This window comes from Callorhinchus milii, unplaced genomic scaffold (genome assembly GCF_018977255.1).
Source record: "Callorhinchus milii isolate IMCB2004 unplaced genomic scaffold, IMCB_Cmil_1.0 Scaffold27, whole genome shotgun sequence".
In the NCBI taxonomy this organism is placed as follows: Eukaryota; Metazoa; Chordata; class Chondrichthyes; order Chimaeriformes; family Callorhinchidae; genus Callorhinchus; species Callorhinchus milii.
In genome coordinates this window covers 1,581,998-1,726,176 of record NW_024704768.1, presented here as the reverse complement: position 1 = coordinate 1,726,176, position 144,179 = coordinate 1,581,998, and the positions used below count along the sequence as shown (strand labels likewise).

The 144,179-nt window shown below is 41.4% G+C and overlaps 7 protein-coding genes, 1 long non-coding RNA gene and 2 other non-coding genes across 10 annotated transcripts; 8 read left to right on the top strand and 2 right to left on the bottom strand.

Annotated features, from left to right (window-relative positions):
* The first annotated feature begins 7,606 nt into the window (after positions 1-7,606).
* On the top strand, positions 7,607-10,630 carry hoxc9a (homeobox C9a). The gene is made up of 2 exons (XM_007909658.1): positions 7,607-8,305; positions 9,671-10,630. Exons 1-2 carry the CDS (start codon positions 7,768-7,770, stop codon positions 9,919-9,921), a joined length of 789 nt encoding a protein of 262 aa, XP_007907849.1. The 5' UTR covers positions 7,607-7,767; the 3' UTR covers positions 9,922-10,630.
* Positions 10,631-16,583: 5,953 nt separating this feature from the next.
* On the top strand, positions 16,584-18,981 carry hoxc8a (homeobox C8a). Its single transcript, XM_007909657.2, has 2 exons — positions 16,584-17,308; positions 17,709-18,981. The coding sequence occupies exons 1-2, from the start codon at positions 16,873-16,875 to the stop codon at positions 18,005-18,007; spliced, it is 735 nt and encodes a 244-aa protein (XP_007907848.1). The 5' UTR covers positions 16,584-16,872; the 3' UTR covers positions 18,008-18,981.
* A 12,113-nt stretch (positions 18,982-31,094) lies between these two features.
* On the top strand, positions 31,095-32,907 carry LOC103189312 (homeobox protein Hox-C6). Its single transcript, XM_007909660.1, has 2 exons — positions 31,095-31,675; positions 32,272-32,907. Exons 1-2 carry the CDS (start codon positions 31,276-31,278, stop codon positions 32,529-32,531), a joined length of 660 nt encoding a protein of 219 aa, XP_007907851.1. The 5' UTR covers positions 31,095-31,275; the 3' UTR covers positions 32,532-32,907.
* A 2,167-nt stretch (positions 32,908-35,074) lies between these two features.
* On the top strand, positions 35,075-37,066 carry LOC103189313 (homeobox protein Hox-C5). The gene is made up of 2 exons (XM_007909661.2): positions 35,075-35,706; positions 36,336-37,066. Exons 1-2 carry the CDS (start codon positions 35,079-35,081, stop codon positions 36,560-36,562), a joined length of 855 nt encoding a protein of 284 aa, XP_007907852.2. The 5' UTR covers positions 35,075-35,078; the 3' UTR covers positions 36,563-37,066.
* Positions 37,067-57,000: 19,934 nt separating this feature from the next.
* Positions 57,001-58,992, top strand: hoxc4a (homeobox C4a). Its single transcript, XM_007909659.2, has 2 exons — positions 57,001-58,060; positions 58,650-58,992. The coding sequence occupies exons 1-2, from the start codon at positions 57,601-57,603 to the stop codon at positions 58,958-58,960; spliced, it is 771 nt and encodes a 256-aa protein (XP_007907850.1). The 5' UTR covers positions 57,001-57,600; the 3' UTR covers positions 58,961-58,992.
* Positions 58,993-80,452: 21,460 nt separating this feature from the next.
* LOC103189315 (homeobox protein Hox-D3-like) lies at positions 80,453-83,300 on the top strand. Its single transcript, XM_007909662.2, has 3 exons — positions 80,453-80,980; positions 81,687-82,431; positions 82,881-83,300. Exons 1-3 carry the CDS (start codon positions 80,503-80,505, stop codon positions 83,080-83,082), a joined length of 1,425 nt encoding a protein of 474 aa, XP_007907853.2. The 5' UTR covers positions 80,453-80,502; the 3' UTR covers positions 83,083-83,300.
* Positions 83,301-89,894: 6,594 nt separating this feature from the next.
* Positions 89,895-101,536, top strand: LOC103189316. The gene is made up of 4 exons (XR_489060.2): positions 89,895-90,296; positions 98,831-98,940; positions 100,038-100,114; positions 101,499-101,536. It is a non-coding gene; the product is annotated as an uncharacterized LOC103189316 (long non-coding RNA).
* A 21,826-nt stretch (positions 101,537-123,362) lies between these two features.
* LOC103189320 (homeobox protein Hox-B1-like) lies at positions 123,363-125,159 on the top strand. Its single transcript, XM_007909667.1, has 2 exons — positions 123,363-123,915; positions 124,825-125,159. Exons 1-2 carry the CDS (start codon positions 123,363-123,365, stop codon positions 125,157-125,159), a joined length of 888 nt encoding a protein of 295 aa, XP_007907858.1.
* Positions 125,160-138,205: 13,046 nt separating this feature from the next.
* On the bottom strand, positions 138,206-138,296 carry trnar-ucu. The gene is given in 2 exon segments: positions 138,206-138,241; positions 138,260-138,296. It is a non-coding gene; the product is annotated as a tRNA-Arg (tRNA).
* Positions 138,297-139,352: 1,056 nt separating this feature from the next.
* On the bottom strand, positions 139,353-139,443 carry trnar-ucu. The gene is given in 2 exon segments: positions 139,353-139,388; positions 139,407-139,443. It is a non-coding gene; the product is annotated as a tRNA-Arg (tRNA).
* Between the last annotated feature and the right edge of the window lie 4,736 nt (positions 139,444-144,179).

Here is a 144,179-nt window from a genome sequence, read left to right as displayed (position 1 = left end):
TGTACATGTTTTTTTACACACGTAAAACCATGTATAGATGCACACATAGATAAACGTGTATAATTATATTTAGTTCTACGTGGGAGCTGGATAATACATTGTTATTTGGATTCAATGCAAATTCTATATCTTGTGTTGAACAAGTGCAGTTTATATTTTTCTTAGCGAATCCAAACTTTCCTTTTTTTTTGCTAACCCAAATTCTCCCCTCCCTCACTTCCCTTCGTTCTCGCGGTCCAGATGATTCTATCAAACCACAGAATGCATTTTTCGTTCAATCTTGCCCTTTTCTCTCTCTCCCTCTCCCTACCTCCCCTTTTCCCTTTCGACGCACGCGGTTTTCAAAAGATATTTTAAGTTTTTAAAAAAAAGGATGTTCAGCTGGTGCTTTCCTTAAAGCAAAGAGTTTTCGTTCAGTTAAGTTGAAGGGCAACGCGAAAGTGGGATTTTATTCAGGAAAACAAAGCACAGAACAGAAAAAAAAAATCGAGGTTTCAAATAGGACCATTGCCGGATTTCGCGCCTGTTTTGTCCAACTGATGTGTGGTTTAGGTAGTTTCATGTTGTTGGGATCGGGTTTAAACTCGACAACAAGAAACTGCCTTAATTACGTCAGTTCGTTTTCATCAAGGGCAAGTATTATCTATCCCCCGATTCCAAACAGTGTCTTGACCGCGGCATTGGAGATGCGATTGACTAAGTTATTTGCGGGTCTTTCTAGTCAAATCTTCTCTAGGACGAGTGTTTCCATCCAATTTTAAATGCTTCCATGCTCCAAAAAAATACCAGATGGCAAGTATATGTGTATATGCATTTTTAATTTTTTTAAAAAATAAATACATATGCATTTTCCAATCCCGCTGAAAAGCTAAGATAAAGAGGCGGAAGTCAATTTGACGAATCTTAATGGAAAATGGGTGAGCACAGTTAAATGGACACCAACTAGTGTGTTCAGAAAAGTGTCAGAATCATTTGGATGAATTTGTGAACTGTATCTCTTCTCTAAACTGTTGCCCCTGTTTGTGTTTAATCTCCTGAAAATGTTTTATTTATTTAGAGAGAGAGACCTGTTTTCAATGCACATTAATTCACTCAAGTTATGAAGGTTATGGAAATAAGTGTCTGCTGCTATTATTATTAATAACATTTACTTTCGTTAAAAAAGATAAATTGTTTTATATTGTATTTATAAATGGAACGGCGCACTGTGATCAGATGCATTCGGGCTGATTAGGTGCAGTTAGCGAGTTTTGTGTTAATTGTACGTTAATATGTTTTTTCAAAGAAGTCAAAGATAATAATGAACAATCGCTTTCAATTTTTAACTAAAGTGTGTTTGCGCTGTTAGGAACTTAATTTTCTTTTAAAAAATGAATTTCTTTTAAACTCTGAGAAAATCTACACAAATGTAGGTTTAACTCCTACCAGCGCAAACTGAAATGAAACGACTCTGCCCTTAAAACTTCAACTTCAGACAAAAGTTTTTTTTTAAAAAAGTAAACATCAAAAGCTGATCCACGTCAAGGAGGAATTTCAAGAATTAAATGCACCTATGAAAATATACAATTGTCGCTTTGCAAGGATGTTGTTCCCCAATAAGATGGTATTTTATTGTGTGGAGTAAGTTATGTGCGTTTAGGACTGTGCGATTGGATAGATTATGTTTGAATTTTGTATATTAGTTGAATATCAGACACTGTGCACATGAACGCGAGAGAAAGAGAAGCTAGCGAGAAAGACAGGAGAGAGACGGCGAGACAGGCAGACTAGCAGACAGACAGACAAACAGACAGAGAAACAGAGAGATGGATAGATAGTGTGTGTGTGAGAGAGAGAGACCTCGATTCCAATCAGACTGTTTGCAGAAGCACACTGGGCGAGACAAATAATAAACAGAGAGAGAGAAGCAGAAAAATAGACTGGGACGAGAAAGGAGTGTGAAACAAACAGAAACAGAGCGGTAAGTGTGATGCAGGGAAAGAATACAGAAGATACAGGCGGTAAGGACACACACATATATATAATATTATATACGTATAACTCTTACCAGTGTAAACTGAAATGATATTGAATGATATTCACAACGAGCATTTAAATCGAAAGGTATTGGTTTCTATGTATGAAAGTTAGAAACGCCATTGAATCAGTGGCACAATTAATAGGTTAAAATCTGCTTCTGCACTGCTCATTTCTGTGGGTTAAGCCTTATCCTATATTGTTGTGAATAGAACCCGGGGACGTTTGATTCCAGTCGAATGTGACCTTCCTTTTTATACTGTGCTGTGTTCAAACCCCCGTCAGCAATCCCTGCGCTGGGTAGAATATATCTAATCTTGGTTTGGGGATAATGACTTGAGGCGTCTGCATTTCGCCTGAAAAAAAGAAACTATAGAGGGAGAGAAGCAATTGATAGAAATGGTTTGCTTGAAATGTTAGGTTCAAAGTAGGAATGGCGTTTTTTTTTGAGGAATGCGCACTGTTTGCTTCGAAGGCTGTCTTTTATAAAACCAGAGACCCAAGTTATTGACTCATACAATCTCTCCAACCTTCATTTGTTCTGCGTACAACCGCTGATGCTCACTCAGCAAACGAAAAAAAGAGGAATTTTCTGTTTGAGAAATGCAAGTAAACCTAACGGGAAATAATTTGAGGGGGGAAAATGGTGTCATATTAGCATTGCTTAAGATCTCAAGGCTCAGTGCATTATTTGCATCGAAAATACGTTGATATTTGGGGTAAATAATAGTTATCTTTGTATAGGTTAGAAATTGCTATAACCCCCCCCCCCCCCCACACACACACACACACATCCCCCCCAAAAGCAGCTCCAGTACTGTAAATGCCAATTGATGATGGAACTTGTGTCTAGTCTTAGTTTCATACTCTTTCAGGTGACAATGATGAAGAAAAACATGTAGTCTGACCAGATATCTTTGGATTATTTGTACAGATAAGGGTGTAAACAAGCCGGCTAATTGCTGTCTGTGGGTTCACGTTTAAACGCGGAGAACGAGCCAGGGATTTGGTCAATTTGATTTAACTGGTACGAAGAATCCCCCCCACCCCCGCCCGTCCCCACCCCCACACCACCGCCCCCCACCCACCAGTCTAAGAAAATGATTTGAAAGATGTAACATTACCCATTGGAAAAATGAATCCTAGCGGGTTCAAAGCAATGTGAGGCGTGAAGAGGACTCCGCGTAAAATGTGTGTGTGTGTGTGTGTGAGTGTGTGTGTGTGTGCGTGTGGATGGGGGAGTGGTAGTGGATGGTAGGTGGTAGAACTGTTGCTAAAATCGATCTTTGAATATAGTTTGAGCACAGAGAGAATATGCACCATTTCAGTCGGTTTGTAGTTCATTAAATACCAGTCTCCCTTCCTTCCTCTGTGAGGTACAAGCAATTCAGTTGCATTAGGGTTTCCCCTGACTTACTCATTGAAACAAGTCTTGCCAGTAAAAAAAAACTACGGCATCTCACTTGCCACAATTTGCAGATGATCTGAATATATTATTTTTAAAACGAATTTCACATTGCAACCCCCCACCCACCAAAAAAAATAACTGATATAAAAACATTTTTTGTGCCCTCATTATTGTGCGCGATTGATGTGAGGCGGCGTGACAGAGAAAAGTGTTTGATCAAAAAGCGGGGTGTGATCATCCAGATCATATTGATTTTTTTTCCTGATACGGTTTCAGTGGGAAAAGCCTTGTTTTGGGGATTTCCCGAACTTGAAGGTGTTTTTGAACCGAGGCGGGAGGAATGTTGTGTCGGGGTTTTGAGGCGCAGACAATCAGTCAAAGGCGCTAAAGTTGTGTCTGTAAAATCCATCGCCTGTAATTACCTCTTTTGAATCGCCCTTCTTGCCCTGGCGGCTCTGTCACTGGATGTACAATAGCACCGACCCCCTCTCTCCCTCTCTCCCTCTCTCTGTGTGTCTCTCAGTATTTGCTTCTATCTTAGCGGCGTCCATCCTTTATCCCACCATTCGGCCATTGCCATTATTTCCTTGCGCCGAAATCGGAAGAGAGAGCGAGAGACAGAGAGAGAGAGAGAGAGAGAGAGAGAGGGAGAGAGAGAGAGAGAAAGAAAGAAAGAGAAACAAGACACTATTTTCTTTCCATGTGTCGTGGTACCTCATGAGCAGCCATTGGGGGAAAATGTGTATATCCAGGCCTGAAGACAACCGATCCACAGAGATATTAACAAGCGGAAGATTAGCTGCTGAGCTAAATGGATAGGACGCATCGTTGCCAAAAAGGTTCTGTGAAAAGCTGTGGTTCTGGGGTTAAAATTCCTATTTAAAAATGTAAGCTGTCGGGCTTCCCAATTTGGGAACATGGAAGTAAGAATTAAGAATCGACGCAATTTCTGATTGAAGGGCGCTGGAGATATGTAGCGACTCTGGCCCCTTCTGAAATCAAAATCTGCATGCAAGACTTGCGGAAAACTGCTGAGACATAGTCTTTTTTTAAAAAAAAACACGCTCAATTCCCTTGTTGTCCATATTGGGGGTAATTTGAAGGGACGCGGGCGAGGATGCTTGACAATCCTAGACAATTCTGTCTGTACTGATCGCGCGCTAAGAACTTTTTAGTGCCACAGAAGTTTACCACACTATTAACCCTCCAAAGAGGCTTTCAGACCACTTATTGTCACACAAACACATACCTAGACGTAATATTACCCTCCAGGAGGCTCGCCACATGAAAGCAAACAATAGACTCTCTTTTTTTCTAACTGAGCCCTCTTTAAACTCCTGTTGTCACGCACTGGTCTCTCTCCTGTAGAATGAAACGACGTGAACTTTACTGACAAACAAAGAGAGGGAAGCTCTGACTCCGAAATTTTCAGCTCTGTCTCTCTTTCTCTCTCTCTCACTCTCTCTCTCCCCCTCCAAAAATATCGCCTTTCGTTATCAGCGTTGTAAATTGGTTTTACAAATGTTCTGTTTGCATATTATGTGCGCCCATGACAGCTGTGGTGTTGTTAAATCTCTGCCTTTTGCATTCGAAATTATCACTTTAGGTCATTAAGAAAATATATGTTTGGACTTTATCAGTACTTTTGGTCTATTGCTGTTTTCTCGTGCTGACTGTGAACTGGAGACGCTATTACTGCCTTCCTTTTCTGTGCTTTAACCACTAAATATCAGTGAATAGGTTCAACATGCATGTACATCTGTGTGCACGTATGTGCGTTTATTGTGCATACATGCAATGATATGTTTCATTACGCAACACAGAATTAGATTGCATATTCTCTTGTCTGTCTATACATGTAAATAGCATGAGAATGTTTTATATCAAAATGCATACAACTCAACGGATAATGTTATCCGGTATAATGTAAATTTGTTTTAGCTGCATACACGTGTATATATTTGAATTCGTTTTGCTATGTAGAAAGGTATATCACATTCCTTTAAATAGCTTTAAAAAGATGTGTGTGTACTTTTCTGAAGGAGCTGTCTGTTTCTATCTAAGCTGTTCAAATCCGACGTTGTTATTCTTTTAAAAGTAGGGTGTTTGTATCTGTAGAAAGATAGGCCACAATGAATCATGAAGATGTTTAGAAATTAGCTTATTTATTTTTGCAAACACACCGAAGCTAAATTAGCTGCACTTCATGTTTTTTGGTGTCTAAGCAAAGCGCCTGCTGAAAACACCAATTGCAATTATATGGTTAACTTGTCTCGTCCTAAGTTTCAAAGAATTTGATTATTGCAAATATTTGTTTCTGATTGTTAAGTAACTGTTTTTTTCAAACAGGAATATATTTAATTGCTGCTCCCTATGTGTCTCTCTCTCCCTTTTTCTTTCTGACCGCTTGTTTTATTTTTCTCTATGTATCTCTCCCTCTGTCGCTCTACCACTTTCCCTCGCTCGCTGTCTCTCCACGTCTCTCAGATGCCGCCTGTCTCGCTCTCTGTTACTCATTTTATTCCCTCTCAATGTATCTCTCATTCTACCTCTTTATTGCTATCTCTTTATCGCTATCTTCCCTTCTCCCTTTCCCCTCTCTATATCCCCCCCCCCCCCCCCCCCCCCCATCTCTCTCTCTCTCTCTTTCTCAAACTGATATGTGTACAGAAAGCAGGTTGTGAAAAAAAATCCTTTCCAATAATATAGATCAGATCAGTAAATCCCACCACTTCGAAGCAGCTGACATTGGAAATTAAATTCAGACAATAAATTGAATATTTAATATTGAAAAAAATCCCTCGTTTGGGTTCTGAAAGCCAAGATTAAAATATCAAACTTACAGCGAGCTGAGTGTTCCTTAAACGCTGTCATGCCCGCATCACTTTCTCTTGCAATATTGAAATCCTGACAAAATTTGACAAATCTAAACATCCATTAAGTGACTGCAATTAGATACACTTGCTAAGTATTGAAAGGAAGGGGAGAGAACGAGACAGTAGGAGAGTCATACATTTCCATTTTGACTCTTCGTTTCTTAACGTTGAACCCCAAATGCCAGAGAAACTGCTTTTACTGACACACACATATAGATATATAATTTCTGTTCATGTCAACTGAGAATCCTCCACGCTGGGATTCAATATAAAATGTGCGGAAAATTTCAAGTCGTGGGAACAAACAAGCCTAGCATTAGCTCTAAGCAACATTGATTTATTTAAGTTGTTTATATATATATAGAATAAAATAAAAAAGCGACAATCAAAAACTTTTTTTCCCCTTCCTCCACCTCCCCTCCTCTCCACTTCCTTCTTCTTAGTTTCTGAAATGACTTTACTGGTAGCTGAACAAGTACTACTGATTGCAACCGCTTTGCTCTTTCCAAAATCTCACACTCGCGTAACAAGGGCTGAGGGGTTTATGCCATAGAAAGCGCGTCTGTTGTTTTTATTAACGACACGTTTATGAACAATCAAATGCTCATCGTAAAACTTTACGGAAAAGCATAAAAAACATTCACGAGTGGTTGTTGAGTCTAACCACCATGGAGGCAAGGGCTTGGAAATCTACCCAAGTCACTCAATGCACGTTTACACGGATACTCTGGCAGAAAAGTCTGCTTGTGGATGCATATAGTATTCAAAACTATTTATATGTAAAATTCTTTTCCCCCCCCACCTTTTCAAAATCTGGTCATTTAATCCGAGCGAAGCTTCGAGCAAAGTTCCCAAGGTTCTTTGGAATTTGCAAATGCACACGATGCGGTGTGGTTTTTTCTGACCGTATTATTAGCCGTATGTAATAATTATGCATTTTAATTCGATTTTTGTCAAGGATCCAATGCATACTCGCCAGCTATAGCGCGAGTCTGAGATTAATTGAGCAAAGAAGTAGTCCCCTTTTTTTTGAAGGTGGTGAATAGAATTCAGGCGCATTAAACACGCCTGGGGTGGACTGATATGAAGTAACTTTAATTTTTAAAAAGCTCATGTTTTGCAAAAGCCCTTTTCTTGTCTTGTTAATATGATAATGCTGTTTAGCCACCAGTCATTCACCCCCCCCCTCCCTCTCCCCCCCCCCCCACCCCCACCCCACCACCACCACCACCCACCCCCCCCCCCCCCCTTTTCTAAAAAAAAATCCCAATATTAAACAGATCGAGTCTGGCGCATTGATTCCCCCCACTGCAATTTTTTTTGACAAATAGGGCCCACGTGAGGTGCGGAGACCAATGGCAGAGTGAGGAGCCCAGCAAAAAAATAATTACCTGCTTTGATTGTTGTATAGGAGATAAGAAAGTATACATACACTCTGCTAGAATATTCCCTTAAATGTAAGCCACAATGTCGACAAGTGGTGCTCTCACTAACTACTATGTCGACTCGATTATAAACCATGAGAACGAAGAGATGTTCGCGGCTCGCTTCGCCGCCTCTGGGTCGCACCCTCCAGCTCCACGACCTGCGGGATTAGTCCCTGATTGTACAGATTTCCCATCGTGTAGTTTCACTCCCAAACCGCCAGTTTTTACCACGACCTGGGCTCCCGCGCACTCCCAGTCATCGGTGGCCGTCACCGGCGTGTATCACCCCTACTCCCACCAGCCTCATCTGGGGACTGACACCAGGTACATGCGCTCTTGGCTGGAGCCTATCTCAGGCCCCGTGCCGTTCCACCACGGCTTCCCGTCCACCGGCAGGCACTATGGGGTTAAGCCCGAGAGCTTCCCGGGGAGGAGAAGCGAGTGCACCGACGGCCGCAGCTTCACAGACTACATCTACGGATCTTCAACAGATAAGATTTTGCAAAGCATCCCGTCCCCAGGTTCGGAGACCATGGTTTCAGCCAAGCACAAAGACGAAAAGACGGAAATTGATCCGAGTAAGTACTTGCAACATCAAAGTTATTTACAACCGGGAGATTATACACTGGCTACATGACACTCTGTCCAAAGGTACTAAATTACCCCTGACCAGAAGTGCATGAATACACAGCGTAGCCTATATACCTGGGAGCATCTTTGCTCGTTTTAAACCGGGAGCCACGTATTTCTAGGACAATTTAATTAAGTTTCCCGTTCACTGCTGTGGACGCTGCTGATATGCTCTGTAGTTCAGTGGAAAGCCAAGGTGCCCATTTGCACCTGAAAATGACCACAATTCGGTTCGTTGTGTGAGAGAAAAGAATGTCAAAATGTCATTTAACACCTGAATATAAGGGATAAACACGAGAGGGGGAAGGGGGAGAGGGGAGAAAGCAACTAGGATGAAGTGACTCATCTCGGGGTCTCTGGCCTTCACGCGTTCAGCAAATGTTGTGTATATAATGCAAATGACCCCGATTCTCATGTTCAGTCTCGTTAGCAGAACAGAATAGAAGAGAGAAACTGAACAGGAGGGGAAAAAATAGGAAGGCTCATTCCAAAATAATAAGTTTCAGTCACATGGCACATCATTGAAAAAAAGACCCCGAGCAAGTAGAGCGGTTTGTTTAGATGTACAGTGCATTACAGGCGAATATTGACCCCCTGGAACAATTCGGCAATTAATAATAATAATCATGTAATAATCCTTGTATTTGACATAGCGCCTTATCACTTTTTCGAGACTTCTCAGAGAGCTTCACAGAATATACTGTAAAGCGGATTGACTGTGTATTTTGTGGGCCAATTTATGTGAACCAAGAAAAACATGTTCAAAGGGGTTTTGCTAAAACCTGAGAATGTCGGAATAAACCGATAAACAGGTGCTAGGCCACTGTCTTACGCCCATTAAACACATAATAGTTTCACCTACCTCTCATAAAAGGCTTCTATTTTTTACTTTAATGCAATGTTGGTTCATAAACGGAACCACTTATGCCTAGAAGCCGAGAGGTTCTTCCCTGTTAGACGCGTGGAAAGCAACGGCTGTGTATTTTATAGCCTCGAGTGCTATTCTAAAGCTCCCACCCCACCCTCCCCACCGTCCCTTAACACACTAAAAGTAAACTAACTTCTCCAAGTCACCCGGAAGAAGCGAAAAATATAGTGAGAATGCTCTTAAATCTGTGAGTTTTACTACGAGGATGAGGCGGTGCCTTAAACACAGAAAGAGAGAGGCGTAATTAACTGAAGTATTTAAAATTTGAATGTATTATCTGTGTCCATTTTCCCTTCATGTTTGTGTGGGTTTTGGAGTGTCTAGAGTTGTTTTCTGTCGTGCAAATGGAAGTTCAATATTGACCCAATTCCTACCTTGTTTTCAGGTAACCCTGCAGCAAATTGGATACACGCTCGATCCACAAGGAAGAAACGGTGCCCTTACACCAAATACCAAACCCTTGAGTTGGAGAAGGAATTTTTGTTCAATATGTATTTAACGAGGGACCGTCGCTATGAAGTTGCCAGGGTGCTTAATCTGACTGAGCGACAAGTCAAAATATGGTTTCAAAACAGGAGGATGAAGATGAAAAAAATGAACAAGGAAAAGAGCGACAAGACCAGCAATGAAAACTGACGTGACATTATTAAAATATTAATAATATCGCCATATTAAAAGTTCGGAACTGAGGACTGTGCGCTTTTTTTTCCTATTAAATTAATTTACCAAAACTTCCCTCCCTCCATCCCCTCCCATCATTGTCCTGTGTGCAAAATATACCACAGAAAAACTCACTCCGTCAGTCGACCCGAAACTCCATTTTGTTTAAAGAATACTTGAATTTCTATTATTTAAAAAAGTGTAAGTTTTAATCACACTTGTTTATGTTATATATTAGGCGTCGTGAGTGTGTTACACACATTTTTTTGTACCGAGGTGCAGAAAGAAAACTGTGTCAATTGTTCGTTTCTGTCTTGGATATTTTATTAGTCCAATAACTGTTTTTGTCACTATTTTTGTGATGTTATATTTTCGTTGTAGTCCGTAGATCTATTTAAATATATTTGAATCCTAACTCCAAAGGGGTCTTCATTGTTTAATCTCATTTAATAAAAATGTGCTTGGACAACACACAAGCGAGCAGAGGTGGCGCATGATGTGTTTTCGATGGCAATTTTCAAAACCTAATCCGGTCAAAAACAATATCTTTAATAAAAGTAAATTCACAATTCATCCCTCTTTCGGGAGCTGCAAATGAACAGAAAAACAAAAGAGCAAAAAAAGAAGCTTCTAGTACAAAAGATGTTTTCATATTCCAGCGAATTAATTTAACTAGATTTAAGAATAGTGGAGTTTCACTTTTGTTCACAAAAATACATTTTAAATGAACTCCATTCTAAAAGTAGGCGAATTTTTTTTTTACTTGCGTATTTTTCTCAGGGTTTTTGCATGTCTCAGACTGTAAGCGATTGAGGGTAATACCCAACCAGTGTTATCATTTAAGCAAAATTTTGGATGAATACAAAAGTGGTTTGTTTTTCTAACTATACAAAAGAAATCCAGATGTTTCACAGGTGCTATTGCATTAATAGGTTGCATTATAAAATCGTCGAAATCGTTAACAAAAAGCAGCAGAAATTCTGTAAAAATCCAGATTCCTGTGGAATAGTGCGTATACACAGCGACACTTGTTAAATCCTAATTGTTAAATTTGATTGCCTTACAAATGCGCCTCAGTGTTTTTTTTAAGTGAGTGTAATGGAAATGTATATAACATTCGTGAATGGGTTTCTTATTGCAAAATATTATTATTAGTTTTATTAATTTAACTACACACAAACCATGAGATGCTCTTACACGGAAACGGAAACAAGTTTTTTTTCTAAAAAAAAATGATATTCGTGTTCACTCACTTTTGTTCCACAATTTTTAATGCAATCTGCAATTGAGATTTCTGCCCAACTTCGGAACTCGCCTTCGGATCCTTTCCCCCCCTTGAAAAAGTGCTTTTTGAAAAGCGTGTAAGCGAACGTTTGTCCTGAACGTTTTAACTTCAAATTCGAAATCATTTCAAATGGCGAGAAACGTGGCATTTTGCTGCCACATTTCTAGCCATTGATGATCTCTAGTTTGTCATAGTCTGGCCGCCACTATTCAGAAGATATGTCCTCAAAGCTCCTCTCTTTCTCCATTGGAAACACTGTGCAAATTGCTGGTCTGAAATGTAACGCAGATAGAATTCCATCGCTCTGCACGTGTGTTTGTTTGTGGTGTGTCTACAACTTAACATACATATTCTCAAATATATTGTCTTATCCCTGGTGACATATTCAACTCTTCACACTTGTGTGCGTTCGACTGTTGCAGAGAGATGTGGAGAAAATGAGAGAATGGATTTGTGTGTATTTGTTCGCAGTGTTGCATTGCAGGAGATAAACAAGACAGAGACAGGGAGAAATGTGCCTTCCCTAAATTCAAGAGAAGCTATAATATCGAGATATATTATGTTTTGTAACAGATATCATACATGTGATACGGAAAGGATACTCAGGGTGAGAAAATACACCTAGTTTCTCAGCATTTTCGTTTGGCTAAAATGTTAATGAATGATCCGCAATTTCCTCGGCTGTGTTAATGGCAATGTGCAGCTCCCATGGAAACTATTGGTGGTAATCGCATAAGAGCTTGCTTACTGCTTTCAGATTAATATATCCCTGCACTTGAATTGTACTGACCTTTACAAAAAAAAATTGATTTTGATTTTACACTGGAAGCACTAACAAAGAGGCACATGGGATTATTTCCATCGTGAAACCCGTTTTTAATCCCTGTTTTTTGCAGCTCAACTTGAAACATGAACGGCTTCGGTTTAGAAGCAGAGTTGAAACAAAAATTGTCATCGAACATTAGCGCTCAGAAATCTATTCTTTCTTACAAAACAAGTAAATGATGTTGAACCAAAATAGATAAAGTAAGCATTCGCTGCCGTTCGTAAAGTATTGCGAAAAGGAATTTATATTTCAAAAGGTCTTGTGTAATAGTCTCGCTTCCTTTCGATTAAATATTTTCGTTGTTTGTATATATAGAGAGAAATATATATATATTCTGGCCCCAGTTCTAAGCGACTCTAACACGCATTCTCCCCTGCGTTTATCGCCTTTTTGGGTGAATAAAAAAGGGGGAAAAACGATTTTATTGGATTTTTCTCCAGGAAGTTTTCAGATAATGGTCTTGCTTACAGCCTTTTATCTAGAAGCTAGGGGAGAGAAAAGCTTCCGGAAGAGGAGCTCGGTATTTATAACCCTGTTTATCCCATTGCTGTGGATGAGACGGCAATAGACAGAAAGAACCAGAAGGACAGGCTAGACGTCTGCCTGTAATTACTTTATGGTTTAATGAACGTGAGCACGCTGGCCTCTGAAACTCGATTATTTCTCGTGTTTTGTCTGCAAGCTGGAAACGCAGAGGCTCCAATGTGGCGAAAGAGATCAAAAGAACCCAGAGAGAGAGAGGGAGAGAGAGAGAAAAATATATATATATATATATATTACTCGACTCACACGGCAATGTGCATTGGAAAAAAAAAGGGCAGCTCGGATTCGTGTAAATATGCGCCCCCATTTGTGTCATACATGTGGAGCGTGTAAGCCGTGTTGTGTGTTCACATGCGTTCGTGACATTGCAGAGAAAATAGGTCCCGAAGGCGTGTGCATCCCAGAAACGGACGCTAGGTGGCAATCTTGCTCAAAAGTAAAGCGGTTTCACTCGCCTGATGGCCCAAATCCTGGCATTATTTGGAGGCCCCATAAAGAGTGGGCTCTTGTTTTCACGAGGAAAGAAACATATTAGAGTCGTGCAACTTACCAATATACTAAATCAATCTTTAGCGAAACAAGGAGAGTAGTCTTTCGGGTCTTTTTTTTCAACACTGACTACTTTTTAGAGGACTGAATTGCAACAGGACCGACTGACGCGTTTTAAAATACTGTCCACCCATTCTATTCAAGCAAATACAATTTTTAAATGGGGTTAAAAATGCGTTTTATTTTATAACATTTAGATTCGACATGAGGAAAAGTTTACAGACTGGTGAATCGCAACATGACCCGTCGCATTTTATTTGTATGTCTTAACTTTCCTTAAAAAATAAAACACAGAAAGACAACATTTTGACAAGCAAATCTGCACAATTTTAGCCACACACAGTTTGCTCGCAAACGAATTCGATTTAAGTAGCAATTAAAGAGGAAACACACAACGTCACAATTTGTCCCATGCTCTCGGATACACTTGGAAACGAAGCTTTGCTTATTTTTACGATGCAAAAAAAAAAAGTTTTTACAAGCGACGGGCATAAATCTTTGGACACATTTATGATCAGGACCTTGGCAAAAGACACTGCTGTACAAGCAATATTAATCTACTAGAAAGAATCATAAATATATTTATAAATAATTTCGTGATAATGATACAAGTGTCAGGTCAGGAAGTGTAAACTCATGTTAGGAGGAATCCGCGCTGGGGAACTCGCTAGTCTTAAAATTTTATTGTGATTTTTATTACAACTGTAAATGTTAAGATTGTGAAACATAAATAGATGAGACATTTATGGAGCCCACATTTAATTTTATACGGTTCATGGGAACTTTTCTGTTTGATTTTCGTTGACATTGTAAGCTATGTGTTCCTTTGATAAGGATGTGAAGTGCTCAACGCAATGAAATGGGAACAGGATACATGATATATAATTACGCGTTTTATTATTTAAAAATATAATAATAGCCTTCCGGTTTTAATTAACGCAATTAGACTTTAAAATCCAGTGGATTGCGAGGTTAGATGTAGTTTTGGAGTTTCTCTTAAGGTATCTGTAAGGATTTAAGACGCGAAGACATTGCCAGGATCGACTTGATTATCGATTGCAAAAGCATCAGTCTTGTCGGTAATTCAAGACGAAAATGAAAAGCCGTTTCCGTTAACAGCGAGCAATTTATTTATATTTTCACAGATAAAACAAAATGCTTTTAAGTGTTGCTTAATTAGGAGTGAAATGAGAGGCGCGGGGTCGTGCGCTTGGGGTGGATTTAGTTCATTCATTTCGTTTAGTATTCAGAACGCCAATAAGCAAACAAAAAACAATTATTTTAAAATCAGAATATACTTTTGGTTAACAACAAAAAGTTAAATAATAAGATCCACTTTGGTGCTGTAATTACAATCCTATATACACAGCCATTTGGCGTTTTACGATTTCAACTGAACTTAGGTAGGTTTTGGACTCTCAACCGATATTTATCGACCGAGGTATATAATGTACCCTAGGACTCTTTTTTGCGTGAATCCTGAAAATTCCTGACTTTAAAAATAGCCATTTTCTTTTACCTTGTTGATTTTTGGCTCAGTAATTGGCGAGATGCTTTGTTTTTCTCAACATTTTTTTTTGTGAGTGCAGAATGACTGCCGTCTTAGAGTTTCCTTGGCATTGGGTAAATATTCTGAATCCTTTCAAACTACCCTGAATTCACAACACATTATATAAGTACCTTTTTTTTAAAAAAAGAAAGTAAAAGCCACAATTTAAAAGCCCGACTCTGCACTTTCACTAATCTCTAATAAACATATTAGCACAGATACAGACACATAAACACATACACATACTCACACACTGACTATTCCCTGACGCCTCACTAATAAAACCAGTCCAGTTCAATATTCGATTTTGACTTTTTCTTTGGTTTGTCGAAGTTTCACAAATGAACTTTTTTTTATATATATGTTCAAAAAGTCAACATCGCTTTGTGTTTGGGAAAAGAAGGTGAGCCGCCTCACATCATGGGGAGTTCATGTGGAATTGCGCTAGACACTAACACACCATTATCAAGGTTCTAACTGCTAACTTACATTATTTTATTTTACTAGAATTTTTTAGTTGTGTGGGTTTATTTGGGGAGGGGTTATTTCATTGCTGGTCGTGTAGCTCCTACGTATGTATTATTTTTAAAAAAGTACTCATTGGTGGAATGGGATGGAATGATATTGAAACGAATAACAATTTCACTTGATTTTAATACACTTTTCTTTGCCACTTTGCAATGTGCCAAGACCGGATTAGGAATTTCACGCAATGACACAGACCAGGAAGAGTGTGATACTGAATTCGGATCGTGTTCCAGAGAGAAACTGCATCCATAGGGTGGAACAGAAATAGTACATTGGCATGTTATGTTTGTGTGCATTTACACGGGGACATAGTGAATCTGACTGCTTCATTGCTATGTACAAGACCAATGGCATTTACCCATGTATCGCAAAAGCCGTGTCCATACCAGCACTGAATATATTTAAGCAAATATTGCACCAAACGTGTTGTGATGCTTCCATTATTTTAATCCGAAACCTTTTTTTGAGTCATCCAGGTTGAGTTCCTTGTGGAAATAGTAATTTTAAAACATTGCAAATGGCTGACCTGGTAAATAAGACTAACCGAATTGATTCGGAAATCATAAAATGAAAACTTTAGTCCCCAGTCTGCGGCCTAGACAGTCATAAAGCCCTTTGACACCCAATGTTCGGAATGTCTTATTCACTCGTGTTCCAGTCGCTACCTGCATTTTGTTTCCTTTTAAGGCCAAATAAATCCAATTAATTTTAACCTAGCACTATATCAGTTCTCCCTCGCGTGATTTACGTGTTAAAGCTACTTAGCAAGATATGCTTATAGTTAAATTAGCCTTCGTTTGTCTCCTCCCTGCAAACCCGCTTCCTGATTTCTTGCACCTGGGTCTGATTTTGACAATCTCTATCTTTTTTTGTATGGTGAAATAAAATAAAATTGAAAGAAACTCGCAATTAACCGTCAATTTTCTTGACTTGTTCCCAACTGGGAGTGCATACGTTGTGTGAATATGACGCAATAGACATTTGTTAGATGACGCGTCTTTAAGTTACCATAATATACCTTTTTTTTGAAAAAAAAGTCTAATCGTCTTCAAATTTATTACTCTTGTACTCCCCCCTCCCCCTTTCTCATTTTGTATTTCCATCCAGACTCACCTCCTCTTGCCCCATATTGTTACCTGTGTGAAGGTAACCTCGACTCACCCCTCACGGCGCATGTATTTAAACCGTGAAGAGGCTTTATTTATTTCAAATAAAGAGGAGGGCAAACGATATTAATCCGCACCTTCCATTTCTTCCATCATCTTGAGTTTTTGCAGCAGTCTTTACGTCCACATACCTCCCCTCAATACCCCTTATTCCAAGTCATTGCTACACAGCACAGCCTTCCGTCTTCAGGATTCAGGATTGATGACTATAAATTGCCTCACCGCCGGGATTTTTGGAGCTCTCGCTGGTGGTGTTTAAGGAGAAAGCCAGTGACAGGCAGAGTAAGAGCTCTACCTACCGACCAACAGTGTAGAACACACGAGTGCTTTTGCCCAGACACACATACCGACACAATGATCCTGCTCTGAAAACGCTACAAAACCGGGGTTTTTTTTGCAGAGCGCCAGTCTCCAGGTGTCTTTCCCCCACTTGCAAAACCTCCAACGCCTTGTGAGTGAGGTTTTTTTTCCCCCCCGAGTGATGAGTTCCTATTTTGTCAATCCTCTCTTCTCCAAATACAAAACCGGCGAATCCTTGGACCCAACTTCCTACTATGACTGCAGATTCCCTCAGAGCGTCGGCAGGAGTCACGCGTTAGTATACGGACCAGGCAGCGGCGGGCCTGGGTTTCAGCACCCTTCACATGTCCAAGAATTTTTCCACCATGGAACTTCGTCCCTTTCCACCTCCGGATATCAGCAAAGCCCGTGCGGATTGACGTGCCACGGGGACGCCTCTAAATTTTATGGATACGAACCTATGCCGAGGCAGTCGCTTTATGGTACCCAGCAAGAGGCGAGCATGGTGCAATATCCTGACTGTAAATCCTCCTCCGGCAGTAACACTGGCGAGGCACAAGGCCACTTAAATCAAAATTCGTCTCCTAATCTAATGTTCCCCTGGATGAGACCGCACGGTTAGAGCTTTTTATTTCCACTTTCTCCCCCCCCCCCCCCCCACTACCCTTCCCTCTTGTGTGATTGCATTAATAGGGGGAAAAAGTTATTTTTTAAAATTAATATTCTTAATTGATATGTATTCAACCAATACAATATATTTGCATGATGATTTGAATTCGATAGCTATCTATGCAGCTGTATGTATATATGTATATATGCAAGTTGTTGTTATTTATAATCTATATATACATTGGATATAATATATGTTTAAAAAGCAATTATTTGCATGTTAATTGCATGCCCATAATATTCCTTTGCATGAGAGCTGTTAGGGAAATTGTATCTGTTTGGGCTCATATAGTATTAAACTTAATGGCTCTGATTAGGTGGCTGTTAAATGGTTGGTTTTCTCCTTAGCGCCAGGAAGACGGAGCGGCAGACAAACCTACAGTCGCTTCCAAACGCTGGAGCTGGAGAAAGAATTCCTTTTCAACCCCTATCTGACGCGGAAGCGTCGGATCGAGGTCTCACACGCTCTCGGACTGACAGAAAGGCAGGTCAAAATTTGGTTCCAGAACCGCAGGATGAAATGGAAAAAAGAAAACAACAAAGATAAATTCCCGAGCGCCAGGGACGAGAAGAGCGAGGAACCGGCCAACGAGGAAGAGGAGAAGGAAGAAAAAGAAGAGGTGGAAGAGGAGACACCGAAGGAATAACAGACAGTTGTATTTGTTAAGAAACATTAATGCTAGATTTCTGTTTACAATTGAGTTATAGCATGGACTCCCATCTCTTTATTAATCTATCTAAGTTATCTCAAAGTATATGCGCCTCGGTTATACTTTGCTTATAATTTTATATTCCAATTTGAATTTCTTGCCCTTTTTTTTCCTGTCTCTTAACTTATTTGTGCCCGTCCTTCACTATTGTCGCTTTGAACTACCTATGGAGCCAGCGCAGTAAAGCCTCAATCAGCCCCCGGGGATCCACATACAAATCGATAATAGTGTTACAATTCGCTGGACACTGTCGCTTCCCTTAGAATTCTTTAATGATTAGTATTTCTCCTGACTGGCTGAAAGCTACTGAGTAGCGGGACACACTATTTTTTTAGAAAAAAATAAAAGCTGATTACACTACCTAAAAGTGCTGTGATAAGTACACAGCATGTTAAACCATTTTGCTTAATGCTGCTTCTCTCTCTCTCTCTTTCTCTCTCTCTCTCTCTCTCTTCACTTCCAAACATGCTCCCAACAACTAAAACTGCCTATAACGACAATGCACAGTATTGTGAAAAACATATCATTAAAAAATATGACATAGTTTAGGTATTAAGTGCACTGATATATGTCTTGGTAATTGTTGTCGCAACATGCTCGAACTTCGTAAGTTGTTTTATGTAAACATAGTTCTGCGTGTGTAAAAAAAAACAGTATGAATGTAAAAGGGGATTGTTGTGATGAACGACCCGCATCAAGCAACAGTCTCTTTGTATTGTGTATGTGATATGTGCAAAAGTGAATGTGATAACGGTAAAGTGAATAAAGGTTGGTTTTCAAAAGGATTAAATTGCCTATTAACATGTCACAGTATAACTTTTCACCGGCACAAATGAAAATGTCAATTACTTTCCCTTCCCTCGTGAATGACACAGACATCTCCCGATGGCTTGTAATGATAAAATATTTAAATACTTTTGTGAGGCTTTTTTTTTGGAAAAGCGGTACTTGGTGTCACCAATTATGCGCCTGGTGCAACAGAACCAACATCACTCCTCTCACATAATTCCTTTTGGAATATTTTTGTCAAAAAAAGTTCATTTGAATATTTAAAGAATAGAGTGATAGCTCGAGAAGATTAAGATCATACGAGAAGAACCTATGAACACCACCTGAGAAGGTGAGATTGGGGAAGGGAAATTATATTGTGTTTCTACATATTTAAATATTTCTAAATAAATGAGACACACAGAAAGGACAATAAATATATACAACAACGTGAAACATCCCATTGCAATACATTCTTGTTATATCATCAACAATATAACTTCATGATCACCAAATCTATGTATACAGTCTTATTGTTATTCAGTATCAATAATCAATCCACACAATTGATTGAAAGAGGAAGAGTGAGCTGTAAAGTGATTTTTGAGGGGAAACGTGAAATAACACTTTGTAAAGTAAAGTCATTATCCAAATAGTATTGGGGGTATTTACGATCGGGGGGAATATGGTGCCAATTGTGTTTTAGTGTCTTGAAAAGTGCAACAGAAGGGATTGTTAATGGTACCGAATTCAACAGATTACATTCACTGTGTATAATAACTGCACTCAAATAACTTTAAACTCTTAACGTGCATGGGGGGATAGCGTTACAGTGCGTCTAACGGGAACTAAATGTACTTATGTTAGATTTCTATAACCTTTGTGTAAAAAGACCCAATAAAAGCCCATAAATGGAGGCCGCCTCAGTCTGTGTAACAGTCCAGGGGTCCGTTAGTCTGTGATAAAGACCAAAGGAGTAGATACTGAAAGGGATTCGTGTTTAATCCAATGCTATTCTGTTTGTCTTGCTCCAACCTGGGTCAGTATAAGCTTATGTAATATATATTACATCAATGGTCCATGTGCTGGATATTACATTGGAATTAGGGCAGGAATTTAGCTAAAAAACAGCAATAATCTCCAAGGGGGGACCTCGCCAAGTCACATCCTGTATATTTGTTTTTAGAAACGGACCTTTTTTTTTATTTTGAGACTCAAAGGAAACAACAGCACAAGTCCTTTCTGACCTCACCCCGCAGAAACCCGCCGGGTTAGCTTCATGTCTCAACCCCATTAACAGCAGCGGTGAAAGTTGTGATCCCGTCGTCTCTCTGAGGAGAACGTTTCTGCTTCAGGGGTAGGAGTTTCATCACAGCGAAGAGTGAAGGCAAATATTGGATTAGAAAAGACACTCCCTAAAAAAAGATTACTCGGAAACATTTGTTTAAAAAATTCTCATCACCCTGCATAACCTTTCATTCAATTTCCGAAACACATTTAACAATAACAATTTAACCCAGTGAGCTTAATCCGGTGGAGACGAGTTAAATTGTTATTTAAAAATATGAAATGTCCCCATTTCCTTGGAATTGAATTGAGCGATATATCCATGCCTTTTTTCAATAATAATAATAAAAAAGATGAAATCACTTTATCATTTTATTTTCATTCCAATACATCTCTGTGAAAAGGGCGGGAGCAATCCGGAAGTGCTCCATTGTCCTGAAGGGAAAATAAACTTTAATAGTAGGGTTGATGATGATTTATTTGCGCAGAGAAAAAAAAACTTGAAAGATTTTTCTTAAAAGAGAACTAAAAGTTACACCGAACCGTCATGTTACCAAGTAACATGGTACCAAGATAAAGAGAATATTTTATTAAAAATAACTTGTATCAAAATATATTCTAAACTTTATCCATGTCCTTTCAACGGGGGTAAAGCGTCCAAAGTGCAATACCGGTCAAATCCCAATTTATTGATAAACCAATCCTATCGGTAGCCCAAATAAAACTTAACTGGAACCAATATAAAATACTTGCAAATTCTTCTAAGGCGAATTGAGTACAACAGGACAAAAGAGGAATGTTTATTTAATCGGAGAGACAAAGAAATGTATACACACAAACAAAGGTGTTTGGCTTGTGTGTGTGTGTGTAATGTGTGTGTAAATGTCTGGCTTCCCTTGATCAGAAATATACCTTGGTATTTCTTTTCCCAGTTCAGTCCCCGGTGATAAATTGTTCCAGGTTCCTTTTTTTGTAGTTGTGCGTGTGTGTGTGTGTCTGTTTTGTTTATGTCGATGGTAACGATAAGACCAGAATAAGACAGAGTCCCGCTTCAGTGCCAAATCTAATTGTTAAAGCCGCCCATTTTCGAGTGTTTTGAAGTTGCCAACGTTTTTTCTTAATCCACCGAATCTGTCCTTGATATATCAAACTGCAAAAACGAGTCACTGTAGATTGTTTCTGTTTACCTTAGTCTAACCTGCTGAAGTGGGGAATCCTGTTCAGTGACTACATCGTGCTCTATCACCAGCAAAGTTCATTCACAGTAAGTGCCGAGAAAAACAAAGTGTTTGTATCAAAAATGCATCTATTCCTAGTTAACCTTTAAGGTGGAGTTCGCACTTCAAGGCAAATAAAATCTCAGCAGCGCTTCATGTCTGGACTCTTGCGGGGCATGTTTTTGGGGTGGCTCGGTGTAAGAGAGGTTGGATGAAGAGAAGACCATCTGGACAAATGGTTACCACAAGTTTTTTTTTCCTGTTGTCTGGTTCAATTATCCAGGGAAGCCACTTGGAATTGTCTGCATTGTTGATTAACTTGGGAATTTGGGACGGCGAGACAGCGACCCATTTTCAGCCTTGTTTTCCGTTGTATCCGAGGAACACTCCTTAATTTCGCTTGGATCTCAGCAGCTAAACAGCTGAACGTAACTGACTGAATTAAACCTAATACATGGATCTATTTGAAACTTTAGGTCGGCGTGAAGACTTCGCAAAATTTAAAAAAATGAAAACAAAAGGCTTTTTTATTTGGGGAAACCAACCCAAAATATTTATGCGGAACTACTTACAGGAAAAAAATATCAGTGATGCTGTTTCACCAATATCGTTCACAAATAGGTTTTCATGTAGTGAGGCGGCGCTTTGCTTTATTCGGTTGTTGAAAACTCGCAGGGAAAATGTAAGAGTTTGTACCATTTTCTGAATTATCCATTTACAAAAGTTTATTCTAAACAACCTAACTTTATTATGCGAGTAAACTGAATCTTCTTATGCGTGTGATACGAGAGAGGAGTCAATCCAATATCATGAAATTGAAACAACAGTCCAATACGAAAAAATAGCATTCAAGAAATGTTCATAGAATAACCATTTATTCTATCTGTTAATAATAGTTTGGGACACTGTTTTCTCAAACAGGCCAACATTGTAAATTAGTAGGGCGATGCACTGACCGCAATTGTTTAATTGTACCTTAATAGACAGGAATGTATAAGTGTGGAGGGCCATATATTTAATGCAGTAAACAGAGTGTCAGACCAACTTATAATGCCTTGTATCCATAACGCGAGGCGAGTAAATCCATCGTTTGGACAGGGAGAAATATTTTATTCATAATATGAAACAGAATTTGCAAAAAAAAATAGATTTGTGAATCAGAGCTGAGACGTGTCACAGCCGAAAGACAATCGCGTTTATTTGAGTACATTTGAAGCTGTTTCTGTAATGTAGCAGTGATTGTCTGTAACAATACAGAACAACTGTTCACCTTACCTGATGTTTAGACTGTTTAACGCTAATACTTGATGTGATGATTTGCAATGAAGAGGTTGTGAAATGTGCATAGGTAGAAAAATTGGACAAGTTTGAAGGAGCTTTATGTAAAGGAGGGAATGAATCAAGTGGGTTACAGGTGCAAAAATCGTAGGGCGAAATATGTAGCGGCCAAAAGCCACCAATTTGAAGTGGGAACATTGCAATGCGGACCCATTGCGTCTTTTCTGAAACATTTTATTTTAAACACCACCTCGAAAAGTATCCGATTCCAAATGCTAACAACAATTAATATGATTGCATATGTGTATTTGTTTCATGTAATCTTTTCCATCTCACAAAGAGCTATTCCGACTGCACTAACCGTTTCAAACAAAAGTCTGAATCCTGGTTTATCCCTTTCTAATATGTTTTTATAATCTGTGTATCTGATGATATATTAATTTTATATCTATATAAAACTGAATCTGATATTTAGAGAATGTTGGATATTAGGATATTCAGCAAGTGAGCCGTGTATCAATATCTATCTATCTATCTATCTATCTATCTATCTATCTATCTATCTATCTATCTATCTATCTATCTATCTATCTATCTATCTATCTATCTATCTATCTATCTATCTATCTATCTATCTATCTATCTATCTATCTATCTATCTATCTATCTATCTATCTACACTGACTAACTATTTAGTAATATACTTTTCATAAACTGCACGCTAACATTTAGATATTTTCGCAAATCCCAGTAAAAAACACAATGCAGGTAAATCATATGTGTCATTTTCTTTAGTTAAAACAATATTGCTCTCTTCGCACTCTTCCTATTTTTAATGCGTTAAAATAACTACCGTTTCCCGGAAGCTCGGGTGAACTTCCCTTCAAACGTTTACCAGCAAACAGGCGACTGAGCATCAAAATAATTAGCCACAGTTGTGGAGCATTAGATTGCTGATGAAAGAATCATTTAGTTATGTGTATGTGTGTGTTAAGATTGTTTAACGACAGAGACACAAAAAGACCTGTTGAGTCTGTGCGAGCAACAGCGTCTCTCTCTCTCTCTCTCTCTTTCTCGCTCTCTCGGGAAGTCTTATTAGGCTGATAATTGTTTCACCTCCCGGTATTAAAGAAGGGAGTCAGTCGCCTCCAAGTCCCACCCGCTCTCGGCAAAGAATGAAATGAGGAGAAGGGGGTTTTAAAATAAGGAAGGGCCCTCAACATGGCGACAGTGCAGTACATTTGCACACGCCACAAAAAATGCATTACATTCCAGGTTGTTTGGGAGAAAATTTACAGCTTTAGCAATAAAACTTTACGACTCGTTCAGAACTTCCATTGGCCGATACGGATCATGTGGACGAGAGACATGGACGTGAACTTTTATTGTGGTTTTTCTGAGAGTGTTTCGCAGTAACGCTGTCCTAAACGGCTCTTGTGTAAGGGAAAGGCGAGACAGATCCAAACTCCCTCTCCTCAATATCTTTTCATTTTTTTTTGCTGGGGAGGGGATGAAGTTCGCGAGATTCCCTTCCTTCCCAAGTCTATTTCTGCGTTGATTTTTTTTTAATTCTCCTCTCTCTCTCTCTCTCCCTCTCTCTCTCCCTCCCTCCCCCTTTTTTAACCAATCTACCCTTGGGACAGAAATCAAGAAGCATTTTTTTTTCTTTTAGGAAATGCAGTTGTTATAAATATCACCGCTACTTTTTTTTTGTTTTCTCGTGTACGGGGGTGGGGGCTGGGGGGTGGGTGGGTGGGGGAGGGGGAAAAAAATGTTTCCGAAATTCGCCACATCGACGTCGGAAAGGTTCTTAATAGGTAATCGGTTGGAAGAGGAGCGAATGGGAATCCTACTTTCCATCCGGGATCGGTTCAGTCCGGGTTTAGGTAAGCCTTTGGATTTGTTACAACTGCCAACATAAGAGTTTGGGGGTGGGGGGGGGGGGGGTGTGGGGGTGAAATCGCGCGGTCGGGGTATGGTAGTGATATCGGTTCGGAATCTTGGTCTTAATGTCAATGATAAATGTAAAAAAAAGGGGTGAGGGGCGTGACGTCATTGGGGGCTTATTTCCGCTTTTGGGGGGAAATCGAACCTTGATCCAAAATAAATGCGCCTTTTCGCCCTGTTTTGGTTGACGTTTTTTTTAATGAAGAAACTTAATTCCGTAATTAAATTCAAATGGATGCATCGTCAACCATTCATTCCCCGACCCCCACACACCCCTCCCTGAACACTTTGGAGTGTAACAATACTCTCGCCCGTGGCGCTGCTGAGCTGCGCAGAACCTTTCGTTAAACGGAATAAAAGCCCCTCTCTCTCTCTCTATATATATATATATATGTGTGTGTGTGTGTACACGTGCCCCCTCCCTTCCGCGACCTCGCAGTGTTCTCTCCCCCTTTATTCTAAAGAATGTCGAGCGATGCAATATTTTAAGCAAAAATTGCCCCCACCACAACGCGTGAAAAATGATAAAAATAATTAGAACAACGTTTTAGTGAAAATGTACTGATTTTTTCGCGAGGAAGGATAAAACAAACGCCTGATCTATGTTGTTTAAATTCATTTATTGAAAAGCTCATATATATAACATATGTGTGTGTACGCGCTAAAATAATGTATTCACATAATCCCATGTTTTCCTCTTGTTGAAACAGAATAGTTAAAACATTTACGCCTTTTGGGGATATAAATACTTGAAAGGCAATTAGGATGTTGGTCTTATTTCTTAGGCTTGGGAGTGCAGAAGGGAAAGCTTACAAATCAAAGCAATTCTGGTTGTAATTACAAAACCAAGGAACGGGTAAATGAGCTCTATACAGCCCTATGGCTGCCAAGAGGTGTAAATTGTTTCCTTCGGTCGCGCCCTGATACAGAGCGACTGTTTTTGTCTATTCTGGAATCTGTTTGTGCTGTAAATGGATGTTGTTGTGTTTTCTGAAACGTTTACAACTTATCTACCAAATTTTATTTGTAATATGCCGTTGCCCTCACGAGCGGTAAAAAAAAAACCATCAAATATTACACCAGTTACCGAGGCATCTTTCGCTCAGTTCATATCATTTATTCATTGAAGTTTTTCAAACCCGGACGAATAGCAGGTATCTGTCAAACCAAACTTGTGCAGAAATTCATACCCACAATTTGCAGGCCTGACAATACAGCCAAATATAACGAAGACCATTTAGCTAGGCAATCGTGATTTCAGTATTTGCATCGTTTTAAAATTAATTTAACATCACTTGAGAGACCACAGGCGGATCCGCCAGGGACAGATACCCTCTTGTGATGTCGCCCACAAAATATACCGTCAATTCGCTTTAGAGCATATTCTGTGAAGGGCTTTATCAAATGCAATGATTATTATTATTATTATTATTATTCTTAAAATTGAACCATGTTTAGCGTTCGAACGTAGTGCAAACTTTAGAAATGCGCAGTCAAGTGCAGGTGTTGCTCGGTTTATTCCATTGTTTAACCATAATATTATATTTAGGGTGTTTTTTTGCCATATCCGTTTAACGAGCAAATGCAAAAAGGCTCCACTCAGGCGTGAAGCGTGCACTGTATATTGTGTGTAAAATGTGGGGCACAATCTGGATAAATACCTGTCTGGCAGAGCACAAATACACTTCGAAATCTGTCATTGGAAATCATTCCTAAATTGTCTCTAAGTGGATCAGGAGTTTCAGATTGATATACAGGATTAAACAGAGCGAAACCAAATTATTATGTGCTTTGTATTTTCCCCGAAATGTAATATATTGATGAACAGAAAACTCTACAGATGATGACAATTTGGCGTCAAATATATTTATAAAACAACTCCATTCTGGCGCTTTTCAGTGAAGTGTGTTGGCCTGTACTGTAGCCGTTAAACAAAGCTCTCACTTGCTCACCCCCTCCCTTGTCACCGATTCTGGGCTGTGTGAAAGCGCGGAGGGAGAAATGTTATTCAAAACTGAGCTGGAAACGGTTGAGAGAGCACTCCGGAAATTAAGCGGAGTGAAAGTCGTTTTAAATGACTCAGAACTGCTGTAAATTTGGTTCTGTGAGCACTTAGCAAAGGACAGCCCCGCGATTTCAACCCAACGGCCAGGCTGAAACCCAAAGGCATCAATGGCGGAATCATTGGGGGAAAAAATCTAATGACTGGTTCATCAGATCAAAGGCTCTACTTAAGGAATTGGGAAGTGGAATGCATTTCCACCTGGGGCGACATTTACTCTTTATTTTCTTGGCAGTTCAGAGCATGTAGAATTGTCCGAATCCTATAAACCTAGAAGACTTTTTTTCCCCTATAACTTCTTTTAAGAAAACTGCAGAAAACCGATTCAAAGAGAAAACTAAATTCAATTATTTTCCTAATTCTGGAGGGTTCTGAGATGCTTAGAGAATATTCTGGACCGGGTGGAATTTCTCTTCCCTCCATAATTATATATATATAAATAATATGGAAAGAATATAATATATGTTCTCTCTATTTATGTGTGTGTGTAAAATTAGAGTAGAAAAAAAGTTTTCAAATTATGTTGGAGAAATAATTGTGCATTTGGTGTTGCTGACAATTGTTTCGCAATTTTAAATGGGACTCAGACCTTTTGAGAGCACAAACGTATAAGCACATCGGTGTGTGCCCTGGAACAGAATAAAAATATTTACCTTCTTTGCAATGTTTGTGTGTGTGTGTGTGTGTGTGTGTGTGTCTGCAGAGAGCCCATGACACCGCTGAGACTTGCTGTGGTGGTCCAATATACAGGGCAATTTTAATTTTAATTCACAAATGTTGTAGGTGTTAGGTACGATCTTCATTTAAATAAACGAGAGGGGGTGCGTTTGAGTAATTCGGGTCCCTGCGACACCAGACTGGGCGAGTGGTGTAAGTCATAAAGAATTTGACCGAAGAATTTTTACAGAAGGGGAAAAAGAAAAAATTGCGAATTTAATTGGAAAAAAAAGCTGTAAAGCCTGTTATTTTCCCCCTTTGTGCGCTGGACTCTGGTGTTTCATGTATTTTTCATGAATTTTAACGTGTTCAGCCGTGCTGCCACCACGTGATGGTCTCCAGTCAGGACATGGCGCACTGTAACTATGAACCACAAGAGGTTAAGCAGTTTTATAGTGACAGGAGGTCTCCCCCTTTAGCGAAAATAAACACAACACAAACGATACCATATTTGAATTGAAAATACAAAGTTTTATTCGTTGTGTTTATCCCCCCACCCCCCCCCCTCTTTTTTTAAAAAAAAGAAAGCCACACACAAACAACACTGTTCAAATAGCCATTTTTTTTTTGCATCAAAGGTTGTCATTTTCTAGTCATTTTTGCATTATTCAAGAAGGCCCTTTATCTGGAAAACGCACACCAAAATAAAATACATATGCAAATGTATCTATATACGTTTCATAATCTTCCTTTAAAACCACAGTGAAGTTTATAGACTTGTTTTATCTGAATGAATCATCTGATTTATGGGAAAAAAGAGCAGTTCACAGGAATATAACTGTTTATTGGATAAAATGAATCGTTATTACTGTTGGCTAAATAGGGCATAAACCGGATTGCAAACGTGAAGTAACCATACAAAGATAACAAGCTTCTTTCCATGCTGTTGGGGGGTGAGGTGGGTGGGGGTTACAATAGAGAATCGGGTTTGCAAAACGGTGTTCATTGCTTTAGGTAACTAAATAACTGACTTGATTTTAAAGAAAAAAGTAAACTTTTGTATTTTGATACATATATACTGCGGTTAAAGGTTTGGAGATAACGCGATAACTTTCATAAACCCGCAATGACGGATATAAGACACAATAGGTTGAAAGAGAGAACGCGTGTGGAATAAACCTTATTATGTTTTTTTTTAATTCAAAAAAAATCGCTCGATATTTTCAGGTTACTGGTGTGGACAGAAATGCAGTCACGGTACTATTTGCACACAAGATACATTCAGAGAATAGTTTTTTTTTTAAAAATGTAACATTACATTGTCGAAAGAGTTCTGTCCTCAGCAAAGCTTTTCCTCCAGGCCTGTAGCCCAGCCAGCTCCGAGCTCACAAACAGTCTTGCGCCAGGCTCATTGTGTGCAGCCCTGCACAAGAGGTTCCGGCCACTCAGTCCAAAAAAATACCCCTAAAACAGACACAAAAGAAAGAGCACAATTAAAGAAATACACCTTGCAACTATATGCAAGAAATTGACTGCATAACTGGTGCACAGCGGCTTTACATGAAGAGAACAGTCGGTCAATAATTCGCAATTGTGAAGAACGGTTATTGACAAAAATCAACGCTTTACTTAACCCCAGTGTTATATATATATATATATATATATATTAGTGTAGGGGGAGGTAAGTATTTAAACTGTTGTTTTTTTTCATAAGTTAACGTCTCTCTAAATATTGCCTATTTTTGAGGCATATAATTGCTGTCTTATCTTCAAACCTCGAGTCAATGGCGATCAATGGTTCAGCATGCAAGCAGCCAGCAACAACAGAAATTCGACAATTTATTTCAATAATCTTCAAAGCAAGTTCCCAGGAAACATTCATCAATTAACTGGCTTAATATAGTTGTTTAGCTTTAATTAAATCAATACTGGTAATAACCGAAAGAAGTAGCGAACGGCTTATTCAATTTGTGTTTGTTTTCTTAAAAAATGCTTTACCATAAATGGGTTTAATTATAGTCAAAGCACGCTGACTTTGATCATAAGGGGCTTCAGGAGTTAGGGGGCTAAAATTACAAATACGTTTCAGAAAGTATGAACAGATATACAATATCAACAGAACGACAGACAGACAGACAGACAGGCAGACAGACAGGCTAGACTGTGTGTGTTGTGTGTGTGTTTCCCTCCCTTTCTCACATGTTCTCCTTCATTGTGGCAAAAAAGGCTTTCTTTTTGCGCGTCTGGTAAGAGTTTCAGTCAAATGATGTTTTAAATTATGAAGCCAATTTTCGTTTCAGCTCAGACAGAGTGAGAGAGAGAGAGAGAGAGAGAAAAAAGAACGCGTTTTGCTAGTAGGAAAACCTTTGACCTAAAGACTCATGAAGTACTTCTCTTTATTGGTTTCATGTTCATATATAAAAGGCTATAAACTTCGGGGGGTGGTGGGGGGGTTCTTTAAAAAAGACAGCTATTTTCCTCTAGATTAATTTCAAACGATTGAAGCATTTGGTGAGATGTTGTGAAAGTCAAAAACGCCACTGAAAGTGTTACTCTGAATAGCTTGCACAAAATAAACATGCAGCTAGCTATATTGTGGAACACAGTGCAGGCAAACTTGCCATGCTTGCACACTCACAGCGAATAAAGCCTGACACAATAGTCGAACAAAAACGAATTTAATAGGATAGAAAGGGGAGAAGAGATGAGAAGCAAGGAGAATAAAGTTGTGTTTTTTTTAATAGAATGCTTGTGAGCTGCTCGTCTTAGAGAGTTAGATATTTAGGGGGCAATTTGGAATTATCTTTCCCTCTTCCCTCTCCACCCAAGCAAACAATAGAACATTTTCTTTGATGCAGATTATTAGGAATTTAGTGCAAGGAAACCTCGAATCTCAATAACTACAATACAGGGGGGAGGGGCTGCCAATAAACTTAGATTCCTCGACAAACTAAAAATGGTTTCTTATCAGCAAACGGTTTATTGTGGGCTGAAGTTAGAACGTTTTTATTGGCTCCCCCCCCCATTTTGAAAAAGTATATAATGCTAATTAATGCACAACATCGACTTCCCATTCTGTCCTTTTAATATACCTAAAAGTTGAATTTGTGCATTAGGAAACTCAGGGACCAGATTTCTCAGATTTTTTTAAAAATTAAGCAAGAAACTTCGAGAGCTAAAGGATAAAAAAAATCTTTGCTTTTTGCAGTAGTGTTGCTGTTTTTTTTACCCTCAAGCCTGATATATTTCATCGTAATTTGATTATTCGATACGATTTCTAGGGAGAGAGAGAGAGAGCAAAAAGACGTGTGAAGCATATATGTAAAACCATATTCAGATTTGCTATGGGAGGTTATCTTTGGAAGGAAAACAGGTCAATCAGGATGTTACACAATATTTAAGATAAAGATCTGTAACAACACGTGTGTCTTTCTTTCTATCCCTTTACAATTCAAGAGCACCATCCAAAATATATTACTTCAAGGAGCTCATGTCTGTAAACGCACGTTGAAGCAAATAACCTCAAATAAAATTCAGGCAGCAATTTTGTATTTTCCCCTCCCCTTATTTTTTTTCCCTAGAAATAGCAATATTATTCATGTAAAAGGTAGGAAATTGTCCAGCCATGGCGCTGTGGCTTGTTTTGCAATCCTACCTTTCATTTGGATTGTTAAGGGTTTTTTATACATATATAAAAAAAATACAAGACGTAAAGCTGCCTCGGATTTCGCGTACTTTCACTCTGTTTGTCTTGGGAGTCTTGAGTCAAGCAGAACAATTCACCCCCCACCCCCCCAAACCCCCCAAACCCCCCCTCTCGTCCATGACACACAGGTTGTTATTGGTCAGAATCGAGTCAGCTGACGTTGTCATTTTGTCTGCCTTGTAGTGGAGCCGTCCCTTATAACAATCTTGTTACAGTCTGTAAACTCGAGTCCAGAAAAAATATTATTGAAAAATCATTCAATAATAAAGGCAAGGCTTGAGCTATGAATTCCTATTTTGCAAACCCATCGTTGCCTTGCCATTTAGCCAGCGGCCAAGAGATCTTACCCAGCGCCGGGTTAAATTCAGCCGCTTTTGATCCAGTCAGGCACTTTTCCACGTACGGGGCTGCTGTGTCCCAGGGCAGAATTTATTCCTCTCCGTATTATTCCACACAAGAAAATGTGGTGTTCGGCTCCGGCCGAGCGCCATTTGACTACGGATCCAACGCGTTTTACCAGGAAAAAGATCTGCCAGCCAGCTGCAGGCAAAACGCATTGGGAAACAATACAGACAACCCCATTGCCCAAGATCTCAATGGGGAACATATCAGGCGCTCAGCACAAGAAGAGAAAAGCAATTTCCCAATATATCCCTGGATGCAACGAGTCAACTCACACAGTGGTGAGTATTGGAGACGTTTCATAGTCAATTTATGGTTAGATAAACGGTATATATGTGAACCTATAGACAGCTACTTGTATACTGCACTCTATATCTAACTGAAGGCATCTATCTTAGATTGCATCTCACACCAGCAACCCAATCCGAAATTAGCCTCTTAAAACCCAACACTTTATTTAGATTTGATGCAGATAAAAATATGCTTATCACTAAGCCTAGCTGTACAACTTGAATTACGTTGCTTCATCCATGTTAACACAAGGGAAATTGCAATCTTACTATTATTATATTTAAAAAAGGCCAAAATTCGTTCAGCAAGCAGGAATTTTTCACATGAAAGCAATAATAATGGGTTGAACAGGACAACGGATGTGTCAAATGTAATATAAAGAATGGGATGCCCTTCAGATAAAAAATACAAACAATTAACGTTTATTTATTGATTACATTTTACTGCGTAAATTGCCTATAAAATAAAAAAAATGTTAATGTTTTAACATTAAGTTGTATAGTGACCTCTTATCTTCTCTCCCCACCCCATCCCCTCTCTCTCTCTCTCCTTCCCTCTCCCCCCCGCTCTTGTATAATATTTACAGGGGTGGGATATGGACCCGATCGTAGAAGGGGTCGTCAAATATATTCCCGGTACCAGACCCTCGAACTAGAGAAAGAATTCCATTTCAACCGCTACCTGACGAGACGCAGGCGGATTGAAATCGCCAATGCACTTTGCTTAACGGAGCGCCAGATAAAAATCTGGTTCCAAAACAGAAGGATGAAGTGGAAAAAGGAGAGTAACCCAGCAGTCCCGCCTGTGGGCGCCCAGGAAGGAGGCGAGGAGAAGGAAAAGGACTAAAATAAAAGAGGGAAAAGTCACCTTTCTGGGAAAGATTATTCTCTTCCCCAAAGTTATGTAATAGTTTTAAAAAAATCACACATCCTGGATCTATCGGAACTGTTGGTGCTAGAGCGAAGGAGAACATTTTATTTATGCATAGTCCCCATTCTGTAGAAAGTAGGAGAAAAAACGCGCCCGAATGCCAGTCAACGGTAGCATTAGCTATAAATGTACTCAACCGTCTTAATTATGTCTTCAGTGAAAAAGGGACCTATGTTAATTATTTAATAAAGTGCTTATTTTTTTTGAAAGTTAGAGACACCGCGAGTATTTGTTTGTCGTGTAGCTTAAGGCAAGCTTACAATGAGATAAAGACTGAATTTATTGCAGAGAGCAGAAGTTGTGTCAAGTTTTTTTTAAAACATTAGGGGTTATCTTGCAAACAAATCTAAGACAGGTTTTGTTTATAACTGTGGCGGTACACAGTCGAAAGAGATTTTCCTCTGTACTCAAGGGTTTGTGCAGGCCGAGTATGTGTGTGTGTGTGTGTGTGTGTGTCTGCATGTGGGTGTGTATACAAATGACTGGAAGAAATCACACCAACATTGAAAACGATTGACAATAAATCCTATTGAAAGAGCATGTAGGGGAGGACACCTCACTGTAAATACACCAACCGAGTGTAGTTACACAACGGAAATTGATACAACACATAACTGTACCTGTAAACTCATAAAATGGGGAGAAACACGGGCAATGCACAACACACACACACACACACGCCATGAGGTGAATTAGTTGCAAATTAAGCATTAAACAACAAAGCAAAATTCAGATTTGCCCTTATAAATAAATAACTGTGCACACAGATTGAGGCTCAAACCTAATTGTTGGCCTCTTGGTGAATGAGCTAATGGTAAATTGGGGTAGATAAGAGCCATAAACCTTCTAAATTAAGGCCGGAAGGATGCTTCCAATGTTGCAATAAATGAACCAAGTACATACATTCTACTAAGGTGTAGCCTAGAATGTATCTACGAGGCTAAAATTATCATTTTATTCCAATATTTTTACTTAAAAAATCTGACTTAAATAATGTCAGTCAATATGCCTGGGCTCGAAATTTCAGCCCCCAAATATTCGAAAGCAATTGCTTTCATTTGCCCTCGCTAGCTTCATTTTCTTTCTCTATTTTTCTCTCTCTCTTTCGCTCTCTCTGCTTCTCTCTCGCATAAATCGAGGAAGCGAATTTGTTCACTTTCTGTCTTGATTTCAACAAATGAAAACACAAAGCGACCACATATGTGTTTAGTGCAGCCACATAAACAGGAAAGCATAAGTGCACGCAATTCTTCTAAATATATTTATTATAGTATGCTTTTGTTTAAAAGCTTGTCAGCTTTAGTTCTAGACGGATTTTAAGAAGAAAAACAAGTTTGCTTGCGACAACTTCGGTGGCAAATGTGTTGCGTTTTACAGTAATGTACAAGCACCAGGGATGGTACATTCCGTATTGTTCGGAATCTTTTAAAACATATTGAAAAAGAAAAAAAAAGGGGAAACTAGCTCTCAGAAGTAACAGTAGCAAAATATTGGCTGTATGATTAATCTAAATGAACGATTTGTTGGTAAAAACGTGAATAGGATCATTGTGAAGATGACTGAGCAACTTTTAGTACTGTGTAATCAAACAGTACAGCCGAAACTAGTTTACTTTCGACTTTTGCAACATATTTATACAAAAAAGGGACTGTATTTAGAATTGCTTCTATATCTCAAACACACAAATGTACCAATACGTTCTCTCTCATTCTCTGTCACACATTGCCACACAAATGTTGTCTCACATATCAAATAGACACATACTGTTTCATACACATATACAGACACACACAGTCGTGTTCAGTCAAACACATTTGTGTTTCTTTCTCTCTCTCTCTCTCTCTCTCTCTCTCTCACACACACACACATACATACACACACACACACAACCTGTCTGTTCTCTTACACGCAAAACGCACATACTTTCCACCGAAACGCATCTTGCAATCCTATTAGATGCAATAGGTCAGGACAGACAGACAGACAGAAGTGGTCTGAAACCAGAGTTGCTTGCAACAGGAATTGATTCGACATCACCAGCCCTGATGTAAACCAGTGGTAGTGACTGACGTGTGTGTGTGTGTGTGTGTGTGGAATGAGCTAATAATGTTATAGATTTCGATGCAAACGTGTTGCAACTCCTACTTATGGCCTACAGCACTTAATATGTGGATCTGTGCAATATGGACTCCCGGCCTGTCTACATTGGTGTTGTGTAACATGTTTAGGTCGGTTTTTGGGGGAGTTCATTCTGGGTGTGCGGTGGTGTCTCAGTGACTGGCGCCAGGTGACGCTCTCGCCTCATGTCCCGCTTTGATTCCTCTTGTGAAATGGGCTCTTCACGATCAGACCCATTCTACGAGGGGAAATGCATCAACTCCCAACCCCCCCCCCCACCCCCTCCCCGCCCCGCATTGACATGAAAAAACAGGAGAAAGAAAGAAGGGAGCAATCTTGCTATTCATGACTGGTTCGGAGAAACACGTGATGCCATTGAAACTTCTTCCTCATTTAGCAGGTCGCCAAATTCCCCCCACCCCCCCCAAAAAAAAACAAGCTGAACTATTGAATTTTACCCCCTGCCCTCAAATTGCCATGAATCAAACGCGAGCAAAACGCCAGATGAATTCTTACTCTGCGAATTCATTTTGCAAACAAGATCAAAATGGTTCGGGTTGTGCCACGAAGGGTTGGAGGCTTGAGGGATCGACATTACAAGGCCGGCTGATGTGTCCTCCCAGGTACTCTTATCGTGGGTTGGATATCAACATCAGTTTGCCTGCCTCGCGTGTTTCACACTGCCAGTCAGCCGAGGGGGCAATATCAGCAATCGCCGGCAATCGCCCATTTGCACCGGCCATGGGAGATTCGGTGGACGGTCCGGGCAGCGAAAGGAGGCAATCGAAGGCGGAGGAGGTTACCCCTAATCCTGGGATTTACTGTCAGACAACGAGAGGCAAAGGAGTCGAGAATAGTCCCCAAATCGTCAGGGAACCCAGCCCAAAAACCGGAGAGACACACATGCAGAGGGGACAGACTCAACAGCAACCTCGGATCTATCCCTGGATGACCAAGGTCCATCTAAGCCATGGTAAAAATAAACTTCCACCCTAATGCACTTTGCTGTAATAACAATAATACAATAACAATCCTTGCGTTTGATATAGCGCCTTATCAAGTCCCTGAGACATCTCAAAGCGCGTCACAGAATATATACTGTAAAGTGAATTGACTGTCTATTTTGTGGGCGAAAATTGTGAAATGGGGATTTTTTTTGTTATTGTTTTAGCGTTTAATAAGTGGGCCGAGACAGATTATGAAATCTCACGACATAAATTGTAAGGGAAAATATATCAATACCTCGTAAACCTGTCGAACCCGGATCCTAAAGGATACTAAAAATTATGGCAAAATAATTGGTTAGGAAAAGAAACGCGTGCCAGAAATCCCCACTAACCTATAATATTAATATATCACTAGGGAGAGGATGTGGGTTTAGCTGCTATAACATATATGTACTGTATATACATGTAAGTATATACATATATATTTATTGTGCACACAGACCTCTTAAAGAACACGTGAGTGTTAGAATAGGGGAAATGCGAGTATTTTCACTGAAATGCATTCAAACTATAAATTATCAATAACACTAACTATTCATTTTGGCTGTTTTTGTTCATTGCAATAAGACGTGAATTGCTTCATATTTCTTTGCAGACGCCCTGAGCAAAGCAGAAGGGAGGCGATCCAGGACTTGTTATACCCGATATCAGACCTTGGAACTCGAGAAAGAATTCCATTTCAACAGATACCTCACGCGTCGGAGGCGGCTGGAGATTGCCAGCAATTTATGTCTGAACGAGAGACAAATTAAAATCTGGTTCCAGAACCGGCGAATGAAATGGAAAAAAGACACGAAAACCAAGAGTGGGGGCAATCGATAGAGAGCCCGGGGGGGTGGGGGAGACGGGGGAGTAGGAATATACTTCTTTTTGCTGCTGTCCAAAAGAAAACCTCATTTTTTTTAAATAAAAAAAGTCTTACTCATAAAAGAGGTACTAAAATGTCCATTGGACTGGACTGTCAGCGTTTCAAAAGAAACTTAAATCGCGGTCCTACTCGTGCGATTGTGGGAGGAGAGAGCAACAAAATGATAGCAATTTAAATCTCCAAACAAGGACAATATCTGCATTCATCTTTAACGAAATAATTATCTGTGTAAGTTTTAGTCTAAGCTACACCACTAAGACCTCTACTGTAGGAGGGAGCCTCCCAAAATTGCCTTTCACAAATGTGTCCAGGTTTTACCGATGGGGGTGGGGGAGAGGTTGGTGCGCACACACGGAGTTAAATGTTACTTCGCCTGTTTGTATTTATCGATTTTTTTTTGGAAGGTGCTTTTTTCTAATTTATGTCTTGTTGAAAATAAAAGCGGTTGGTTTCCCAAATTGAATGTCAGGTAGGATCTATCGTTATCCCTAAAATGTCTTAATTTCTCTCCACAAAGGAAAGTTCTCCGCCAGCCCCAATCTTTTCCCCTCGGTTGCAGTTGAAGCTTCAAAACGATTGCGATTCAAAACCGATTTTCTTTTAATACATTGTGTGTATAAAAGGAAAAAACGTGACAATAAGAATAGCAAAATGAATTTGGTGTATTCTCTCATTTTTCAGAAGTTAAGCCTTGTATAAAAGCGTATTGTATTCAGTGCTGTTTTACAGATTACTTAACCTCGTCTACGTTGTCTGCTACGTTTTGTATTCCTTGGTCCCCTTTCTGTTTAAAAAAAAAGCTAATTTGGGTTCTTAACAAAAAAACACTCTAAACCATCACGTGATCAGACCGTCCCTTTTCTGGGTGATTTGAATTGGATCTCATTGCGAAATCCGACTTTAGATCAAACTTTTAAAACATCCTGCAATCTGCAAGCTTTTCTCTGTGCGTTATATATAAATATATATATATATAGTGTGTGTGTGTGTGTGTGCAAATCTGCCCCATCCGCTTGCCCAACTGCCTTTGTGTGTTCCTTTGAAGTGGCAGAGAATAGTTAACGGGCAACTTTGTAGTCAAATTGCTCAATAAAACAATCCACCGCCACTTTATAGCGTTCTTCTGAAGCACTAACACAATAGGACCATTTCCTGTACTAGAGGCTGTTGTGTAATTGAGGAAGCCGGAGCCTTTTTTTTAAAAGTAAAGGATTTCAGGTTAAGGTAAATCTTCCGGATTGCACCCCAAACATCTGTTGCAAATCCATTTCCAGATATCCAGCCCATTGTAGTCCATAGAGGCTGAATAAGGCAGGTGTGAATGAGAAGTCAAATTGGCATCTCAGCCGGGGCCATATATGACCCAACCAAACAATACTCATTTCAGAAAACAAAGCAACGGAAAATAAAAGGGCCCCTTTCTCTGATTAAACTCTATCTCGCTCAGTGAAGTACACTGGGCCTAAACTATATACATATTGACTACATACTTATGGCAAGTCACAGGTTAGTTTGTTTTTAAAAAGAGTGCTCCAATTCAGACGACGTAACTTTTTTTCAAGGGGAAATCCTTCATTCTAAGCTTCGTTTCGCCACTTTTTTTAAAAAGATCTTGACTCAACTTTTTGAAGTTTTTTTTGCACACGATGCAATATGCGCAGGTTTGTAGATCAAACGTCTGGACAGCCAAAAGCGTTCAGCGAATGCTTGTCATTTCTGTTGGAAGCGGTGAGTGGCATTTCTTGTCAGAAAAGCATTCTCAGTTTGCTAGTTATTCTGTGGCGCTGTGCATCTCAATAGCCAAGGGGGCATTCCCACTTTTTTTTCAGATCTGAAGATACAACCGTATGAAACAGTCGGAATTTCTATTACATTCCTGGTTGTTACCGGAAGTAGGTGTTCATACTGTATATACTTAAGACCGACCTGGGAAATCGGAATGAAAGTTTTTAGTTTTTAACTGAGCTGATAAGCGGACTACTCAAAACGTATGCTGGTTGGGAAAATTCAGATTTATAGTTCCTTTTCTCCCTCTTTCTCCAAATTAGTTCTGTAGCTGCCGGGTTCTCTGTCATCAAGAAGTTGGGTTTGAGTTAGTAGCTGAGCAGGTTCAACAAGACGTCCAACTAACTGTACGCTCCTACTCTAAACTTCTACTCTTGAAAGAGTTGTTGCAACAAGTCGAGTTTAACATTTTACTTACCACCTTCCCTTCACTGGAACAAGTAGACACTCGCTTTGTGGACACCCCTTTTTTTTTGCTCCAAAACAGAGACTCCTGGCATTTGTCGGGGCCAAAATCCAAGACGAGACCTCAGTTTTTGGCCNAAAAAAACGTGCCCTAACTTTAAGGCACCAACATCGGCTCTAAATGGATTTAGTAGTTTTAAAGTTAGAACGTTATTTATGTCAATGCCCCAAAGCAAATGCCCTGACTGGCTCTGAGAGAGCACGTGATGCAATTAAAGTAAGTTTTATGGGTTGACGAGCTGACAAACCACAATGTATTTACATCGTATATAATCTTAACTGCCCACCATTACAGCTGCTTCGCCTTTTTATGCCGGGACAGACAGACAAAGCTTTTAGTGTGGATTATGCAGTTTATGTCCGCGTCCGTTGTAGTTATATCTACGCCATCGGAACCCGGTCGCTTGCAGTAAGTTAGTTCTTTTCTTGTACTCAGTTTAGCAGAAACATTTTTTTAAAAAGAAAACCTAACTATGTTTAAAGCGGATATAATGTGACAGACCTTTTGCTGTGGAATAAGGGGTTGAGAGCTCAGACTTATTCTGACGGGCTTGTGCATTTTTAATATATACACATATATATACACACACACACACGTTTAACGTAGTTTAAAAGGAGTGTTTGCACAATGCAGACACGACGCTGTCCGTTTTTTTACAGTGTTGTTTAAATCGCGTTACAATTCCGCGTTGTGTGTTCATCTGCAAACACTATTGGCGTGTCATCCGGTGTACATGCGCATTGGTGAGTAGGAGTCTACCAGGAGCCAGGAGGCTGCTTCAGGATGAGAAGGGGTGGGGGGTGGTGGGGGTATGATTATTGCAAGCTGTTAACAGCCAGACATGGTAATAAAGTTTTAATCCAATTTTTACTTTCATCGACCTTTTAATCAAATTAGTTTTCTCTCTTAAAAAAAATCGATGCCGACTGGAACCTGCGATATTTGTTTGACATCTGTGACTGGTTCTTTTGAGTTTGGGCGATAAAAATAATCGATCGACAATGATCTCTGTTGTAACTTTACAAATATACATGATGTCAATGTATAGCTTGTCGAAAGAAGTCGAGCTACCTGTGGAAATTAAACTTATAATCATTTAACATTTGGAATCTGTATCAAATGAGAAGGGGGGGGGGTGCTCTAATGTGTTTCAGAGCGATTGCTTATGAATGGAATAAACAGGTCAAGTTGACGGAAAAGTGAAATGTTTTATTTGAGCTGTGAGCAAAAAAAAGTCTTGAGAGTGCACCCAATCGATAGTGAGTGAGTGAGGCATGCAACCTAAGTCGCCTGATGTACATAGATATGTTAGAGCTATAATGAGGCAGTTGAACGGTTACAACACAAATCCCTTCAGGCACAATGTAATCAGGTGAAGTAACCTCACGAATTAACAGGCAGAACCTAAGCCGAATGAAAACGTAGTTAGAAATAATAAGGGGGCAAAATCGCAATGCAACTTGAATTTCTGCCCCACAAATGTCAGCAAATCTAGAGTAATATGAAACAGTAAGTCAACCTCAAACTTCCGGTATTACGGCTTTCAGTAAACAAAAAATATTAAGTGAGGTACATTTTTATACAACTGTGTTATTACCGGTGGAAAGACTTATTTACATGAGGATGCAATATATAATTACTGGACACAGCGCTGTGGTGTCACAGCTGTATATAGCAAGATATGGTGCTGCAGTATGTTATACCGGCATCTTATATCTGATTATATAATTAGAGGGTGTAGTAATGTAGTGTGGTATGATCTAAATATAAAATATAAATATAAAAACATGACACGATGCTACAATGTATTATATCTGTATATAATTACATAGCATAGTGCTGTACTGTTATAGCTGTGTATACTAATAGGGAGCATGCCATAATGTTCTAGCTATATATAACAATTATAACAATTACTAAACATGCTGTGTAGTGTTATATCTGTTTATAATAATAGGGTACAGTTCTGTCGTTTGTTATATCAGTGTGTAATAATAATAATCCTTGCATTTGATATAGTGTCTTTATAATTCCAGGAAAATGTCATAGTGAAAAGGAAGTCTCAGCATTTCAAAATGTCTCAAAATGGTTTAAGTGACATTGAGTGGAGTAACTATTTTTCAAAGCAAACTTGGGGAGCTTTTGTGCATAGCAAGGTTCCACAAAGAGTCATAAGGTGAATGATTATTTTATCTGGAGCATTGTTCTTTATTGCAATAGTGTCAAGGGAGCTTTAATACCCACCTGAACACCTAGCAGATGAGACAACAATAACAACAACAACTTGCATTTATATTGTGTCCTCATTAGAATAATTTGCTCACAAAATATACAGTCAATTCATATTACAGTATATTCTGTGAAGCGCTTTGAGATGTCTCAAGAATGTGATAAGGTGCTTTATCAAATGCAAAGATGATGATTATTATAATGTCTCAGAGTGTTTTGCAGTGGCAGGAATGGACACAGAACAGAGGGGAGGGTACCTCAGAATAATGGCACCTCTGACAAGATGTATTCCCTTCAGTAATGCAAAGAATTGTCAGTCTAGACTACAAGTTCAAGTGTTCTGCTGTGTTTGAAATCTCACCATTAATGTCATGGCAACTACCTTTAGGTCCAATTCACTGTCTATCATATGCCTTACTTACCAAACTCCTATCAATCTGTCATCACTAGATGTATGGCCTCTTGGGGCAATCTGTCCCATGCTCTACGAACTCTTGTATAGGGATATTTTTTTCCTTAGCAAAACCATGCTAACTATACTTAGGTTATACTTGTCCAATTGGTCTTCATCCCTTGTCACTCTTCATCTGTATTGTTGAATTCTGATCATTTTCTCAGCACTGTCAGTAAACCTTGTAGTTACCTAGATTCTTGCTTCTTCCTCTTATTAACTTTTCCTACCTTCGAATTCTCTGATGTAGCTATTGAATCCAGGGATCTTTGCAAGATATTGCATAGAAGCGCACTGAATCTGTAGCACCGAAACAGAACATTCAGCTCAACATGAACATTCATGCTAGTCATTATACTCCACAAGCGCCTCGATCCATCCTAATTCCCCCTTACCAAGCCTCCCACCCATATATCTTTATTCCCTTCCATCTCATGTCTGCAATTATAACTCATGCAATCCCCAATTGAGGTGGATAAATATTTGTTAGATCAGAGTATCAAGGGATATGCAAAAAAGCTGGGTAATTGGAGTGGAGTCCTGTAGCTCAGTGGTTAGAGCACTCACTTTGCAAGCGAGAGACCTGAGTTCAATTCCAGGCAGAGGGCGAAACCTTGGGCAAGTTTCCTTACTCTACACAGAGCCTAATAATAATCCCTCCAAAACAAAACAATAATAAATTGTCATTTTCAATCCACAACTGTTTGTGGGACATTGCTGTGCGCAATTGGCTGCCGCGTTCGCCCACAAATATACAGTCAATTCACTTTACAGTCTATTCTGTGAAGCGCTTTGAGATGTCGAGCAGATGTGAAAAGCACTATATCAAATGTAAGGATTATTATATTATTATTATTTGAGGTACATATAAGCCATGGTCTAATAGAATGGTGGAACTGGTTCAAGGAGCTAAATGGCCTACTCCTGTTGCCATGTTACTATGTTCCTAACTTCTTCTCATACACCCTTTAGTACCCTTCGGTCAAAATCATCAGGAAATGGACATTTGTCTGGTTTAGTCCCATCAGCTCTTTCAATCTACGACATATCAGCTTGTCTCAGTTAATAGCACTTTCAACCTTTCAAACCTTCTGGGTGCAATCCCTATGTTGGAACTTTTAACTCACGGTCCACACTGACACTTCAGTCCAATACTATAGGGAGCACTGCATCTGCATTGTTGTAGGTGCTGTCCTTTGGATGAGATATTAAACCAAGGCCCAATCTACCTGTTCAGGTGGATGTTCAAGATCCCACATCACTATTGGATAAAAGAAAGGAGATTCTCTCAAAATCTTGACAAAGAATAATTCAGTCATTCAATTCACGACTTGTTGTGGGTCCTTTCTGTGCAGAAAATAGGTGCACTGTTTGACAAAACATACAAGCACTACATTTGATAATAATTACCTGTGAAATATTTTGAGACATTTTGACGTTGTTGCTTAACTTTTAACTTTCCACCTCTATATCGCATTCCCTTCCCATTCTGCTGTACTGAAGAATAGATGCTAGAGGCTAGGAGTTGGGGCCTAAATTAGATTAAGTATTTAACCCTCTCCATCAGCACATATTGAGTTGTTGCTCCAGATGCAAGCTACCCACCTCTTTGTCTTCCATTCCTCCTCATGCCTTCCTTTCATCTTACCTTCATCTTCTTCATTTTTCCACTTAAGTTTTGAACTTTTCATTCAGCTCACTGAAAATTTCAATGTAAAACATTATATTTTGGACAATATTCCTCCCTAATAAAATGCAGTCTCCCAAAAATTGAATTGATTTGAGTACCAACCTTATTGTTCTTTAGGAGAACATCGATAGCTGCTGTGTTTGCCAATGTAACAAGTTTCTTGATTAAATGCAAGGTTATTGTTTTTTATTTGAATAATATTATCCTCTTTTTCCATTGAGTCATTAATTTATATCCCATTGGCTGTGTAATTCAAATAGTTGTTAAAGAGTATCTCTCAATGAATGCGTGCTCCTCACAGTTTATCCTGACTTATGTGTTCCATCCTTACACAAAGGCACCCACATTTTCTAAATAATTGGCTGCTGCTCTCATTCATTTAGATTAATCTAGCTTCATAAGCCTGCATAACACTTCACAATAATAATAAACCTTTAATATAGCACCTTTCACATTGGGAAGATATATCATTGAGCTACACTATATTTTATTGTATATCCTTATGCTAAATGAATGTAAATGGTCTGAAATTCCAATTAGAGTTACGCATTGCACCTTTGTCATTGCATGATTACAATGAGGCAAATCTCATCATCAGGTGACATGACAACGGTGCTATGCCTAACATTGAATGGAATTTCAGCCTGTAGATAATACAACCTGAGACGCAAAAGTCCCCCTGGTCTTAATCTGCAAGATAATTTTTTCTTAAATTTAAGGAATTGTGGAAATTTCTTCAATGCAGTCTTAAATCAGTAGCTGGATTTCAACAGTCCTCAGAAATAAACAAATTCCAATGTAAGACTGGATTTAAAAATTCTTCATAATTTTAAGAGGAAGTGACACTTATAGGCCAAGACTAGGTGAAAATGTTGGCCTTTAGAACCTTCATTTACCCACACCATGTTATGCAGGATTAAAGTCTGGATGTAAGGACAGAAACTGTGTTTTTGTGTGTATTTATGTGTGTGGGGGGGATGGGTGGTGGCTGGGGGAGGGGGGTATAATAATAATAATCCTTGCATTTGATTTCGCCCACAAACATACGGTCAATTCACTTTACAGTCTATTCTGTGAAGCGCTTTGAGACGTTGAGAAGATGTGAAAAGCACTATATCAAATGCAAAGATTATTATATAGCGCCTTATCAAGTCTGATAGAATTCTCATAGCGCTTCACAGAATATACTATAAAGTGAATGGATTGTATATTTTGTGGGAAAAACACGGCACCCAATTGTGCACAGTAGTGTCCCCACAAACAGTTGTGGATTGAGTGATCAAATTGTTATTATTTTTTAAAATTGTGAATGGTAACAGGAACAGAACATAGTACTAAAGAGTACATTTACAGAAAAACTGGGCAGTATTGTTGTGTGTTATACCTGCATATAATGATTTTTTTTAAATCCTTGCATTTGATATAACTTCTACAGTATTGAAATGTCTGCTTCACGGGGAATTGTTAGTAAATTAAAGCAGTGTATATTTTGCAGCAAATGTGGCAGCCAATTTGCACACAACAAGGTGCCACAAACAAACAGCCATTGTAATGAATGATCAATTTATCTGCGGGATTATTGGCCGAGAGACTAGGATGAATTCTTTTGGAAAAGTTTCACGGAATATTTAGGACTTCACAAAGTATAACTGAACAGAAATGAAAGCAAGTGTTGACACAGGCAAGAGTAGCAGCTAATTTGCTTCAGTGACACCTCATAAACAACAGTGAGATGAGCATCGCAATAATTTGAATTTGGGAGGTAAATTTAATAACAATAATAATCCGTGTTTTGATGTATTGCATCATTGAGACGTCTCAAAGTGCTTCACAGAATATACTGTACAGTGAACTGAATGTAGATTTTGTAGGCAAAACACAGCAGCTAATTGCACACAGCAGTGTCCCACAAACAGTCTTAGATTAAGTGATCAAATTAGTATAATTATTTTTAAATTCGGATGAGCAGGGAATATAAAACTGGGTACCTGGGAGAAACACTCTACATTTTGTGGTGGAACAGCAGTAACAGGACCTTTTACATTTACTTGAATCACAAAGCATAGGGAACCTCAAATTAATATCACAATCAAAAGAATGTGATTTACAGTTTGCATCTCCAAACATCCAGAGAGTGTTGGGTCATTTATGATTTATTTGGTTCTTAATTTTCCTTTGCATTATATTAATTATTCAATTGTTCATGTTGTTATTCGCTTGAGTGTGCTGGATTCCAGAGTTCAGATGTCTTAAATTGGTTATATTATTGATGTCTGCCCCCCAAAAATCCTAGCTTCCCTCAGTAAACAGGTCATCAGTATGCTGATGTATTCCATGCTTTAAAATCCTGCTATTAATTTCCTTTTAAAATATTGCATTCTGCTACTAAGTTGGCACTCCAGTGCAGTGTTGGGGTTGTGCTTCACTGTGGGAGTTGCAGTCCTTCAGATAAGATGATAAACTGAGGTCCCATCTGCCTGTTCAGGTGGACATTAAATATCCTATGGCACTATTCAAAACTAGAAGGGAGTTTCTCCCATTTCCCTGGCAAACAGTCCCAGATTCACCCATAAAATGCACATCAATCCACTTTACAGTATACTCTGTGAAGCACTTTGAGATGTCTCTATGACGTGATAAGGCACTGAATTGAATGCAAGGATTATTATTACAATTATTATTAAAATTGGTAATTTGCTTCAGTTTGTAGGATATTGCTTTGTGCAAACTGGCTGCTACATTCACCTACAAATAACCAGTCCCTGCACTTTACAGTAAGTTTTCCTGAAAAAATAATAGATGTTTTGGTAAGGTGATATATCAAATGCAAGGGTTCTTTTTCTTTACAGTCAATGTTTAAACTGGGTAAATTTTCACAAAAAGACACAAATCAGAAAGCCTGAGCTATTTAATATAATAATATTAACAACAATAATAATAATCCTTGCATTTGATATAGCGCCTTATCACATCATTGAGACGTCTCAAAGCACTTCACAGAATATACTGTAAAGTGGATTGACTGTGTATTTTGTGGGCAAAAACATAAAGAAAGACTCGAATAATATTGAAGGATGAGGAGAAAAAAGGAATAGATGTTCTACGTATATAAAAAGTGAACTAGTTTCAAATAAATCGTATCACCTTAAGCATTTTACTGTATTGGACAGTTATAGGTCTCGCCTATGCAAAACGGAGAGGGTGGGGGATGGAATCTCACCTGTATACAAACTGGTTTTGATTAAATAAAAATGTCACATTTGTTTTAGTATTAAAAAAAATCAAACATTCCTTTAAAATAGAATGCAACTGAAATCATGTTTTTACATTAAACTATAAATACCCTTTCAGGTGCAGATAATAACTCCCAAACACAAAGACACGCATGAATGCCGAGGGAACACAAACACTAGGGTTTGAAATGAACACTGGTTTATTAATGGATCTGTTAGCGAACAGAACACACAGCTGACACTCTGCAATCAAAACAAGGCCTGAGATAGATGCTTTGGTTCAACAAATGCTTCTGAAACAGGGGCACAAGTGTAGAAATGAAGAGAGAGAGAGGTATACATTTCCTGCCAATTTATTACTGTGAAAAGATGTGAATTTTGGAAACCAAAGCAAAACGCACACTTCACGTGTTTGGAAAACAAAGACATCTTTAATGTAGAGTAATGTAAAAACACATTCCCTCAAATCATCTACAAACGTAAAACCTATTACTTAATCCTCACCTTTCATCGGCTGTTAACAAAACAGGAATAATATCAAATAATCTTGACATATTGTTTGTTTTACTTCTTTTTTTTCTAAGTAATATAGATCCACTTATCCCCCCACGGTTTTACTGTTTATGATTTCTCAAAAAGAATCAAAGCTCGTCTCGCAATGTTATTGCAGCTGAGATGTTACGTTAAAGAGAATTTCAAAATAACCTTTCGGACGTGATAACGATCTTAAACGTTCTCTCAGTTCACATGACTTTTTTCTACAAATTATTTTTCTGTTTTAAAAAAACAATTTCCATGAAATAAAGTGTCAAATGAGTTACAATGCTCTTCNAAAAAAAAACGTTTGCATTGCAAAAGGGGTAGATCTTTTCTGATGAAAACTTTGTATAAATAAGGATGTATACAATAACATTTATAATGCACACGAAAATGAACGAATATGGGTCACCGATGTTTTAGTGTAGAAAACTGTTATTTTTCCTCGTTGAAGGAAGGGCTGTAAAAATTCAAATAATATTGGGGATTTGCAATACATTTGACAGAATAGAGGTTCACAGTAACAACACTTGAGGTAAAGGGCCAATAACAAATCCGCACTTGCTATCTGGGAAAACATATTAATTTGAAATGATCGGTTTCACTTGTTTTCAAACACAACGCGAGACGTGTTGCTGAAATAAAACAAAAGGTCGATTTTCTTCGTAACACAAAAAAAGAATCATTCTTAATTGCGGAGAGAAAGCGACGATTGGGATCGTGGTCCCACGTCAGTGTCTCGTTGGGTGAGTGCTTCGAGGAGAGAGAGAGAGAGATGTCGTGTAGAGCTGTTGATTTTTTTTTGTGTGGGGGCAATATAAGGGTTGACAGCTGGCGAGATTTTTCCTGCGCGTGTAACCGTATTAGACGTGACTCCGGGTGTCGAACTCACGACACCACTTCGGTCGTGTCCTCACGTGAAAGGGGGAATCGCTCCCAATAAAATCTTCGGGTCAGCCGCAGAATTCACCGTGAGACAGACAGAACGAAGGAATTTCCTTCCACCTTCAGCGAAAGAGACGTGGTCCCCTGGTTCCTGCGAGAACAAAGCTGCTGTTAAATTCCTCCCCGTTCTCCGGAGAGTTTTATTTTTTGTCCCCCAAACCGATTCAAGCGCAGATATCTCACTTCGTTCATCTTGCAATAAGATTTACAATGAGTGAGTGAGTGAGTGAGTGAGTGAGTGAGTGGAGTCGAGGCTCCTGGATTGCCAGGCTTGCCATTACAGTTGGAATGTGTTAGAAAAAGGCAGTCTTTTGGGCTAAAATATTTTGCACCGTCATGACTCAAAGCTATACTTCTTCCCCCCCACCCAAAAAAAAATGCAAGGAATTAGCCCCGGCTTTCTGAGTGCATTGCATTTGCAAAGGAATAAACTCCCATTATATTTGGTTTTACTACTAATCCTTATCTCCTCAGTGTTTTTTGCACTGTATGGCCAGTCTATTCTGGTGTTTTTGCCTGTGCGTGTGTGTGTATGGTGGGGGTGGGGGGGAGGGAGTGCCTGTGTGTGTGTGTGTGTGTGTGTGTAGGTGGGGGTGGGGGGGGTTGGGGGTTGGGGGTATAGAGTGGGGGGGGGGATGGTTTGTATCAAAACTGAACGAAACATATTACATTAGCTATTGCAAAAATATAATATTTCCACTCAGTCTATCCTCCAGTCTTCGCTAATATTTTTGTGCAGATTTGAGGCTAAAATTCTACAATTATCGTTGTTCACATTTCACACACATTCGCATTCCTTACTTGAAACCTCTGATTTTACCGTTCAAGGTTCCATTGACTGTACGATTGCCCGAGCTTCAAAAAAAATTACTTAAAATAACTTAATCCTCCTTGTATATTTTTTGCAGGCCCGAGAAAGCGGAAATGGCAACATTTAGCTGTAAGTAGTTTGCTTGTTTTATTTCCGCTTTTTTTAAAAAACCAATTGTTTTTTTTAGACTGTTAGCGTGCCTCGCGCCATGTGGTGCTGTTTTTAGTGGCGAAGGGAATAGTGGGGAGTATATGATCTCTTTATTATCGTTAGCCTTTCCTGCGTTGCAGTTGGCAATGCAATAAAGACATTAAAGGGCCCTATGTGAACCATCGCTGCCTGGGACATTGCCTTGTTTCCCAGGATTGTAAATTTCACTGTCACAAGTGTGCATGTTGTAAAACCCCTGGAAACGCGATAAAGTGTTTGTGTGTGTATGTGTGTATTTTGGGGAGGAGGTGAAAGCAAGGAGAGATGGAGGGAGAGTATTAGCCCACAAACTTTCCTCCCTTATTCTACCAGTTATCTCCCAGCCATAAAACCCTTATGGGCCAGGTGTCTTGAAATTAATGGACACTGAAGGTACCTTAAAGATACAATCACTGAAGACGGTCGCCTGAGGTCACTATTCATTCCTTTGAAATCGCCTTGTGGTTACAAACAGGCAGAAAGAAACAGCAGTGATTTTCTTCCCAAATATTTACTTTTTAATTAAAAAAAGGCAGAAAAACTTTTTATGTGTGAATAATCATGGCAAAAAATGCGCAGAGAGAGTGTGTGTGTATGTGAAAGAGAGAGAGAGAGAGAGAGAGGGAGAAAGAGAGAGAGGTGTAAAAGAATAAAAATTCACTGCAACCACAAGCTTGCAGTGACCCGTTGATTCCTTATCTAGTCAGAATTGATGCTGCAGGCTCCAATCTCTATATCATTCTTGAGATTTCTGTGTCCAAATGCTCAGCCTTTCTTCGCGAATTGACTAATGGCCGCTACAAATGACAGCGCCTGCAGAATGTAAATTGCTGCACCCAAGTACACTGCTGTTAATCTACATGTATTCTCCACAGATAGCAGGGCTAGAGAGGGGTCACTGCAGAGCCTAACATCTCCCTGGCTTGAGATTCCTTGTCTGAAAGGTTTAAAGCAACAACAACAGCGTAAAATAACAGAAAATACAAAAACATAGAGGTGGTGGGCGGTTGGGGCGGGGGGAAGGTTAGAGAGAGAGAGAATGCACTGCCAGGATATTTGCTAATCTTAAAATAAAATCAGGGATATAATGTTATGATCGCCTTATACAGTTCTGTCATGATCCCACTTAATGTCTCTCTATCTGTTTATGTGCAAGTCACTGAAATTGTCATTAGCTGCTGGCGGTGTAGATTTCAATGTAAAAAGCACTCTCCATCCATTATATAGAATTGCATGTTCATGTAAAACATGCCCAAACGAATTTCAGATACAGTCATGTTAATTGTAAGTTGTTAATTTGCATATGGCATTGACTGCTGCAAATGGTCGTTTTCAGGCGAGAGCACAACTACTCGTGTCGTTAATAGTAACCCCCAACGTTACTGTTAACCTCAAAAATAAACATTTACAGTAACCTGATTTTTACAATAATGGGATTCGTACTGATGATAACTTCTAGTTGAATCAATTAAAATTATGAAGTGATCGACCCCAACCCCCCCCCCCCCCCCCCCCGATTTTGTGTTTATTACAAATCCCAGATCAAAGTCAAATGGTTTATGGGGTGCTTAGGGATTACAGTTGGGTGTGTGTTTGTGTAAATGTTCTGGATATATGTGCTCTTATATAGTCTGTATGTGAATAGGTAGTTGGTGTGTATATAGCTGCCCGGTATGGTATGTATTACCTATCAGTCTGTGTTTCTCTATTTTTATAAAGAGCAGAGGTATGATATGATGGCATTATGCATTTGGGCTGTGTGTTATGTAAGTTCTTTGGAGCTTTAATGTATCTGGTCTGTGTGTATACGAAATGCATGTGTGTACACATACATGGCTTGTATTTGTAGAGTGGTGCTAGTCTATATACAGTTCAAGTATATGCATAGTCTATAGAACATGTGCAAGTCTGCCATGTTCAAACGTGCATAATGTTTCTGATTGGTATTTTTGTAGCCGCTATGCATCCAGTATGACAATGCATGTGTTTGAATGTGTATATTGTTTTACATGATTCAAGTAGGATTCTTCATAGATGTTGTATGTGCATGCAGCCTGTGTGTGAATAGCATATGTACACACCCTGTGTGCATGATGTATGTGGTCTGTATGGTTATAGGTTGCAAATATGAAAGTATAATATCCCGCCTATTTATATACAGAAGTCACGTGAATAAGTACATGCCATTCATATATAAATAGTGTTTTAGGTATACAGAATGCACACATATCTTATAATTTCGACCTCTGTATGCAAAACGTGCATACAATCATGTGTACATGTAAATAGAGAATATATGCAGATAGTCCATGTGTAGCCTACTTGTGTGTACAATATGTATATTGAATCAAAATATTTAGTTTATAAGTACACAGAACATCTCTACACATCTGATGAGATTAATATGTGCACCCATATGCAATCTTTGCAAATGTGAAACTTGCATGTATGGCATGTAAGCTGTATGAAACCAGCATGAACATATGTGTGCATTGCTGCATCCATGTGTCTGTATAGAACACAAGTACTATGTGGAACGTGTATGGATATGCATTCAGAATTATATGACAAAGGAGCGAAACTAATAGCACAGTAGATGTCTGCAATTCTACAGGGGGAGAAATCATTGTAGTCTTGATAACAACTCCATGAGTAAATGGGAGTGAGGTACACATGCACAAAAGGCAGTCAAGGGGAAAAAAATCAATAATTTGATTGATAGCTGTAAGATAGATCGCTGCTTAGAGAACAGGAGTCAGGTAAGAAGGCAACACAAACGTGCAATCTATTCCAATATATTAATTGTTTGCAACGAAAACTGGTTTGTAGACAACTCGGCAGCCCATCTACAAATATTACAATGAGAAGACATTCATTCTACTTAAAATGTAAACAAAGTTGACAAACTTTCTAGAATTTCCACCCCACCCCTCAAAAAAACAACTAAAACTGGTTGTCAATTGCCTGCTTTTATGTTTCAGTATTAATAAATATCAATATCATTAATATTATCATTGCTCATCTCAAAACCAGATATATCACTGGCATTAATAATCTAAACATGAATAAAGATGTTTTGGTATTGGTTGGTGATTATTCCAGATGTATGTTCCAATCAAGACACTCACTGCATATACAGTATTAATTCAATTATTTTTTCTTTTGTATTGTGGAATATTACAGTTGCAAGCCAATAAAAAGAATCTTACCCCATCCAGTCTTTTTGTAAGGCTGATAACAAGACTCAATTTTAGTTGTATGACTAGATAGTAACATTTGGACTTGTAAAACAAGTCACCAGTGACTTGTTTTCTTTGAAATGATCCCTGTAGATTGTAAATAACATCCAACAATGTATCATACTCCAATCATTAGTACAACATACACAAACCTAATTCCTTGTTGTATTCACTGAGTGTAGTTAAGTCTCCCCCCTCACCCCCACCCCACTCCCACCCCTCCCCCCCCCCCCCACACACACACACACCTCGCAATTCAACCAGCAATTTTAGAATAATTAGTAGCAAGATACATGCATCAGATTGGGGAGTTCAGCAAAATACACAGAAAAAATGCAAATGTCCATCTTAGGCATACTAAGCTTGTGTAAAGCATTGTTGATGACAGTGGACAGAGAGAGCTGCTTACAACCAACACAACATGACAAGCGTTGCAATTTTAACATTTTTAAATAATAAGGGATAACAGAAAGTATCGACTTGTAAAGTTAAGTAAAACTTTTTATTAATCGCAATTTTAAGGTGTCAAGGAAATGATTCACCCATCATGACCTGATTGGCAATTGCAGTTAAAAATATTGGACAGTCCCAATTTGCTTAAGGTTTCAAAATGGTGAGAGGGTCCTTCACCGGTTATGTTTTCATATCTCAGTCTAGTATTTTGAAAGAAGGGATGTTCTGGTAGTGTAATGGGTTGTGTCTTTTTAATCAGAAAAGAGTTACCAATGCAATTTAGTGGCAGCTAATATTACTCAATCATTTTAAATGATGCATCTTAAAGCCCCGGTTTTCTCCAAATCATTGATGTTAGTGGAGCAACAATACAACAGGTAAGCGGTGCAGATGTGGATTGAATGTAAGACAATATTCGGAGCTTGAAGATTTCCTCATGAATTGGCATCAAACAGTGACTTTTAATGTCTTCATGCAATTGAAACTGGATTTGAATAATGCCTATCAAAACAGCGGCGTGTGAGCTCTTCCAAAATTTGCTTTCAATTATGTCAATCACAAATGATGGAATATATATTTCCTCCCAAATCCGAGATGAAAAGATATAGAAAATATTTTAGAAAATAGAGAGAGAGAAGAGAGAGAGAGAGAGGAATAACAGAAAGAGGGACAAGAGAGAGACAGAGAGAGAGACTGAATGTGTGTGTGTGTGTAAAAGAGAGAGAGAGAATGTGTGTGTGTAAGAGAGAGAGAGAAAGAGAATGTGTGTGTGTGTAAGAGAGAGAGAGAGAGAGAGAATGTGTGTGTATGTGAAAGAGAGTGCGAGGCCGAGAGGGAGAGACACATAGACTTACACAGTACGAGGGGGAGCAGAGAAAGAAAGAAAAAAAGTTTTTTTGTTTATTTGCCCAAGAAATACATCCAACATTGGCTGTGATTTGATTTACTAAAATCTTCTCATGAATGCCCAACATTTCTCGACTAGTTAAGTGTTTTCAGTTCTCATTAACCAATTTCACACACTTTCCTGATTCATTTTCATTCCCAGAGAGTAGAGCTATTTCGCCCTCTTCATTGAAAATAACTGAGGAGAAGATAGCTTACAATAAAAGTGCATATCAACACCGAAAACAACTACATGAAGAGAAAATACTACCGAGCCAAAACAGGCAAATCCCAACATATTGCCAAGTTTAAAAAAAACACGCATATATATATATATATATTTCGTGTTTTAAATGACATAAATAACGTTACAATTTTAGTTTTTATTTTAATAACAAAAATCTGCATATTCCTACCAAGCGTGAACTTATTGTTTGGTCCACTTTCCGGGCATTTCGATCTTGCAAAGGCTGGTGATGGGATATGGCTTTTCTGTCACGATAGAATGAAAGAGAAGGGGATGCGGTACCTCAAATGCTTAAAAATATTTCTTCGCAGGACAGTTTAAGAGCCAAAAAAAGCTCAACATTTTAACAAGAATAAGAGGAGAATTAGTTTGCCGCTGGGCTTAATTTCTCCCCTTACATTCTAACTAGTTATTGAACTAGCGAGAAGACTTGAAGGCCATTTGCTAAGAGACAGATTTCTCCGTGCTTTATTCATCAATAACTCCTTGGCAGTGACCTATTGGAACGAGTCAACCAAGAGAGGTGAAATGCGGGTCACGCTGTCTAACAAATATTAAAATGCGCCTCTGTAACAGAGGCGGTGGTGGGGAGGGGGGGGGGGGTGGTGGGGGGTGAAGAGCTTTAGATTAAAATGGAAAAATAATTTCCAATACCAGATATTTAATTCATTGGTTTGCATAATATTTCTTTCAGGCGCTCCTATATTGGCAAAGCTGCTTTTGCTGTTTAGCAGTAACTGTGCGGCATGAATGAACAATGGGAAAATGCCAGTTTTCACAGGACTTTCCTTTACTGACTCGGAGACTCGTAATTAAAATCCGTTTAGGTTGATTCATTGCAATAGTCCATAGACCTCATAAAACAAAGCGGATTGACATGAAACCAAGCGAGTGCTCCTTCTGTTAATATCAGCTGTCTGTGACTATTCCTCTTGCCACGTGCCATGTACAATCATTTCAAATAAAACGCGAAAAAAACGTACAAATAGACATATATCTTTTAAAAATGAAAGGAAACGTTATATTTAAAACCCAGGCGTGGGACAAAAGCACGTTTTTTAAAAAAAACACACAACGAAACCCTTGAACATATGAATTCGGTGTAATTGGTTGCCTGGCCCAGAGTACTGTGCTAATGGTGCGCACATCATTCAAACAATGGGAGTTTTCTATATTTCTATATGCAGGGAGACCTCTCTCTTTCCTTCATTTTTTTGGGTGGGGTGGGGGGGTCGGAACATTTGCTTTTACACCAAAAGTTTGGGATAATATATCTTCAATTGATCAAATTGATTCTTCTGATCTTATTTGGAATGAGCACCCAACACCACTTGTCTTTGATGAACTTTATTTTGTGGTTGATGTCTATAATGACATGTATCACAAATCGTAATCTAAGCCACGCCACTGTTTGTGGGAAATACATGAGAGGGAAGAGGTGGAGGTAGGTGGGAGAAATACTTTTTTAGGAAACTCAGAAATAATTTTGTTCATCAGAGGATGAGATTAGATAGATAGATAGATAGATAGATAGATAGATAGATAGATAGATAGATAGATGGATAGATAGATAGATAGATAGATAGATAGATAGATAGATAGATAGATAGATAGATAGATAGATAGATAGATAGATAGATAGATAGATAGATAGATAGATAATCTGTCACATTTCCTTAAATATACAATGTGTTGATTATCATTGTCTCCACAAAATGGTTGTACATTTACTGTACTAACGTAGCATTTCAGTGAGCCCAGAACTTGGCATTTTTTAAATATATATATACTTCATGTTAAAGTCAGTTTTCTTTTACGAACCATTGTACACTCCAAAGTTAAAATTGTATTCAACAACTTGCCAAATTCCGAAGGGCTCAGAAATGAGTAACTGTGGACCCAAGTGAAATTTCTCCCAATAAATCCTTAATATTGTTACCAGAAACACATCAAACCATCTTTCTGAATGAAGACCTTTAAGAGTTACTCATTCCACTGTGACAGAATCTCGCACGTTACGGGTGCAGAGAAAAGGGTTGTTTGACTGAAGGGGGGGCTCATTTTGACCTGTGTTTGTATGTGTATCTGCATTCGGTGTTCTGTTAGTCTTAACAACTATCCAATTGGTGACACCGTAAAATGTTAGCACAGCTTTTAAAAAATAATGGGATCATTACTTTTATCACCGCAGGCTATTTCAAGCAGTCGTCTATATATACCCTGTAGAACCGAATTTGTGTTAGCAGTTTGTAATCACAAATTCGTCTCTGAGGGAGTATATGGTCGATGTCAAGACAACAGCTTTAGCAGTTATTTAGAATCTTGCCTTATCTTTAATTTTTCTTGACTGGCGTTTAATTCAATTAACCAGTTGAAATGCAGAGGTATTACGATTTGAAATGGGAAGGGGGGAAAAAAAGGCCTTTTAATGTGACTTGGGAGGTGCCTGTGTGAAACGCAAAGGTGTGGGGATTGTGCCTGTGTAAAATGTTATTTGCAGTCATCACCTTAAAGACACAGCTAGCTAGCAGGCAGAGCTCAATGGGGGCCATAATGGTTCTTATATCGTAAACGCAGCTATTGCAGGCACGACTCAAACAGCTCACAGACAACAAAACGTTAACACTGGCGTGATTTATTGCGATTTGCAAACCAATGCAATCTCATATCGTGAGCTGGAAGATGGGAGCGTGGCTGTCACAGTCCCAAACACTCAAATAAATATAATTTACTATTTTCTTTGTGCATTCCCCCCCCCTTCTGGTTGTCGCTCAAACATGACACTTGTTTTTTTGGCTTGTGACTTCAGTTATCATTCCCTCACTGCTCTTATTGTACAGCTCGATTGGTCAATGTGCAATACTCCAAAATTGATGACCATTTCACTTGCATAGAAACGTGCGATTGGATTTATATCTTAGGCTGGCGACTGACTATCAAACAAGAGAAGGCACTATTCTGGAGGCCATTTCCTTGCTAGATTTCTCAAGCGTCCTTTTTGGGCACAATCTATGATCCTAACGACCGTTTTGATATCAAGCATCACCAACATCGTTGTGAATGGAGAGAAAAAACGTGCAAAGAAATATGCAAAAAAGGCGTGAAATGCCACACGGCCGTGGAATATTGCATGTCTATGCACCAATGAACTTCCGGTTTATTAATTCAGAATAAAAGTGGAGTGGCTAAAAGTTCTGGATGCTTAAATAATGCAAAATTTTGAACTGTGGCGGTTAAGTGATAACAGTAAACCAACCTAACTGTCAATCTTTGCAAAAAGTCTGGGACACTGCGGTCAGACAATTTATTCAAGTTAATTTAGAAAGAAGCACGTTAAAGGATAGAATAGTGAGTCTATTTAATATTCTATTCTCTGGGAATCTGTTGGCAAAAAAAAGCATTCTGATGCTAATCTGCTGGATTCGAATTAGCTTAATGGCACCCACTCGGAAAACTTTTATCATTTTTACCCGGAGACACTATGCAAAGGTCAAACTACGGGGGAGGATGGGGGGATCGAACCTTCCAGGTGCCCACTTGGCCTTTCTGTCACAACGTGTGTGGACATCAGTTTTAAAGTGCAACGTCAAATAAAGACCCCCCAAAAAATCTCGAGGCAAATCGAGGTGAGATCCCCCCAAATCGGAAGGCCAAATATTGATGCTATTTTACCAGGAATTGGTTCCTTATCCGGGCTCTGCCTCTCTGAGAGCCATTGGCCGGTGGAGTCACATGGTGAAACTTAAGTTTGCACAGTCGCCTCAGAGTAGGAGGGTTTTATGGAGCAGAAAAACGACAAAGCGAGAAAAATTATTTACTCTTTCAGAAATTAATGACCATGAGCTCTTTTTTGATGGGCTCTAACTACATCGATCCAAAATTTCCTCCTTGTGAAGAGTATTCGCAAAATAGCTACATACCGGATCATCACAGTTCGGAATATTATAGCCGACCAAGGGATTCGGCTTATCCACCACAACACCAGGATCTGTACCAACGACCCAACTATCCCGAACGCCAGTTCGCCTGCGCCACCGTTCAAGGTCCCGGGAACCTGCCTGCGAACCATCGCGCTGGACATGAGCAACACCAAGTCGCTCACCAACACATCTCCAGTAAACCTGTGCCCTATGAACCAGCAGCGCTTTCCACCTCCACCACCACCACCATCGCCTCCTCGTCGCCTCCCTCATCATCCGCTTGCACCCAGCAGAACTTGGAACAGCAGCAGCGCACCAACGCCAAGCAACCTATAGTCTACCCTTGGATGAAAAAGATTCATGTGAACACTGGTAGGTGATAGCAGTTCAACTTCCCCCACTTTTTTTTTCCTCCTTCCCCTCTCCGTGTGGTGTGTAAAAAGTAAGAAGAGAGAGAGAGAGAGAGAGAAGGGGAGTTGGGGGGTGGGGGAAGTTCAGGCGCAGGTACTATAATGCAGAAAGAGGCAGAGAAAGAGGTTGGGAGTTTGAAAGAGCAGAGAGAAAAAAAATCAACCCTATTGAACTGGATTTACGAGGAACCCTCTCACACAGAGTGGTGATTACACTCGCCATAAATTTTTATTGTCGAGGAAGTAAGGCCATGTGGTCTTCTGTGCTATACTCTGTGCGTGTGTATGTGTGTGAGAACTCGTAGCTTTGTAGAAGTGCATCAATAATTAAAACCACTCTTGAGAGGAAGCGGAGGTCGGGTGGGGGGGGCGGGGGGGTGCGGGGGGGGGGCGGAGTGGGGTTGAGAAAGGGGCTCTTCACAGAATAATGTGTTAGTAACAACAGCTGCAAGTTTAGCCCAAATCACGAAGGGGGGAAATCCAACGTTTTAAAGCCCTATTCTCCATTCTGTCTGTTCCCTCTGTCCATCCATCCTTTTTTCTTTCCCCAGTGAATCACAGTTATACCGGGGAAATCAAGCGATCACGCACTGCTTACACCAGGCAGCAAGTCTTAGAACTGGAGAAAGAATTCCATTATAACAGGTACCTGACCAGGCGCCGTCGCATCGAAATAGCTCATACTTTATGTCTGTCCGAGCGGCAGATAAAAATATGGTTTCAAAACAGGAGGATGAAATGGAAGAAAGACCATAGGCTTCCCAACACTAAGGTCAGATCCACCGCCTCGTCTACTGCTTCTGAGGAACTCTCTCACACGACCTCTCAAGAACAGCGAGGCGAAGATATCACAAGATTATAAAATAATATATCAGGGAGGAGAGAAAAAAAAACAATGACTTGTTTATTTATAGAATATAATATATATTTTTGTTCCTTCTTCGTGGGTTTCCTGGGCGTAAATTTAAGAAGAAAATCAGGTCTTCCTGAACGAGATATAAAATAAAATGCATGTGTGGATTGCATGGCTCCCAGGCAATTAAATGCCTAAAGGACTTTATTACGCTATCGGGGTTTAATTTATTTACAAATAGAAATGGAGTCAAAGATCTGTTTAGGTGTGTTCAGTCAATTTCCACAGGGGGTGTTGTATGTAGGTTGTTCACTTTCAAAACAATAACCCATGCATCTATGTTGGAGGCCACAGTGTTTTTTTAAAATAAATATGAAGGACGTCCATTTTTTAAAAAAGTAACACACTGGAAGCCTCCATGGATCTGATAAAGTTGTGGTATGTGTCACCGGATGTTAAAATAATAGATAGTTTTGTCTTGTATTACGGTGTAAAGTTTATGTGCACTGCAAAAAAAAGTTAGAGTGCTAAAGTACTTCTAGTCAATAAAGCAGAGGGGTGTATCGTGAATGTTACAAACTTTCTTTACACATTTTCCATTATTTTTTGCTGCTTTGGTCTTGTCCCCCTCTGTAGAGTCTTGAGTGGTTTAGAAAGCCACACGAGGGATGTTGAGCGCCACAGCTATTTTGACAGATTTAAAAGTTATAGCTCACCAAGCAGCCAAGAACTCCTGCTTAAAACCCTTAAGCTTAGTGCAACTTTTTGGTTAAGATGCTCGGGTGATGTGTGTGATTGAACTTAGCAAATTCAAGTCACCACCATCATGTTCCAATTGCCAATAACCACCCAGCCGCCCCCCCAAAAAAAATCATATATAATATCACGATTTAGTAACATAAATCTTTCCCCCATTGCTTGGCATATTCACACTGTTTATGTAATTTAGATATTGGAGGGAGAATTCGGTCAAAACAAATAGAGGAACACTCGTTGCAATATCAAATGCTTCCATTCCATTATAATTAATTGGGAAAAAATATCCATTAGGACCCAACAACAATTGAACTGATAGTGGGATTGCTGTACAGAAACCCATTTTGAGGAGTGTGCAGAGGAATATAGAGTAGGTCACTTCATTCATTTTCTAAAAGAAATAAACTGGACGTCTTTCTTCCACAGCGCGCCAAATTGTTCCATTGAATACAAAACCGTTATAGCATCAGAGACACAATTCTTTTAGCGGGGAGATCTCTGAAAGCTGTCAACACGTTTAACATTTAGAACAAATCATGTATCGTGTGTTTACATTCCTGCATTTATCTACTGTATGGCGCACACCAAATAGGTCAAGAGGTTTGAGAAACAACCCCAGCCCCTATCTAACCTATCGGGTGTCTTCTAAAATGTTTGAAATTGTGGCTATAAAACCAATGAAAATATTGTTCTAAGGTGAAAAAGATTTATTTATATGTTTTTTTTAAAAAAGGTTGTTGTATAGATTATAATTTGTGTCCTTGGTAGGAAATAAATGTCCTTTTTATATATAAAAATTAGGATTGTTCTAAGTATTGTGTTGTAAGTGCTCTATACAGATGTTTTTGCAAAAAAAAGGGTAGTTCTACTTATACACACAGGCTTTGAATTCTGTATTAGTTCTGTCAGATTGGAATAAGTAGGAATGTATTATCGAGGGCAAGATTAGTTGCTGTTTGCAGATAGGGCAACAATTCTTTGTGTTTTGACTACTCTTTCAGATGAGTTAAATCCACTTTACGTGGAAGATTCCAAAACTCTTTCCAGTAGTTATTTGAAAACAGAGTTTGTCAAATCCATAATTGGAAAACATTCCGTGGGTTGGTGTTCATTTTTGGATGTAAATATAATTATTAGGTTTCAGACATTTCAATGAACCAAACCATGTCCATTCCAGAAATACAGTACAGGGATTATATTCATTATATAGAATATACACTTATTAATTTTCACACACACACTTGCACTAAATTGCCAAATGTTTTTTTTAATGCTCCCAATTAATTACATAAATGCGTCCAGATCTGTTAAATAATTCCACCACATGGGAGCATTTTCACACAGCACTTTAAAACACCAAAACGTCGTCCCTTAACAACCAAGAGTGTTTCATAAGATGTTGTGACTGAAGTTTTTTTTGTATATGCATATGAATTGGGTGTGTGCTCAGTAGAAAAGTTCTCGCATGAAACTGAGGGGGAGGGAGATATATTTAAACCATTTCTTAAGTGGGTGTCAGTCAATCCTTGCTGGTAAATCATGGGACTAAGCAAAGAAAAAAAATGTTTCATTTTCCACAAAACAAAGTTCAGTCGGAATAAATTTTAACTGGATGTTCTTTGGAGGGAGGGAGAATGAGTGGTCAGTGTTTTCCTAGATTTCCATAGATAAAAGAACATCCCATCTGAAGACAAGGATGTAACATTTTAACCCCATCTTGCATCTGTGGAAGAAATTTTTTTTGGAGGTGGGGGTGGGTGAGAGGAGTGGGGGTGGGGGGGTGTTGGGTGGGGGTATAATATGCCTCTGAGTAACAAGAACAATTTTGTGGGTGTATAAAGTGGTTCAATGTAAGCCTTTTCCTTTGTGGTGTGGTTTCTTTTACTAATCTGACTTTTACCAGTTTTAGGCCCAGACTTGCCCTCTCACGTTAACCTGACTGTCTCTGCAACTTCATATTATGAATCCGCATTATATCTGCCTGGCATTAATATCTTTGTTTCACACAATCGAGCTCCCTGGTCGCCTCCATGTTGCGAGATTGAAAAGATAATTATGCCGAAGTTCGCGTAAACGGCAAAAGCGAGTTCATGGAGAGGGCAAATTTTCTAACCCATTAGCTTTATTTTAGTCGGCTAAGCTGACCTCTAAACCCTTGACCTGTTAGGGACTCTTAACGTGTACCTTCTGTGTTCTTTACATATATTTAACGGCATCGCCACTGTTCGCCGGCTTTGTGGCTGCATCATAGTAATGGGAAGGTTGGAAGCGACTGAATGCTTGTTATTTCATTGTGTTCGTCTAAACGTCTCTCTCCCCCCACCTTAAAAAAAAGCGCAGAGGGTGAAATAGCGGCCATGCTCCCTTCACTTCTCGGCTATCCACTGTTTAAGGGGTCGTCCCTGCTGTCCCCAGCCTAACAAATGGACATCTCCATGTATCCAAGACTAGTAAGTAGGTTTATGTAAAAAAAAAGCTGTGCTATCTATGTATTGAATCTCCGATCACTTGTCTGTTTTCAAGACTGCGTTGCGTGTTATCCTGTGTGTGTTTTAAGTGCATATTTATGGTATTAGTTCTATATTTAAAAAAAGACTTGTTAAAAAGACCAAAGTGTGTAAGAATTTGAGACCCATTTGCTGAAAATAAACAGCCTGAATGTTCCAATTATCTTACTTGTACTTGCCATTATTGAGGTGGTGATGGTTGTGACACGGTGGGGTGGGAAGGAAGGGGGGGGGGGGGGGGGGGGGCGGGGGGTGGTGGTAAGTCCCAAGACTCTCATAATTTGCTGGTTCAAAATCGTCCGCAAAAAAATATGGAAGAGATTTGGTGACCTCAGATATTTCCCACGCCTCTCCCAATGTGTCAAAAATGCACTTAAAAGCAATTAGTTAGACATTAAATAAATTACTTGGGGATTTAAACGTTAAGAGTTACTTGTGTCGGGTTGTATTGGTGGGAAACGACAACGCTTATAACTATTTGTGTCTATTTTACTCCCAAAAGGAAAGAATTAAAGTTTTTTTTACTTACGTTTAGCCTTGACTTTTGTAGCATCTGCCTGCAGACTGCTTGGGAATACAACTGCCTGCGTCTGATGGTTGTGTTTGAAAAAGTAATGTTTTACCCCCAAAATACAATCAACTCTCTTTTAAGTCGCTGTGAGGTCATCTCTTGTGTGTGAAGCCTCGGTGCAGTTTAGTCGAGCACCGAAGAACACATGGATTCGCCCCCTGTGTTGTGTACATCACAGGCAGACTTGTAAAATCGAAGGAATACAAGAACAGGGGCTACCCCTCCTCAAAGCACACTGTGGTTTTGGAAAGCAATATATTTTAAGAGGAAACGTATGAGGTCCTTAAATGGGTGAATTACGATTATATAACTGTAAGTGACATTGGTGCATGTAAGTAACTCATATTTATCGTGTTGTCATATATCAGTGATATACTTTTATACTTCCTAATCTGTCGCTGTGATTTATGTCACTGGCCAGTGTCCCAAACAGGCTTAGAGAGTGTGAGGGAGTGCGTGGAGATTTCCTTTACTGCTACCCCGAGTGTTTCCTGTGTCAGGAACTGTCCTCGGGGCTTCATGGACACCAAAGCTATAGCAACTCCTTTCGCTTTGCAATGAGTGGGGTTCACAAACTTGTGGCATTAATTGGAAAACAGGGTTGCTTTTATGAACGACCCGAGTATAAAAAGCGCATGTTGATCCATTAGAAATAAACCATTTAAGCCTTTGCAATCTGAATATTGCAGACTTTGGTATTAAGTGAGCAGATAACGATTCCCAACCAGCTTCGAGGTTGTATTGTATGCTGTGTTCCTTATATTTAACAATTAAAGGGCGTTTTTAATTCGGTGGTATGTGTGCGTGTGTGTGTTTATGTATGGAGAGGCGGTGTATCATTTTCCCTACAAAAACACAAGTGTGCCATCCAAAAATTGCAACAAAATCAAAACATCACAGAGGGAAATATCGAGCCTAGAGAATGTGTTTCTTCGCAACATTGGAAGATTTTTAAAATTAATTTCGTGGCATTTTGTCCATCAAATGCCATAACATTTTTTGGAGTAAAGTCTAGCGAAGCAAGTGGCTCGAAATAGCACAATGACTTCTTAGCCCCTCAAGACCATTTTCATATATTGCTATTTAAAATGGCGCAGGATTACGGAAAATTGCTTACTATTTGGTCTTAATTTGGGATCCGTTTTATCTTTTTAAAGATCTAGCGGAGGGGAGGGAGGGGGCTGCCTTTCACATGAACACTGGAATGGAGTGTTTTTTTGCACAATTATCCATTTGACCATCTTATCTTTTAAGGGAAAAATGGGGGTGACAGACTAAGGCGAGGTGGAATTTCGGGTCTCTGGGGTGCAGAAGGCTATTATAAAAGCTATTGGTCTAAGACAATCTGAATCAACTTAGAGACACACAGCGACCTTTGTAGATTTTTCTCCCATGTTTCTTTTTATTTACCAGGGTCTAACTCTGAAATCATACCCTGGCTGAATTGTAGTTATTTGCCCAGTATTATCGAAGCACAGATTGTCCAGTTCAGATCGGACTTTCTTGAAAGAAGTGGCAGAAGAATGAGCGGGGGGTGTGGGAGGTGGGGAGGGGGGACGACGCAAAAAGCTTCTCGGGAGTCGAGGAGAAAATAGATGTGGCGTGGATACAGGACTGACATTGGCACGTTCATTATCAGGATGTTAGAGCTTGGGGGGGCTGCTGAAGTAACCAAATAAATAGGGTGTCAAGGGCCAGAATATACCGATCCGTAACTGGGACGTACAGGGTCGTTCCTCCTTCATGTAGCTGCCAGAGACCCCCCCCCCCACCCCCCCAATTGTATCCCGCTATCCTGTATGATCATTTGTCTTACAATTCAAGGTTGCTTCAGATGGAGGGAAAAATCTTCATTCAATCTAGTGTCTCGTTTGAAACCTTTCGGCTTCCACGTTAACAACAGCAACAAATTACACTTACATTGCGCCTCTCGCGTCAGGAGGACGACCCAATGCGCTGGACAGTCAGGGATTTGGATTCACAAATGTTAACAGAGACTCACAGGATTCAGGATTTTCCATACTTCCGCGTAGTTTTTCAATTGAAGCCCCAATGGCCCCACAGGCTCGGGCTAGGTGGAATTTCAAGCATCTTGCTGTTCCTATTTTGTTAGGCATCACGTCTGTTCCGCAGTTTGATAGGTTTTCACTGGACTTTTTTTCTTCTTGAGGGAAGGTTGTAGTTTATTGTCTCTGTGCAGCATCTTTTTTCAGTGTCATTTTTTCTGTGTATAATATCCCGAAAGAGAGAGAGAAAGAACTCAAAGAGAGTGAGACACACGCACACACAGAACGAAAACGAGATACCCAGACAAGTAGATGGATAATGAATGTGCTTCGCCTTTTCATAAGTCTCCCCAAGTCTAAATTAACCATCTTCCGAACTTTAATCTACTTACAACTCTTCTTTCTTTTTTGTCCCTTCTCCAGGCTCGATTCAACTTCTCTTCCAGCCAGGTCTGTTCCAGAATACTCCTTACGTACATTTTCTTCCTTGTGGTGAACAGTGACAGGCAAAGATTATATAAACATTTCTACCATTCATTTGTATTTACCCCTTGCCTCGTTCATCAAGGCCTCGCCTTTTCACCCTCACTGTTTGATAATCCCACTGTGTATTTAAAGGGGGAAAAAAGTAGGAAAAAATGTTGAGACATCGTGGATTCAGCTGAAAATAAATAGATTTAAGCCCCGCATAATATACCGATGTATACACCACGCATTTTGGTATAGTGAAAGCCAGTGTTGTGTCGTGAACTAAAGATGATAATAATGATAATAGCCGCAATAATAATATTGATAATAATAGTAACAATAATAATGCTTGTATTTAATATAGCGCCTGATAATATCTCCGAGACGTCTGAATGCGCTTCACAGAATATACTGTAAAGTGAATTGACTGCAGATTATGTGGGGAAACGCGGCAGCCAATTACGCACAGCAGTGGTGCAAACAGTCGTGGATTGAGTGACCAAATTATTATTATTTTCAGATATCCCCATACACGTTCTATTCTTGCTCGCTCGGTATTGTCATATTGTTGGTTTGTGTTAATCAGCACAGCATCAGCTCCGTTTTCTTTTCATAAAAGCAATCATTTTGTTGAAAATTGAGTAAGGATAGAAAGATCTGATCCCAGTCCTGACAGTGTGCGTGATGTGCCTATTCCCTATTGCTGGTGGGTCACTGTGTCCGGTCTGTTTGGTTTTTGAGGTTTCGCTAAATAGTTCAAAGAAACCAATCAATAAAGCGTCTTGTTTCGGAATACAGTTTGGTATGTACTCGGTCACGACACCTCATTTTGTTTATCTTTGTTTCGCCCACAATACGCACAGTCAATTGACTTCACAGTGTAAACTGAGAAGAGCTTTGATAAGGCGCTGTATCAAATGCAAGGGTTATTATTATATAGACAATGTGCTGATCTATTCAACAGGGAACCAGAACTGTACAGTTTACTACATCCGTAATAACTGCCCTTCCCCCATTGGTAAATCAGGTGATATCAGTTTTTTCCCCAACAATTACCGCTCAAACGTGCGAACGCCGCATGTTCACACGATCGCCATATTAATTCGCCCACTGTTATCTCCCCTTCCACTGGCTGATAAATGAGTGTTCACTTCCCCGGAATTTCAAGGGTGTACCCCCCTCTCTCTGTGAGAGCATTGTGCCTCTGTGTTCGCTTTACTCATGATTGCCAAAAGCGTTGGCCTGATAATTAATATCAAAAACAGGCCAAATATATATAAGTATGCGGTGTGAATAATTCCTAGATTATTCAAAGTGTGGGGGGGGGAGGGACTCGTTGAAATACTGTACGTCTCGATGAAGACATTCGAATCAAAGTGCCGCGAGGTGTTTCTGGTGCTGTGTGTGTGTGTGGGGGGGGGGGGGGGGGTGGGGGGTCGGTAAGGATGGGTTGCATTGAAGCGCAATATGGTCTGATTTATTATCGGAACAATCACTATTCGCACGTTTGATTGGCTCTTTGCAAAATGAATCTAACAGACCGAACACTGGTGAATGTTAACTGCATGTTAAATGCAGTTTGGACTCGAATTTTTGCACAACACCCCCCCCCCCCCCCCCCTCCCCCCATATCTTTGCACATCCCGATCCTAATGGAGTAAATGTTAATTAAAATGAATGTTGCACCATTAATTCACAAGTCCCCCCCCCCCCCCCCTCCGGTTTCTTTTTAAGAAAAAGGTCTTGAGATGTTTTGCTGTTTAATTGTTGAATAGCAGAGAGAGAGAGAGAGATGCCACGTGAAACTTGGGGTTTTATTGAGCAGAGGGTTTAGTGTTGTTGATATCAGTGAGGAATGTTGCGTTGGGAGGATTTTTTTTTGGCTTGGCCTAGCTATTGTGTGACGGCTGTTTCCTGAAAAGCCGTTATCCTCCTGGATGGAGGAAGAGAGTTGTAAATCCTACTGTTTTATGACCCTACGAACAGATGTTGCGGATCCCACCATCACCAGATCGGTTCCTGTGTCTGTTTATCTGCCACAACCATCGCCCTGCAATTCCTCGCTTCTAACTCTTTGTTCTTTTTTCCCTCCTCCCTTTGAACATGAGACTGTTCGAAGAATCTTTCCTTGGGTCGTGCCATAAAACGGCGCCGCAGAACCTTAATTACTGAGTGGGTTGGTTGGTTGGGGTGGGGGGGGGGGAGGGAGGGGTGAGAGATGTGTGTATGTGTGTGTGTGTGGGGAGGGGGGGGGGGGGAGCTCGCTTCATCTCCCTGAATGCGGTTTCTCAAATCAGTTTCCCTCAATGCTTCTTATTTCAATTTAATTCTCCAGGAATTTAAAATGCAACATACAAGGGGACAGATACAATACACAGACACATCTGTGCAGACAGATACAACACATAATTCTAGCAATTCAGACGAAATCAAACCATAAATATAACCTACAGGCAAAAACAAACCATAAATATAGCACACAGACACAAAGGTAGACAGATGCAGTATGCAGTTGCTACAAAACACAGATGCAACACAGAGACAAATAATTTCACACACACCAATGTAACATACAGCCACAGAACAAACAAACACATGTGCAATAAAAAGACAGATAAAGAACACATACAATATCCACAAATGGATACAACATATAAAAATGCAATACATGCAGATATAACAGACAGATACATAGATACAATACAGACCGACATAACACAGAAAGAGATGCTACATACACAGTTAATTACCACACGCAGATGTAAAAAACAGAAGGAACACAGACCAGTACAACACAGACAGTGACGTTACACAGAAATGTAACACACAATGATACAAAACAGACCCTCGCACACTTACACATGCATACAGGTATGCACATACACGAAAAATATACATACATAAATACACGCTGACACACTCACAAACAGAGCACAATATCACTCTTGCAGGCAAAGTCCAAAATGCAATTTATTCACCGCTTCTAGATTTATGGTTGATTTATAACCTATATATATATACTCCGAATTTTAAATTGCATCAAAAACATAAGATGGAAAACGGAAGAAGCGATTACGGAACCAACTGAATTCATATATAAGCACTTACATATAATCGAAATCTTGTTGTGATTTAAAACGAATCAACTTACACTGATGGGCAAAGTACATTAAAAGAGTAAATGAAAATTATATTAAATTAAGATCGAGAAACATAACCACCTCCCACACAAACTTGTTTATAAAATTCTGAACTTCCAAATCGTGAGTCCTATAAGTGTGGTATCTGAATCTGTAAGAGAGAGCGAGTTACAACAGGCATTAATCAAATGAAAATGCTATTACTTAAAATGTTATTATATAAACGGTTAGTTACTCATTTGTTTCTATTCACAATTCCTCTAGGCCACAGGCTTGTACTCTCCAGCACATCCCACAGTCCCTGCTGTGAAATTCACAAACTATTTTACAGCGTAAAAATGCTTTAAAATAAACAAATATATTCATCCTTAAGCAGCTGAGAGCTGCACCACTGCACAGCATATCAGCCATTCGATCTGATTTTAGGCACGGGGCCATTTTCCTTGCTGTTCTTGTTGGTAACAGTGGAGATAATAATAGCAGTCAGCCGACTCCCTTCTCGGCTAAATTGTCCTCTTTTTTTAAAAAAAAATCCCTGCTTTTGCATCAATGTGAGTCACGCACAGGCACGTCTGTTTCATGAAATTCAGAGTCACACAACAATGCCTGGAGAATTACTGAGGTTGCAGGTGTTAACGTGCACGTGAGAAAAGGTGATGCGTTGTAACTGGATAACGGCTGAGACAGTGAACATGAGATTAATAGACAAACACGATAGCAGCATTGACAGACAGATAGACAGACGGGACAGACAGACTCAGACAGGCAAGACAGGTATACACAAAAACACACACACACAGTCAGACAGCCCCCCCCCCCCCCCCCCCCCCCCCCACACACACACACACACATAATAATCAGAGAGAAAAAGAATTATTGGGATAGATACGTATTAGGAATCAGAAAGACACAAAGGGAGTGCTTTTTTTTAAGAAATGAAGGGAAACAAAACAAAAATGCTGTGACTTCAACCCGCAACAACATCGATTCTTGATATTAATCAGATCTTATTTGTCAAAAAGTCAAATACGTTATATTTAAAGTAACTTGCGTTAACCAACCCCACCCCCCCACCACACACACACACCAAGAGGCAGCGATGAGGCCTTATCAAAGTAAAGATGTAAAAGAAATCATGTCCCCCCCCCCCAACACCCCCCAAAAAAACTCCACAACTTTTACATAAGGGTCCGTGGCGTCATTGTTCCGCTGACAGGTCCCAATAGATTATGATAGATCCACGTTTTAGAGACAAGTTGCAAAGTGTAGGTTATGGCAGACTGGCAACTCATACCAATTATTTTCAGACTCTTGACAGGGAGATCCATTCAGTGATTCATTGGATAACAAAACCGCGATGACAACTCCGGCTATTAACCTTCTCGCACAAGCGGCCAAGAAGATGGCTTGGCCAATAAGTGCAGCCAATGTTACTGTGTAGTTTCCACATTCCATGCATGTGTGTGTGTGTGTATGTGTGTGTGTGCATGTGTGTGTGTGTGTGAGTTGGCACTGGGACAATTCTACTTAGTTCTGGAAATGCCTGTGCACAAAAAAAAACACAATTCGGATATATTTTATTATTGTTTATTATGTCTATTTATTATATATATATATAAGAGAAATGCAGCTCTCCCAAAACGGTGCAGACTTTTCACTCTTACGAACAGAAAAGTGCAGGTTTGCGCCAGTGACAAATCATTTAACATCGGCGTTGCTTTCCCCGACTTGCGAACCTCCCCCCGTTTCAGAGGCTGTCTCGTTTGTCATTAACTTTTAAAAGGGATGTGTTCATAACTCAACTCACTCGGTTTTCACCACACAGACGGCCTGAATTTCCCGTCCCCCTATCCGCAATAGGCTATGCGCGACTTTTCGACCACAAGTTTGTGTGTATGTGCGTGTGTGTGTGTGGGGGGGGGGGGGGAGGAATGTAGGGGGGGAGATGCAAAAATGGCTCATATTTATATATTTATTCCTAACAAGAGGCGCACGGTGAAAATAGAAATGTTGACTGCTATCCCCCCCCCCCACCCCCACATCAGTTGAGAACCACACGCCAGCTGTGTTTTTAGTACTATTTGGCATTTGGCTGCACGTCAGACCCTCCAGCTCACACATACATCATCTCACACCGTGATGCGATTCCTCTTATTTCACAGCGAAATTCCTCGAGAGATTCCGCAACCCACCCCCCACCCCCACCTCTCTCACTCTCTCTCTCTCTCCTGAAACACACATGTGGGCAGCATCGTCCCACGCCAGTAACACTGACTGTAGCGATGAATGTTTTTTGTTATCAGTTCAAAACTAAATCAAATCTGACCCCCACCCACCACCCCCCCCCACCTACCCCCGCACACATACCACCCATTTAAATCTCGTGTTACACGTTGAGGCGAGAACATGATCTTTCATGTTTAAGGCGGCGTGGAGTGAAGTATTGCATTTACACCTGTCAGTCAGACTGTCTTTCTTACCTGTTGTTGCAGTGCAACACCACTCTTAGTTGTATAATGTGTCGCTTGCGTTTTGCAGTGTGCGAGCGGTTCAAGGTTAAAAACGCTATTTTCTTTGACCCTGTGTTGTGCAATTTGTAGGACTATATTCTGAGACGTACAACAACAATAACAACAACTTGCATTTATATAACGACCCTCACATTATTCCTAAATGTATAAATATAGATTTACATTTGTATAAATATACTTGATAAAGACCTGTTACAGAGCAGCTCTAACTCAATCGATGTGGCCCAGGCTGTCCTTCAATACACTGTGATTTCTCCTTATTGATCAAACGAATATCGCTGCCAAAGGAATGCAGATGGGGTGGGGGGGGGGGGGGTGAGTTGCCCCGTCATCTGGAGTTATGTTGATTTTTCACATGCAGTAATAATAATAATAATAAAATTAATAATCCTTGCATTTGGTATTGCGCCTTAACACGTCTTCGAGATGTCTCATAGCACTTCAATGAGTTAAAACTGTTCATTCCTGTCCAGTAAATAAGATTTTTTCTTTTTTCAGATCGCACTTTGAAGTCTACCCTTGTTAGAATGCCTTCCCCCATGTATTGGGTACATGCTGGTGAGATTGGGTAAATAAATAATGGTGAGATTTGCTGTTATCACTAACTTGTTGTTTGGAAACACAGACATTGGCCACTTGACCAAAGGCATTGGCCAGTCGATGACACCCCCTTCCCTCCCTCCCTCCCTCCCTTCCACGACTCACCCTCCCACTTTGTTAAGATATCTACTTGAACTCCCAATGTAGCCATCACTCCTGATCAGTGGGAAAAAACTGGGCCAAGATAATCCATGAAATCTTCTAAGGTATAAAAAAATGTCTGAAAAAGAATGAAGAAAAGTCTAAAGTAAACACGAAATGCACTACAATAAACAGAGAAAGGTCCCCTTGACTGTGAATTTGGTTATTGATTCAGAATTATAATTGCTTTTATCTTATCTAATATTCTTACACATATGTTTGTTTCTTTTTTTCTTTTTACGACTATAATGGCAGGGTAACTCTTGACAACTTATTGCAAATTAATTTAAGCAATATCGTGTGCAAAAGAAAGCTGTGAGTTTGAGATTTTAAAGTTTTATCGTTTATCAGTGAAACCAGAGTTCTTGAAACCCTACTTCAACTCACAAACTCGATGATTATACTCGCTGGACAATCTGTCAGTAAACTGGTCTAAAAGTATTAGGAATATTTATACATGTATTACTTTAACATTCGCGTTTATTCTGTGTGCCATTTATTAAGATCTCTATCTGGGACGAGAGGAATAGATATTGTTTCTTCGATTAATAATTAGAAATCAATACCCACCTACTATACTGCGAGATGTCTCCAGTGAGGTCCCGAGCGCGCACACACATCCCACCTCGCACATTCGCTCACTATTAATTACAGAACACTTTGTAGTGTGTCTTGTAAAACAATTCCTAGGAATACTTAAAAGTAGAATCTGCGCTGCATTTCAGCTCCCTGGTATTTTGACCTATGACTCTATCCCACTGATTAAATACCGCCCCCTCCCCCCCAACCCCCGCCGCCCCCATACTTCCCCCCCCCCCCCCCCCCCCCCCCCAAACAGAAGTCAGAAGTACTATATTTAACATTGGGATGCTTTTTATTAATTCACATCAATTCATTGATTTTTTTCAAAAAAAAGTCTTCACACAAAAACAATTCGTTTGCCAGTGAGTTAGTTTCACGCCGAATTAAAAACAAACGTCAAGCACAGCCCTGAATATCGGTCTGTTGAGTTGGGACTGAAATATCTTGCAGGTAGATTCATGTTTGAATGCTTGTGATGTGACTTGGGGCTCTGTTCACTTTGTTCCTTCGGTGTTTTTTTAATAAAAAAAGAAAGGATGGAGGCTATTCACTTGCACAAAAAAGTACAGGCTTCAAATTGACGTATGAGCACGTGAGCCGCCTGGCCCTGTCATTAAAGCTGGTGTCTGGGACTGAGAGACCCAATTGCTGGGCCATATATTTTCGCAGTGTTTTTTTTAACGGGAGGGGATGAACACCCCCCACCACCCCCCAGAAAAAGCGTGAACAAAATGAGTTTCTAAACGTCTGCACTGTGTTTAAACCCACCTCTCCTCTCCTCTCCGTCCGGTGGATTAAGTGTGCATTGCAGGAGTCTTGTTTTATATGTATAAAAAGCTCAGAGGGACAGGACACCGCGGCGTGAAAGGCTTCCGAGAGGTATTTACCAAACAACAATGCGTCCTATTGCACACACAAACGCGATGAATTATTACAAGTGTGAAGTAAAGGTCATGTGGGACCCTTTAGAATCGGTCACCCAGCAAAAAATGCAACTTATGAATTCGGTTCTGCTCTTGCCATTGTAATCTGTTCACGATCTGAGTTCTTTTTTTCTTTTTTACTATTACAAAAGTGGTGTCTTTTTTTTAAAAAAAATGGAAACTTAAATTTCCACTCGCACGTGAATCTTCTAATGCTAAACCATAATCATTTAATATCGCCTCTAGACCTTGCACGGACATCACTTTTGTAAGAAATCGATTGGTGTGGGCGTTTTTTCTGAGGTTTCTTACCAGCGCCCTCCACGTTCAATCCTTTTTTTATTTAGTTATCACACTTTTTTTTAATAAAGTGCCTCACCCCCACCCCCACCCCCACAAAAAAGCTCAACTGTCCAAAAAAAAAATCAACAGTAAATCGGTAACAATAGGATCAGTCTTAAAATAAATAATTCATGAATTTGCCTATAATGTTATTAATGGCGTCCCAAGTTTCCAACGAGTTTCGCCCAATATTTTTTTTTGTTGGCGCCACCGTAAGGGTAGATGGCAAAGAAAAGAAAATCATTGCAGAACGCGGATTTTTTTGATATCAAAAAAAGTCAAGCTATAAATCAATCTTTTATTGAAACTGGGACGAGAGCACGTGTTTTTTTCTCTCTCTCTCAATCGGCGGCGCTTTGTAGTAAGAGCCTTGTCTTAGCCCTCCTTTTCATCTCTTGTTTTGTTCAAAACGTTTTCTTTGCAATCGATGCTTAAACCGACTCGTTTCTTATATCATAATCCGATTTAATTTTTATTTTCACGGCGACTTTACCCAGAATATTCTTGACCATGTAGCAGTCTACCCATGTTTACAACCAGTCTGTATCTTAAGTTTTTGGCTCGATTTCCAGTGGACAGACATGTTTTATGTTTCGAAGACTGTAAATAGCTTCTTTACCACTGTCTAAATGACAGGCATCTAATTTATTGCAATAAACAATGTAAAAAGCACCAGGACACAGCACTATGGACACAAAGAAAGCTTATTAGAACCGAGTCAGACAGAAATTATCAAAAGGAACATTTATGTCACTTGATCAGAAAAAGAGTTTTGCCTTTGAAAAATTGCAAACATTTTAATTAACAAACGGTTTGTTTTCGGGCGATCTGCAGAACGCTATTATTATTATTATTATTATTATCTGCAGAACGCTCTCTCTAATCTGTGATAACAAATGTATGCCAATGTCCTCTGATAGTTTGTTTTATTATTATTATTAATCTGCGTGATCATTGTCATTCAATGCTGTGTGGGTCAAATGGATAAGATATGTTTAAAATACGTCAGTGTGCAGTGTACATCTGATAGTATATCCTGTACTTACAGAACCCCTCCCCAACTCCTCTCACAGTGAATATGAATATCATGCATGATTTCAGCCCAGAGAATACTAGGCCATAACCAGTCATTTTTACAGTTCTGTGTTCCTGAACACTTGCCAGACTACCTCATGTCTGGAATTTCCTTACATCACATAAATCAAGTATTAAAACATTAGGAATTATTTTACTCCCAAACTGTTTTTTTTCCCCAGGAAGCATTAACTGTAAGAAAATTCTACTACACTGATTTCACAGGGCGTTTACATTTATTCCTCATAAACTTGGAGGAGGGGGGGGGGTTTGGGGGGTGGGGGGTGGAATTCATTAACTTGAATTAACTACAACCTTGTATTAATCTATTGCATTTTTCAATTACTAAGCACTTGCAAAATGTAATCATGCTGTTGATTCTAACTAAAGACACACACAATTTGGTGTCAGTAAATCTCATTTGAGTAGATGAACTAACCTTTCCTTTTGTACGTTTAACTGAATATTTAAGTGAATGAAGTTTATGGCAGAATGTATTTGTGTGCAATATCTAATCCATGCTATTTAAATCCGTACTTTGTTTTCCTAGTAGGATGAACATAAACCACAAAGTAAATTGTTCTTACACTAAGGAACAATAACCCCAGTCCTTAATAGCTGAAAATAATTCGACATTTCAAGCTTTTAATATTATTATTGGAATTTAATTCCTAGTTTAATATTTTATGTTCCACATTACAGTTAGCGATTTACCACACTTATCACGTTATATAACACCAAGTGCTGACGAGGCCGGAGGGTTTATGTTAAAAAAAATACAGGAAACGAAAATTTTACATTAATGTTCAATTTGTTAAAGTGATGTGCACAAAAGTTTTTTTTAAAATATAAAGACGTGTAACTAACGTTTTGCATGGCTTGACGTTATATGAACAACATTCCCCCAATTACTTTTAAGGCAACTACATTAAAAGTAGGCATTGTATGTGCTAGTTTTAATGCATCGTGAGGCGCCGTGTATAATGTGTATGATCTGCTCCACTAAAACCGAACTTTTCGACTCCCGATTTCTAAAGAAAAAAAAAGGAAAAAAATCTTTAATGAATCAGGATAGATAGCTCGATCTCTCAGTCTATCTATCCGGTTCACCTTTGACTGAGCTTTCAAAGCGTCGTGTGTTGGGATAGAAAGTTAAGGCTTTTTTTTAAAAAAAAACCTTAGGCGAATTCCAAAATAGACGTGAAAGCTTCGAGGAATCCATCCTACGCTGTTTTTTACGCGCACTCCCTTCAGGCTTCCGAGTCCTGCCGAGTCGGGGATTTTGATTTCTGTGTTTACAACTACATAAAGCCAGGTGGTCATAAATCTTATTTCAGGGCTTCAGCGACAGCTATATTGGTATGCATGGTTAGGACGAGTGAATGCCTTAAACCATTAACAACTCTTGTAGGAGCTTTTGTTTTTTTTCAGTTCCATTTAACACCAGACCATTCCAGCAAAGTTAAATATTTGTTCGTGGACGGGGTGTATTTTTTTTGGTGGTGGTGGTGGTGGTGGGGGTGGTTTTGTAAGATTGCCCATCTCAGGGCTTGAATGCACGCCTGCCTCTGACTGTAACAAGCAAAAACACACACTCTGATATAATGCCTATATTTTTGATATACTATCGAGTGATTTATCCGGGCCGTTTGTTTCTGACGGAATTTAAAACGGCAAATAGATGCATCTGATTTCATAAATTTTTGGGGGGTGAAGTGGGAGCTATCGATTTGACAGAAAGCATTCGGGCCCATTATGCCACATTAATCGATGCAAATCATTTCTCCATTCTGATTACATCTTCCTTTATGACGCTTGGTTACGTCCTCGGAACACAGTCCTCACCCCCCACCCCCCCACACCCCCCCCTCCCCCACCACAAACGACTAGTAAACGATAATAATCTCCTTTGGAAATATCCCCCCTTGGAAGAAGCTTACAAAGTATCTGTCGTCAATTTTAGTGTGTTTTTAATTTTTTTTTGCTAGCAGACATCAGTAACTTTTGTCTGCGTCTCTCCTTCTCCCCCTCTTTCTCTCTCTCTCTCTCTCTCTCTCGCGTTCTTCGCATCGCCACTGAATCGAAGGTAAGGACTCGACACTACAGACCAACAGCAGACTTTTGTCCGAATGATTTATAGCTCAGATCTCGGTTCAAACAAAGTTCACGCGCTGCTTTTGGCTAAAGAATGGGTTTTTTTTTCTGCAAACCTCCTGACAATCTTTGCCCGTTGTTTCTGGACTATTTCCTATTTTGAAAACCCGCTTTGAGCTTAAAATCTCTCCTCTCTCCCCTCTCAGGGAAAGAAAATCGTTTTTTAAAGCGTTGAGTGGCCACGTTTATTTTTCCTTTTAAAATCCACACTTGAGTTGATTTGCTTATTTTGTGGAAAACTTTCAAATACTGTATTCTGTGCTATAACTGGGGTTTTTTTTTGGAGGGGGGAGGGGGGGGCTCCACTCGATATTTTTTATTATATTTGAAAAAATAGGCGAAGAAACTTGAGTTATGTGATGCGCAGCGATGCTATCAGTTAACTGGCATTGAATGACTCTCTCTATGATATAGGGTTTAAACATTCTGGAATGCATAACACATCTTTGTATGCGTCTCGTCACCCAATAAGTTATTTATATATTATTTAATATAATATATGTTATCTCAATGCTAATTTACTTTTTGCAGAACTCGTTACAAGTCGCTAGCGCCTATTAAATAAATCTGCAATGGGGAGAGAGAGAGAGAGAGGTTGACTCACTCTGATAGCCAAAATGGTAGCGTTTGTGTATGTGTGTGTGTGTGATGTGTTCTGACTGCTCAATGGTCCCAAACCAGAGAGAGCAATAAAGCACGGAAATGCTTGAATCTCTTTAACACCGAAGTTTAGGGTGAGAGGAGAAGGGGGGAGATGAGAGAAAGAGGAGAGGGAGGTGGGTTGGGGTGGGGGGGGGGGGAGATAAAAGTTTCTACGATTTATGCAGAGTAAGTTGTGCATTTGATACGAGTTGTATGACAGACGCTCAACGCCACCGAATGATAGAAAATGCATTTACGAAAAAAAGGCAGATTGATTCTCCCCCCCCCCTCCCCCACCTCTCCCAAATCTGAATTTACTATTATAACGCACGCATTTCCATGTGTTAAGTGATGTGCAAAGCGTATTATTGGGCGCAAGGCTGATTGGTGTCCAGGCTGTACATTGGCAGAGTGAATGTTCTGGTCTTAATATAGATATTGTTAATAAGGGAATCAATTCCACAAATAAGGGGAATTATTGAACAAGCCTGGAGGCCAAGGCGTCTTGCTACGAGTTGTTAAGTGTCAGATTTTAGCACAATGGTAAAATGGTGGGGGGGTTGGGGGGGTAGATAGATTTTAAACGCGATTTTCTGTGTATCGATAGGCCTGGTGGTTTGCTTGAAACTAAGCAAAGAGCGGCACGTTTTGTCCTTTATCGATACTTATCGATAGAAAGGTTATTTATACTGCAAATGTCGACGTTGTAAATAGTTGAGCAAGGATTCAGGAGGCGAGCAATAGAGAGGTCTGATTTGACACGCTGCTATCTTCGAGTGTCACATTGCCCAGTCACTATTATACAATCGTACAATCGAATATTAAACACAAATGAAATCGGATCCTAAACCCTTCTAATATCTATATTTATATTAAAACATTGAGGCCACACGGAAGCTGTCAAGGATACGTTATTTACAACCGCCCGAAACATTTGATATGGGCTTAATTGTGAGCATAAATCAGTGAGTTTAACAGGGTATTATTTGTTGCAAAGACTTTCAGACAACCAGTTGAAATAGAAATAGATTTCAACTTAAATCAAAACGATTTAAACCGATATGATACACACACGAGAGGCGCGTTTGTGTGTGTAGAGGGTGTGTGAGTGGGTGAGGGAGGGGGTCATTGACGAGAGACTATTGTTTCCGTTATTAATAAACATTCTATGTAATCGATATTATTACNAAAAAGCGGTTTAATTGCAATCTTGTAGGGAGGGAAGTAGAGAAAGGCAGAAATTATATCATCAACTCAATAATTTTTTAAAATGAAAAAAAATCGGTATCTTGGTTTCAAATGGTAACTCTGGCTCCAATTGCAAATGTTAGCAATAAATCTCGAATACTATAAATGTCTGTACATGTCTGTCCTAAGGTGCTGAACTCAAATTGATTAAATATCTTGCGTTAAGAGTAGACGGGCGGTGGCTAACTCGATGCATGTTTTATATCATATATATATACATATATATATATTCCAATAGTAACAAGTGGATCAAGACTTCCTGAGAGAAGCTAATGGAAACTACACAACGCCCTTCAAGCAAATGGAAAAACAATGCACTTTTTAAAAAAATTAAGCAAGACTCTGGCAATGCCCGTGTGCTTTCGTCGGCACAGACGGTCACTTTAAGACGCCTTTCCTTTCGATTCTTTCCCGTAGGAATGTCGCTTTCTTTGTTGCACCCACCCCCACCCCACCGGAGCCAAACATCCATCCGTCCACACCCTTTGTAAATAATCCGCTCACAAATTCGCAAACCTACGGGGTTTTTTTTTGTTCCCCCCGAAAGAAAAACAAAATTCGGTTACTTCACCTTGCGGCACGAATGCAGAGGCGGGTGCGTTAAAGGGTCGATGTTTGCGAGAATAGGGTTTGATTTTTCTCCTTTCTTTAATATAAAAAAAAGATGTAATTTCATATCGCCAGGCCATCCTTTTGTTTAGGCAAGGCAGTCTGTGTATGATAATAACGCTGCATTACAATTTCCACCTCATCCGCCTCGACTAATCGTTCGATTGCAAAACGCAATTCTATAACCCTATCCTATAACGCTTTCTGCGGCACATTTCGGAGTGAAAAAGGTGGTAAAGGAGAAGGGTTGGGATGTTAAAATAATACCTTTATTCGGTGCTTTGTTCACGGGCGAGTTTTTCTGCCGTCTTTACACGTTTTTAAGCCTAACATTTCGTTTCAGTGTTTTCCCCTTTTTCTAACGTGAACGCTCTTTGAAACTTCTCTGTCCCGACATCAGACACACACACATATTGCTATTTGTCTGTCTTTTAATCGGCATATCGGTAGGATTAAGACCGACCACAAGAACACCATGCCTCCCCCCCACCCCCCCCATACACACACACACACCACTCTTGATTTCGTCCGGACAATAGTTTTATATAAAATTGCGCAAAAACTTGCCCACCTCACGGTTTAACTGGAACGCGGACACGTTCAGCAATTGAGTCGGGGCAAAATAAAAAAAAGATAAATAAGAGTTTTGTTTGAACAAAAAAATAATAATCGCAAACCTACCAGAGGGTGAACTTTTATTAGCTTTTATGTTTTCAAAGAAATTCTTCCATCCTTTTGTGGCCCCCCTCAAAATGTAGCACTGCACAAGAACAGTTCCCAATGTGAGATTCTAACGCCTACACTACAGGTGCAAAGACTGGGGAAATGGTGGGCAGTGACTTAACACCAGGTCCCCCCCACCCCCCAACTCTGGTGCAATTAATATCTTTCCCTTTGCATTTTCTCTCTCTGATTATTACCGGCAGGTTTGGGACCATCGAGCACACCTTGGCTGCAAGCGACCGGGTTTTCCCGTGGGCGGACACGCACTGCACCATGTTTCGCCATCTTTCTATCACTTGCGTGGACTAACCCCAAAAGGTCTACTCGGCGGAGCCATTGGAGGACGCTCTGCCACGTGAACAACTGGACTCAGCCATTATTCAACCAGATTGTCAAGACATCCCTCCCACCACCCGCCCACCACCACCCCCAACCCCCCACCCCCACTCCCCACCCCACACACAACACACAACACAAACCACCACCCACCAACCCTCCCGACAGAAGAGGGAAGGGAGAAAATAAAGGATTGAGATGCAAAAGGCTCTTTACTACGAGACCCAAGGGCTGTTCGGCGGCGCGTGTTCATTTCAGGACTCTGATGGGATTAGATACATGTCCCAGGCACCATGTCATCCCACCCCACCACACACAACCCACCGGCCGGCTTGCTCCCTTCAACCAGATACCATCACGGGCACAGACTCCACTCCTCCCCCAGGCCGCAAAGCGGCCGAGATCAGTACCAATCTGATGCGAAAGAGCGGTTGTCAGCTCCCGGATCTATCGGCGGGCATCCAGCCGACTCCTCACACATTATCTTCTCGCCAAAGCGACTCCTGTTCACCGCGGAGCAGCAGCCCCGTAAACACTTTGCCTCTCGGCTCCATGCCCGGGGGCTCTAGCCCTGTCGGCAACTCCAACAAAACCACAGCCCCTCCCAAGCAAATATTCCCTTGGATGAGAGAAACCCGCCAAAACTGCAAGCAAAAACCTAACACACTCGCTTCAGGTACTTGGGGAGTACTTACAGTTGAGCAAATCCCGCACTGGAACTCTCACAAAACTCTCTCTCTCTTCCCCCCCCTCCTCCCCTCACTCATTCACCAAATGACTCCCAGTGTATTTTTTTTATGGCGGATTTCCATTTGGAACTCAAAGCTGCCAAGTTGCTTAATTACATCAAATATTCGTTCAAAAACTCCCCCCTCTTTTATATGGCCATTAATGAGATTTAGACCAAAGGCGCCTCCCGCGTAATTCATTCGTGAACTTTGTATTTGTGCCATTCACTTCGAGGCCACTTTTCGCTCTTGAGGGTCATTGTCCTATCTCCTTTGGCCCATTTCCTCCTGACGGGAGGCAAATGTGAATTAATTGGGGGGGCAAAGAAACACGGTTTTTAAATAGACCCACAGCTAAGTTCGCTGCCATTATAATAATATTAATTATTATTTAGTGCCTCAACACGTCTTTGGTACTTCTCAAAGCGCTTCACAGAGTATACCTAAAGTGCATTGAGTGATATTTTGTGAGCTAAAGTGTAACAAAAACGACATACTTCTAATACAACAATATTCATAAGAGAAAGGGATATAATAGACATATTGTGGGGTCATTAAAGTCATTTTACAATACTGTACTATATTCTGAATCATGGCAGAGTGACCTGTTTATTCTGTAATAAACTAAAGTGTTCGATCGTTTTGTCTTTTAAGGTGAAAGCGACCCTCAACCCAGTCCTCCGGGACAGCCTTCCAAAAGGGCCCGCACCGCCTACACTAGCGCGCAACTAGTAGAGCTGGAGAAAGAGTTTCATTTCAACCGCTACCTCTGCCGCCCGCGCCGGATCGAGATGGCCAACCTGCTCAGCCTGTCCGAGAGGCAGATCAAAATCTGGTTCCAGAACCGGCGTATGAAATACAAGAAGGATAATAAGGTGAAAGGGGGAGGGAGTCCCGCCAGCGGACATTCCCCGAGCCGGAGCCCGCCATTGAACCCGAATGCCTTCCCCAACCAGGTGCCACTGTCAAACGATCTGGGTTATGAGGCGCCAGTATCTACGGCTTACAACAAATCCCACGGTAACATGTATGGACTTGCTGCCTACACGGCGCCTTTGTACAACTGCCCGCCTACTCAGAAGCGTTATGGGGTCGCGCCAGTGTCTTCAGACTATGACCAAGTCTCCTTACAAGGCGATGGAGGCTTTGGGAACCCTAACGTGCAAGGCAGCCCAGGTTACGTAGGAGGGAATTTTGTGGACTCCATGCCAAACCATGGCCCGGTCTTCAGCCTTCCACACCCATCCTCTGCCACCATGGACTATGGAAATTGTGCCACCCAAATATCTGGCAAGGACCACCTTCATGGACCATGTGAACCACATGCCTCTTACACTGACTTGAACTCACATGCTGCACCTCAGGGTCCTAGCCACGAAGCTCCCAAACTCACCCATCTGTAAGAGGACTCTCTCTCTCTCTCTCTCTCTCTGGGTGTGATTTGGTTGATATGGGGGTCGATTACAGTAAACCTTGCATTAGTAGTATCAGTTGGGACCATACATGCGATACAACTTATGCAAAGTCATGAGTTATGTCATATTTCGTCCACAAAATATACAGTCAATTCACTTTACAGTGTATTCTGTGAAGGGCTTTGAGATGTCTCGAATACTTGATGAGGCGCTGTATCAAATGCAAGGATTATTACTATATTATATATATTTGCATAGATGCAATGGGAGATGCACTGACGTACCACTTAGGCGATTGTACGATTTATACAGATCAGACTTCTGCTAGTTTTACTGTAGTCGGTCCTTAATGCAACATTTTACCACTTTTGTGGATTTCAAAAGGTTTTTCAAAAATTGTTTTTTTTTAAAAAAGCTTTTTTTCTCTCCCCAGAATCTTATGTCACAATATAGACAAATACACGCATACACATGATGCTGGCAAGCACAACGAGACACGTGGAATCTGGCTATGTTTTTCACCAGGGTTCAGAGACTTAATTCTATCATTTTGCTCTTCTGTGGAGCAGGTCTTCTCTCACAGCCCAGACAATTCTTTATCATTCACCTTCCAAAGTTTCTTTCCAAACTGTTAAATCATTTATTGTAGTGCTTGATTGCATTTTGTTTCAAACCATTGGCAATGCATTGAATTGCTCCTGTACTATTTTGCATTGTGGTAAAATATAGTTTGCGGTTTGTGAATTTGCTCCTCATTTAGGATGCTGTCTTAATGTCAAATTAGGAATATGTTGTCACCCAAATTAAGGTTGCCCGAAAATCATAGAATCTTCCAAGAACAGGAGGAGGCCATTAGGCCCATTGTGCCTGTGCCGGCTCTTTGAAAGAGCTATTCAACTAGTCCCACTCACTAGCTCTAACCGCATAACCCTGCAATTTTTTCCTTTTTAAGTACCTATCCAATTCCCTTATGAAATCTCAAAACAGAACAGACACCACTGGCCATTAAACAGTTACTAGTCAATTCTTTGGTTCTGCAGTGACCTGATAGTAAAACTTGCATCAGCAACCTGAAGGGAATGAGTCCCATTAAAGCAAAAGGAAACTGCTTGCTCAATGCAGGAACATTGCATCAGTGTTCTATATTAACTACCATTTCTCACCTGAAAGAACGAGAGATGATTTAATGGAGGAAGGGACATTGGAAGTCTATAATTAAACATTTTGCTGTACCCTGAGGGTGTTTGGCATGGAGACGTTAGCTCGCATTTATTCTTTTTTTTTAAAAAGACAGGTAACTTTATAATGTACTATAATAGGCTTGAACACAACCACATGCACAGCTCAAAAAGAGTTCCAGTTATAGAGTAACCTTGCACCAGAACACTTCTCATTCACTGCCATTGAAAGTGCAATACCCTAAAAATTCCCATTCACTCCCAGTGTAAGTGCAACATTCCAAGCCATCCAATTCAGTCTATTTCTGGCAGATCCTGTATGAAAACATAAGAATATAAGAACAGGAGTAGGCCATTCAGCCCCTCGAGACTGTACCACCATTCTATTAGATCATGGCTGATCTGTTCCTCAAGTCCAATTACACCTTTGCCCCTGTTACCCTGACATAACAAACATTTATCCACCTCCGTCTTGAAAATTTTGATGGATCCAGCATCCACAGCTTTTTCGGGGAGAGAGTCCCAGATTTCCACTCGCCTTTGCGTGAAAAGATGCTTCCTGATTTCACTCCTAAATGGCCTAGTTCTAATTTTAAGATTGCTCTGGGTTTTCCCATCCATCAGAGGAAATAGTTTCTCTGCAGCTACCCTGTCGAATCTCTTTAAGTCCCTTTCCATCCTCTCCCATTTTGTAACAATTTATGATCCAAGCCTAATATTTATTATTACCCTTCTTGTAATCCCCGATTCTGTTGCTCAGCGCTATGTTCAAGAAAGCTATTTTGAAATATACAGAGCAAGAGTTTTGACTTCAGGTATCTTTTTAAATGCAAAATATGTTTTCATTTTTCAATAAGTTTCCGTTTTTGTTTAGACTGAATAGCTATGAGGTGTGGATCAGCGAATGATTTGCTCTTATGGGTACCTCACAGTAACAGTGATCGATAGAGAACATTTCTGGGTGGAGAAACAATGGGAATGTGTCAGGATTCCATTGTACAATTAAGCGAGGAACTTTGCACTAAATATATATATATATATATATTAAAAATAAGCGTTTTTCAAAAGAATACAACCCAGCGTTCCTTTTTATCTAGTCTCATTCATTTTGGATGCGTTGATTTTAATTATTTCTTTGCACTTATTACGGGTGTTTTTTTTAATACTTTTACAGCATTTCCAACAGTGAAATGTAAGCGCAAATTGGAACAAAATAGTCTCAATTGGTTATAATTGTACATGTATTTATATGAAGGAAACCTCCGTCGCAACACAACGTGTCCTTTGATCGTTATCTCTTTAAGTGCGACATATATTTGTTAAAAAAATACAATTTTAAAGAGTAGACGTAGCGTTAAAACAAACTTATAGTTAACTTGTGTGTATAACTTTTTATAATAGACCCATGAATGAATCAAATGCTGTCGAGACATATAGAAGACACACAAACAAACGCCTCTTTCATTTTTCTATTTTTAGAAGTAATTTTCTTGCCAAAATGCCTGGTATACTTTTAATAAAATTTCGTCTTTAAAAATGAATCTTTTTTTTATTTTAACCTTTGTTTGATAACGTTGTGTTTCTTGGTTCACAGGACGCTGTTGTTTTTAAGAGTGAGTTTCCCATCTTGTAGTGCTCAGTGTCCCAGAGACTCGCCCTTTCCTAACCCTCATCCATCATCCGGACAGGATGTACTTTGAGCTGGCAGTTAGTATGCATACTGAGGCCCGAGACTTTTAGATTTTTCTTTGCACAATGGTCCTCTTCCCAGTCAACTAAAAATCTAGAACTTTCTTCCGTGTTTGCTTCCAAGCCATCCCTGTCGTGTCTTCGGACTCCCAGACACCGCTCTGTGGCCTATTGCCATTAATAAACAGCTTCCCTTGGATCACAAAACGTATGGAAGTTGTTGAAATTAGGACGGGTCGCTAAAAGACACAAAAAACTGTGTGGGGGATGGGGGTAGTTAAAAAGGAACCGAGTCACTCTCCTCCCCATGAACTCTAAAGGGTTGACTCATTGCCTAATTAACATACAAATTGCATAACTACTTTTAATTCGAATTATCTAAACAGTTTCTCCCCTGTCTTAATTGTTCTGGTTGCAATTAGCCAGCACTAACCACACACTTGAAATAACTTTTTTTTGAAAGATTTGTTTAGTTTGTGCCTTATAATTGTAATTAATTAAATAAGCAAAAGAAAAAGTGAGAAATCGTTCCTCCCATTTGACAGATGGTACAATATATATTATAGGGAATACCAATATACAATATCAGATGAGGAATCCTGGGATAAAGGATCGCTGGAAAAGTTTTCAATCTTGGCTTGATCTATTTTGTACTTCAGAGAGAAATGGTCAAGATTTTGTGACAAATCATTTTACAATCTTAAGTTTTGTGCCCAAAATTCACATTTGCTTCAGTCGATTTCCAATTATTTGGTTATTTATAAAATACACAGTCAATTCACTTTACAATGTGAAGCGGTTTGAAACATCTCAACGACTTGATAAGGCGTTCCATCAAATGCAAGGATTGTTATTATTATTATTTGGCCCAGGATCCGCCATTAAGACAATGAGTGTGTCAGTTAGTCCTTAACGAGAAGTGATCAGGGCTACCGGTTCAGCACACACCGAATGAACACTGTCTGCAAATCAATGATTGCATTTGGTTCGACATAGACCGTTTTGCAAGACATTGCATATATATATATATATTTTACAGTATATACAATATATATTAGATGTAGTACTCAAGTGTTGAGGATCATTTTCATAGCGCTTGCTGCACTGACGTACAATGAAATTATACAGTAGTTTCCATTCGGAAAATATTAAATCAGGGTTGGGAAATAATTCAATTCCTGGTGCTTGAGAGGTCAGTGGATTTGCATATGGTTGTTCAGAACTGCTGATGCCGCCTGAAACCTCTTCCACTGGCCATCCGGCCCACGCACTTGCAAGAGGCCACATTAAACACACCTCCCACGCGAATTCTAGCCAGAGATACAACCAAGAAAGCCCCCCTATCCCCTCCACTCTCTCACTCTCTCTCTCTGACGCCTTTGGTATGATTGTCTTTGGACGCCATGTTTTGCAATATATAACAAATTTGGGGAAAAATACACATTCTTTTCTGTTTAAGTTTTTTTTTATCTATTAACCTCACTCTCTTGCCTGAGCCCAACACTTAACAGCTTGTGGGTGTGTGTCTGTGTGTATGGGAGAGAGAGAAACCAGAAAAAAAGGCCTCTGGTATTTCAACAATGAGGAAGAAAATATCAAATGCAAATTGCATTCGAATCAGTGCAAACTGTAAATGTACAACAGTACAACATACAGGGATTTGGCCAAGAGATGGACAGTTTTAGCACAAAGAAACGGGCTGAACTTCTGGTAAAGCAGAAATCCTCAACCATTGAATTGCGATAGTCATAAATTTCCTTCAACTGAGGCTGAAGTCAGTCTTACTTTTACAAAGGCAAAAGTGAAAGTGTTTACTGGGAGGGTTGTGATTTACTCTACAACCCCCCACCACCACCACCAACACACACACACATATTATATATATATAAAACACTCCACACACAAATAGACAGTTTGCAGAGATCACATTGAACTAAAACTGAGCTATTTCCCCCCAACAATTGTGTGGCGTGGTCTGTTGGGCCCGGTTGGGTGTTTGCTTCTGATTAACAGTAACTACCGACCTACTCAGTGCTGAGCTCTCTGTTCTGCTCCAGATGTGAGCACCAAATTTATAAACCATCGCCACTGGGCAACACGCCTGCTGTAAAACTAAAAAAAAACCTTTTCAAAACGAAACTGAAAAAAACCCCCACTGGTTTTGTTTAAACTCACAAATGTTTGCAACACAAATCTGTTTACATTAAACAACTGCTTTATTCCTGCTTGGGATGGGGTGAAAAATCTCTGAATCTATAACAAATCGTCTCACTAAACCTCTCGAGATAATCATTTTTTGTAATATATATTAAAACAATTAAATTATTTAGCTCGGGTTGATGACATTTTTTTTGCTCCGGGGTCTGATTTATTTTAAGAAAGGCAGAGTTGTAGATTCCACGTTGCAGTGTCAGTTTGTTCAACGTTTAAGTCTAAACAGCTCGCGATTTAGAATGAGCACCTTTTAAAAATAAGTGTAATTCTCAACTATTTATTGGCGGTTGATGTCTGGAGCTTCTCTTAATGGTATGGTGTTAAAAGGTCTGACCTTCCAGCGCTCTCCCACTGGAGTGGGTGATGGTGTGATTATAAAATGCTGAGACTGAACACAAACAGAAAGAATCGCGTTTACTGACAACGTATCAATGAGTGTTAATTTACTTTTCCCCAAACACCAAAACACCTTCGTGTATTGAGAACACTTCATTCCCACCAATGCAACTATTGTACCCCAATTCCCTTTCTCGTAAAGCGGAGATAATAATAATTATTATTTAATAATAATAATAATTATTATTATAATAGTAGTAGGTATCTGAAAGATAATCAAAATTCTGGTAATGTTGTCCCATATTTCAACACTAGACTCTCTACTTCACTTTCACACTCCTAAGCAAGAACAAGTTTCTAACGAATTTGGGTCGTCACCAATCTTCCTTTATTTACTGATCACAATAAAATCCAATTAATGTATGTCCCACTTTGCTTTGGGTGCGATCAAATAACACGAAAGATAATGCAAGTCGCGCAGTTTCTCTTTTCAAATCCAATTTTATAAAAACAAACCTCCCGATGAAGCAAAGAAGTTGCTTTTTAAATCTTGTCAGTGATCAAAGTCGACATAAAAAGATTGCATTTCCTTACTAAAAAAAAAGTTGTAAGTGGGTTTAGCAATGGGTTGCTTGGATCAGATTTGTCACACACACACACACACACACACTTTGAATGATGTGCTGGCAACATTGCTCGGCAGATTCCTGCTTCGGGCAAATCTGCCTCTCATGAACAGAAGTGACATTCCTACATCTGTGGGCCAAGTGAGTCCTTTCAGGAATCCGAGCCCAGCTTGAACACAGCAAAGCGTCAGCCATGAAACAAGCTTATGAGAGACACAGGCCCTCTTCTCTCTCTCTCTCTCTCACTCCTGGGGAGTCAGTCCAGATCAACTGCTTGTTTCGCCCACAAAATACACAGTCAATCCACTTTACAGTATATCCCGCGAAGCGTTTTGAGACGTCTCGGAGACCCTACATCAAATGCAAGGATTATCATTATTATTATTATTAATGCACCATTAACACTTCCAAAGTCGCGATCAACTCACTTTTATTTGACACACACAAAAAAACGCACTGGATCGTTGTAGGTGGGATTCATCAGGAAGATTCCAATTCAGAAAATGTTATAATCTGCAGACAGGATTACCCAGAATTTGGTGCGTGTGTTTTTTTTCCCCCAAAAAAATTTCACGGAGGAAAAATGGAACAACACAGCGGCAAATACATTAGCAATAATAAACTTTGCATTTAATATACAGCCTTTCATGTCTCGGCGATGTCTCAGAGCTCTTCCAAGATTTTATTGTAATGTGTAGTGACTGTGTGCTGTACAGGCGAACGATTATGGTTGGTATCATACTTTTGTTTTGTTAATGCAACGTGGCCACACAAAATCGTCTCTTGAGCAGTGCACACGGGGACAATTCAAAGTTTACTGAGTGAGTAGAATTCATTCCTTCACAAATCCCCTTCAAACCGATCTCTCAATCAAACAACCGCGGTGTTGTAAAGTTGTGTTCTGAGCAAATCTATTGCAATTGCTCGGCAATAGAGGGTACATGCATATCCTTGCATTTAAATACACTCACAGCAGCAAATAACTGAATATATTCATTTCCAACCTTAAAATAGATTTTAACTCATTTCCTTGGGTATTCTGACAGTGGATGTTTAACTTTTTTGCAAGGCTTAAATTACCGAGTGCATATAATAATAATTTGATATTATTTGCTACAGCGTCTCAGAATATAAATGTACTTAATAATTACAGCCGCCAATAAAATGTGTTTAGATGGTACCTTCCCTATCCGGGCAAACCACAGTCTCGTGTGCGCCTGTGATCAATTTAACACTACTTTTTCCCCGCTAGGTTGCTGCCTATTAAGCTTTTTTTTCGCATGCAGATGGATTGCAATGCACTTAAATGCGGGTTCATGAATGTTGAAATGGAGCCCTTTCGCTGTCCAATGAGACACGATCTAAGCCTTTTTTATTGCAGTGTGTGTGTCGGGGGGGGGGGGGAGATACGCGGTACTTTCTGGTCAATCCAGTGAGGTGTGGGAGCCATGTTGTGCTGTGTAACAAGGAGTTTTATTTGTTGTGATGATGAAGATTGTTGCTGGGATGACTGGGAGGACATGGGGCGTGTGTGTGGGGAGGGATAGAGAGAGAGCGAGAAAGAGTAAAAAAAACAGAATGTACGACAAGGTTTTAAATCTCCAGAAACGAGAGGACGTCTACAACGCGGAGAGAGGGAAAGAGGGAGAGAGAGAATAAGAATTCTGCTTTGTACAACTCACGAGTGACTCAAGGTGACCTGACAAGTTCCCCAAGAACATAGCACCGAAGACGGATGAGAGAGACAGAGAGAGATCAGCACACATGAATCTTAAGACATATATAATATTTGGATCGACACCTAAGGTAACCATCCTTATATACTTGTCATTATCATCCCCAACCCTCCATTCCAATCTCAGGACAGTCATCCCACGGGTTAAGTAACTAAATCGTTTCATATCCAGTTAGAATTCTGCTCACCACGTCGCCACTGCCCATATATATGTTTAGAAGCAATGCAAACTTTTTGATGTTCCAAAACTCGCTGCTATGTCGTGAGTGGTAAATATAGGAGACGAGCAACAGGTTGCGATACAGACTGTAAATAGATTGGATTTAATAATCTATAACAATACCTCCCTCCCAAAAAATGACACTTTCAGTTTATTTCAAACAAGTTTCGAGGTGTCAGATCTTAACTTTAAGTTGAATGTGTTCTCATGAGCATCGAGGCGGCTCATTAACCTTCCTGTATAATTGAACTGCTTTGCACCCTTAACCTCACCAAAGTGAGTGAGATATATCTGAGAGAGAGAGAGAGAGAGAGGCCATAAGGGAAAACTCGACTTTTCCTACATTGAGTAAGGATTTCAGAAAGAATTCGCACAAAGTAACTACTGTAATGACTGTTGGGAGACTTTTCATTGAACAGACACCAAATGAGGAAATGCGTTTCCCAATTTGAAATGATATCCCATTTTACAACACTATCAAATACTGCACTTTTTTGGTTTGTTAACTCCTTAGAAGAGAAAATGTGCAAATAGGATAAATGTTCCGATCTTACTTTTAATATATATTTCTTGTAATTCGGTTTCTCTTCGGGGTAAATGATGATTCATTTTGTAAATATACTCTATAAATAGTCTGAAACTATTAATTCAAAATTTAAATTTTCTGTTCAATCCCATCATAACGAATATAATGATAATCCTTATATTTGATATAGCGCCTTATCAAGTCGTTGAGACGCCTGAAAGCGCTTCACAGAATATTACTGTAAAATGAATTGACTATATATTTTGTGGGCGAAATATAGAATAGATTTACATCTGAATAGCACTTACCAGTAATTTCACAAATGCTCATATATTTTTGCTTTACTTTTTAATATTTAAACACTTGACGAATCATCCACCCGTTATTGATATTGTCCTCATTGAATTTGGTCAAATATGTATTTGGAAAATCTTTTGGTCGCAGAAGCGAAGAGTAATATAGAATGCATCGACATTAAATTCGGTCAATCGTGTCTGTGCTACGTGTAGTTAGCAATTGTGCACTAAGGCTTCTAAGTGAATCTATTAAGGAAAAAAAATGACCAGTTTGGAGAATGGGGTTGAAATTGGAACCTCTCTTTCAAGGGAAATAGGGACAAATTGTGACATTAAACTGTGTGTGTGTGTGTGTGTTGGGAGGGGTGGGTGTGTGGGAGGTGGGGGTGTAGTGTGGTGGTGGGGGGAGAACCCTATTCACAGGGCAGATCAGTGTCATTCCTCGGCTCAGAGATTCGATTCACAACCGCTTCTGAAAGCAAATGTGTTGAGCCGTCAAAGCCTTCAGAGTTGAATGCAAGAGACCTCTGTGCCAAACCTTCCTGCGAACTCATTAGGCGCTGAACTTCTATGGTTCGAAAACAAACACAGCGCCCAGTTTCCTCGCTGTCTAACCCAGTCTGAACTTTTGCAATGAAATATATATATATATATGTGTGTGTGTGTAGCACTTCGCTATCAAATCATGGAATTGGGGGAAGAGGAGAGACAAAGTGGCCAAAAAAACAAGTCCTTTCTACGTATGTTTTTTTTTAAATGAATTTACTCCGCCCTATAATTTGATTTTCAGTAAGATATTACCGAACAAAATAGCTTTGCTTCCCGCCCTGTGTGGATATCTGCCTATACAATATTGACATCGTCTCCTGGGAGAGAGGAACATTCCAGAACACAGAATTTAGCCACTTCTTAAACAAGCCTTATTTTTTTTTAAGACGATTTTTTGTGAGTTCTTTTTATAAGAAACTGCTTACGCTGAGCAAATTGACGTCCACGTGAAACAATAATAACCTTTAAATTTGATATAACGCCTTATCACGTCGTTCAAATGTCTCAAAGCTTCACAGAATATATTGTAAAGTGGAGTGACTATTTTGTGGGTGAAACGTGGTTAAGTCTAAATAGACTTATTTAGACTTGTAGACTCAATTTGACATATGACAAAAAAAAGCAAGGATTATTATTATTATTGCAGTCCATACCGGAACATAAAGTTAAAGAACTGGCATTGAATCATAATCAGAAATTGTTTGGGGACAAATAGAGACAATATATATTTATTGGCTTCTGTTTAATGCACCTTCATACACACCCATTTCCCTTAACCCTTTTCTATTGCTCCGGAGTCTCATTTATTTCACATCCATGATGTTGTTCACATTTTGCTATATATATACACATACATACACACATATACACACACTGCGGTGGATAGATTTTTGCTAGGTCGGGGTATCAAGGTATATGGAGCAAAGGCTGGTAATTGGATTTGAGGTACAGATTAGCCTTAATCTAATAGAATGGCGGAACAGGCTCGAGGGGCTGAATGGCCTACTCATGTTCACATGTTCCTATACATATTAATGGATATAATACTGTTCACTTTTGCCACAATGGAACAATTTAATCTACAATATCAGGGACTCATTGAAATCAGCGATAGTGAACACTGCTTCCCTTACATTCACCCACATTCTCCCATTTCCTGCCAATTAGCTCCATAACAAGGCAATAGAAATATTGTTAATATAGAAATTAGAGCCGAAGGAGCTCATTTGGCACATGAAGTCTACAATGATGGGAGCTTCCCATTCCAACCCCATTCCCCTGCACTTTCCTCATTCTGTCTGTGCTATTGCGAGTTCCCCACTGGAGCCATCTATTCTAACCAATTCCACTGCTCTGTCTCATGTTTAATACCTCCTATAATCACCTGATATGGTCACATGTAATTACTGATCTTGGGAATTCAGTCAGTTCAGGGCAATAGAGAATTGGTTCTTTATCATATTCTTTTGGACAGCCATGTGTCTGACACATGTGGAAATCCATCACCCTCTTTAAGAGTATCCAAACCAAACTGAGAATTCTATGCATCCCACCCATGCAGGGAAATTCCAGAGACAGATTGTTGGAATAGAAAGGGCACTCTCTGATTCCCTAATAAGCGTCCTGCTTATTAGGCGCAGGTTGGCAAGAGCCAAGGGGGACCCCCATAGTGTGCGTGGGGGTAACTGCTGACCAAGTAAAACTGCATTGATATTGCTGTCTGGCAAGCTTTCCCGCTGCTTGTCCAGCTAGGATTATCCTGTCCATTAGGGGTTGGCTTGTCGGGCTACCAGGAGCTGAGTGCGATGACTCCCTGCCCCCAGTCTTTCCCAACCCAACGTGGGGAGTCTTTGCATCCAATTCAAGGAGATGGAATGGAGTGAGGCTTGTCTGAGGGACTGCAGTTCAGAATCCAACATGAATCCATCTAGGCAGATCAATCAATGTTATATTGAACCTCAATTTTCAGTGCAGAAATTCATATAAATCGGGACCTGACCGGTGTGGGAAATGGAAACAACCCCAGAAATTCCACAGTAGTAAGGTTTAAGTTAATGTACAATAATAAGATGGTGTGGCATTCAATCCAACATGTAATAATAATGATGATAATAATAATTCTTGCATTTAACATAGCGCCTAATCATGTCATTAAGATGTCTCAAAGTGCTTCATAGGATAAGAAATTTATTTAACGGTAAAGGGAATGGACTGTGTATTTTGTGGGAGAAAGGCGGCAGGGTCCCACAGACAGTTGTGGATTGAGTGACCAAATTATTATTATTATCATTTTACCTGGGCCTGTTGGATGGAACAATGAGCTTTGCTCTGTGTCTAACATTGTACCTTACCTCACCTGCATACAGAGAGCTTATGATCTTATATTTCGAACGCCCTCATACTCACTCTGGACAACCAACAAACTAAATATTGACTTTTTAAAAAATAATAACATATTGATACAAGCTTCTGAATAGGCCAGTTATTTTTTGTAGAAAGCTTCCAGGTCACATATAGAAGAGTTGCGAAGATACTTTTTTTTTAACACTGATTTTGCTTTGTAATTGTTATTTACAATCTATCTCTGGGATTTCCATGTGTAGGTGGGATGCGTGGAATCCTCAGTTGGGTTTGGATACTCTTAAGCAGGGTGATGGGTTTCCGCATGTGTCAGACACCCATCTGATCATACTTGTGTGTGCGTTTATATATATATAGAGATATATATAACATTTTTTTCAGAATAATAGTACGTTTTTATGTGTAGACAAATGTTATATTACCATCCCAAGGCACCAGGAACTAACATATTCCTAATTTTATGTGAATGGAGGCGGCACCTTCAATCTATTCATGAAAGAGTGCAAATTGATTGTGACTCGTGCACAAATGTAGCGCTGAAACAGCAGTGAAGGTCTGTGTGTGATGTGATCATCTTGGAATATTTGTTAACACGCACAGTCTTTTGTCCTTCCTCCCACCGGGATGGGAGTATTTGCTGCGTGTGCAGAAAAACAAAACAGCGCACAGAATGGACCACTCACTGTGCAGAAGTGCTGAGCTGTGCTCTGCTGTGCACATGTTTTCCATTTTTTTTAAATCCAAAAAGGAGAAGACACCAGAGGCATGTTTCTGGGAGAAATCAACACCTCTGCGCACAGCTGGGACCCCCAGATCATGTGGGAGGATACATCTCCTCCCCCGCACCCCCCCCAAATAAACCCACCGTTTTACCATAGAGTAACTGCTGACCTGTTTAGAGACTATATACCAGTAGTGTCTGCTTATGTACATCCAACACCAATGTACTGGTGTAACGATTCTTAAAGGCTAACCTTTCTTATCTTATTTGATGCAAATGTAATAATAATACTTGCATTTGATGTAGCGCTTTATTAAAACGCTTCAAAGTGCTTCACAGAATACACTGCAAAGTGGATTGACTTTGTATTTCGTGGGCGAAATACATTTTTTTTTTGTATTTCATACATAGATTTTTGTGAAATGGATTCATTAAGCTTTCAAATGTTTCACCAGGTGGGGGAGTTGAATTGGAACGATGCTAAAAGGGTGGGAATGCAAATCGAATTTCAATGCTCACAGAAATAGGTTGGGGGTGGGGTGGGGGGGAAGAGAGGAAATCTGCACTTTTGTATTTGTGAAAAAAAACTCTATTATGCAACACCCCAGAAAGGGTCATAAGCGCTTTGGGACGCTACACTGCGCGAGGGGAGCTATATACATGTAAGTAACAATTGTTGGTGTTGGTTTTCATATATCGGCCCCTTTAAATAGATGATTCGAGCGAAATGATCTGCTTTTATTGTCCCTGCTCTGCCGAGGTATAGCTCAGTGCAGATACAGCGACTACCTGCAGGTGAGGTAAGCAAAATGTAAGTGTGTAAAATGTAAGATGAAAGAATCCGAAACGCTCTTAAATCCAGTCTTAATTTGGAAGTCAGATTTTGTTTAAAAAAAAAGCGGATTTCAAATTAAGACTGAATTGATGAATTTTCCACAATCATGTGGCCCTAAATCTAAGCGGAATCTAGCCCTAGAGTCAATACCGAATTGGGGGGATATTGCGACTATTTTATACCGAACATCCAACGCCGAGCAACATTTAGTGTCCCCCACCAAAAAAAATCAGTTTGAGTCTTTGCTTTAAAATGCTCATTTGCTGTCAGGGATATTATCGAGACACTATAAAGAGAACAGGTAGAAAGCCGCTGTACAGAGGAAAGACGAACCCGATTCTAAAGCTATTAACACTAATCAATACGATTGAAACAGACAGAGAACACTGGACATAACAAAAAGGTTTCATTATCTCCGGGACATTCACTGCAGAAGTTGTTGTCAAAACAGGAAGTGCCAATTTTGCATCTTGGTTTGCAATCCACTTCCTTTTGAGGTATAGCTTTCTGTCTGTCCCTCTCCCTCCCTCCCTCCCTCCCTCCCTCCCTTCCCTGGCTTTGTGCTACAGAGCTCTGTCTCTCACCCCTCACTCATATTCTCCTTCATTTGTCTTTCTGAGTGTCTACCTCCCTGTCCCCAGAGTATAAAAAGCACTTTACTGATGTCCAACAAACTTCACAAAGAAATGCCTGTCATCACAAGTTGGTTTCCTCGGGGTTTCAATTATTTTGATGTTGAAATGTTTCGTCGACATGTGAAGGGTTAAAACAAGCCACAATGAACTGGAAGCGGTGTTGAAATCCACTTCAGACTCCCACGAGTATTAACATCCTCCATTGTGGTTTCTGCCTTCACATCAGCCTTGCACAAAATATCATTTACCTTGGGAGGACCACATCTCAGGCTAGAAAACCTACTTGCACGCGTGCAACAGAAATGGAAATTTCGCTCGAATAGCCTGACGTTAAACTGTATTACACTGAAATACAACCGTTTCCTAAAATCAGCATAATTTAATAATTAATGGCAACAAATGTCATGTACTTTATCCCTGCATCGATGTCACCTGATGCTTTGGAAAGGGGAGCATTCTACAACAACCAGTCCAGGAGCCAATCCCATTCCGACGACTTGCCCTGAGGTTGTCGGTGATTGTGTGTGTGTATGTGGTTGAGTGTGTTCATCTGGGTATATCAGTACCTTGTGGTAGGTAATGTGATGCGTGTCTGAATCAGTGTCTGAGTCAGTGTGAGTATATCTGTGTGGGAATAGCAGTCTGTTGAATGCATATGTGTGTTTTTATATGTATGGGAGGATAGGAGATTAATATCTTAAATCTGTTTCAGCTTCATTGGAAATAAAGGTCACTGTACAGCAAAAGCCATGGAAATATCACACAGGAAAATACCTCTTCACACAGAAAAGTTGTTATTGAACTGCAATAACCTTAGCCTTAGCCCCCGGTGTGACAATCTGCCAACAGGATTGTAATAATCATCTCTCATACAATGCATCTTAAATCTACTGCTCAGATTACATGTTAGCATGAATTCCAATACATCTAGATGAAGCATAATAATAGTAATAATCCCCACATTTGATATGGCGCATCTTTACGTGGTTGAGACAACTCAAAGCGCTTCACAAGATATCGTAAAGTGAATTGACTGTTATTTGTGGGTGAAACGCAGCAGCCAATTGCATACAGCAGTGTCCCACAAACAATCGTGGATTGAGTGACCAAATTATTTTTTTAAGGGATTATTACCCCCAAAAACCCATTTGATTAAAAACTGGGTTCCTACTTACTGCTCGGTAAACAGAGGTGTGTGAAGTAAGGAAATTTGCCTAAGATTTCGCCCCATCCAGGTCCACTCGTTTTTACTGTGGTCATGAAAATCTGTGTTCAAGTTGGCCTTAAAGCCCTCACAATTGGAGAAGCCCACCACTCTAGTTTATACATGAATCCAGATCCCAGAGTTGGCAGTGAATGTCCTTCTTTCAAAGCGGATTGAATCCCCTATTCCATTGGCTTCACACACTTTCTTAGATTAAGGCCCATAGGAACATAGGAACAGGAGAAGGCCGTTCAGCCCTTTGATCCTGTTCCGCCATTTCATTAGATCATGGCTGATCTGTGCCTGAACTACAACAAGTACAACAACAAAATTACATTTGTATAGTGCCTTTCATGTCAGGAGGACGTCCCAACTAATCCTTACAATAACTCAATTTTACAAATTGGGTACATTTCGGCTGGTGCTGCTCTGTATTGGAATTATCTAATCTAATCCAATGTCCCTGCTCTTTCCTGTAGTCTAATAATGTATCTACATTTTAAAAAACACAGACAATCTTTAAGCTCACTTTAAATGTTGTTTATCCACTCGACTAGGATTAGTTGTAAGCATGAATACAAATCCTGTCAATGTTTTGGTCAAGGTGGTTGGAGTTACAGATGGGATAATTTGCTTGCTTGCTTACTTGATGAACCGTAAAATAAACTAACGCTGAACAGGCATCTCACCTCTACAAAACACGGCTAACGTTTAGGGTGTTTGCTGGACAGGTCGTATCTTTGACGTAGCGTTCAGAACATGTCTACAACACCACGCCTCATTGATGAGCCAGACTGACTGGTCAACCATGAACAGTGTCTAGGATTACCACAGAGCAGCCTGGGTTCTCCAGCTGTGTCTACTCAGAGATAGCTCGACCCCAGGAAAGACCTCCCTCAAGGAGCAAAGATAGAGAGATAAATAGATAATAGAGACATTTTATCCCAGAGGGATTAAAATCCTAAACTTTCAAGGGTCCCAGGTCCCCTGCTCAATCAACTGGCCAATGATATGAAATGCCTCTTTGTTGTTTATGATTAAGGATTAAGCTTCACCCAAGGGTAGGGAATTTTTTTTTACTAAAACTATATTCAGTTATATTATTCATATTGGGGATATACTCTGTACCCCCGAAGACGGGTGATTGATTCCACATTTCAGTTTAAATACTACTGCGCTCTCTTTTATCTTTTAAAAAGGAGCAAGACTTTTCTTTTAATGTCGAGCCACATTACTAATTGTTGACGGTTCTATTCAGTTGATCGAATGGGCCCAATCTCTGTGATGATGCACCCGTGATATCAAGACATCTCTGGTAAAAAAAAACAAGCGCCATCTTGTCAACGGAAGGCATCACCAAACTCCCAGGTACGTACGTAATTTCACAAGATTCTGGACTGCATGGGGTTCTGTTGATAAATCTGAAATGCGCAAGGATTTCACCAGATTTGTCAATAATATAATAATCCTATGCATTTGATAGAGCGCCTTTGAGACGTCTCAAAGCGCTTCGCTGTAAAGTGTATATTTTGTACATTTTGTGGGCAATTTCAGCTTATGAGATGATCTCACTCTCTCCCCACCTCCCCCGATCCAGCCCCCACCACCCATAATGAAATGGGCGACCCAGTCATTACCCCCCCACACCCTCCGCCCCCCATTCTAAGATCGTGTTAATTTTTCATGTAAAACCAGAGTTAATAGCGATCATGTTGCCAGTCACCGGGAATTAACGGGGCTTTTGAAATAATATGAAGGGCGCGGAGTGGTGCAGACTGATCCTACAGCTGTGACAAGAAGTTCAAAACCGTTCTGTCAGCCAAGACTGTAGGAGCTGTCAACGTTTCATATTTTTGGTTGCAAACTCTCTCCAGGACTGAAAGAGCAGATCGCTGCATGTGACATTTTCTTCCTGGGGGGAAATTCGCAAAGTGCAGCCCGCAGCGAAATTTTGACAACCTTAACAACGCATTTGCCAAGACAGAGCGAGAGGAGGGAGGGAGGGAGGGAGGGAGGGGGAGAGGGGGGGAAGGAGGGGGTGGGAGTGGGGGGGTTAAAAAAAACAGCAGCAGCAGAAATCATGATACACAGATTCCTACAAAAGGAGCAGACGGATAAGGCTGGACTGATGCTTGAAGTTCCCACAACCTCCCCCCCCACTCCACTCCCTCAGATACCCACACAAACACACGTCAACTTGCGCTATTGGCATCTGCGAATAGGTTGAAAGACGGGGGGGGGGGGGGGAGACACTGGGGACCTTTTTTTAGAACGAAGAAAAGCACTTTATTGATCACAAAAGGCAGATTATCAGATTACCCAGACCACTACACTTAAAATTACCCACCACTGAAGGATTTCCCCCGCAGTATTTTTCTTGGGTCTTTTTACTGAAAGGTGGGCGCTTATAATATTCCTTACCTGTGTTGCTCCTACCTTCAGCCCGGCTCCTCCTTCCATTACAGGATCAATCTTCTGTTGAAATGGTCGCCTCACCTGGGCCGGTAAAGGAAGCTTTTGATGAGAGAGCCTCGGGGATAAGGTAACCCGACACTGGGGAGTATCTGAATAGAGTTACATTCAAGACCTTTACACACAACATGGGCTACAGTAATTGTACCAATTCCCTTGTTATTGGGAGGAAAAGCAGCTGACAGACTGACTACCAACCACCCCATACCTTCTCCGCTTTGATAAAAGTCTAGCCATCCCACCCTTACATTTCCATTTATCAGCCAGACTTCAAATGCCCTTACCTTTAACAATTTTCGCAATCTATTGTGTTTAAAGACTGTATCGATCTTACAGTTACTCTACATACTTTGGGTCAAATAAATCCTGTCCGTCTTGTAAGTCTGTGTGTAAAGATTTCATTGGCGAAGGATACAGTCTTGTCAAAGTGCCACGAGAACTGCTGAAACCGGTTACAAGTCATCAATTGGAATCGATAAAGGATTTCCCCCCATTAGGCTTCGGGATTGAGCTAAATGGACACGTTTCTCGCTCTCATTTCCCCCTATCGGCAGTCAGTCAAAGGGAAAGTCTCTCAGTCACTCATTTGAGTAACTAAAGTTTAATCACCAGTAGCAGTTAATAACCAGTAAGAGTTTGGTAAAACTCGCCCTTGCATCTTATATTGCCAGCACTCCCGCCTGTTAGCTCAACTATTTTTGTTTGCATTTAATCGTGGAAACTGCCCTGTTCGCTTGTGCAACCAATTAAAATGCGCTAACTTGAATGGTTCGCAAGCGTGTGGCAAGTCGCTTAGCAACTGAGAGAATTTTGTATGCGGTTCTTCAGTTGGGAGAGAGAGCCCTCGTGTTCCTGTCCATGGCGATTCGCAGTGAGTTTCAGAGAATATTGTTTTATTGCACATAATACGCAGAGACACCATCCGTATCTGTGCCCTCAACCTCCTTGCAGTACAATTTAACCAACTTTTGAGAGGTTTTTGCCGAATTTGTTGTACAAAGTTGCTGATGATAATTTGCTAATGATAAACAGTTGCAGGTGGGTAACCGTGGTAAGCACTAGTATTATTACTAGTATTATTATATTATTATTGGGTGCAAGTCTGGCGTTGTCGTGGGATGGACAGTTTGCTAATCCCAATTTTCATGGAATTGATGAGTTTGGATGAAACGAGGTAACAGTGCACAAGACATCAGGGTTCACATTCTCAGATTACCCAAATAATCTGGTATATGAACGTTACAATGCGATGAGGACAGGAGACTGATTTAAGTTTGTTTCAAATGGCCTCTTATTCCTACAGAAACCCTCTCCGTCCCCCTCACCCGAGTGATGTGAGGCGATGCACCCAACCAGAGAGACTTTGCTTTGCAAGTATGGTTGTGTTGTGCGCCTTGGGATGTCCTCCCGACGTGAAATGCGCACTGCAAATGTAATTTGTTGTGTATTTACAGAAATGTGAACATATTCTGCAGGCCAAGGTGAATTAAGAAGAAGCTTTTAAATCGTTCTGGAAACGGTTTCATCGTCCGTTCTGGTATTTACTGGAACCTCCGTTTGTCGAGTGCAAATGGCCTGGATACCGACGTGGGAAGAGATGTGGGGAAATTCACAGAGGTGTGTGTGTGAGAGAGAGAGAGAGAGAGAGGGGGGGCGGGGGTAGTATTCACGTTATTACACAATTCACGACTACAGTAATGTTGATGTCCTGAAATCTCCCATATCAGCTTTCTCTATCCAGTTCAGAATTTCATAATATCTTTCAATAATCTTTGCATATTTGATACAATTCTTATAACATGGATACGGATCAAAGTATCTCAATCTCAGTGCTGCATCCCATGTCCCATTACTTAAGGGGGGGGGGGGGAGAGATATAACAAAACCTAGAGTGCGCAACGGGATGGGGAGATTGACTAGGTAATGGAAGTTAAGGGTGTGTGACTAATGAACAGTTGGGGGAGTATAGGTGGCTCTCTCACATGTTTAAGACTAAATTCCATTATTCAGTATTTCATTATTACTCTGATGAAATATTCCGACGCTATCGGATAAGAAATCGATACATAATATAATAATTAATAATATTCCGTGCATCTGGTGTACAGTACAGTGATAACTGGTGATAAACACAGCAAACTCGAGTTGGGTTACAGAGGAATTAGAAACTTAAGAATTGTCAGTGAGTTAGCGTTTAACTTGACTGACTGACTGCCCACGGTGACTGGTGGTTCCAGACTAGCAACTGGCTGCAGTGAGGTTGATTTCTGGTCTGAATGATACAGGGTTCAGACACAAACTACACAGGACAGTCCTAAACCTCTTTGACCACTAGATACCATGTCAGTGTTGGCGATTGTTCATTAAAATGATCTATCTGTCCTGTGAAGGGTTATTACAGGGCTGGGGGAGGTGGTATCGGCGCATTGGGTACCAATGAGTTGTCTCACTCTCACCCCAAATACTCATTGGGGTGGGTATGAACACCTGTGTAAATTATACACATATATATGTTAGTTTACCGCATAATATAGGGGTTTTCGCACTGTGGCTCAGCGGTGAGATTGCAGGATCCAGCAACATGGGAACATGGGAGCAGGAGGAGGTCATTCAGCCCCTCGAGCATGTTTCGCCTTTCCATTAGATCATGGCTGATCTGTACCTCGACTCCAATTATCCGCTATTGCCCCGAATCCCTTTGATATCCAGACCTAACAAACACCTATCCACCCCAGTCTTGGAAGATTTGAATGGATCCAACATCCATAGCATTTTGGGGGAGGGAGAGAGTTCAGGATTTCCTCTCCCTTTTGCGTGGAAAAAATGCTGCCTGATTTAATTTCCAAAGGGGTATCCCATACACTATCTGGTTGTTTAGAACATTTTGGGATGGTGTGGGGGAGGGAAGAGCGTTCGTGTTAGAAGGGAAACCCATGTTTGTAATGGGATCAGTGTTACTTTTTTAACATCTCGTCAGATTTCTTGAGCTTCAGAACATGATAACTGTAGTGTGGAATATTGAAGAACCGATGCAACAGCTGATGCTTAAATCTGATGCTTTCACCACGTTTTTAAGTGGATAATAAACCTTTTTCGCATTTTTGAAAAATCTTATTAATCATTCTCTTGTAATGTTGTTAAATGCGGAAGTCAACACACCGACGCCTCGCTGTTTGGGATGTCAGCCTCGCATTTTAGGTTTTCTTTGAATTGTAATTTTTGTTTCAATATTTTTAAAAAATCTAATTTGGAAAATGAAAAAAAAATGTTTTTTTTAAAAAACATATAAAACCAGGGCAAAACAAGTCGTTTGATTATTGCGCCAATTCGAATTAGCTTCTTAAAAAGAGAGAGGTGACGGAAATTTTAATTCCGGAATAAAAACGTATTTTTTTTCACGTTAATTCTGGCGCGCGGTTGAAATGATTTGCTGTAACTTTTTTTAAAAAAAATTAAATGCAGATCGGATTTGCACACCACCTTAAAACCAATGTCACTCGACGATAACAATGAACAAGTTTTAAAAACAATTGTTTCGAAATATATTTTTTTAAAAAACAAGATTTAAGGTCTTGACACTGGTGTGTGTGTTTTTTTAAAAAAAATAATGCTCCTCCCTTTCGGCTGCTGACAGTGCTCTGACAAAGCCGAGACTGAGATTCCCACAGCCTTTTTCTCACGTTCACCTCGAGAATCCGCAGACTCCAGTCCCCCCTCCACACTGGAGCCCATCCACCAAGCTCAATATGTCGAGAACAGCTGGCACCCGAGGAACTGGCTTCACTTACAGCCCTGAGAGTCAGCCATCCCTGGCTTTGCTGCGCGCCAGTCGGGCTCACTTGTCCAGCGCCCAATAGTGCTGTCTCTCCATCACAGATTGCACCCTTGTCAAAGCCACAGAGAGAGAGAGAGAAAGAGAGAAAGAGAAAAAAAAACACATCCTCACTGAGCCTCGTCATCTCGCCTGTCTCCCTTTTTTTTCTCCCCCCCCCCCCCCCCCCCCCCCCATCCATTCTTTCCCAGGCCCTCAACACTGATCAACTGCCTCGCCTCAATCTCCCAGTCTCCCCTTCCTCCTTCATTCATTCCCTGACCTTTCCAAACATTTGCATTGAAACTGACCACTTTCTGAGCTGTAGCGTATATCTGTATCTCACTCGATTTCTCTCTCTCTCTCCCACGCCAAGACTTGAGCTCAGGGTTTAGCGCGCGTTATTGATGGAGAGCTGACGAGCAGAAGCTCAACCAGAAGACATCAATCCCCAACTCCTGAAAGTCCATGCTCAGGTGTATCTTATATGCATGGAAGAAATGCACGAAGGTTTCTCTTGGTGTCCTGACCAATTCGTCTCTCGTCCAAATATAACGAAGAATGATTGGTTATTTTATGGGTTCATCTACACTTCACTTCAAAGTAACTGTCATTATGTGAAACACTTTGAAAAGTTTTGAAGTGGTAAGGATATATATGCCATAAACTAATTAAGTTTAGTAGTTTGAATGTGTGTGTGCGTGTGCATTCTGTAATTTTACCGCATTGAATGTTCGTGTGTGTATTTACATCAATAAATATATCTGTGTTTGCACCTGTCCCACTAACCCATTAGATCCCAATTCATCATCTCTCAATAGTAATTTTCTTTCAACTTTTAGCCCTTAAATTCCACCCAGTATCAGCCTGCGAGATGCGTTTATCTTGAAATTAAGACTGGCAGAATTAAATAAGTAATGATAATAATCTTTGCATTTGATATAGCGCCGTTGAGCGCTTCACAGACTACAATAAAGTGAATTGATTGTGTACTTTGTGGCCGATTCTTCAATCCAGTTTCAGAAATATTATGATAGAGTTCCTCAGGGTGTTCACGACGTCTATAAAACCAATTCCATTTCTTCCAATGTGAACCCTATCCCCTCTAACCCTGAAAAAGTGAAACTAAATCTCATTCAACATCAAAAACAGTGGAATAAACTAACATGCAATACTCTACCCCTTGAAGGATGTGTTTATCTGTTTCAATTAAATAAATAAAGTGGTCTTAATAATTAAGTATTAAATGTATTATTTAATGGTGATTTATTAATATGCATTTAATTTCCCAAACAAATAAATACAATTGGTCATTCAATATTTCTGTGACTGTTTGTGGGACACTGCTGTGCGCGATTGGCTGCCGGGTTTCACCCACAAAATACACAGTCACTGCACTTTACAACATGTTCTGCGAAGCGCTTTGAGACGTCTCAATAACGTGATAAGGCGCTGTATCAAAGATACAAGGATTGTTATTCTATTATTATTAATGCGTAACAAAAGATGTGAGCACAAACCCTGGACGCCAACCTTGGAATAAAGCGTAAACTTATTATTTTGCCCCCAAAAGTGTAACATTTTTATTCGCATACTTTGAAAGTCGAGAGGGATGAGCTGTGGACCTCAATGCCACGAACTGAGACGGGGGAAAAAAAGGTCCCTGTGTTATTGCTAACGCACCGCAACTGCCCACAGACTTCAACAGCCTTCAATAATGATTGTCAGATGTGTGGAAACCTTTAAGCCAGAACCTAATAACTTCCCAGAACAAAATTTATGATCTATCAGATGTTAAACTACGCCTGAGAACCTCGGGTGTTTTTTTTCTTAGTTAAAAATGTGCCGATACCAAATCGGCTCCTACTTTTACTGTGGTCATTAAGTCATTCAGTAATCACAATCGTTACCACAATAATTTATTTGTTTGTGTTTGGAGGGTAATCGGCCTTCCGCAAAAAACAAATAAATAAAATTATTATTTTAAAAAGTTCGTGGGACACCTCTGCACGCAATTCGCTGCCTCCTTTCGTCCAGAAATACAGTCACTACACTTTACAGTATATATTCTGTGAAGCGCTTTGAGACGTCTCACCGACGTGATAAGGCGCCTTGTCAAATGCAAGGATTATTATTTATGATTATTACCAAACGCTGCCTCAGCGAGAGTCACTTGCAAGTTATTATTCCCGGTTAGTTGGGGCCAATGGGAATTTTGTTGGGAAAAAATAATTGTACCTTGCAAGAGTTAAACACAGTGTTTTTATTGTTTAATAAGCAAACACACACACGGGCACAAAAATGCGGGTGAAACTTTTTTAAAATAATTAATAGCAATAATAATCCTTGCATTTGGATTTACTGTGAAGTGTAGTGACTGTGTATGTGTAGGGAAACGGAACAGCACAGTTGCGCACAGCGATGTCCACACAAACAGCCATGGAGTGAGTGACCAATTTTATTAAAGGGGGGGTGGGGGTGGGGGGTGTTAGCCAGGACACTGAAGGAGGGAGAGAGAGGGAGAGAAAGAAAGTCCTCTTTTCGAATAGTGCCGTGGGAGATCTTTATCATCCACCTGAACAGGCAGAAAGGACCAGGGTTTAAGGTCTCTTCCGAAACCTGTTTGGAGCAAACGGTGTGGAGACTATGTCAGGAAGGAGGTGTGCATGTCCTGAACTAGTCTAACATTAATACAAGGGCCTTTTAGGACTTAAAGCGCCAATTGATGACTGTAGGCATTGGGCCCGGGGAAAAATAATGTTTTCGAGGCTGCCATCTGTCTGCTGTCGATGAGAAAACATTGGGTCGATAAAAGTTCTGTCATAAACCCACACAACTGTTTACGATCCGCAACGCTGAACCGTTCAGCTATCTGGAGCAACACACTGCAGTAAGTGATGAGCAGAGTTAAATACTCTGTCTAAACAGTGTATGTGTGTGTGTGTGCGTAAAAAAAACGAGTAAACATTTATTGGGTTCGCAAGCAGTAGTGTGGACACACACTAATCAGGACTACAGCATATTAATTAATGAACGCAGGCTGATTCAAAGTCTCTTGAATTGTCAGTCGCAATAGTTAACTTGGGCCCCGTTGTGTTAACAACATGTTTAAATAAATAGCTCAGTACATTGCAGTAGCATTACTGTTCATGGCTCATTACAATAAACTGTTACCTGCTGGGGACTATTTTTTTCTCTGTTTGCTTGGAATATCTCTTGCCTTCAATTTGGTTTAACAGTTAGCTGCAGGCGGAAGACAAACAGTTTGTGAAATTATTCATTACTCCGAATGCTTCGTATTTTATTCCCCCCCCCCCCGCTCCCCCCCACCACCAGTTGGTATTACTTCTTAAGGATTTGTTTTAGATTAATTTTATGTTAAACCCGTATTAAGTGCAATCCTTAAAATATTGTATGCCCTCAGCATCGATGTGTCTGTCCTTTCCCATTCCATCCATTAAGAGCTAATGGGCTCTTTAACAACTTGTGTTAACGTTGTCTCTGTGCGTTTGTTGTTCACGGGAATTCAGCGAGAGAGAAGAAACCCAGATTGGGAATGGGACTGTATGATTATTTATATTACTTTATACCATTTACTGTTCAAAATGCTATTAACTTCGGGAAATCCTACTCAACCCGAGTCTACCAAACCCAAATTGCTTTCAAAGGTAAGATTCAGAGTAAAAAAAAATCCTTGCAATTGAGATGAAACACGATTGTAGAAAACTCTTCAAAACTATTTTGGAAATCGAAATTGTTTACCAACTGCAGAAAACAGCTTCCAGACGAGGCGAATTTGCTACAGTTGAATCTGAATCTTAATTATTATTGATTCCGAAGGCAGAATAAGATTAGGAGCAGCTCAAACCTCTGAGTTAGAAGGTTGTGGTTCAAATCCCACTGTCTGGATCTTGAATTTACAGTCTAGTTTGACACAGAGATGGACACCATTCCTTACTCTGAGGTACCTTCGTAATGATGAGATCTTAATTCCAGCCCCCCCCCCCTCCACCCACCCGATCACCCCCCCCCCCCCCCCCCCCCCCCCCTCCACCCACCCGACCACCCCCCCCCCCCCCCCCCACCACCACCACCTCTGTCTACTTAGATGTACCTTACAATGGCACAGTTGGAAAAGAGAAGGGAGTTTCTCCCGATCTCTTCCCCAACAGGTAAAGCTGGGCACCCACCTCACCCCCTGTCTGTTTGTGGGACATTTGCTGTGTGACAATTGGCCAGAAAAATACCCTGTCCCAACACCTTACACTACAGTATATCCCGCCAAGCGCCTTCGGACGCCTCACCTACTCGGCAAAGGGCTCCATCAAATGCAAAGATTATTATAATTCAAGTGTGTAGTGTAATAAGACGTCTAGAAGACGTGAAAAGCGTTATATTCTTATTAAATAATATAACTCCCTCGTTACGACACGGGGATCAGGGCAGCAGATAATATCTGAAATGTGCATTTTTCCCGAACAAATTTGGAAACCATTCAATGAAATAGTTAACAGTTCTAATAAACGCTAATAATTATTGTAATTGTTTAAGAGAAATTATTGAACTACTAAAAAAAAACTCGTGATTTGGAAATAATAACTCTTTATGAGTTGCAAAGAGTTTAAACGTCAACTAAGCCTGATGGAGGGAATAGAAACGGTACAGAAATTTGGTCAAGATTTGGTCGTTTTTTTTGGTGTGTGCGTTTGTGAGAGAGCGTTATTAAATTCTTTCTCCAGAGCGAATACATAATTAATCCCAAATTTACAAATCGTCGACAGGAACCCAGAGCGCCTCAGGGCTGAACAATACTCATTTACCCCAGAAAAAAAAAGTAGACTTGAAATTTAATGAGGTAGGTATGTTGGACTTATTGTGCTGGTATGTGGCGGATATGGGTGGACGTGAGCCAACACTTTGCTGCTCACTCTGTCTAATGAGAATGGAATTTATCAAGTTCAGACTTCAGAAATCTTATCAAATCTTTTCCCCCCTCTTGACCTGGTCACCAACCCAGCGTAACAGGTGTCACTCGATGAGCATGAACCCTTTCACACTGACACATGAAGCTCCACTAACTAACTACCTACCTACCTACCTACCCACCTACCCACCTACCCATCCACCTAACTACCCATCCACCTAACTAGCTAGCTAGCTAGCTAGCTAGCTAGCTAACTAACTAACTAACTAACTAACTAACTAACTAACTAACTAACTAACTAACTAACTAACTAACTAACGCATGTCAATGTGGAGAATGACAATGATAATAACCCTTGCATTTGATGTAGCGCCGTATCACGTCTTTGAGACGTCTCAAAGCGTATATTCACAGAATATACTGCAAAGTGAATTGACTGTATATTTTTGTGGGCGACAAGGATATCAGTTTTCTATAGATTGGCCGCGGTTCACACTTCATCTGTTATAACCCTGAGACCCACTGTAGCCCTTATCAAGACCCGCTACTCGCTCCCTCTGTTAACCCATTGAGTACAATAAATTACATTTGTAAAGCGCCTTTCACGTCGGGAGGATGTCCCAAGGCACTGGACAGTCAAGGATTTGGTGCCATATCAAATGCAAGGATTATTCTTATTATTATAATGCAAAGGTGTAATTTAATCTTTCGTTCGGTCACCAAGATCAGGGCAGTAAGCAATATCTGAAATGTATGTTTTCTTTTCTTTAACAAATTCGGAAACTATTCACATCGTAACTTTGCTGGGCTGGCAGCAGTTGCAAAGAGTTTAAAATTAAAATTTTAACCCATTGAGTGGCTGCCTGGCAAAGCTGTTTCTATCACAGAAAAACAACAAAAGATGGGAAGGTGGGAGGGGTTGTGGGGTTGAGTTTAGCACAACATTGGAAGAGGAAGCCAACAGAGAAAATGACATTCCAACTCACCATTTGAATTGGGTTTGTACTAATCGGACGCAATAGATGGGGCATTGGATTATTACTAGTTGTGATGATTCAAAGGTTATTGTCAAAGTCATTGTTTTTTTATATAAACGTGCGCTTACCTGGATAAGCACAAACCCTCCCAGAGATAATATGGGAGTGATGCAGATCTCACAAGGATCCTCTGGCATAAATGGAACTGACTAATCGTGTCTTGGGGATTTTATTTAGTGATGTCTTCTGTGACAGATGCTTTGAATCACCCTATTAATAATAAGGTGTCTTTTATTTCTCGTTATTTTAAACTCAGTCTGACCAGACCACAGTCACACGTCAACTTAAAATCCATTTCACCTGCTCATTTCAGAACTATTCTGAATTAAGAAACCTTCTTTCTTTCCACCCCACTCCCATCTTATTTTATAATACTTTCACTAACCCGAATTAGTAGTTAGGTAACATCAAATTTTGGATTTTTGTTTTGGTCAGGTCGCTCTCCTTTAAGTTATTCGAACAGAAAGCAGAGCGATTGACCTGAAACCTTCACAGAGTTTTACGAACTAATCGATAGCATCAACTTCTTACAGAAAGGTGATTTGTGTGTGAGAGAGAAAAAGAGCGAGAGAGTAAGTAGAAGTTTCCATGACTTAAATGAGCTTCAAACAATATAAAGTAATGAATCAAATCTCTCCCTACTTGATACGGCAAATGTCATTTGTGAATGAATCTCTGAGATGTGGAGTTTCCCAATATGATGAGCCTGGAGGCAATAACGTGAAGCTCTCAAACGCGGATCATGTTATTAACCCACATTAGAATATAGTGATGCCAGCCATCTCAGGAGTAACTTAATGAGCTCCGAGATGCTTTTAACACTCAATCAGGAGACAGCGTTTACAAAGCTTTTACACAAAGCTCCAGAGGAAGAGAGAGAGAGAGCGAGAGGCAGAGAGGAGCCACTTTGTCTTGTGATTTGCATTTCCCATTTATTGAAAATACTGAATTTTAAGTGTATTTTTTTTCAAAAATCTTTTAGTCAATAGACGGCACAGGAAATGTTGTGCTCAGCCCCTCCATTAGCGAGGGAGATTCGTTCAGTCCTGCATATGTAATTGCTCAGAATGCTACCAGTACACATTTATCTCGTAATTTTCTGTCTGTAGCTAACATCCGGATGCTCACCTACCTGGTTTTAGGCCAAGGTCACCGTAAGGGGCACAAGCAAAGGCTGAAAAAGAGAGGATAATAATAATAATCCTTGTATTTAATATAGCACCTTATGTCATCTTCAAGAGGTCTGAAAGCACTTCACAGAATATATTGTAAAATGAATTGGCTGTGTATTTAGTGAGCTAAACCTTAGATTCACTGTTGCCTGGTTCTTTCCAGCACCCTACACTTACTCCACATATGTCATGTCTCAAATTACTCATACCCTGTAATCCCAAAGTATAATATATAGATGATAAATTATTATATAATATATAAGAATCTGTAATTGATGGAAGGCACTGTACCAAAAATTAATAGTTTGGAAATCAAATTTAGGATTCAAAAGCAGGTTGATTGTAACTAATAACAATAATCCTTGCATTTGATATGCCTGAGGGGTGCTATATCAATGCAAATTGTCGTCGTCGTATCTATGTATGTGGAGTCCTGTAGCTCAGTGGTTAGAGCACTCACCTGGCAAGCGAGAGACCTGGATTTGATTCCCAGCAGGGTGAAACCTTGGGCAAGTTTCCTTACTCCACACGCCTGATAATAATACCTCAAGAAAAGAAAACAATAATAAATTGGTCACTTCAATCCATGACTGTTTGTGGGACGCCGCTGTGTGCAATTGGCTGCCGCATTTCACCCACAAAATACAGTCAATTCACTTTACAGTATATTCTGTGAAGCACTTTGAGACGTCGAGAAGAGCTATAATGTGCTATATTAAATGCAAGTATTATTCATTATGTATGTTTACATGTGTATATGTGTCCCGTTTGCCTGTGTGTCTGTGTCTATATCTGCGTGTGTGTTTCCGTGTACCTGTGCCTGGATCTCCGTGTATCTGGGTCTGTGTGCATGTGGATGAGGTGCAATAAAATGATACCTAGGCAGTTGCAAACAGTATTCCCAATAGCTATAAGAGGAACACAGTATACAGAGGGAATACATACAGAGCCACACCACATTCAGTGCATTGTGCTGCACCTGGTTCCCATCAGAGCAGCCTAGTGCAGTGTAGCCAGCTCAGTCCTGGGGTTAAATGATGCAAAGACCCACATCCCAGATGTGTAATGAATCGTTTGCAGATGAATAACTTAAGTGAAATAGTTGAAGTCAGAGTAAAGGAATGGTATGTGAGGTTTTGAGGAATTTAAATCCCTGGCTTGGAACAGCTGTAAATCTTCGGTGTAAATTACCGAGGGGGAAACATGACAAGATTTGACAATTATAAAGATTTACTGATGTATTGTTTTGTTATGTTGATGTCGATCAAACTGAAAAGACCTCCACAAGCTAGGTATTCAGTGAAATCCTAAATACAAACTACTAATCTCAACCCTTTTCTTCTATTATCTGTCTAGTTCCAGATGTCTTTGAGTGAGGCGGGGGCAACATCAAAGGAAACGAGCACCATAACGCTGACAATAATAAGGGTGATCAAGATATTGGAGTAAAATTTTCTCATTTCATAACACTTTATTTGGAGTAATTATCAGGAAATAATTATAACATCACAAATCTCAGTCCTTTTGGTGTGTTCCCTCCCTCTCTGCCCACCCCCCCCTCCCCCCCGCCCCTCCCTCCTCCCCAGAACACATGCTTCAATTTACATGCTTTCTTTCCACGGACCCTGGGAATGAGATCATCATCCAATCAAAATTGCTCTCCCAAGTGCATGTCCGACACAAAGCACATGGGATTGGGAACGCAAAGGGTTAATCGTCAATTCTACTCATGTAACTGGAATGTCAGGTCTTTTTTCTTGGAGTGCCGTAGCTCAGTGGTTAGAGCACTCACCTCACAAGCGAGAGGACCTTGATTCCCGGGCGGGGTGAAACGTTAGGCAAGTTTCCTTACTCCACATGCCTCTGTTTACTGAGTAGTAAGTAGGAACCTGGTTGTTAGTCGACTGGTGGTTTTGCTTTTCGTGAATAATAATCCTTCCAACAAAAAATCAAACAAAACTTGGCCACTCAATCCACGATTGTTTGTGGGACATTGCTGTGTGCAATTGGCTGCCGTGCTTCCCACAAAAATATACAGTCTATTCACTTTGGAGTATATTCTGTGAAGTGCTTTGAGGCATCTCAATGATGTGAAAAGGCGCTGTATCAAATGCAAGGATTATTATTATTATTATTATTGATACACAGAGTGTGGGGAAAGACAGGGACATGGAACTCAAAGGGTTGAATGACTTCTCCTCTGTGTTGTAAAATTATGAAACCCTGGGATTATAGAAAGTATTTGGAAAGCGTGACTGGAAAGAATAAAACGCAAACTCTGGAGGTTTGGCATAGGTCCCTTTCATTTCCCTGCGGTATAAACCACGTAGAAGTGAAAATCTACAGCACATTATCAGAAAACTGCTGTTCTGGATGTTTTGCAGATGGTTCATTTATAAAGATGAAGCCCCAGAGAGTTAGGAAAGAACATATAGCATTGTAAGAGTTCACTTGTTCTTAGACTGTCAGCGTAAATGAATTAATTACTTTGTGCACCCACTGTGCTTACGTTACAAATGGTTGTGATAACAGATAACATACCAGTTTTTGTGAGTCGCAGCTTATTTCTGTTACTATACATGTGGTCTCAAACCCTCACACAGGCATCTGACTACCAAACCTCTGCCTCAACCATCAACAGGAACAATTCTTGCGCTTGATATACAAAGCATATTCCATCAACATGTCTCAAAGAGCTTCACAGGGAATTGCTGTCAAGTGTAGTGACCGTATTTGCAGGAAAATGAGGAATCCAATTTGTGTCAATTTGCACTCAGCAAGATCCCACACACATTCCTCGTTTCCCTGCATCTCACCCTGAAAAGCAAACCGAGTGGGAGCTATAAAGGCCAGGGTGCTTGTTGCAAAGTATCAGGCGTGTTTTAATAACAATAATAATCCTTGCATTTGATATAGCGCCTTATCACAATGTCGATACGTTTCAAAGCTTTTCACAGAATATACTGTAAAGTGAAATTGACTGTATATTTAGTGGACAAAACGTGGCAGCCGATTCACACAGCGGTGTCCCGCAAACAGTTGTGGATTGAGTGACCAAATTATTACGTATTATTATTTTTTAAGGGAAAGCGATCCGCCAATCAACTAACAACCAGGTTCCTAATCACTGCGAGGTAAACAGAGTTCTCGAAGATGTGATAATGCGCTGTATCAAATCAAACATTTATTATTATTACTGCATTTGTTATAGCGTCTTATTACATCATTGAGACGCCTCAAAGCGCTTCACAGAATATACTGTAGAGTGTAGTGACTGTGTATTTTGTGGACGAAACACAATCCATAAAATGCAACCTCTGCTCGTGCGCTGCATGCTTTGAAGTGTTCCAGAAAGTTCCCTCAGTTAAAAAGAATCATTTTCAAAGTCTTAACACTTTCATAGGAGCTAAGGTACTTAAAGAAATGATTTGAAGCATGTACAAAGGGTCCCTTTAGTCAACATACATCTGTGGGCCCTCTGCTTGCTAATCACCGAATATCAACCAACCATTGAAACTTTATAGCGTCTTAAGATCTATTAACACAGGCAGCGATTAAGCCCATCATTGCCTTGCTCATTCCCCACTGGAGCTATCTCATCTAATCCCCTCGCTCTTCCCCAAACCCTTTTATGTCTTGGCTCTTCAAGTGTTTATCTAATTTTCTTTTAATGCTGTAATTGACGCATTTTCAACAGCCACACGTAGTAACATGTTTCACATTCTAATAAACCTGATGAAGGATTTCCCTCTAATCTTCCCCTTTGCGCTTCCAGCAATAAACTCCTGTTGATAGTTGATCCTGCTTTGTTATAATAATCCTTACTATTGATGTAGTGCTTATGAGGCTGAAATATATCAAAGCACTTCACAGGATTTGCCTTTAAATGCACACAGTAAATCTTTGTTGTGCTTCTGACAGGATAAGGTGCTATAGCAAATGCAAGGATTATCGTTATTATTATTACAAATTGCTGTCAGTATAGTGACTGCATATTTGTAAGCAAACGTAGCAGCCACTTTGCACACAGCAAAATCTCACAAACAACCATGACTAGTGTACCTGCAGGAATGTTAGCCAGCAAACTAACTGAGAGAAACTCCCTTCTCTTTTCCAATAGTGTCACAGGATCTTTAACAACCATTTAACATGGTATACATGGTTCCGTTTCAAACCTCATCCAAAGGTTGGCATCTCCGACAATGCAGGGCAGCCCCTCTCTTCCCTCCGCGCCACACACACAAACACAGTCTGTGTTACAGTGTCAGCCCACAAAATATAGTCAATTCACTTTACAGTATATTCTGTGAAGCGATTTGTGACGTCTCGAAGATGTGATAAGGCGCTGTATCAAATAAAATTATTATTATAGCCTCAAAGTCCTGAAGTGGGGCTTAGATCTGGAGCTGCTGACCCAGAGGCTTTGAGACATTTCGATGATGTCAGCGCCGTATCTTGTGAAAGGATTATTATAACAACAACTATCATTTACACAGCACCTTTCTCGTGGGCAACATCTTGGAGCGCTTAACAGTGACGGAGCCCGACATCGAGCCGGAGGGAGGGAGTGAGGAGGTGACCTTAAGCACAGTTGAAGAGGAAGGTCATCAGTCGTGATATAAAAGAGAGGGAAGAGGGGGCAAGATGGTTGGATTGAGAGAGAGTGCTGAAGTTTCAGGGAGTCATGGCCAAAACTACGGTCTGATGCTGGAGCGGAAGTGATGAGGGACAAGCAGGAGGCCATTATAACCAAGAATGAGACATTTAACAATTCTCCACTCCAAAATCATTGTCCATTGAAGCTTACGAGATTTCTCAGTTGCGTTTCTTAACATCTTTTAGATTCCCCCAGCCAGCTACCATCATTAGAAACCAATTCTTTGTTTATTCCCAAAGATTAGCGTTGCAATAATGTGGTTCTCAATTATGAATAAAATTATTCTTCAAAATCTGCTTTTATATCTATAATTCCCCACATGCCTCAAACTGATTAAACTTTTCTCTCCTAAAATTGATATTGGTATTTTTGGTTTATTAAATTAAATAACCCAATTGTTATTAAAGTAGGAATCCACTCAAATATCTAGCTCATAATATGCAAGTTCAGGCTATTATATAACCCACCAAGGAAGTTGATTTTATATATTCCAATCGTACATGTTTATTTTGCAACAGCTCATTAATTTTATAGAACCACTAACACAGCCACAAATGAAAACATTGAGGATACATCGAATTTTATTGCTCTACAATTTAGAGCTCATAATGGGAAAATTTCACATGATTGTATTTTAATTTCTTGCAATAAAAAAATGAGGTTTCTAGTGGTTAGCTCTGGATATTACCTCATACCCAGTGCCTGTACAATGCACTCTCAGTTCAGCTCCATCATAGGGAGATTATGAGGTTAAACTCCCTCCGCACTCTTACGAGGACCAAAAGCTTGTCAGTCAGCGATATAATAATAATAATCCTTGCATTTCATTTAGCACCTTATCACACCTCTGAGATCTTTCAAAGCGCTTCACAGAAGATACTGTAAAGTGAATTGACTGTATATTTTGTGGGCGAAATGCGACACAACAGTGTCCCATAAACAGTCGTGGATTGTGTGACTAATTTATTATTATTAATCTTTCAATGGCATACCAATGGCAAGCTATGCCATTTTAGCTGTTCAGACTCCAGCAGTTACCTCAACGTGATAAGGCACTATATCAAATGCAAGGATTATTATTATTAAGAATAATAATAATAATCCTTGCATTTGATATAGCGCTTTTCACGTCGGGAGGACGTCCCAAAGCGCTTCACAGAACACACTGTAAAGTGAATTGACTGTATATTCGTGGGCGAACAAAACAGCTTCCAAATTAAGACAGTCTTGAAGTTTTTTTCCACAAATCATTGCAGTCTTAAATTTGAAGACAAAATGGATTCATAGGCGAGGACGAGGTAAAATTTCTGGCCTTGTGGGTCCTCAGGTCAGCTACAACACAGATTCAGAACACAGTAAAGCCTCAACAACAACAACTTGCATTTACACAGCATCACTCACACAGGGTAGCGTCCCAGAGCACTTGACAGTGGCAGAGCACGATGCCAAGCCGGGGGTACTGGAAGGTGACCGTAGGCATGGTCAAATAGGAAGGTCTTCAGGCATGACCTGAAGATGGGGAAGGAAGGGGCAAGGCAGAGGGATAGAGAAAGAGTGTCCCAGAATTTCGGGGTATGGTGTCTTAAACGGCGGCCACCAATGATGGAATGTAGGGCTCTAGGGGCATGCAGAAGGTTGGAGCCAGTCGAGCGGAGGCAGCAGGGTGGGGGTGGATAGTAAACTTGTCGATGTTCTTCAACACATGACTTTCTAAATCAAGCTGCCAATTTTGTGATAATTAACGTGAAGTCATAAGGTATTTTTTTGCAACGAGCCCAGTACCCGCACTGAATAAAGTTCTGACTAAATTAACTGGGTCCCAATGAGGCCCTTTAAAGCCATTAGAGGTGAAGTGACATTGAGGCCACTTACTTTGACCGGGTTACTCATATCCATTGTTCTAACCCACTGCTCTCAGCACTCAGTGTATATCCAATAGTTCTAAATGAACCTCTTGTGGCTCATTAATTCTACACTGTTTAATTCATTTTGTAGCAGGTAAGGTCAAAGAAGTAGGAGACAAAAATCAAGCATCGCTGCACACACTGCAAACCCTACTCGAACGCCCCCTATTATACTTCTATGACCAACCCTGTCATTTGGGAACTGTTCTGAGATGTTCATTCTATGTGAAGGGCATTGTATCAGTGTAAATTGTTGGTGAATGTGAGATCACTCCAGGTCAGGAACTCATACTTGTGTTACTCATTTGCAGTTGGTACAAAACTCTGCTGCCCACATCCTCACTAGCATGCTCATCACCCAGCCTTCGACAGGCTCCAGTGTCTCCCCGTATCCCAACATACTGAATCAGGAACATAGGAACAGGAGTAGGCCATTCAGCCCCTCAAGCCTGTTTTACCATTCTATTAGATCATGGCTGATCTGGACCTCAATCTTTGCATTTGATACAGCACCTAATAATCCTTGCATTTGATACAGCATCTTATCACATCAAGAGATCTCAAAGCACTTCAGAGGATATACTGTAAAGTGTATTTTGTAGGCGAAACATGGCAGGTTGCACACACAGCGACATCCCATAAACAGTCATGGAGTGAGTGAGCAATTTTATCTGGGGGATTCTTGACCAGGACACCGGGTGAGACAGAGAAACTTTCTTCTCTTTTCGAAAAGTGTTGTGGGAACGTTCACCTGAACAAGTAGATGGGAACTCAAAGAGAAAGGTTAGATTTTTTTCCCCCTCACAGGAGAACAAATGTCTGTACTCTTTGACTCAGATGGGAGAGTGCAACAAATTGAACAAAGTTGACAAAGAACAAATTCAGAACTAATCTACAGAATCACTATTTCAGTGAGCGAAGAGTGAACCTGTAGAATAGGCTCCCTAGGGAGTTGGTTGAAGGAGGAAACGTCGTTTCCTTCAAACACAGATTAGCTAGTTTTGTTTTAGCAAATAACACTATGGGATATAGTACATAGATAGTTCAGAACATATGTGCATGCGACCCCAGAAAGGCGGAAGGCGAACTAAATGGACCTTGGTTATTTTTTCATCTAGCATTTCTTATGCTCTTATATCAAATCCAAGGATTATTATTATTCAATATCATTGAGTCACAAATCACCAATGCCCCAGAAAACAGTCTCTTGCTTTAAACAAGCAGTAGGTGACTACTGTACACAATGTATATCAACACCACATCCTTCAACATCTATTGAACACGCCTTTGAAGTTCTTCTCCCCCGCCCCCATCACCAGCTCATAAATCACTGTCAACGATGCCCCTTTGTAAGTGGGTCACATCACCTCGTTGCTATTTTCACGATTATTCCAAAAAGCGAAGAGGTGAGATGTTACAGTGCTGTTTCAGATGACCAGACGAGCATTGGAGAAAGCTTAAAGAAGATACAGTGGAATTGGTAAAAGGAAAATATGTATTTTTTTAATTCCAAAAGTTGAAAATATGTCTCAATTTTTTAAAAAAATTAATAATGAACAATCCCTTAAAAAAAACTTGCTCACTCAATCCACGACTGTTTGTGGGACACTGCTGTGTGCAATTGGCTGCTGCGTTTCGCCCAGAACATACACAGCCAATTCATTTTACATTATATCCTGTGAAGCGCTTTGAGACGTCTCGCTGATGTGATAAGGCGCGAGTTCAAATGCAAGGATTATTATTATTTAGAAATTCTTTTCGTATTGTTAACAAATTATATGATCGATATGACACACCGCATACAAGTTCAAAAAAATATTCTTATTGTCAGAATTTATTAAAGTAGGTAGGCCATGTCGTTTTCGTTGTCCTCTCCTGTTAAGTAACGTTACATTCAACTGGTTACCATTTGAAGTGAAGTGAAATTAACATTACCAAGTGCCCAGGTCCCTAATCCTTTCTCCCCACCCAGGTTACCGACTGACCGTTTATAATAATAATAATAATAATAATAATAATAATAATAATAATAATAATAATAATCCTTGCATTTGATATAGCGCTTTTCACGTCTTCTGGACGTCCCAAAGCGCTTCACAGAATATACTGTAAAGTTTTATGTGACTTGAGTGTTTTGCTGGTTATGGTAACGCTGCTGTGTCTCTCTCTGTGTCTCTGTCTCTCCAAAGCAGAGAGGCCAAAGTGAAGAAGGCTTGAATATTCAGCCTCCTTGGGCGTTAATTGACCTACTTGGTCGAGGAATGTGTCCCAGAACTCGGTAGAAAACACACCAAACGCGAGTTTAATTCCCACACAGCGCCGCAGATACTCCAAACCCCTCTCCGCCTTGAGGGAGAACTTTCCCAACCCCGCATTTGATTAATGATCCCCTCTCTCCTGCTCTGTGTTGGAGAATCATCATCACCAGAGCCTAACAACACCCACCTCCAAATAGGAAAATCAAAGGAAATTAAACAACAGAACTTATCGATATGTATTTATCTAAACTGTTCTGCGTTTTCTCATGTATCAATATATTTTTATATATATATAAAACAGATTTTTTAATATACACCATATAAAAATGTATATTTCCATAATGTAATGTATTTCCATAATATACACTACAGTCACTACACTTTACAATATATTCTGTGAAGCGCTTTGAGACGTCTCGAACACATGATGAGGCGCTATATCAAATGTACGGATATTATTTATTATTATTATTATTATTATTATTATCTCCCATGCGCATTGAAATCGATTTAACGCCTTTAGCAAGACTCAACGAATAGCCTCGGAATATACGGTTCATTCGTTAAGGAATCGATCAATGCACTGCCATGTAATTAATAGTAATCAGTAATATCCGTACAGTGGACGGAGGAATGAATCAAACAGAGATAGTCAGAAAGAAAAAAAATGTTTGTATGACGTTAATAATAATTGGTATAAATATATTTATGGCACCTAATCAGATGAAAACACCTCAAAGTGCTGCACAAATAATCGAGGTTAAGTGTAGGTAAAAACAAGGAGCATCTGAGAGATTTAGATTCTCTTTTCGGAAGCAAATTTACAGAGAAATGTACAGAGAAATTTACAGAGAAAATGCAGAATGCACAACACACGCACTTTTTGCACTTTGCCTGATACAAAATGCCTTGAATTCCTGCAGTGAGCTGTCAAGACTCTGAAAGGTAAATTTCCCAGATTTGATCTGTCCTCAACACATCTTTATGGCTGTTTGCTAGGAAAAAACATTAGACAGAAAATGGGGAGGGGGGGCAACAAGTTGCAGTCTATGTTTGCAAACAAATGCAGTCACTACACATGACAGGAATGACATGTGTGGCGTTTTGGGACTTCGTGTCAAATGCAAAGATTATTCTCCTTGTAATAATCTCACCCACATACACTGAAACGCCCACTCTCTCTCACATACACATTGAGAGTGAATATCCACTGGTTTTGGAAGGAGCCAATTAATTGTTCAAAGGGGCACATTGAGCCCTATAATGGGCCAACGTTATCAAATATATATAGATATATAGAGAGAGAGAGAGGGACTAAATAGGCAACTCATAGAGCCAAGATGGGGCAAGTTGCCTCGGTCCATGTTGCAAAAGACATTTCATTGAGTTCACCCATAGTCACCAGTGTTACTCCGGCCATATTGGAATGATGTACAATTTGGGAGAGGGTATGTGTGAGAAAGAGAGAGAGAGAGTGTGTGTGTGTGTGCGTTGGAGGGGGGGAGGGGGGGGAGGGGAGAGAGAAAATCTTTTAGACTTTTAGAGATATTGCCCAGAAAGATAGGACCAATATATCACGACATTAAAACCCAATCTCAACCCATTCAGATTGTGAGAAGGTGGCTCTTGAATTAATCAGATAAATCAACTTGCTTTTGAGAGTCGGGTCAATTATTTCAGCAGATTTCCTTAGTCATCACCCCCTTTCTCCCCCACCCCCACCCCCACACAGCGGGGGGGGGGTCGGCCCAGTCCCTGACAGAGACCCTGAGAAGAATTTCCATTCACATGTATTAATAAACCCAAGAATTGTTAAGTGGCTCCATTTGCTGGTTGGGTCCCTTCGCCTTTGCAGATGACGGGCGGGCGGGAGGCATCGGAAAGCTGTTGGTGTAAATATTAATGAGTTGGGCTCCAGCACTTCCTTCCGAGCAGATGGAGATCGGAGGAGCCAGTCATCCCCTCCATATGATCACCGCTTAATGCATTCCGCCACCGCACTTCTCACAGTAATCATTTCCATAAATCAATCTGAGGTTCCGGGTCTCAATAGCGGACCAACCAGAAGCACCCAGTCTGGATATCACCCCCCACCCCCCACCCCCACCCACCACCCCCCCCCACACACAGCAAACACCACAGGCCATATAGGTCAACCCATTTGTGTTTGGAATAAAGTAGATACTATGTACTGCATTTACCATCCAAACGTCGCAAAGAAGCGCCTCGTTGGATTTCATTGTCAAGTGTAGTGACTGTGTGTACCTTGCAATTTGCGCACAGAGAGCCATGAAGTAACTAACTCATTGACTGACTGACTTGATTAACTGACTGACTGATTGGCCCATTTGATCTTCTTTATTAATCTCGGACACTTGTTTGTAATATAGCTGGAGTAAGTGTAACAAATCTTAACCCATTCATCGCTACCGAAGTGAGCGAATAGAAATGTCGCAAGGACTTGCGGCTGGATGTCCGCCCACACTGGCTGCAGTTTGCGGGAGATGGGCGATGGCAAATGCGGAATGTTAATGGTGCGAATATCCTTTGCAAAGTGATGGTGTGAATTCTCAGCATCCTCCTCGGTTAGTTGGGACGATAAACCTTACAATGTACCAATCAAACCCCGGTACTCGGTTGCAGAGAATGAATTGATAACCTTCCAATGGGCGCTTCAATAAGGTTAAGTGAAGTGCATTAACCTCTTTCACTATTGCTATTATTTAGCCAATATAATAAAGACCAATTGACCTGATATAAACCCCAACGTTGTCTTAAATCTCTACATCGGTTGTCCAGTCTATTGCCAATAATAATAATAATAATAATCATCATCCTTGCATTTGATTTAGCGTCTTATCGCGTCGTTGAGACGTCTTATAGCGCTTCACGGAATATACTGTAAAGCAAATTGCGGGGAGTATTTTGTGGGTGAAATTGCGCACAGTATTGACGCACAAACTGCCACGGATTGAACGATCGTATTATTATTATCATCAGCAGCAGCATTAAGCCACCAAATCTCAGGAGTCTGTTGAGTTCGACTCCAAGTTCTTCGGGATCTGGACTGAGGAGTTAGATATAAGTTAGAAAGATTCCGTATTCTTAAGACTACATCCCTGTACGGGTGGACTAAATTTCCTGTGACTGTACACCTTGTGAACACAATGTCTCCTGCGATAGCTGCACTTCTCTATAAACTTCTGTCGCGTCTAATGTATGTTAAAGTTGCACTATATTCCATTCCCCTTCTGTCCTGTTGGATTCCTGACCACCAGAGCTTACCTGAGACTGCAGGGCTGAGAAGGCAGGAATCCGATTTCTTTCTCTTCGGATCGGTCCGTTATCTCAGAGAGAGAGAGAGAGAGAGAGGAAAACAGTGAAATTAATTACTTCCCAATTCAACTCTGGTCATTGGCAGAAGTCTGCACGTGACCTGTGCCAATAAATGGAAATATCCTTCCTGTTTCCCTGTGTCCTGTGTCTGGAATCAGTGGAAATAGTCAATGGTTGAGGAAGACAAGACAGACAGGACGGGGGTTAGAGGATGCGAGGATGAGCCGCTACTCAGACCTGATGTACAAGGGCCAGACCAACGCTGGATATCCGCATACCCGCCCAACCGCACAGGGGTCGCTAATGGTGGGATGTTGCCAGCAGCCAAGTCGCCAGCTGGTCGGCAGAGGCGCTCACCCCCACCCTGTACCCCAACATGCGCACCATTCGCAGTCGGAATCGCCCCGCTTCCCGGCCAACCTTCTCCACGGCCCCTACATGGCAGACCCACCAACCCTTTCACCCCAAGCCCCCAAGTCCGGCTGGAAAGGCTCCTTCCCCGCCGACAGCGATGGAGACGTCGGCAGAAGCTCTGAACCCGTCTCTGACTCCCTATATGGAGGGCAGAACACCTCTCCCGTCAGTGGGTGTCCTGGTGGCATTGGCGCAGTTGACCCATTCCAAGTCAACGGGAAAGAACATCTGGGCTTCTCTCTGGGACACAGCGACTCTCTATTGACCCAACCGAGTAGGGATGGACCGGTGTCGCCTCCCGACCCCCACAGACCCGCCAGAACTTTTGAGTGGATGAAAGTGAAGCGGATCCGAGCAGGTGATCCCGGAAATTGTGCTTCTTCCCATCATTATTAACATGCAGTCTCTCCATAGGTTATCCAGGCTGTATCCAAATTAACTATTTGTTCGCAATCGCCTGGTCCGATGTCTATTTAACACCCATACCCACCCCCCCCCCCCGCCCACCCATCCACCCACCCCCTTAACCCCAGCCCCAACAGTCAAAAATAAATTTATTATCATCATAATAATTATTATTATCAAAATGAACTTCACTAGAAACCGAGAACAATTCTAAATTCGGAAAAATCACATCGATTTAACACCATCTACCGTTTAAGTGACCGCCGGGCAAGATTTTCCGCTTAATATTCAGTCCGTTCGATTTAATAGTTAATTCAACGATTCCATTTTTTTTCAAAAAAAAATCGAAATCGACGCTAATATCTAATACGACGACGCGCTTTTTTTTTAAAAAAAAGTTTGTTTTGCTTAACAATGTCCAGTTCGACCGCACGGGGCAAAGTAAATCATTCGTTATTTTATTGGGGTTGTTTTATATAATGGGAGGGAGAGAGGGGGGAAAAATCCTACTTTTTAACACATTAATGAATACATTGAAAACTCCGAGATGAGTGGGGGTGGGGTGGGGGGTAATAGGGGCGAATGAGGGGGTGAGAGGAGGGGGTGAGAGGAGGGGGCAAGTGAGGGGGTGAGAGGAGGGGGTGAGAGGAGGGGACAAGTGAGGGGGTGAGAGGAGGGGGTGAGAGGAGGGGGTGAGAGGAGGGGGCAAGTGAGGGGGTGAGAGGAGAGGGTGAGAGGAGGGGGCAAGTGAGGGGGTGAGAGGAGGGGGTGAGAGGAGGGGATGGGTTCAGTAGACCGTTATATTTATGGTCCAGTTCTGCTCGGAGGCGATACCACCCATTGTGTGAACTGTAATTCGCAGTGAAAAGGGGAGACTGGAGTAGGAAATCCGGTGTCTCTGACTCCACCACAGTGCGCATCAACTTCAACACCAAACAGCTGACTGAGCTGGAGAAGGAGTTCCACTTCAGCAGGTACCTGAGCCGGGCTCGCAGGGTGGAGATAGCCTCAGCTCTGAGCCTCCACGAGAGTCAAGTGAAGATCTGGTTCCAGAACAGGAGAATGAAAGAGAAGAGGAGGGAGCGAGAGAGTCCGGGAGTCAAGGATCCCTTCTCCCCAAGCACCTCCCGCATCCCCTCCCCGGCTCCAACGCCCCTTGGCCGGGAAGACCAAGTGGGCACAGTCCTTGTGAGTTAGAGCTTCTTGCGAACCATCACCTTATAACAGGAATTCTAGACGGGGAAAAAAAAGACACCCAAATCCATCCAATTCGCCTTCTGCCATCCTGGTAGTCCCACACTACCCCAATGGAGATGTTTGACAGCCGTTAATTCGGTGTGGGGTTAGTCTGTAACACAGTGGGAAAGCTTTGGGTACCTTACCTGGTTCTTCCAAGCCATATTACACCTACTATGATAATAATCCTTGCATTTTATTTAACGCCTTATCACACCTTTCAGATGTCTCGAAGTGCTTCACAGGATATACTGTAAAGTGGAGTGACTGCATATTTTGTGGGCAAAACTTATATGCTACATGTCATGGCTCGAATTATTCATAAACTGTATCCCCCAAATATAATATACAGATGATAAATTATATATAATATGTATAAAACTAATTAATATATGATTCGCAATCGGTTGAAAACCAGTTACCTCAAAAAAAGTTTGCTTTTTTGAAAAAATATTCCTTAAGTGGCAAAATGTAGTCTCTTAATGCAGAGTTGTGATGTGTGTATGTATGTATGTTAAGTGTTGATTACTTTGTACCAATAAACCAAAGATGTGCAGGATTCTCTTGGATAATCTACATTCCCCCTCCTCTTTTGCCCCCTCTCCCCCCTCCCCCTCTCTCTCCCCTCCCCCCTCTCTATCCTCTCTCTCTCCCCCACCCCATCTCTCCTCTCCCCTCCACCCTCTCCCTCCCCTCTCTCTCACCCCTCTCCCCTCTCTCTTTCTCCCCTCTCCCCTCCCAGAATAAATCTGGATTTACATCTATCATGAAATAAATTGCTTCATAACAGAGTTTAACAGCTGATTGATGAGCTGATTGGGTCAACTGTGTAACCAAACAGTGTGTTCAATTCACTGTATGTCATCAGTAAACTCCCAATCCCTCTATGTAGCTCCCTGTAAGTAAAACAGAATTGGCTTTTCTATCTAAATCCTTGAGCCAAACCCCAAGCCAGACACTCACTATTTCATCGCGCTTTTTGATTCAAATTTGGATCAACCTCATGGGTCTGTCTTTCTCGCTGGTTCGCTGTCTGTGTTCCTATTGAAGCCCATCACCATCCAATGAACCGCATTTAATATTTTCTTGCCTTTCCTATCACAGCAGCGATTATTTCACAATTTAATTTAACCGAAGGCCGAGTTGGCACTTCGTGTTGCCTTTTGTCGCAACCCAGTTTCGTGCGTGTAATCCGAAGTACAAAGTGGGAAGCTGGTTTGGGAAGGGAATGTGTGTGTCCGTGTGTGTCTGGGTGCTATAAAAATGTAATTTGTTGTTGTTGTTATTTATAATCGCTTTATTTAGAATACCTTATCTGTCATATCAGGATGTGCTAGGCCAAGGAACAGATTAAATGCAAATAAAACCATTACATTTCAATCGAGTTTCACCTCCGTGTTTTTAGTGGAGCGGATTTTTTTTGTCACATTAGTATTTTTAACCTAAGGAACTTGTAAAACTTTTAAAATTCTAATATAAGGCACTTTCAAAGTAAAGTAATTGGTGTGGGGGGGGTGGGAGTGTGAATATGCATTTTCAGTCCAGCCGGATCAAACAAAAGGAATTTTTTTGGGTGGTTGGTGCGGATTAAAATCCACAGTTCAGCGAGAGCAATATGAAATATGACTTTTTGACCCTATAATCAGATGAACTTAACTACTTAACTCACCAGGATTATTCTGATGGGAATGCTCTTGTCTTTGCAGTGACCCCTGAGGAATGCAGGAATGAGTCAGATGTGGGTCTGAATGGGTCAGATATGCAAAATTGTTTACTCCGACTCTACGTGGGTATCGTGAAATAATCTGACATAAAATATATCCCCTCAACATAACCCTGTCACCTTCAATAAATTGTGGATATTGAGAGGGGGGGGAGAGTGCAATGATTCTGATAATTATAATAATCCTTGTGTTTGATAATATCTCTGTGACTTCCTAACCCCCTAACAACTTGTCCGCTCCCCCAGCTCAGTGGGCTCCGGCCTGCTTCATGTCCCCCGCCTTGCCCGCTCCACCATTTGCACAAGTGTCTTCATCCTCACCCTCTGGAACTCCATCCCACAGCTGCTAAGCTTCACCCCCTCTCTCGCCTCCTTCAAGACCTGTCTCAAGACTCTCCTCTTCGACCATGCCTTCAGTCACCCTCCTACCCCTACCCTCCCCGCCCTCCACCCCCTCCTGATCCAAGCCAGCAGCCCAGAAGTGGATCCCTGACTGTCCAGAGTCTTGCGACGTGCTCCTGATGTTAAAAGCATGATACAAATGTAATTTGTAGTTGTTGTCGTTGATACAGTGCCTTATCACATCTTTGAGATGTCTCAAAGCGCTTCACAGAATATACTGTAAAGTGGATGGACTGTGCATTTTGTGGGTGAAATGCCGCAGCCAATTGCATACAGCAGAGTCCCACAAACAGTCATGGATTGAGTGTCAAAATTATTTTTATTGTTATTATTGACTGACCAAATCCTTAGAGTCTATTGAGTTTGACTCTTAAGTTCTTAGGGATTCAGACTGAAGAGCTTCACAGAATATACTGTAAAGTGGATTGACTGTGTAGTTTGTGGGTGAAATATACTGTATTTACAGACTTCCCTCTCATTCCTGGGATATTAATTGCTTCTGACCTCAGGAAACTTTAAAACTCCTGGTGAGAAAGACACATATACATGACGGGGAAAGGAAATGAGAGCTCAGATCAAATGGTGCGGAGTAAGCCAGAGAATATCAGTGATGCATCACCGCCTGGTCCCATTTCGTCTTATTTTGTAAAGTAATAAAGTGACGTGCTTGTTCACGGAATGTCGGTATCCAGTTGTTTTTCTGCAGCGGTTTTGCTAGTCTCGTTCCTGAGCCAGGAGGGTCCGCAGTTCTTTGGGGCAAATGATACAACAGACCAGCCAGCTTAGCTCATCGATAGGGCTCAGAGAGGCAAACTTCCCACTCAGCTCCTGGGAAATGGGTAGGTGGTCCTAGCAGCGGGAAAGCTTAGCCAGACAGCGATATCCATAGCAAGCTATGCAGTTTTAGCTAGTTAGCCCCTTAGCAGTTACCCCAACGCACACTTTGGGGTCCCCGAAGCCTTGGCTCTTGCCGACCTGCGCCTGATACTTTCCGGAATTAGGTAAGCAGGATGCGTATCTCCAGGGAGAGAGAGAGAGCGCATTCCATTCCAACAACCTATCTCTGGAATTTCCATGTGTAGATGGGAGGCAGGGAATTCCCAGTCTGGTTTGGATACTCTTAAGCAACGGTGATGGGTTTCCGCAAGTGTCAGACACCCGGCTGACCAAAAAAAGGTTAAACAACAACAACAAGATTCCATTTATAGAGCGCCTTTCACGTCAGGAGGACGTCCCAAGGCGCTGCACAGTTGGGTCATGACCCGAGCAGGGGGGAAATGGTCAGGGTGAGGGGAGGGAAGGGAGGGAGAGGAGGGGGGAAATGGTCAGGGTGAGGGGAGGGAAGGGAGGGAGCGAGGAGGAGGAAGAGAGTCGAGAGGGGAGCTGAAGGCACGGTCAAAGAGAAAGGTTTTGAGACCGGCCTTGAAGGAGGAAAGGGAGGAAGCAAGGCGAAGGCACTGGGGGATGGAGTTCCAGAGCCTCGGGGCTGAGAGGCTGAAGGCCCGACCACCGATAGTAGGGCGGTTGGGGCGGGGGACGTGGAGCAGACCGGAGCCAGAGGAACGGAGGGTACGGGCAGGTAGGTAGGGGGATAGTAGGTTGGAGAGGTAGGAGGGAGCAAGGCCGTGAATGGCCTTGTAGGTGAGGATGAGGATCTTGAAATCAATCCTCTGGGGGATGGGGAGCCAGTGGAGGCGAGCGAGGGTGGGAGTGATGTGGTCCCGAAGCCTGGTGCGGGACAGTACACGAGCTGCAGAGTTCTGAATGACCTGCAGCTTGTGGAGGGAGGTGGCGGGAAGGCCGGCGAGGAGAGAGTTCCCATAGTCCAGCCTTGAGGTGACAAAGGCGTGAACCAGGGTTTCAGCAGCGTGAGGGGTGAGGTAGTGCCGTAATCTGGCGATATTCCGGAGGTGATGGAAGGCGGTGCCAGTTGTGGTGCGGATGTGAGGGAGAAAGGACAGCTCAGGGTCGAACAAAACGCCGAGGTTCCTGACTGGCTTTGAGAGGTGGAGAGTGCAGCCTTGGATGCTGATGGTGTCAGCGCCTGAGGTGCGGAGGCGCTGACGTGAGCCAATCAGGAGGGCCTCGGTTTTTCGCACGTTGAGCTGAAGAAAGTTGTCTCTCGTCCAGGACTCGATGTCGGACAGGCAGGCTGTCAGGACATCGGTGGTCGTGGAGTTGAGAGTAGAGGAGGAAAGGTAGAGTTGGGTGTCATCCGCATACATGTGGAAGTTAACCCCATGTTTGCGGATGATGTCACCGAGGGGAGCATATAGAGGGTGAAGAGGAGGGGACCGAGGACAGAGCCCTGAGGGACACCACATGAGACAGTACGGGGGGTGGAGGAGAAGCCATTCGTTGAGACGAAGTGAAGACGGTGGGAAAGGTAAGAGCTAAACCATTCAAGGACAGTGCCTTGAAGGTTGAGGTGGGAGGACAAGCGGTGGAGTAGGATAGCGTGGTCGACCGTATCGAATGCTGCCGATAGGTCGAGGAGGACGAGGAGACAGAGGGAGCCCTGGTCACAGATGGTCAGGATATCATTGGTGACCTTGACCAGGGCAGTTTCTGTGCTATGAGCAGCACGGAAACCTGACTGAAGGGGTTCAAAAAGAGAATGGGTGGAGAGGAAAGAGCGCAGTTGGGAGGCGACAACTCTTTCCAAGACCTTGGAGAGAAAGGGGAGGTTGGAGATGGGCCGGTAGCTTGATAGCTGCGACGCATCAAGGGAGGGTTTTTTCAGGGTGGGCGTGATGATGGCAGTTTTTAATGGAATGGGGACAGAGCCAGAGGAGAGGGACAGGTTTATGATGTCAGTGATGTGTGGGGCAAGAAAATGGAGCTGGGAGATAAGGAGTGGAGTGGGGATGGGGTCAAGGGAGCAGGTGGTTGGTTTTAGGGATAGGATGAGTTCAGTGACAGAGGGTGGGGAAACGGGTACGAAGGTGTGTAGGGGAGGATGGGTAGGAGTCGGAGTGTGGGAGGGAAGGGGTGGGTGGTGGGTGGAAGTTGGAGGGGAAGTGACCGCGGAGCGGATTCCCTTGATCTTGGATTCAAGGAAATCCAGCATCTCCTCGCAGTGAAGGTTGGAGGAGATGACCTGCGCGGGGTGGCGGGGGGGACGGAGGAGTCGGGATGTGGTGGAAAACAGTAGCCTGGGGTTGTTCTTCGCCTCCAGGATTATCCTGGAGTAGAAGGACGACTTGGCCGAGGCTAGAGTGGAGCGGTAAATTTTGAGGAGGTCCAGCCAGATTTGTCGGTGGACCGTTAAGCCGGATTTGACAAAGGTGCGCTCAGCAGCCCGCACCTGGCATTTCAGTGAGCGGAGGTGGGTGGTGTACCAGGGGGAGGAGCGGGAGTAGGAGACAGTGCGGGAAGTGATGGGGGCAAGAGTATCGAGTGTGGAGGAGAGGATATTGTGGAGGAGGGAGAGAGGAGAAGAGGGGTCGGTGAGGGTTGAAGGCCAGAGGGAGAGGAGTTCAGAGGACTCCAAGGCATCGGTTAGGGATTGTGGGGGTAACTTCTTCCAAGGGCGGTAGAAGATGGTGGTGGGTCTGGTGGAGGTGGGGAGGGGGGTGGAGGTGGTGAAGGAGATGAAGTAGTGGTCGGAGATGGCCTTGTCGGTAATAGTGACATCCGAGACACTGAGGCCCCGGGTGATCACCAAATCGAGTGGGTGGCCGTGACTGTGAGTGGGGGAGTTTATGTGTAGGGAAAGGTTGAGTGAGGAGAGCAGGGAAGAGAAGTCTGTGGAGATGGAGCAGGAGGGGGTGAAGTGTAGGTTAAAGTCGCCCAGGATGATGAGGCGATCAGAGGAGAGGCAAAGAGATGTGAGGAGTGTTGAAATGTCAGAGATGAAGGTGGGAGAGGTTTTAGGGGGCCGGTAGAGGAGGAGGATTTTAAGGGAGAGGAATGAGGGGTGGGAGAGGGTGAGGTGCTCGAAGGAGGGGAAAGAGCCAGAGGAGTAGGGGGATAGGGCAAGTGGTGTCCTTGAGATAAGGGCAACACCACCGCCACGGCGGTTGGGGCGGGGGATGTGGTGGGAGGTGTAGCCGGGTGGCGTGGCCTCCGTGAGGGGGAAGGTGTCGCCTGGGGTGAGCCACGTTTCTGTCAAGGCCATGATATCAACGTTCTCATCAAGGATGAGATCGTTGATGACCAGGGCCTTGTTGCAGAGGGAGCGGACATTTTGCAGTCCGATGTGGAGGGAGCGGTTGACAGAAGGGTGTGTGGGAGGGGAGGGGGGTCCAGGTTGTGAGGCAGGGGTGGGGGAGATGGGGATGAGGGAGGAGAGGTTGACTCCCCGGGTCTGTGTCCGGGGTGGCTGGCGAGAGTGGTGGGGAATGGGGCAGTCGGTGTGGCTGCTGCTGGACAGCCAACGCCGAGTGCCGCGGTGAGCCCGGCGGAGGATTCCCAGGCTGGAGCAGAGGGAGGTTGTGGGAGGGTCAAGTGGGGATAGAAGACGAGAGGGACGGAGAGAGAGGAGGAGAGAGCGGGAGAGATGGAGAGGGGGGAGGGTTTGGGGGGAGAGAGGAGGGGGGAGGGAGGGAGGGGGTGAGGGGGCTCGGGTCAAAGCGGCAGCCATAGTGCGCACGCGGGGACCGGGAGCGAGCGGTCAGGTGGATGGCATTATCCCGCAGATTGGGGCATCGAACCCAACAGGACCATAGTGGGCTCTGATGTGAGCCCTGGGGGGGGGGGGGGGCGCAGAGGGTTTTTTTTTTTTTTTTTTTTGTGCGCGCGCACTCACCTGAAAACTAATCTATGACGTCGCAGTTCCCCCGCTCCGCCCCCACACCTCCCCCCCCCGGGGCTGCACTCGCTCCGGCGTCGAGTTTAAGTACCTGGGTCAGTAGGCCCAGGCTCCTCCCCGCGCTCTCCTGTCGCCGCTCCCCGACTGCAATCAGGTTAGATTTTTTTAAATCCGAAAATGGTTGTTAGAATGTGGAAGGTATTTAATGTCAACAATTATAATAATAATTATTATATTTTGTGGGCAAAATGCTGCAGCCAATTGCACACAGCAGCGTCCCACAAACAGTCGTGGATTGAGTGACCAAATTATTATGTTTTCTTTTTTTTTGAAGGGATTATTACCCTCGGAAAAGCGATCCACCAATTAACTGACAACCAGATTCCCACTTACTACTAGGTAAACAGGCATGTGGAGTCAGGAAACTTGTCCAACCCAGGCCCACTCGAGATGAATGCTCTAACCACTGAGCTACAGGACTATGAATAATAACAATAATCCTTGTATTTGTTATAGCGCATGGGATACAGCAGTGTCCGACAAACAGTTTGGGATTGAGTAACCATTCGTTTTGTTTTTGAAGAGATTATTACTCCCGGAAAAATAATCTGCCAATCGACTAACAACTCACTGCTATGTAAACAGAGGCAATGGTTGTGGAAGACAAACGATTGAAAAAGGGATTGAATAAATAATATTATATATTATTTGATAATTGCATTTGATATAGCGCCTTATCACGTTGTTGAGACGTCGCAAAGCGTTTCACAGAAATATACTGTAAAGTGAATATATAAAATTGCAAGGCTTAGAGCAGATGAGTGGGGTGGGGGGGGAACAAGGACAAGCACAGACAATATGGGCTAAATGACCTGCTGTGATGCCTGATTCTATCATTCTGTTTCACAGCTCGACCTCTGCACCTTTCAATTGCCTGGGGATTGATCTGACCTGGTCAGTAAGTGAGCAGATACTTGTAACATCCACATTCATTTGCAGGTGTCTGAACACACAATCGGTTTGACAAATTAGGTATAAGCAGCGAAGGGAGTGGGGGGGGGGAGGTTGGGGGATTATAATGAGTTGTCACCTCTACTGAGTCCTGTAGTTTAATGGTTAGAGCACTCGCAAGCAAGCAAGAGGACCCGGGTTTGATTCCCAGGCAGTAAGGAAGACGTTGTTAGTCGATTGGTGGATCGCTTTTCAGGGGATAATAATTCCTTAAAAAAAGAATAATTTGGTCACTCAATCCACGATTGTTTGTGGGACACTGCTGTACGCAATTGCTGCTGCGTTTCACTCACAAGATATACAATCCATTCAGTTTACAGTATATTCTGTGAAGCGCTTTGAGTTGTCTCAAAGACGTGATAAGGTGCTCTATCAAATACATAATAATATTATCATTATTACCAGAATGACCTGAGCTCCCTGTGTCTGCATCACAGCATCATCTTATTCATAATGCAACACAGATATTACATTAGAGATGTTGTGTGTGTTTTATTCTTAGGCAATAGGAAAAGAGAGAATGTTGTACTGTACATGTGACACTGGAGCTCAACTACATAGGAATATGTATGCACACACACAAAACATACAAGCACATAGATACACGCGGCCTTTGCTTATATCTCTCGCTATGGGAAGGATATTATTCTTGTTTTTTTTTGTCTAACATTTCTTATGACCGCAATGAGAAGAGTGTGAGGGTGTGGCTGGACACTCCCTGTTAAGAAACGAGAAAGCTTTTATTAAAGGTATTAAACAATAAGCCCAAATATTAATATTGATGGATGCCATTGGTGGCCAAACAGTGACTCATTGACTCGTGGAGTCCTGTAGCTCAGTGGTTAGAGCACTCGCTTTGCAAGTGAGAGACCTGAGTTCAATTCCAGGCAGAGGGCGAAACCTTGGGCAAGTTTCCTTACTCCACACAGAGCCTAATAACAATCCCTCCACAACCAAAAACAATAATAAAATTGGTCATTTTCAATCTACGACTGTTTGTGGGACATTGCTGTGCGCAATCGGCTGCCGCGTTCGCCCACAAATATACAGTCAATTCACTTTATAGTGTGTTCTGTGAAGCGCTTTGGGACGTCCTCCCGACGTGAAAAGCGCTATATTAAATGCAAGGATTATGATTATTTATTTATTAGAACTCGATCAAAGGGTCGCTCGTTAGGTCATAAATATAATAAAATAATCCTTGCATTTTATATTGCGCCTTATCAGGTCATTGATTCGTCTCAAAGCATTTCACAGCGTATACTGTAAAGTGGATTGACTGCATATTTGGTGGGCAAATCCAATTGCACACAGGGGAGTCCAGACACTCGTGGATTGACAGACCAATATTTTATTTTTTATTAATATGTATGTGTATTCTGTGTTGATGTTTCTGTGTGAGTGTTTTTAGGTGTTCGTGTGAGTATGTCTGTGCATAATGTGCGTATCTGTGTGCAAGTGTGTGTTCTGAATTGTATTTCTCTGTCTGTCTGTGTGTATGTGTGTGTGAGAGAGAGTATGAGTTTGAGTGAATGTTTGAGAGGCACCGTTTCTCTATGATTTAGGTATTGAGTTATTTCACCAAATGAAATAACAAAACTGGGTTAGCTCCCACCATTCGTTTGCAGTTTCTAGAGACGAGCAAAAAGAAAGCTCGACGCTCATGTTTATTTATGTTCACTTTCGACACCGAATGTGGAGTGGATGTAGTTTAATGTGAGGATTGGATGTCAAACACAGGTTGACAGCAGCCTCTGGGAGCCTGTGCAGTGACTCAGTCTGTGCCAGATCAGTAACAACACATCAGTGGCTCAGAAAAGTGCGTAGACACGTTTCCATCAGCTCTTTGATGCTGGCTCATGGCTTTTCAGATCTCTCCTGGCATTTGAAAGGCAGAAGGAGCGCAACAAGCTGTTTCACAATTCGATCAGGTTTTAATCCCTCAACAAAGTGGGGAGAGGAGTGTGGGGGTTGGGGGTTGGGAGAGAGTGAAGCACCAAATGTACCTGGGATACATTGCACAGGTCAAAGATTTGGACATGTTAATTTTATAAGTACAATAACACAGGGAGGAGTGGGGTTACACAGCAGCTCTCTCTCTCTCTCTCTCTCTCTCTCTCGGGCTATTTGAATTTGAAAGTCATGCTTGCCACTCCGATCACAAGCTCGCGTGACTGATATGTTTTGGGGGGGGTCAGCCAGGTGTCTGACACATGTGGAAACCCATCACCGTTGTTAAGAGTCTCCGAACCAAACTGAGATCTCCATCCATCTCATCTACACATGGAAATCCCAGAGATAGATTGTTGGAATGGAATGCGCTCTCTCTCTCTCTCTCTCCCCCTCTCCCTGGAGGGACGCCTCCTGCTCACCCAATTCTGGAAAGTATTCAGCGCACTTGTTACTTAAAACAAGTCAGCGACTGAGCGACACTGCAGTTGAAATCACAAAGCAAAAGGAGGGAAAGGTCAGATCGCCAAAGGGATAGAGTGGGGTGGGGGGGGGTGCGGGGGAAGATTTAATGGGGTCTCACTTTCACTGAGATGTTCACTGAGATGAGGAGGAGCTTTTCATGAGCGACACTTCTGGAAGGACTAGGTTTACTATATTTTAAAATTGAAATAATAAAATATAATAAAATAAAATGATCTTGACAACAAGTTAAGGCGCTATATCAAATGCCAGGGTTATTATTTTATTATGAAGACGCAAAGCTTGGGTGATGGACAATAGGAGTGAGGTTAGAGAGAGGGCCGAGGATTGTATGGAATATGGCTTATTGCAATTTCTTATTTGTTCCTTTACGCGGCATGATTACAATTCAATGCAAAATTACATTTGTATAGCGCCTTTCAGGTCCAGAGGACGTCCCAAGGCGCTGAACAGTCAGGCATTTGGACCCGAGCTGGGGGTTGGGATCAGGAAGGGGTGGAGGGCGGAGAGGGTGGGGGTAGGAGTGTGACTGAAGGATCGGTCGAAGAGGAGAGTCTTGAGATGGGCCTTGAAGGAGGCAAGAGAGGCGGTGGGAATGTGGCATGGAGTTCCAAAGGGTAGGGGCAGAGGCTGAAGGCCTGGCCGCTGATGGTGAGGTGGGCCGGGCTGGGGACGTGGAGCAGCCCACAGCCTGCTGAGCAGAGGAAGCGGACAGGTTGATAAGGGGTTAGCAGGTCACAAAGGTAGGGAGGGAACAAGGCCGTGGAGGGGGTTATCAATTGAAGACACCAGAAGAAACTCCCTTCTTTTTTTGTGTAACACCATGATATATTTACCGTCCACCTGAACAGGGCCCAGATGAGAGCTCGGTTTAAGGATAATAATTATAATAACCCTTGCATTTGATATAGTGCCTTTATCACGTCTTCGAGACGTCTCAAAGCGCTTCGCAGAATATACTGTAAAGTGAATTGACTGTATATTTTGTGGGCGAAACGTGGCAACCAATTGCGAACATCAACGTCCCACAAATAGTCGTGGATTGAGTGGCCAATTTTTTTTTTGAAGAAATTATTACCCCCGGGAAAAGCGATCTGCCAATCGACTAACAATTGGGTTCCTACTTACTGCTGGGTAAACAGAGGCGTGTGGAGTAAGGAAACTTGCCCAACGTTTCAACCTGCCGGGAATCAAACCCAGGTCTCTCGCCTGCGAGTCGAGGGCTCTAACCACTGAGCTACAGGATTCCGCTTAACGTCTCATCCTGAGGACGGCATCTCCGACAATGCAGGACTACACCCCCAGCCCCGCTCAGGAGCGTCAACTGACCGTGAGCCAGATAATTGAGCTAACAGGAATCGAAGGTTAAATAACCTTTTCGTGTCACAACCGCTTCACCAAATGCCGCATCACAAGCAAAACAAGGCTCTGGTGAAGCTGTTCGAATTCTCGTCACAGCCAGAGCAGCGGGCTTCCCACACCACACTCGGGGCAACAGATGCCAATGGCTCAGCTGCTCAAACAGACTCCCGTGTTAAACCCAACACTTTACAACCTGCCTTTGTGTGACTGTCATCTCCAAACTTCAAAAGCAATCGCGGTTTTCTGTGAGACTCCGACACAGGAGTCACTGGAGCCTCGGGTGATAACAGTTTATACTCCTCTTCGGCCGTGCCTTTTCTCACCCTCCTATAACCCCCACCCTCCCTGATCTCCACCCCTCCTGACCTCCACCCCCAGCTCGGGTCCAAATCCCTGACTGTCCAGCGCCTTGGGACGTCCTCCCGACATGAAAGGTGCTGGTTAAACGTCATTTGTTGTCGTGAGCTGAATAATAGTAATAATAATAATAATCCATGCATTTGATATAGCGCCTTATCATGCTGTTAAGATGTCTCAAAGCGCTTCACAGGATACACTGTAAAGTGAATTGACTGTATATTTTATGGGCGCAATAAGGCAGCAAATTGCGCACAGCAGCGTCCCACAAACAGCCGTGAATCAAGCAACTAAATATTTTGTTTCTTTGTTTGAAGGGGTTATTACACCAGAAAAACAATCCGCTAATCGACTAACACCTGGGTTCATACTTACTGCTAAGTAAACAGAGGTGTGCGGAGTAAGGAAATTTGCCTTATGTTTCGCTCTGTCCGGGAAGTTTAAGGTCCCTATTTGGGGCTCGTACCCACAATTTAGTAACTCAGAGGCAAGAGCACAACCCCAGGATGTCTGACTTGTAGGTTACTAAAGCCAGAAACTAAATGAAATTCAATTAAATTCACTTCACTGCTGTGAGATGATGCAAGTGAGCTGCTGCCTAAAAAATACACAGTCACTGCACTTTACAGTAAAATGCTGTGAAGCGCTTTGAGAGGTCTCGATGACGTGCTGAAAGCGCTGTATCAAACACAAGGATTAATTCCTCAGCCGGAGAGTGAAACGTGTGAAGCGTGAGGAGGCGAGCGAGAGCGACTGCCAAAGAAGGAAAAGCAGCAAACAAGCAAACGGAAATGACCCCTCACACCAACAGCCCGATCTCACCTCTTCTTTTTTTTTTAAAGAACATTTCTGTTTAGTTCAGACGGAAACGGAGGCGCTTTTTTTTAGGCAAATTCTGACAAGGTTACTGCGCTCGCTGCAATTTCTGGGCAATTCTGCGTCTAACGGCGCATTGGCATAAATTTGCGACTCTGGTGGGACTCGAACCCACAACCTTTGAATCACTTCTACACAATTCACTAGAAGTCCAATGCGCTATCCATTGCGCCACAGAGCCAGCTGTGCACGCACGCTGCCTGCACAGCCCTTCACTCCGCTCGTGCTCAGCCCCGTCTCGGCCCCGTTCATTGGCAGTTCCTTGCACAGTCGCCTTTCTCCGCAGCGTCTGACTCTCCTCCCCTCCCCTCCCCTCCCTCCTTCCTTCCCTCCTTCCCTGCACGTCCATCACACGTACCCACTGAGGCGGGGAAAAACCTTAACCCTTCGCAAGCCTCCTCAGCCTCCAATTCCCACTTTAAAAGTCACTGCCCGTCGGCCAAGCACTGAATCCGTGGACGCTCACAGTAACCGGCGTAACGGCCGCGATCCCTGCGTTTGAAGCAGCGCCCGGCGCGTCTTCGAGACGTCTCAAAGCGCTTTGCGGAATATTACTTTAAAGTGTAGGCGACTGCGTGTTTCGTGGGCAAAACGCGGCAGCCGATTGCGCACAGCAGCTTCCCCCACAAACAGACGTGGGTTGAGCCACCGACTTATCATTTTTTGGAGGGGGAAGGGATTATTACCCCCGGAAAAGCGATCCGCCAATCGATTAACAACCGATTGACTGACTGCTGGTAAACAGAGGCGCGTGTGCGTGTGTGTGTGGAGGAAGGAAACTTGCATGACGTTTCGCCGTGCCCTGACCCACCCGGGAATCGGACCCGGGTCCTCACATGGAAGTGAGTGCTCTATAATCATAATCCTTTACACCTGATACAGAGCCTTTCACATCTCACAGCACTTCACGGGCAACAGCTGTCGAGCGCAGCGACTGATTTTTGCAGGAGAACACAACACAGAACACAGCAAAATCCCACAGACAGCCACGAAGTGACTGACCAAATTCGATCTGGGGGCAGTGCCGGGCAATAGAACCACAACAAGAACAACAATTTGCATTTGAATCACGCCCTTCACACAGAGACGGGAGGGGTGGGTGCTTGACATCTCTCGGAGAGACAGGGAGAAGGAGAAACAGCTCCATTACAGCTTCGTATAATCCCGGATGAAATGAAACCCCTTCCTTCTTGTTCACTACAATTTTCGGGACAATTTGGGCATTGGCATAAATTTGCGACTCTGGTGGGACTCGAACCCACAACCTTTGAATCACTCCTCGACAATTCACTAGAAGTCCAATGCGCTATCCATTGCGCCACAGAGCCAGCTGTAGGCACACAGTGCTTGCACAGCTGCTCAGTTGCCTCGGTGTTTCAGCTCCGCGGCTTATTTGGCAGCAAGCGTTCTCCCTCGCACTTTCTCCCTCAAAAACACACAGTCACTACACTTTGCAGTGTATCCTGTGGAGCGCTTTCAGACGTCTCGAAGACGTGATAAGGCGCTGTATCAAGTGCATGGGGTTATGATTATTATTAATATTATTATTGTCCGTTTTCACCCCAAGGTCTGACTGGCTCCTGGCTCGCTCTCTCTCTCTCTCTCTGTCTCCTCCATCACACAGACAAGCTGCGAAAAAAATTAACCCTTCCAAAAAAAAAAGGAGACAGTTTGACACATACACTGATTCAGGTGCTATTTAACCCACCACCTTGAAATCCCATCTCCATCCATTTACCACAGAGCCAAGAATATGTAAGCGGACTGTAAACCAGCTGCCGGCCTGCGTTAATCATATATAATGTCGAAGCCATTAAGGGAAATGGGAAAAGAGCTGGGATTTTTTTAAAATAAAAAACAGAAGCAGCAGTGACGCAGACGCCATGAGCCGAATGGCCTCCTTCTGTGCAGAAAATTGTGGGCTCGTGACGGTGGGGTGGGTTCGGGGCGAGCGCAGAGATTTATAGGGTCCGTCTCTCTCTCTCTCTCTATCACACACACACACACACAGCAGCCTGCATGAGCTATCAATAAGATTGCAGCTGTGGGCAGCTTCAACAACTGTGTCCCCAGCCTCTGGAACGCACTCCCTCCACCCCTCCGTCTCCTGCACCCTCCCACCATAAACTTGTCTCTTCCACTTGCCCCATCGTCACTTCCCCTGTCTACCCTCTTCCTTGCCCGGGGTCTGACCTCTCAATAATAATAATAATCCTAGCATTTGACACAGCGCCTGATCCTGTTGTTGAGACGTCTCAAAGCGCTTCACAGAATATACTGGAAAGTGAATTGACTGTATATTTTGTGGGCGAAACGCGGCAGCCAATTGCGCACAGAAATGTCCCACAGACAGTCGTGGATTGAGTGACACCATTTTATTTTGGAGGGATTATTACTCCCGGAAAGCAATCGACTAGCAACCGTGTTCCTACCTACCGCTTGGTAAACAGAGACGTGCGTGTGCGTGGAACATAGAAACATAGGACCAGGAGTAGGCCATTCAGACCTTCTAACCTGTTCCTCCATTTAATTAGATTACGGCTGATCCGTACCTCAACTAATCCTTCAATTCCAATTTCCTGCTTTCTCCCCATATCCCTTAATACCCTGACCTACCAAAAATCTATCAACCTCACTCTTGAAGGTGTGGATGGATCCAGCGTCCACGGTCTTTTTTGGGGGGAGAGAATTCCAGATTTCTACCACCCTTTGAGTGAAAAAGTACTTCCTGATTTCACTCTTAAATGGCCTGGTTCTAATTTTAAGACTATGTCCCCTTATTTTGGATTCCCCGACCAGAGGAAATAGCTTCTCGGTATCTACCCAATCGAATCCCTTTATCATCTTAAACACCTCAATCAAATCACCCCTCAACCGTCTAAACTCGAGGGAATACAATCCAAGTTTACGCAGCCTTCCCTCACAATTTAACCCTTTTAGGCCTGGGAACATTCTGGTGAACCTGCGCTGCACCCCCTCCAGAACCAATACATCTTTCCTGAGGTGTGGTGCCCAAAACTGAACGCAGTCTCCAGATGGGGTCTGACTAACGCTCTATACTGTGAAGCTGAAGCATAATTTCTTCCTCTTTGTATTCCAGGCCCCGTGAGATAAAGGCCAAGATTCCATTCATCTTTTTGATCACTTTTGCACCTGGGAACTAGTTTTTAGTGATTTGTGGACATAGACACCCAAATCTCTTTGCTCCTCCACAGTTCTTAATTTCTCCCCATTGAGAAAATATTCTGCTTTATCTTTTTTCAGTCCATAGTGGATGACCTCGCACATTCCTACGTTGAACTCCGCCTGCCACAGTTTTGCCCACTCACTTAATCTGTCTAAGTGCCTTTGTAACTTCCTACTCCCATCTACACAATTTACTGAGCCTCCTGGCTTAGTGTCGTCTGCAAACCTGGATATAAAACTTTCTATTCCTTCATCCATTTATATATATGACGAATAGCTGAGGTCGCAGTGCAGACACCTGGGGGACACCTGTTGTCACGTCGCGCCAATCAGAGAATGTTCCCTTTATCCCTACTCTCTGTTTCCTGCCTCCCAACCAATTACCAAGCCACGTCACAAGGTTACCTCCGACTTCATGTGCTTCCCTTTTCGCTAATAATCTTTTGCGTGGAACCTTATCAAATGCCTTGTGAAAGTCCACATAAACCACATCCATAGACACTCTCTTATCCAGCTGCCTCCTCAAAAAATTCAACTAAATCAGTCAGAAACGATCTACCCTTTAGAAACCCATGCTGACGCTCTTTGACTAGCTCACACCTGTCCAAGTGGTCAGTCACTCTGTCCCTGATACTGGTGGAGGAAGGAAACTTGCCTAAGGTTTTGTCCTGCCCGGGAATCGAACCCGGGTCCTCTCGCTTGCGAGGCAGAGTGCTCGCGACAAGCTTTCACTGTGAAGCACTCCGAGATGTCATTCTACATGAAAGGCTCAGTGTAAATACAGTTTGTTGTTGCCCTGAATCTTCCCAATTTGACCAGAGAGGCAGCTCTCTGTCATGTCTCTGCGACTGTGAACTGGACCAGTGACCCTGAGCACGGCCTGCTAGCCTGCGGGAGGGTTCCACGTGTGGAGAGGAGCTGGACGGGATTCCTAATAACCCTACTAATCCTTGCATTTGATACAGCGCCTTATCACATCGTTGAGACGTCTCAAAGCACTTCACAGGATACACTGTAACGTGAATTGACTGTATATTTGTGGGCGAAACGCGGCAACCAACTGCACACAGCAGTGTCCCACAATCGTGGGTTGAGTGAAAAAAATTTTTTTTGAGATATTATTAGCCCAAGAAAAGTGATCCGACAATCAACTAACAACTGGGTTCCTACTTACTGCTGGTAAACAGAGGTGTGTGGAGTACCGAAACTTGCCCAACGTTTCGTCCTGCAAACTTTTCTGACATAATTCCTCAGTTAATAAACAACTCAAATTAGCCAAAGGCCTTTTGAAGAATAAACCCAGAACCACAGCCTTATGATTGAACAAACTGCCTTTCACCTGCCATTCACCTAATTACCTATTGATCTCTCCAATAGCCTAAACACCGCACGCTGTTTGTTAACATGAAGTGTTAATGTCACTGAATGACTCTTATGTCGCCCTCTACATGACTTCAGGTTGCTAAAGGGAAAGAGAGAGGGTCGGGGATTTTGTGATAATAATAATAATAATAATCATAACAATCCTTGCATTTGAGACAGCGCCTTATCACATTGTTGAGAAGTCTCAAAGCGCTTCACAGGATACACTTTAACGTGAATTGACTGTATTTTGTGGGCGAAATGCTCAAATTCTAATAATCTAGCAATTCTAGTAACCTCGTCAGATATTTAATGTCTACCTAAACAGGCAGAACTTTATTCCCTGATTAGATTCTCTGACAGATCCAGTGTGAGAATCTACTGCTGTTTTCTTTTTCTTTGTTAAATACAGTTCAGTCTAAATTCTTGGTCTCATAATCTCTCCTCTGAGCCCCTTTTCCCATAGCCTGAAAAACACAAAAACCTGCACTTTTGTTCCCGCAAAACTCAGATTCAATCGATCGGAAGGAAGTCTGTACCCAGCTCGACCCACAATGATTTGTGCTGGAAGGTGTGGGAGAGGGGAAGGTGGGGGGGAAAAGGCACCACTATAATAAGCAACAAGTAAAAGCTTGGCAATTTCCCCTCACGCACTGGCATAAATCCCAATTCTCCAGCGGGACTTGAACCCACAGCCTTTAGTGGTTCTCATTAGAAGCCTAATGCAGTTCCCACTGTATCTGTTATAGTCATCTCCCACCAGCTCTCTCTCCACCAAACCACAAGCTTTAAGCGTCTGCAGATGTTCTGACTAGGAAAGCCATTGATCATTCCTGATCTCTTGTTTCCAAATCAATATAATTGTTCTTTGAGCAGTCCCCGGGTTCGATACAGCGCCTCTCACGTCCAAACATAATCGTTCGGTCACTCAATCCACGACTGTTTGTGGGACGCTGCTCTGCGCAATTGGCTGCCGCATTTCGCTCACAAAATACACAGTCAATTCACTTTACAGTATATTCTGTAAAGCGCTTTGAGACGTCTCGAAGATGTGATCAGGCGCTGTATCAAATGCCAGGATTATTATTATTATAATTATCTTCTCAAAGAGCTTCACAGGGAATAATTCTACGAAGTACACAGTCACGACGCTTTGCAGTATGACGAGCTTCGAGACGTCCTTCTGACAGAGAGGGTAGGAGGGTGGCCGAAGGCACAGTGGAAGAGGAGGGGTCTTGAGATATACCCTGAAGGAGGCGAGGGAGGGAGCGAGCGAGGCGAAGGGACTGTGGGATGGAGTTCCAACGGGTGGGGGCAGAGAGGCTGAAGACCCGACCGCCAATGGTAGGGCGGTCCGGGCGGGGGACGTGGAGCAGGCCAAAACCTGCTGAGAGGAGCGAGAAGACAGGTTGATAAGGGGTTAGCGGGTCACTGGGGTAGGAGGTTTAGCGTCCGATCTGAAGGACAGCGTCTCCAACAAGGTAGCACTCCAAGCCCTCACAACTATCCTGTGATC

What these genes read in the sequence shown, in the direction of transcription:
- LOC103189315 (XM_007909662.2), top strand. Translation starts at nt 80,503, where the DNA reads ATGCAAAAGGCTCTTTACTACGAGACCCAAGGGCTGTTCGGCGGCGCG. An exon ending in ACCTAACACACTCGCTTCAG is followed by an intron (nt 80,981 to 81,686) that starts GTACTTGGGGAG and finishes TTGTCTTTTAAG; the next exon opens with GTGAAAGCGACCCTCAACCC. An exon ending in GCTCCCAAACTCACCCATCT is followed by an intron (nt 82,432 to 82,880) that starts GTAAGAGGACTC and finishes TTCTCTCCCCAG; the next exon opens with AATCTTATGTCACAATATAG.
- hoxc8a (XM_007909657.2), top strand. Translation starts at nt 16,873, where the DNA reads ATGAGTTCCTATTTTGTCAATCCTCTCTTCTCCAAATACAAAACCGGC. An exon ending in CCCCTGGATGAGACCGCACG is followed by an intron (nt 17,309 to 17,708) that starts GTTAGAGCTTTT and finishes TTTTCTCCTTAG; the next exon opens with CGCCAGGAAGACGGAGCGGC.
- hoxc9a (XM_007909658.1), top strand. Translation starts at nt 7,768, where the DNA reads ATGTCGACAAGTGGTGCTCTCACTAACTACTATGTCGACTCGATTATA. An exon ending in AAAGACGGAAATTGATCCGA is followed by an intron (nt 8,306 to 9,670) that starts GTAAGTACTTGC and finishes CCTTGTTTTCAG; the next exon opens with GTAACCCTGCAGCAAATTGG.
- LOC103189313 (XM_007909661.2), top strand. Translation starts at nt 35,079, where the DNA reads ATGACTGGTTCGGAGAAACACGTGATGCCATTGAAACTTCTTCCTCAT. An exon ending in CAAGGTCCATCTAAGCCATG is followed by an intron (nt 35,707 to 36,335) that starts GTAAAAATAAAC and finishes ATTTCTTTGCAG; the next exon opens with ACGCCCTGAGCAAAGCAGAA.
- LOC103189320 (XM_007909667.1), top strand. Translation starts at nt 123,363, where the DNA reads ATGAGCCGCTACTCAGACCTGATGTACAAGGGCCAGACCAACGCTGGA. An exon ending in AGTGAAGCGGATCCGAGCAG is followed by an intron (nt 123,916 to 124,824) that starts GTGATCCCGGAA and finishes TGTAATTCGCAG; the next exon opens with TGAAAAGGGGAGACTGGAGT.
- LOC103189312 (XM_007909660.1), top strand. Translation starts at nt 31,276, where the DNA reads ATGAATTCCTATTTTGCAAACCCATCGTTGCCTTGCCATTTAGCCAGC. An exon ending in ACGAGTCAACTCACACAGTG is followed by an intron (nt 31,676 to 32,271) that starts GTGAGTATTGGA and finishes TAATATTTACAG; the next exon opens with GGGTGGGATATGGACCCGAT.
- hoxc4a (XM_007909659.2), top strand. Translation starts at nt 57,601, where the DNA reads ATGACCATGAGCTCTTTTTTGATGGGCTCTAACTACATCGATCCAAAA. An exon ending in AAAGATTCATGTGAACACTG is followed by an intron (nt 58,061 to 58,649) that starts GTAGGTGATAGC and finishes TTCTTTCCCCAG; the next exon opens with TGAATCACAGTTATACCGGG.